General features: G+C 39.5%; 1 protein-coding gene and 2 pseudogenes across 5 annotated transcripts; 2 read left to right on the forward strand and 1 right to left on the reverse strand.

The window, feature by feature from the left end:
• The first annotated feature begins 12,305 nt into the window (after positions 1–12,305).
• Positions 12,306–105,795, forward strand: EGF (epidermal growth factor). Of its 5 annotated transcripts, XM_027102826.1 has the most exons (25): positions 12,742–12,868; positions 35,228–35,427; positions 37,476–37,657; positions 38,072–38,299; positions 39,778–39,980; positions 53,874–53,999; positions 55,050–55,172; positions 60,130–60,252; positions 61,752–61,877; positions 62,978–63,114; positions 66,134–66,282; positions 70,709–70,813; positions 72,056–72,279; positions 75,721–75,888; positions 76,591–76,740; positions 79,736–79,855; positions 84,011–84,127; positions 85,154–85,279; positions 88,785–88,907; positions 90,527–90,671; positions 96,293–96,460; positions 99,749–99,866; positions 102,661–102,738; position 104,644; positions 104,707–105,334. In XM_027102826.1, the coding sequence occupies exons 1-25, from the start codon at positions 12,742–12,744 to the stop codon at positions 104,955–104,957; spliced, it is 3,618 nt and encodes a 1,205-aa protein (XP_026958627.1). In that variant the 3' UTR covers positions 104,958–105,334. The 5 variants fall into 5 exon arrangements, with proteins under 5 accessions (XP_026958626.1, XP_026958627.1, XP_026958628.1 ...); XM_027102825.1 differs by lacking the exon at position 104,644 and having other exon boundaries at positions 12,306–12,868; positions 102,661–102,766; positions 104,707–105,795; XM_027102827.1 differs by lacking the exon at positions 88,785–88,907.
• LOC113618713 (60S ribosomal protein L30-like) lies at positions 56,020–56,953 on the reverse strand (annotated as a pseudogene).
• A 29,622-nt stretch (positions 105,796–135,417) lies between the features above and the next one.
• Positions 135,418–136,305, forward strand: LOC113619012 (40S ribosomal protein S2 pseudogene; annotated as a pseudogene).
• The last annotated feature ends 7,874 nt before the right edge of the window (positions 136,306–144,179 follow it).

The raw sequence follows: 144,179 nt of genomic DNA on the forward strand, positions 1-144,179 counted from the left end.
ATTTGATTCCATTCCTTAGCTGATGTCAGACTTCCACTTCCAGTATGAGATTTAAGAACTGTGCTTGGCCGCGTCTTATAGAAGAAGTACCCAACAACGTCTCAAGAGATTTGGGTCTCAGCCTGTTCTACCACTATCTAGCTGGGACACCTTTTTTTTTTTCTATTGGCCTCATTTTCCTTATTTTGGTAACAGAGGATGTTGGAGTTGGCTCTCCATGATCCTTATGAAATGCTGTGATTTCTTCCTTTCAGTGGATGAACAATGGTAGTAACTGGTAGTCCCTTACACTGCCAATCACAGCACATACTATCTTTGAGCCAAAAGACACCTTAGAAGTCGTCTGGTACAACCCTCTTAATTTACAGAGAAGGAAGCTAGTACCCAGAAGGATAAGCATTTTATCCAAGGTCAGAGCCACTATTGGTACCCAGGTTTCCTCACTTTCATGCAGGTGAATTACCCAAAGCCAGATATTAAACTAGGAGAACAGAATTTGGTTAAGACTTGCTGGACTAAATGTCCGATAGAATTTGACTCAACATAATCAGCATAAAACAAATGCATGCAACCCAAGGGGATTTCAGGTGAGATACATTCCCTTAAGCAATCAACTGGATGTTCTTGACTCAAGGTAGTAAATGTGATTGGGGAAATAGCTGTGAATACCATTCTTTCTGTGCCCCAGAAATATCACCCTTCTCTGGAATGCGATTAACTGGGTGTTCAGTAACATTAAAAAAGCATGAAATAGATTGCTAGGTGCTGAATGTTTTCCTTTATTCATTTTAGAATAAATAGCATGTTTACAGGAAACTAAGTAAAAGGCTTATTATTGACTTTTGGTGAGCTCGGTGCTCTCCGACTCTTGATTTGTTTATTGTTTTTATCAGTAACTTCCAGGTGAATGTTAGGTACAGAGTCAATAAGTGTGAATTGCTCCAAGCTGTGCAGCATGCTGGAAAAATAGGAACAGAGCCATCAAATGAAGTTCCGCTTTTAAATGGATTAATTCTACCAAAGATCAACTTGTTCAAATAATAAGTGAATCCAGGCACTAAAGTCACCCCTATGCCCTCCGACTTTGCTCTCTGTCAGCCTCCTCCTTGTCACCGTCCAAGAACAGCATGGACAGCTGTGATAGAAAACAGGGTGTGTCTCTGGCTATGGGACTCAGATGCCACACGCTAGATTCTCTCTCTCATCGTGGCATTTAAGGTGGAGATCCACACGCTGGCTTTTCTCCCTGGGCAGCTGGGAGGTTGCGCGGGGTCACAGGGCTTCTCACATGGGTGCATTGCTCCCCCTTCCCATTGGCCTCATTTCCTTCTAGGGTAGAAGTGATACATCTCCGCTCCCCTTAAGTGTTCCTCAGAATTTTCCAAGTGATCAGGCAGGTTTTTACCTTAGATTGATGCTATATTTTGGGAATGACTTCCATGAGGGAAAGCCAAAACTATCAGGCCCATGGAAGATTTTGCTAGTATTGGGTTTTTGGAACCTATTTGCCTATGCGTAGATTTTTGAGGCTTTCAAAAAAAGACACACAGAGCAAGATGTTTTCCTATTCTTTTTACTTTTAACCTGCTAGTCATCTATTTCTTCACTTGACAAAGATATACTGAGTGCCTGCTCTGTGCCGGGCACTATCTCTGTATTGACAAGATGTATGGCTGGTCATATGACTTAGGAATCTGGTAGGAGACTTGGAGTAGCTCCCTCTGAGATAACTTTAAATAAAAATAAGTCAGTCACCAAGCAGTAATAATTTTAGAATCATAAAAGGAAATGGGAAATTTATAATATCCAGATACTATTCCTAGTTCAAGCTTTCTTAGTTATGTGATCATGACTTAATTAATGTCACTGATGTTTTCTTCAGAGTAAAGGAGTCCGTTGGCTTAGGAAGTAGAATCTGATTCCTGTATTACTGCAAGAACAACTCAAACTACACCAATCCCTTCAGATAAATGCCAAGCCCATTATAAATATATTGCAAATCCAGAAGACCCTATACACTTTCATACATGAATTATCATTGATCCATTAAGAATGATTCCTAACTTTTGATTTGATTCTATGCTTTTGGTACTCCTCTCAGTAAATGTGGGAAATAAAAAACTATGCTCTTCCCCACAAATGAAAAAAATCTTCAATTTACAGCCCAAAGCCCTGCCTTTGTCCTTTAATCCCTAGGCCCAAATAATCCATATTTGACTACCCTCCTGTGGGCTCTGCTTCTTATTCTAAGTATTTATGTTTTTCTCAAAGAAGGGTGAATCATGAGACCAACTGTGCTCATTGAAGACTCAGATGTGGGTAAAGATTACTGTATATGTAATACTTGCTACACATGAAACATTCCACATGGAAACTTGTTTTAAAAATTCATAACCACATTACATTATTACTTTAACGTTTATTTGAAGAAAAGAGAATCATTTAACACTTAAACAGACAAGCTTGATAGGAAGTAATGAAATGTCTCATCTTGAAGAAACACGGTGGAGGGCCAACTCCGAATATCCTTAGAAGGAATCTTGAAGGAAATGCTTTAGTAAATCTGTCCATCTACATCAAAAAATAGACTGAAGGGGCTTCCCTGGCGGCGCAGTGGTTGAGAGTCCGCCTGCCGATGCAGGGGACGCGGGTTCGTGCCCCGGTCCGGGAAGATCCCACATGCCGCGGAGCGGCTGGGCCCGTGCGCCATGGCCGCTGAGCCTGCGCGTCCGGAGCTTGTGTTCCGCAACGGGAGAGGCCGCAACGGTGAGAGGCCAGCGTACCGCAAAAAAAAAAAAAAAAAAAAAAAATAGACTGAAGGAAAACTAGGTTAGTAAGGTAGAAATATAAACATCATATAAAACAGTACTGATTAGGCTCACGTTTCTACCCACATATGCCTGTTTCAATAATTTTGTCAAGTAAACATCTAGTTTATTAAAAATTGTCAGAGAAAAACTGTAGCATTGAGGCTTTGTGTTTCTCTTCCAAAGCTGGAAATATATAATATGATGGATTGAAATTAATTTTCTAACAATGGGCAATATGGAGATTTGAAATTTTACACTAAGCATCCTTTGGAGAATTACTATATCTTAATTTAATCTCAATTTTTAAACAGAGCGTATGTTTTGGACTCCCAAACATTCTTGACATGAACTACCAAGACTAGATACATGATCCTTACCTAAGAAGTGTTGAATTCCAGATGGAATTTGGAGTAGTTTAAGTGTGGCCCCGCTGGAGGGAGGGAAACATTCTAAGGGAATTGCATTCTAAGTGTGGTTTTCCTTTTAATAAACAAGGCGGTCAGAAGGAGAGCACTGTCAGAGGCTGCAGACCTGAGGGCAGGATTTTTAGGTTATAAAAGAACTGAACATAATGCTCTTCATCTGAAGTCAGTGGATGTTTTACTTAAGTCGCCTTTAAAATTACAGCTTTAAACAACACAATCTTAACTTTAAGATGATGGGGGGTTCTACCCACATAATGTCACTGCCTATTCAAATAAACTATTTTCAATTTTTCTGTGTTTCTTACCTGTTATACAAAATAATAAATACTGTAATTGTACGATAGATCAGAGTTTGTCTTTTTTCTATTAATTTTGTGGTAAACACTTCCCTTTTAATGACTATATCACATTCTCGTAATAATTTCTTAACTATTTCTGTTGTAAATGAAAACTGTTTCTAATTTTTGCTATCATGACTAACAATACCTATTTGTATGATTATAACTTCTTTTTTTTTTGGTGGAGAGATTATTCCTTCAGGGAGAAATTGCCAGGAGTGAGATTACATGGTCAACGCCTATGAATATTTTTACAGCTCTGAAATGTGTTGCCAAATGGCTTGCCAGCAAGGTTGCACCAAATGCAAGGCGGCTCCTAAAGGTCAGACTTATTTTAATACCAGATCAACATATGTGTAATATTAAACTGACCATTTACCAACTGGGGGGAAACTAAGCATATCATTTCTCAACATAACCAAGAGTATAATCTAGGAATCATGCCAAAGTCTGTCATACTGTGAATGGGCTAGGCTATTAAAAACTTCAGTTCTGTTCATTTTGGTCATAACTGTAGAGTAGATCCCCTGCTGGAAGTTACATTTTGGACAAGCTGTGGCCTAAGACCCAGGTGTGATGATCTCGATTCTTCTTTTTGCCTTAGCACACATGGGAGAACTGAGGCTGTAACGTTTACTTGTATATACACATGGTAATCGCCTTCATTTGAGGGAATGAAGAATGAAGATTATAGCTGGTTCTCAAACTCTGTGGAAACAACATAAATTTCCTTTGAATAAAAAAGACAGTCAGATTCTGATGTATAGTTTTAAAATACTGCACATAAGAGGTTTCATCTGCACAATGTCAGAGCTGCATAATTTTGTTATTCTTCGTTTAGCAGATACATTTCATGAAAGGGTTAAAATGAACACATGAATGCACCCAGGGAAACTGGAACCACAGGTGACCTATGAGAGAATGGATCCTTTCCTTGACGTAGATTTAATTCAGGTGAGCTGTCACAGGATCCAAGATTCAGTGTTTTAATTGCCCCAGCTAAATTAATTGGCTAAATTCCTTCCTCTCTTCTTTCTCCAATGTACTTACAGTCTTTGTGTAGAAATTGGAATAACACCACCTTATTGGTTATTCCACAAACAAGATACTCACTTGCATTCATTCTTGGGGTTGTTTTCTTATAATCACATTTCACTTCCCTGTCTGGAGCACTGCTTCAAACTTCCGTGAAAATCCGGACATCTATTTATTTAATTTAATGACTGCCTCTTTTTCTTATTATCTCCAGGAACAACTTTATGGATCACTGAAAAAGGCTGCTTCGTTTTCCAAACAACACAAATTCTGGCATTCACCAGCAGCCAGAGTGACCTTATTGGGTAGAATTTTAAACATGAGGAGACACCAAGGAAGTTGACAAAAAGAGAACAGAAGGTGGCTGTGGTAACCCATATTTTCCTGTTGATGCCCTGGTATCAGGAGCTGGCATGGGGGATGGGCACACATCTTCACATTATTAGTGAAAAACAAGAGGCCCTAGAGAGTAGTGGTTTAGGCACATACTCTAGAGTCAGACAGACATGGTGTTTGTGTCCATCTCCATCACTTAATAGCTCTGACACATTGGACAAGATCCTTAACTTCTCTAACCTCATAGTTACCTTCCATAAAATGGACTTAATGTCTACTTCTCATAAGGACTAAATGGAAGCTTTTCTTCTTCATCTTATTCCTGATGATGGCTCCTGACTGATGGCAAGTAAAGATAGCTGATGTTTGAGAAAAAAAAAAACATGATTTTGTATCATATTTTTGAGTTTACATCTGGTATTGTAAGCAAAACATTAGGCTTTAGGCTCAATGAAAAAAATACTCATTTGGGAAATGTTTAGCAAGGTTGCAGGATACAAAGTCCCTATATAAAACTCAATTTTATCTCTCTGAAAGAGCGATGAATAGCTAGAAAATAAAATCAGAGGACTATTCATTTGTAAGAGCATTCAAAAAACGTAAAATACAAATAAATTTAACAAAAGATGGGTAAAGCTCTACACTGAGAAGTCAAAAACATGGATGAGAGAAATTAAAGAAGACCTAAATAAATGGAGAAATATAGAATATTTGAGATTCGGAGGCTTAATATTGTAAAAATGTCAGTTCTTCCCCAATTTAACTATATATTCAGTGAATATATATGTGGAGAAAAATAAACTTCAACTCCAACCTCGTATAATATACAAATATTAATAAAGATGAATCACAAACCCCAACATAAAAGCTTAAATTCTAAAAGTGCCTAGAAAAAAATAAGAGAATATATTGAAAGCTTGGAGTGGGCAATAATTTATTAGAGATAACATAGACAACAATATAACTGTAAAGGAAAAAAATAATAAATCGGACTTCATCAAAGCTAAAATTTTTTGCTCATCAAAAGATATTGTTAGGAAAATGAATAGATAAGGCATGGACTGGGAGAAAATGTTTGTAATGCATAGATCTGATGTACATATTTACATATTTGTAATACATAGATCAGATTTGTATCCAGAATATATGCAAAGAACTTCTACAAATCAGTAAAAATATTTAAAACGCAATAAAGAAATGGGCAAAAGATGTGAATAGACATCTCACAAAAGAAGATACATGAATGATCAATTAACATCTGAAAAGATGGTCAACACCAATATTCATCAGGGAAAAGCAAATTAAAATTGCAATGTGATATTATGTTACACCTACTAAAATGTTTAAAATTAAAAAGACTGCCAATACCAAATGTAGGTGAGGATGTGGAACAAGTGGAACTCACACGCATTGCTTGTGAGAATATAAACAGGAGCAGCCACTTTGGAAAAATATTTGGCCGCCTCTTATGAAGTTAAACATATACCTACCCTATGAACCAGTAATTAGGTATTAACTGAAAAGAAATGAAAACATTCATTGAGCCAAACCTGGAAACAATCCAAATGTCCATCAACAGGAGAATGGATAAACAAATTTTGATCTATTCATACAAAAGAATACTTCCCAGAGATAAAAAAGAATGAAGTACCGATACACACAACAACATGGATAAATAGCAAAAGCATTATGGTGAACAAAAGAAGTCAGACACAAAAGCAAACCTACTGTATGACTGCATTTCTATAAAGTTCAAGAACAGACAAAACTAACCTATGACGATAGAAATCAGAACAATGGTTGCCTGTGGATGTGGGGGGCGTTGACTGGAGGGAGCACAGGGAAATTTCAGCAGTAATGGAAACATTTTGTCTTGGTTGAGGTGTTGGCTTAATGTATGTATACATTTACCAAAATTCATCAGATTTTATACTTAAAATCTGTTCACTTTGTATAAATTTTACTTTAATAAAATAAAACGTGATGCATCTCAACTGGAAGTCAGGCTGGGAAACCAAATGAAAGCAACTTAATTTATTTTGTTTGTCTGGTATTTGAAACTTTAAAAATATATCATTTACTCAAATATTTTCTCTCCACCATCTATTTTATACATCTTTCCAATTTTAAGTTGTAAACCATGATTATTTTCACACCGTTTCTGTCTGAAGGTAGAGGAATGGAGAGAAGATACTACTTCACAGTTTAATAAATATAATAAAAGCAAAGGAAGAGCTGAAAATATGGTTTGCATTTTCATTAGTTTCCAGCAAGTAGTTTTAATTATATGAAATTATATATAACTTATAGCATCTGTAGTACTCTTGTCAAGCCTTCAAATGTTCTATACTTAATGGAACTATGCTTTCTATAGATTCAGCAGAATTGAAGGTCAGGGGAAAGATTGTACAGTCGACCCTCCATATCTCTGGCTTCCACATCTGCATATTCAACCAACCGTTCATGGAAAATTTTTGGAAAAAAATTCCAGAAAGTTCCAAAAAGCCAAACTTGAACTTGCCACGTGATGGCAGCTATTTACATAGCAGTTACATTGCATTAGGTATTATAAGTAATCTAGATATGATTTAGGAGAGGATGTGTGTACGTCATATGCAAATATGAAGGCATTTTATATAAGGGGCTGGAATATCCTTGGATTTTGGTATCTGAGGGGGTCCTGGAACCAGTCCCTTGCAGATACCAAGGGACAACAGATGATAGAAAACTCAGAGTTCTTTCCATTAACTTTCGATATTTTTAGAAGTTAAAATACCTGACGGAACAATGAAGGAGGGATTGTAGGAGGAGGTCATCAAGAGGACGTGACCACCAGTTGATCTGAGGCTCTTCACCCCCTCCCCTCCCCTGCCCTTGGAATGTATGTTCTGCCCACCGTTCTCATAGCCGGAGCCGTTTCAAGGACTCGGCCTTGAGAGAACAATGTGTTGTTGAGATCATCTGGATGGAATACATGACTGAACTCAGTTAAGGCCTCTACAGAAAATTTTAAGATTTTAGGGGGTAAGCGTGAAGATTTACTCATTTTGTGGGTGCCGAAGTCAAGTCTTGTAAATGAGTTCCCTTACTTATTAAACCTGCCACGTACCAATCAGGAGTGGTCTGCCTCTTTCTTTGTTCTCTTCTGCCCTCTGTGTTCAGAGGCCTGTTTCGATTTTCACCCAGGGAACTCCTGAGGTTGCAAACCAATAGGCCTGCTGGGATTGCAGTCTAAAACGAGCTTTTTTTTTTTTTTTTAATTTAAATTTTGTTGCTGCTTCACAGAATTAGGAATTATATATTATGGATTATTATGCTCTTTTAACAATAAATACCCAGTTCCTGAAGGCTTGTTTCTTCCTCTTAGTCAGAGGAACCTTTCTAGGTGATTGGGGTGGACTTAGCTGAAAGATGGAGCATGGGTAGGACTTCTCTTTTCCTTCTTTTATACCAAGTACTTTTAAAAATCTGATTTCTTTCATTAGAAGCATGGTATTACTTAATCTGTGCATCAAGCATAGTATTACTTTTTTTTTTTAAAAAAATAATAAACTATTTTTCTTAAAAGCAGATTTAGGTTTACAAAAAAAATTGTGCAGAGTACAGAGAATTCCCATATCTTGCCTTCCCTCCCCCTCCCTCCAGTTTCCCTTACTATTAATACCTTGCATTAATGTGGTCCATTTGCTATAATTAATGAGCCAATATTGATGCATTATTATCAACTAAAGTCCATAGTTCACATTAGGGTTCACTCCTGTTGTTGTACATTCTGTGGGTTGTGATAAATGTATAATGGCCTGTATCCACCATTATCAGATCATACAGAATAGTTTCACTGCCCTAAAAATCCTTTGTGCTCCCCCTACTCATCTCTCCTCCATCCCAAACCCTGGCAATCACTGATATTTCTATTGTCTCCATAGTTTTGCCTTTTCCGGAATGTCATATAGTTGAATTCCTACAGTATGTAGCCTTTCAAATTGACTTCTTTCACTTAGTGATACGCGTTTATGATTCCCTCATGTCTTTAGCGGCTTGATGGTTCATTTTGTTTTATTCCTGAGTGATATTCCATTGTATGGATGTACCACATTTTGTTTATCCATTCACCTATTGAAGGACATCTTCCAAAATTTGGAAATTATGAATAAGGCTGCAGTAAATATTTGTGTGTAGGGTTTTTTGTGGATATAAGTTTTCAACTCATTTTGGTAAAAACCAAGGAGCACAGTTGCCCTTCTTCTTCTTCAATACAATTTTTATATCTGGTATGCATATCTTGATAAATTGTAATTTGCCCTTGATAGCTAACTCCTGTGCCTGGGATCCTAATTTCTTTTCCTTAATACTATTTCCATTTCTGCCATGGATGAATCGCTAAGAATGCCAGACAGATGTCAACAACTTTCTTTTTGAAGAACAAGAAAATGTTTTCAAATCTTGTAGGAGCTGTCCCGATACAATTGACACTTATTGATAGAAGTGGACTGTGAAATAATCTGTGTGCTCTTTCTGTGGATGGATATTTAATAGTCACTCCTACCAAAATGCACTGCCTTGTCACCTCTGGTTCCTGTGATCATATACATCTTTCTTTTGATGATATCCCAGCCTGTTTATTCTGATCTAAAACACCATCTAATGAGGAGAGAATCATGACTTCAGAATTCATATTCTCCATAAATGTGTGTAATATTGGAAAAACTTCTAAGCCTTTCTGATCTTCAACGTCCTCACTGGTGAAATGGGGCAATAATACCCACCTTGAAAGATGGTGTTGAGGAATGGAAGCAATGTGAATAAAGCTTCTGTATTTCCTGTATGCCTGACATATTGGAAGCAATCTGTTGACGGGGTGCTGGTGGTAATGATTAATAACAGCTGTGTGTACAGCCAGGAGAATTAAGTGCTTTGTGCTTCAATAGGGAAATTTTATCTGAAGAGGTAGAATGATGACCAGCACACATAAACATATCTCCCAATAGCCTCCCTTCCCCTATTGATGTCCACTCATGTTTAAAAGCATTCAGAGCTGTCCCCTTGCCATTAACCTCTAACTCTCTCATGGACCTACCAGCAGGTCCTCCCATCCAACTGCATCACCTCAGGATCTACAGATCTAATAAATAAGCAATTTTTTCTTTGTCCTGTCACAAATCCTGTTGTCAGCATGGCATTCCTCCTTCTCCATGCCCGTCTGAGGCTTCCTAATTAATCCAGAAAGCTTTGCTGCATGCTCTGGTCCACATAGTTTGTGCAGTTCCCCTTCTTCCTGACACCCTCAGAATACTTGGTGACTGGTCATTCATTAGTTCATACTCATAGACTCTTCTTTGTTGTGGTGGTTCATCAACCTCAACAAGGTCTTGAATTTAGGGACCATGACCTCTATTTCTTGTATTCCCTACAGTGTCCTATCACATAGAGCTCTTTAATTAATCAATGAATTAGTTAATTTGACTCAATCCCAGAAACTAAAAGGTATTAGGCAGCTCAAACCCATAAAGCTACAATAGATTTCTAGGCAACTTTAAAATAAGGAGGATGTTCATTTGTCCAGGAGAGGTCCAGTTTTATTTAGAAATAAGAATATGGACTTATTAAATATCTCTGGATGTCCTTTCTAGGTGGTAGCCCCTGTCCTATGTATTTGCCATCTGGGCAACCTTAGGTTGTCTCTGGATGAGCTGGGATTGACCTTTAACATGAGTCACTAGTCTCAGCATCTACCATATCCATGTTGACTCCACCATTTCCTAAGGGGCTTATGCTCAACATTAATGACCACATTAGCCCAAGTGACCCGTAATTCGGAAAGCAAGATTTTTTACAACAAAAATAATATGAGAGGTTCAAAATCCAAATAGAATATATTTGTGGGTTATTTCATATTTGTGTTCATGTTATTCTCCTCTCTCTTCTCCACTAACATAGACTGTCCTCTAAGCAAGCTCCTTCTACTGCTGTCACCTGTGACACCGGCAATGCATTTGCTGGAGGGGAAGCTCATTAACAAGGTTAGTAACTCCGTGCAGGGTATTTGTAGGACATTCATTCTGAGTCTTGAGTCTGAGTCCAGAAAGCAATGGAATATTCCATGTAACCCCACCCCCACTCCCTGTGACTTCTGCTGCCCCCTAGGGTCTGTTTCTCCTGTAAGGGGTCAGAGCTGCCGGGCAGAGGCCGGCTGAAATCAGAGGAATCCTGACTTTAGCTGTTTCAGAAAAGTGACCCAGTATTTGAAAATGACGAGAACATAATTAAGCATGAGTAAAAGGCTTGGAGTCGTTCCCGTTCTCCATAAGGGGTGTTCACCAGCGTGACTGTTATTTTTGTGACTATCGCTTTATCTACATTTTGACTAGCACTGGGAACACTACCTCTGGGCAACTTAAATGAAAGCTTGTTTTCCAGGATGAAATAAATCGGCAGAAATTTCCATTGTTCATCAAATCTGGTGTAAATGGTTTGCCTGAGCTGGATATTTCTGGGTCCTGGGTGCACTCCTGAAGAAATAACTGCTGCTGTTCCAAGTAGAAAGTGGTCGAGGAGACAGCTATTCCACACTTGCAGCTTTTATTTTCTATCACTGAGATGTGAAAAGATAGCCTAAACTATCTGAGAAGGAACAGCATTCAGCTATGCTGGATTTCCAATGCTTCCCAGATTTTGCGCTATTAGCTTATTTTTTCCAACACTGCTCTATGATAACAATCCCCTCCTCTCCCTGCACTCCTGGCCCCTCACGATGTTTTATTATGGTCCTGCTGAAAGAAAAGGTGTCTGTGCATACTGTAGCGATTCATCTGGCGTCAGGGATTTCCCTTTGATTTGGAAAGAATAATCTTTCAAATTCCGCTATAAAATATACAGGAGGGAGAAAGATTAAGCTCCAGGAATGTGCACGGGTGTTGACATTCGTTCAGATAATGAGCTGAAGGTCATTTTTCTTTAATACCGCTCAGGTGAGTGATCAATGGCTCTAAAGTCTGCATTACCAGCCGTGCTGTTCACCACTGATTTATACAACGTGGTTTAACTTGGTCTCCATCCTTCCAGATATTCAAACGTAGCCAATATTCAGCAGGTACCTCCAAGACATCACGAGCAACTCCCCGGCCCCCTCCTTGCTCTCCCCCTGGTTCTGCCCGGAATGTTTATGGTGAATAGTCAGCTATCTCCTCCTTGGCAACCGTCCATGCTTTCCTGTAGCTGGAATTGCCCACATTCGCATTTGCAAACAGAGGCTCACTCAAGTGTTGCTAAAGGAGAGGGGTGGAGCCGAAAAGCTTTAAAAAGGAAAGGGGAGTCACTCTACTTTTCAAAAAGAGAAACCGTGTTTGGGGAGGAATCGTATGTCCATATTTCTTCTTTCAGCCTCATGAAGGGTCGTGGTTGGAACTTTCCACCAATTCTTTCCTTTTTTTTTTTCCTCTCTCTAGCCTTGGCCCTACCGCTTTGCCTGTCACAGTGAAGTCCGCGGCAGGCCTCCAGTGCATGGCTGTTAAACTCCGCGAAATTTGTCATAAGGGTGTCAGGTATTTCGTACCGGCTTCCCAAAAACTTCGATAAAGAAATCTTTCCTTGGAGTGTCCCCTTCAGGCTGCATTTTGACGCTGTCTTGAGTTGAAGGAGAAGGAACTCGAGGGCAACAGGGCAGCAGAGGAAAAGATGCCCCAGGGCTGCAGGCCAACCCGGGTGGCCACGCTGGGGGTCAGACATACCCACTTTGCTCGGGCTATGCTCAAGCAGAGTCAACTTATTTTCTATTGAGAGTTCAAGCCCGTCGAGATTATGCTGCTGTTCCTTATCATTCTGTTGCAGGTAGTTTTTAAATTTAGTTTTGTTAGCCTCTCAGCACTGCAGCGCTGGAGCTGTCCTGAAGGCTCTCCCTCGCGAAATGGGAATTCTACTTGTGTGGGTAAGTAACCCCATCAAAAGGAGTTCGCGTCTTCCCGGGAACTGCCCTCAGATACCTGTTCATTCCGTTTTGTATACTTGGGCTTTTTTTTTTTTTTTTTTTGGTTTGTCTGTGGGCGTGTATATTTGCTTCCTTTTTGTTTTCTAATGCTGGCTGTTAGAGCTAATCTGCTACTAACTATAAAAATTCATGGCTCTCAAATTGTTCTTCTGTGTGTGAGTGAATAGGTCTCATTTTTAACTAGCTGAACATTTCACATAAACCTCCGTCTTGATTCTGACATGAGGAGTGATTAAATACTTAGTTGATTAGCTTTATATGGGAAACTGGGGAAACGGATTTTTTTTTTTTGAGACTGTTTCTTAAGCCGTGAAGGAAAAAATATCTTCCTTCGGATAAATTTGTTTAAGAACTCAGAGGCTGCTAACACCCAGTGAAAAATGGGAAGGGAATTGGGCACAAAAGTGATTCTATCATTGTGAAAGTTAAGCTAAGTTTCAAGTTAAACCTCTTCCCATCCTCCCTCACTGCTGTTTCTGAAGCTCTGACGCAGCTCCAGTTTTTAGTAACAGGTGCATTGTAATTTTGGGAACTGCTAAGAAATGCTAATATGCCACAACCCCTCCCATATTAAATGGGTTTTTAATCAAGAGTGAGTGGGAATTCTACTGAATGTAAAATAGCAATCCTGAGTAAGGACTTTGCCTGAAAAAATATCTCTTCCCCCTGCCCCCTCCTCGATTCATTTAATTTAATCCTTGGGTGTGTTCCCAACCTGCTGCTCAAACAAGTTAGACATTTCCATCCATTACAGACCATGAACTGCCCTGATATTCCCTTCTTGGCATTTTGCCCTTCTGAGAAGAGGGCTAGTTCCCAAAAAGAGGTAGATTGAAGGAATACAGTAAATTTTCCAGAAGAGAAGCCTCTGGAATATAGCATGAAATAGTGGGAATAAAGGGAACACTTTTGAGGCAAACAGCTGTTGTTGGGCTCCTGTCCTGGCCATCCCGTAAAGGAAGTTACCAGTGAGGAAGTCGGGGCCCTGTCACCAGGCAGCATTTACTGGAACAGGTGAGCAGAGCCCTAGGGTACTGGAAGGAAGGACTGCGTTCTAGTTATCTCCATGTCCCCAGCACCTAGAACATTTCTGCGCTCGTAGTATATGCTCAATAAATTCTTGCTGAATGAATAGAGTGGGTTTCCCTGGTCTGCTAATCAAGGCCCTAAAGAATAGCAATGAAAAGGGAATGACAAAAGACAAAAATGACCTCATGAGCCTGTGACACAGCTGTTGGAGACATAGCTTTACACATAGTCATGTCGAGTGGACTGGACCACTTTGGGGTGGAAGTAGTTGGCAAGTGACCAGAGTCAGGCACTGCCATCTGCATGGGATGAGGGGAGATAGTGGGAGCCACTCAAGAAGCAGAACCTGAGACAGCAAAAATAGTACGAAAATGAACTTTTACTCATGGCTTTAGAGTCCCAGGGAACAACCCGATCCCTGCTAGCAAGTGAGTCTGCACCTCAGGCTTCTTGCACCCCCACCCCCACCCCACCAGTGGCTCAGAAGTGTCTTCACTGAGGCTGGTTGAAGACATAAACTTGAAGCCCAGGATAGAGACAATGAGTTAGGGGAACTGTGTCACAGAGTGGAAGGAACAGAGGTTTTAGAAGCAAACATACCTCATTTCAAATCCATGCTACCTACTTAATACTTGATCTACAGTGGAATATTGCTGAAAAATAATAATGCCCCCTTTCAGAATTGTTGTGTGGATTCCATGAGATAACACGGGAAATGCACGTGCCACGGAGGCTAGCAGATTGTGCTCAATAAACGTCCTCTGGGCTCCATATCTTGGCTAAATCTCTTTGATCAAATCCTATCACAAAATGCCTTACTTGAACACTGCAGTGACATGGCACAGACCCCACGGAGGGTGGAATGTCTGGATGCCACTTTGTGACTCTGTCTCTTTGCTCCCTTGTTCCTCGCAGGTCACAGGTTTAAAGCCCCTACTTTATACTCCAGGTCTCCTGTTAGCTACTAACTGCCTGGGTCACACCCTATGCCCCATGCGTTTCAGAGGACAGTATTTCTACTCTCTAGATAGATATGGTACCATCATCTATTTTTCCTCTAATTAAGTTCTCCTTGCCCCTGGCACTGAGACAGACCACCTGTAGCCAGCCTGACCCAGCAGGAAGAATGCTTTGTGGTCTGATTCAGGTACTTCATGCAATGTCGTCTTGCATGTGACTGTGAGCCAGAGAAAATAAGTGATAACAACACAGAACTGGGTTTTCTTCATTTCTTCCCTCCCCTACACCTCCTGCTTTTTTTTTTTTTTTTTTTTAATCAACTGTGTATTCTGTTAGCTTTTGTTTGAACTACAGTACATAAGGAGAGCAGTAAGGAAAACTGCTGGCCAGTGGCTTCTGAACTTTCAAGCCTATTTGCCCTGGAGGAGAAATAGCAGTTGAAAAGGAACTGTTCCTGTTTTATATCTGTACCTGCATTATTTATATGAACTTTCTTGGTAAATAGAGTGAAGAAGAAGTACAGGTCAAGCTTCAGAGAGCTGGCTGCAGGCTGGATCCTGGGGCACTAGTTAGCCAACTGGGGAGGTCACTTTTAGCAGCAAACAGTGAAATCACTGATTTCAGCACCGGTTAAGGCTTGGTCAGCTTCCCAGTCAAGTGCAAACCAGAGGAACTCCATGATCAAAATCTTGTTTGTTTTTTCAGCCAGAGTTATGCAAAAGCTTTTTCAAAATAGTCTAACTGCAGAGAAATTACAGGAATGATCTTTTATGCATACCATGTGAATAAAAGCATCACCTAAATACTCAGTGGTTTGTGGTCTTTGAGGGGTAGTAGAGCTCAGTGGTAAAGAGCTTAAATTTTGGAAACTGCCTGCCAGGGTTCAAATCCCAGTTCTGCTGCTTGTGAACTGTGTATCATTTTCCTCAGTATCAAGTAAAGATAACTACCCTCTCCTCCAAGGATTGTTGTCAGGATTGTGTTGAAGTAGTTGTTTTCAATGCTGGCTGTACATTAGAACCACCAATGGGGTTAGCATCTGGTCGGTGTGAGTGAGTCAGAGTCCCTTCTGGAGGTGGAACCTGGGCATCTTTTTCTGTTACTCTCCCTTGGTGATTTCAACAGGCATAATGGGTAGCCTGGGTTTACGGCCACTCAGTTAATACATGTAAAGTGCACAAAACAGAGCCTGGCATGTAATAAGCACTCAATAAGTCTTAGCTGCTATTAGTATTTTTATTGTTGTTAACATTATTTTATTGGTGGGAATAGTGGTAATATCTTCTAAATATGGCTTAGTTTCTTCTATAATAATTGAATTTCTTTTACACATGGAAAAATGCCACATTGAAAAACCCAATGACAGTTTTATAACATTACAATTTGTAGTCAAAATAATTTCAACATACATAACTTGTATTTCTGTGCTCAAAAGAAATGTTTATTAAAAACACAAAACTGTATCATACTGGTTTGAGTGAGTGCCCTTGCGGAACTGCAGCTCCAATATTTGCCTTTCTGTGACATCAACTGATAAAAAATTCCACTGAGTGCAAAGTAAGTCTGCTTGTTAGATTTCTTACCAGTAGTGATTTTAACAACAGCAAAAACAAGCCACTTGAAAGTATTTAAATTTCTTATGTATTTTTCCTTATGTTTGGAACCAATTTCCCTAAGATTTGTAAAGTTGTTGAGGGCATATAAAGGAATGATAAATTAGTTCTTCAAATGAATTTACATTTTTGGGCTAGTTGGGGGTTGTCCATTTTATTTGACATTCAATTTAGAAGTTGGAAGGTGAGACTTATTTGCTTATTTCAGAGTAGAGCAAATAATTTTTTCCCATCAAAAGTAAATGGACTAGTAATTTGTCTTAAGTAAATTCAGAATCTTACTTTATCATCTACAAATTTGCCTTCATAAAAAATCCATTTGAAATAATTCCTTGTATAGAATAAATGGTTGGGCTTTTTTTTTAAACATCAATAGTCTCCAAACTCCATTCCATCTGTAAAAAAAAGTTAAAATGTGGACATACGTTCCCAAAACACATGTTTATTTATCAGTTACTTACATAATATATATACTGATATTGTGAACATTATACAACACATAACATTTCTAACATTTTTTTTCCACACAATAATGAACCATCTTACAATCTCGAAGTGGTTACACATCCTACTTGGGAGAGACTGTTTCAGAGAACTAGTAAAATGATGGAATAAATGCTTCATCCTTCTTCCTTATTAGCTCAGCTCCTTTCACTTAAGCATGAAGAGAAAAGCAAAAAGGTTGCTAAGTTTTTTATAAAGTAAAGGGGAATTATTTATAGTGAATGACTTTTTTCAGAATATGTAATTGTAGAAATAAAAATTGATCTCCCCAGTTGGTTAACTTAGCGCCCCAGGATCCCTCCTGAAGTAGGGTTGTGCTGAAATTCTGCCATAAGGGCCAGAAGAACAGACCACATCCCTAAGAATGAGTTGGAGTTTCATAAATTCTAAAGCTCTATGGCCTGCTGGGGTCATAATATCTTAGGATTTTTAAATAAAAATGGTCTGTGTCTCCATCTCATGTTCTGGAGAAACTCATTGTCTCCCTCCTCTATCCTGGAGGATTGCTGGGCGGGGACGGTGATGTGGAAGGAAAGGCTCTGTGTCCATTTGGTCCTTCCACTGAATTATTGACTACTGTGTGCCTTGCTTCCCTCACGCGCTGTCCCTTTCCCACACTCCAGTACCTCACACCCACACCACCCTGTTTCACTTCTCAAAAGAGCCAGTGCCTTGGGCTGTGAGGGTACAAACTTTAACTGAAGGCTTGTGGCAAAAAAAAAGTTATGGTCAGGGCTTCCCTGATGGCGCAGTGGTTGAGAGTCCGCCTGCCGACGCAGGGGACACGGGTTCGTGCCCCGGTCCGGGAAGATCCCACATGCCGCGGAGCGGCTGGGCCCGTGAGCCATGGCCGCTGAGCCTGCGCGTGCGGAGCCTGTGCGCCGCAACGGGAAAGGCCGCGACAGTGAGAGGCCCGCGTACTGCAAAAAAAAAAAAAAGTCATGGTCACATCCTGATCCAGCACATCAAACAACTAGAACAAAATGTTTTTCATTCTTGTACTTAAAAGTTAAGTAATTGTTTTGTGTGGAAAAGCCTTACCCACCATCCTCTCTTGAGCGCCAGCTTCTTGCCACATTTAGCCACCCCGGTTTCTCAGTGACCTTGATCTACACCTAGTCCTCTTTTTCTCGGCCTCCTTCATCTGTTTCAGGCAACCACTGTAGATTTATTCCTCCTCCAATTCTGTTTGCTTGATCATATCCTAGGCCTCTCTTTATAAATAATAATTTAAAAACCTTAAAAAATTTCTAAATAGTACACTGGAGTGTTTTAGTAAAAACAAAACAGTTGTTTCTCAGAAGAGAAATTCTGGCCACAGGTGAAACCAATCTTTTCGCTTGTCTTTCCACAATGGGGGAGTGTTATGTTTGAGACAGAAGAGAAGACCAGGTTGTGTCAATGTCACGTGAAGCGGAGACTTTTCCTGAACTCTCAGGCTAGGAAGGGGCTGCGGAGTTCCAGGGTTAGGGGAGCCGTTTCTCTGGCCCGGTGGACACAGGTCAGAAGTGAGGTGGGGCACTGCCTTGAAAAGAGGCCTTCATAAGTCTGGTCTTGGCCAGCCATTGTAAGGTGGGTTGTTCTTCTTTTCTATTAATCACTAGTCATTAAAGAAGATCTGATTAAAAGTTAAAGATTGATCTCACTTGCGCTGAGGAAAATGAGCAAAAGGCCAGTCCCATGTTTCAGGTGAAATGGTAGAATGAGCGGCGGGTAGGAGGGACTGTCTTCCACAAGCACCGTGACTCCACAGTGATGTGGCCGGAATGGGAGGAGGACGGATGAGAGCCACCAGTGGGTGAAGATGAGAGAGGCAGAATATTCCCCAGTCAGTGGTCTGCTTGTTAGGAGAATCAAATTGTTTGGATTACGAAGCAATTACGATGTCTCCTCTCTTATTTTTATCATTGACCCGTAGATTCTATTGTACTAATTTATTTAGATTAATTTATATATTGTCTCTTAATCCAGACGCTTAAAAAATCAAACATTAGACCTCAGATGAAAGGAAACAAAAATTCCTTACCTGGGAAACTCGTCTTCTAAAATCTGTTCAACGTTCTTAACCTTTTAGTCATTGATTATAGTGGAGAAAAATCGGAAAAGAAACTAGTGACTTTCCAATATGTGTAAATTGCCTGATCTAAGATATTTCAGCAATTACTTTAATGAAATAGTTTTGCAAACCTGTTCTGAGGAAAAAAATTAAAGACTCAGTAGCTAGCTGCAATAGCTGGAGAACTTTTTCAGAATGTCCAGGTCAGTTTTAAACAATGTACTTTCTTTCAAGGAATTTCTCAGTATTTTTCAAGAAATTCTCAAATTCCACAAAGCAGTTTAGTGTTTAGTTAAGTTTTAGTAGTAACTCCAAATTTGAGCAATCCTAGAGCTAGGGGAACAAAATGTTAGTTTCACTGTGTTATAGTTTCTAATGTTAGAATTAACTTTAAGAAAGAACCAGGAACAAAAACAACAACAGCAACAAAGAAAACCTTGAGCATTGAAACATAATTGTCCCCAGTGTCTATTTCCTTCTTGCCTACAGGTGAATACTTTCATCTAGAATGCTAATACTACTCACCATGAAGGGAGTATTACCTGGATATTAGGTGACCCAGTAATGCAGATTTATTTTGTAGGGATTCTTTATTAACAATAATGTTAATACAAATATTAGCTTTGCATTACCATCACTCCAGTCATGTCCCCAGCTGTCCCATTTGCTGGGACCCACAACAAGAAGATGACTGAGATCCAGGCCTGAAAGGATGTGTAATGTTTTTGTCAGGTGTAGAAGAAGAAAAAATTACATTACACAGAGGAGACCTTTATACTTCTTGAAAGATCTAGCCATATCTGAAAACACATTGTATTTTATATGGCGGATGTAACTAACCTCTGAGGGCGGTTGTGGAATAATACATGTAAATACACGTATGTCTTTCTTTAGGAGATCTTTTCCTTAACGTCATCATTCAAAATTTTCCTTTGATGCTGGAAATTAGTTAATGTATAAGAACTGCAGTCATTTTAGCCAAATGCAAGGCAGGAACTTCTGCTCTCATCACCTCTTGACCTTTCTAAGTCTGAAGTTTGAATTGGTGTGTGCATCTCTTTTCACTTATGACCTTGATTTTCATATTCTCCCAAGCCTGGCCATGCTAATGTGTTTGGATTTCCCAAGTATTTCCCAGGATACTTAGTACACTGGAGTTTGTGTGAGAATGACAGTGATTCATGGTGGGCACTGATTTATTTGCAAAGTACCCTCCAGTATAGGATAGACGAAGCCTTTCAGAGAAAGGCACTACCTTCTTCCTCCATTCCGAGACACCTATCAGGGTGCTACGGACTAGCTTTGTGTGTAGTAAGTGGATTTCATTCATGGGGTGGTTCTTTTTGTGGGTAGTTTGTTGCTAGGATACACAGACAGTCCTAACAACTTCATGGCAGCTGTCTTGTTCTTTAGCACATGGTGTGTCTGTTGAGAAATAGTATTTTATTTTGTTCACTTTAATGCTTTTCTGGTTAAAATTTCAGAAGCTTGAAGAAGGATCTTTCTTCTTCCATAAACTATCCTTGTATAAACAGGCCAAAGATGGAAGACCCATCAAACTCAACACTGTCATAATATATGGCTGTTGACACGAATCCTCTCATTTTGGGTCCTTCCCTTATGAGGTTTCAAAACATGCCTAGAGGTAGAAGCTACCAGGGATCTTCTGGTGTTTTTTTTTCCTTCCCCCTGAAGCATGCAATTGTTCTGTTTACTACAGGAATTTAATCTTTCCTTGGTTTGCAAGGAAATTGCAAAGGTTACTATCATTAATGTTAATTTACCCGGTGTGTGGAAATGTGTATCTTTTAGATTGAGGCAATGTTGTTGAGAATTTTAAAAGCTCTAAGTGGATCAAAAGTCTTATTATGTTTGGGGAAACATTTGAAAAAGTTTCTGAAAGTTTTATATTTCTTGGCTATTCTAATGAGTCATGGCAAAAATTTCATGTAAGAGGAAAAAAATAAGGTATGTGAAGAAAACTTTCCATCGTGAATCTTAATGCATTTGAAAAGTACCCAGTAATGCTCATGAGAGGTTGATTGGAGACTGTCTTTCAACATTGATGTGTTATCTTCTGGAACAGAAAGCTAAACAGAAGCACCTTCTGCATGGATATCCGTCTTTAATGCACACTGTGTTGATGCATATAAAATGACCGGGTTTTATTCCTTCCAATAGACAGAATAAAATGCCATTTTTCAAACAGAGGATATATTTTTAGACAGAGTGAATTGTGGTTGGTGCTTTACACGAGTGGACTGATCTTGTCCCAGGAAAAACTGGAGCTGTTTTGGACAGGTGGTAGTTCCAGTGTCGCACTTGCTCGTTGCCTTGCTTTGCATGAAGGAGTCCTCTCACGCCTAGTCAGTGCACTATGCATGGCAGGTTCTGATAGGCTGAAATGGACAAGGTCCAATTATGTGGCTGATATGAGCTGCTAATACTTACCTCACAGGATTGTCATGAAGACTAAATAAATTAATTCGTGTGAGGTGCTTAGGATCTTGCCTGACACACGGTGAGTTCTCAGTAAATATTAGCTATTGCTCTACCAAATACCATAGCTAAGACATATTAGCAACACCTTTGCTTTGTGTAATTTTTCTAATACCTGTTTCTTCAGATTGTCAGCAGTTCTTAGAGAAATCTGAAGTTGGTTTCTTGGCATGAGGCAGGTCCTAACAATCATCTAGGGTATTCTCCGTGACTTGTTACTATCCTTGATGATAAAGTATGGTACAAAATCCCCAATTAATTAATTTTTCTAAGTAATTATTCTTAGGGTTTGTCACATTTGCCTTCAACATTCCAAGAAACTTATATGAAGTATTTTTCTCTGTATTTATACAGCAATGCCTACAGCTAGGGCCCAGAAATCAGCACTGGTCAGGGTGGTATAATAAGAACAATGGAATTGGACTCAGGAAACATCTGAGTTCCAATACTTCTTCATTTTCTTTTCTTTCTGTCTGTTCCTCTAGAAACATTCAGAATTCAGTATCTATAGGTGAATATTTGTTTAGCCTTGCAATATGAGGAACATGATTGTAAAGGTAGGAAAAGGAGAAGGTAATTGTGTTAGTTATAAATGAGACCAACACCAAATTTTGTACATTTAATAAAATTTTTACAGATTTAATCAATTGATTAATTTTGTAGACTTCTTTCAGAGAGTTGAGCTTTTGGTGTCACTTGGGGCAGGTTGTTTGCTTTAGGTTATTGTTTTATTTCCTTTATTAGAGCTCATAATGACACACTATTGATTTGGTACTTGAAGTTTAGAGAAGCAGAGAGATGGAAACATTTCACAGAAAATAGGGGTTAAGATGAATAACATCTATTTATGAATTTACCACAAGCTTAGGATTCTTTCAAAAATGGGGCAAACAAGGAAACTATTGAATTCTATAAGACAGGCAGGTTAGGAATTGATAAATGTTAGATTAGAAAGGACCTTCAAAATCATCTAGCCCAACTGCCTCATGTTACAGATGAGAGGTTGAAATCCAGAGGGATGAAGTAACTCACCAGGTTCCTAAGAGAACTGGAATTCAGGACCCTCAACTCATTTTACAATATATACCAAGCACATGTTACCTCCCTCAATTGATGTTGAAAACCCACCAATGTAATGATTTTATTACTTCTTTCGATTGAAAAGTATTAATAATGTTAAGTTAGTGTGGGGAAAGTCTCTTACTAGCTCTCTATGTTGAAAGCGCTTTGAAAGTAGGACTGAGATTTCCTTTTATAAATACACCAATTATACCGATGAGTTAATTCAAATCAATTCAACAAATATTTATTGAACATCAGTTATGTGTTTGGACTGACAGTGATGACATCACTGGTCCAGATGCCCAGGGTATCCTGAGGGACAGTGAGGTTCTCAGCTTAGAGGGCGAGGTGTGGGTGGGCTGCAGTTTACCTGATGCCTTATGGACCATATTAGTTGGTTTTATCAAAGCTAACTCTTACAAAATCTAACAAGTGACTTAAAAACCCTCCTGCAGAGGAGGTAAAGATGGCAGACAATGCTAATAATGCAAAGCCCAAGAAGATAATGAGGAAAGAACAGCGCTGACCCCTTATTCTTAGAATGAGCTCTTTGTTGGCTGCATAAGGGATAAGAACATTCAGATCTGACAAAAAGGAGAAATTAACAAGAAGGAAGCCTGAGAAATGGACTTATGCTTACTACTATGATTAGTGATAAATCTCGAAACAAGCAAAAATTTGCCTCAAAATGTTATAGCTAATGAAGCCATCAGGACAAGTAAGATGTTTAAGAGTAAGTATCCAGGGCTTCCCTGGTGGCGCAGTGGTTGAGTCCGCCTGCCGATGCAGGGGACGCGGGTTCATGCCCCGGTCCGGGAAGATCCCACATGCCGCGGAGCAGCTGGGCCCGCGAGCCATGGCTGTGGAGCCTGTGCTCCGCAACGGGAGAGGCCCCAACAGTGAGAGGCCCGCGTACCGCAAAAAAACAAACAAACAAAAGAATTAGTATCCAGAATGTGAAGATTAACTCTTTATGATTTTCACAGTTGTGTTCAAAGTTATGATATGCAAGACTACATACCGTAAGCTTACTGATAAAAAGTTAGAAGGCTCCCTTGAGGTTTCTGACATTACAGCAAAAATGGTAAAGCCTCTATACGTTGAAATATGCAATAACAAAACTTTTGTGACTGTTGCCTAAGTTTTTCAGTCATTAGGGCTAATGTGGTCTCTGGAAACAGGAGTTATAATCATCAATGTAAAAATAAACTCCCCTCACAAGTCTGGACTGCCAAAGGGAAAAGAAAAAAAAGGTAAAGCCTCACACTATTAGTGAAATACTTGTCTTCCTCTTCCCTGCTGTGGTAAAACATGCCTAAAGTAATACATGGAAAACCACATGGCGACAGATTAAATGTGTTCTTCTGTCAGCAAATACTACTGAAAACTTCACAGAAGGCATTACTGAAATTTTAAAGAAGTAAGTATTAGAAAAATTATACAGTTTGAGTGAGAGTAAAGGTGTTTCTGCTATATCTCAGCTTATGGTATTTTCTAGAGACTAAGAGTGAACATTTATTGAGAACTCACTATATGTAAGGGAAAATTCTAAGGTCTTGGCATGAATTTATTTAGTCTTCATAATAATCCTATGAAGTTCTATTACCATTTCCATTTCCAAGATGAAGGAACCTAGGCACAGAGAGGTTAAGTAATGAGCTGAAAGTCACACAGCTATTATAATTAATAGTGGAGCCAGTAAAGAGTCACCATGGGTATTCTGTCTCCAGTGCCAGTGATCTTAGCCGCTCTTGTATTTGCCTCTCTGTTTCAACAATGAAATGCACAAAGAACTGAGATACTTTTTTATAAGCCAATAAAAGAAAGATGCATCAGAGAAGAAATTTTCTCAGTAGTCAATGACTTCTTTATATATTAACAAATATATTGTGGAAAAAAATAGTACGCATGTACTCAGTGGCAATGGAGCCACTGCATTTACTGCAACATCAACAAAAAGCGTTCTTGGGTGAGATGACAGCAGACCCTACAGTATAGTCTCCACAGTTTCACAGGGAATCAGGGCAGCACAATCACTGAAACTGGAATTGCACAAAGTGCAGTGGGGCATCACTGATGTCATTATTTCTATAAAAACAAGACTAAACTAGATTCTTTGTAATACTTTGTGTTGAATGGGGAGTAACCATGAAAATATTTGTCCCACATGCTTCCTGCAGAGTATCTGGAAGCAAAGCACTTATGACAATGATCAAATGTTACATATTTTTCTTTTTAAAAAGGGACAAGTATTTCAAATTTTTTTACCTTTTCTGTGATGATAAATTGGTGTCAGTGGTATGCTACTCAAAAAGTAACTAAAACAACAGAACTTTATCCCTTCCAGTTAAAGGTGACATTCTAACAACGAGTTAGAATGTGACTTGCTGATTGTAGGAAATTTATGATGAAGAGAGTGGTTTGAAAACTGATGATGTTGGGAATGTTTCTATTGTCATGTGATTTGGTTGTTGAATCAATGTCAGTATGTCACTTATTAAAAACTCTCTCATCTACCTCAGGGCCTTTGCACTGGCTCTTCTTTCTGGTTGGAAGCCTCTTACCCCACATATCTACCTAGCCCACCCTGCTCTTCTGTCTTTTCTTAAGGTCACTTCCCCCATGAGGCCTTCTCTGACCACAGTTCTAACCTGCTCCACCCATCCTGTTACTGCCCACCCCTCTTTTTCTTTTTCTTTTTTTTTCTTCTGTGACACCTATCTGACCTCTGGTACACAGTACAATTTACTGATTTACTCTGAAAAAACAAAAAAACAAAACAAAACAAAAAAACTCTCATGTCTGCATTCTTAAAAAAAATTCCTGTAAACAGAGTTTTCCAAACTGTTTTTAAAAACTTCTAAATTAAGAATTTTTGTCCTTTCAATTCCACTTGCTAAAAATATAAAATGCAACACCTGGTTAGTTTGCATTTACTGATTAAAATACAGGAAGGCAGAATTTTGCTAGTCTAATTCAATAAAATTTGTGAATAATTGATAGATGTAATTAAAAAGCATATTCTAGGCTGGCTTCCCTGGTGGTGCAGTGGTTGAGAGTCCGCCTGCCGATGCAGGGGACACGGGTTCGTGCCCCGGTCCGGGAAGATCCCACATGCCGTGAGCCATGGCAGCTGAGCCTGCCCGTCCAGAGCCTGTGCTCCGCAACGGGAGAGGCCACAGCAGTGAGAGGCCCGCGTACCGCAAAAAAAAAAAAAAAAGCATATTCTGTGATTTTGTAAATATAGCCAATGAAGCATTTCTTGTATTTGATATAGATATAATTGTGAGATATCTATTTCGTCTGTGACAGTTATCAAAGACTAAATATCAAAACATATTGAACTTTAAACCAAATTTTTGAACTCCTATATTAAATTCAATCTTTTCAATAGATGCAAATGAATGTTGCATAAACTCAATTTTTTTTTTTTTTTTTTTTTTTTTTTGCAGTAAGCGGGCCTCTCACTGCTGTGGCCTCTACCGTTGCGGAGCACAGGCTCTGGATGCGCAGGCTCAGTGGCCATGGCTCATGGGCCCAGCTGCTCCGCGGCATGTGGGATCTTCCCGGACTGGGGCACGAACCCGTGTCCCCTGCATTGGCAGGTGGACTCTCAACCACTGCGCCACCAGGGAAGCCCCTGCATGAACTCAATTTTTAACATGCAGAGGGACTTTTGGGGCTGTGTGACATCTGCAACTGGAAATGTCCAGCAGAAAGTAGAAAATACAGAGGCAAAACTCAGAGGACAGATAGTGATTTCCGTGTGTGTGTGTGTGTGTGTGTGTGTGTTTGTGAGAAACATCTGGAAAAAACTTTTAATGTTGGAGAATGCATTTTAGTATGGTAACATTAATCTTTAAATAAAATTGAGCATAATTTATGCTGACAAGCTGAGGGATAAACATGCTTACTTAAGATGAAGGATTACCTAGAGCACAGGAACCTTTTGACAGCATTCACTGTTCTGCAAAACTGCATTATTATGAGTTTTTAAAAAGTTGTAGTGAGGAATTCCCTGGCAGTCCACTTTCACTGCAGAGGGCACGGGTTCGATGCCTGGTCGGGGAACTAAGATCCCATGTACAGCACGGCCAAAAAAAAAAAAAAAGTAATAGTGAGCTGTGGTATAAGCTGAGTGATAGACACATAAATTAATGGAACAGACTAGAAAGTCCAGAAATAGACTTACATAAATATGGTCATTTGATCTTTGACAAAGGTGCAAAAGCAATTCAATAGAGAAAGGATAGTCTTTTCAACGTATGATGTTGGATCAATTAGACATCGACGAGCAAAATAATCTCAACCTAAACCACACACCTTATACAAAGATTAACTCAAAATAGATTATAGATCTAAACTTAAGATGTAAAAGTTTAAAGCTTTTAGGAGAAAACATAGAAATCTTTATGTCCTGGAGTTGAGTTCTTAGAAATGACACCAAAAGCATGATATACAAAGGAAAAAACTTATAACTTGTACCTCATCAAAACTGAAACTTTTGCTCTGCCATAGACAATGTCAAGAGGATGAAAACACAAGCTGTGTGCTGGAAGAAAACATTTGCAAAACAGGTATCTGACAAAGGACTTGTATCCAACATATATTTTTAAAAAACCTTTCAAATGCAATAATAAGAAAATAAATAACCTAGTTTAAAATGGGCAAAGGATTTAAACAGATATATTCAACAAAAGGATATAAAGATAGTAAATAAATCCATGAAAAGATGTTCACCATTGTTAACTGTTTTAGGCTGAATATGGCCCCCAAATATATCTATGTCTTAAATTCCTGGACCTTGTGAATGTGACCTTACATGGCAAAAGAGACTTCACAAATGTGATCTTGAAATGGGGTGATTATCCTGGATTATCTAGGTGGATCCTAAATGTACTCACCAGCATCCTTAAGAGAGGGAGGCCAGAATGTCAAAGGAGAAGGAAGACGATGGAAACAGAGAGACATTTGAAGATGATACACTGCTGGCTTTGAAGATGGAGAAAAGGGGGCCATGAGTTAAGGAGCCCAGGGAATACATTATATATGGAATGCAACATATTATAGAATTAGATATAAAAATATCCAGGTGATGTAATTATAGGAATCCACTGAAAGAGACCCAATTTCTAATTAGTTCCTGGAACATGGGTGGATGCAGAGAATCCAGCCTTTTGGTCAGCTTCCTGAAGTGGGTTCCTTGACGGAGCTGAACTACAAGACGCTAAACAGTGGGTTCCTGATGAATTCAGTCTGGGATAAGCATGATGTTTAAAAGCTAAATCTGTGATCAGAAAGACATGGCTTTAAATCCCCAGTTGGTTATTTATTGGACATGTGACTTGTAGCAAGTTAATGGCTCTAAACTTCAGTTTCTTCTTCTGTAAAATGAAGATGCCGGGAGCATCTACCTCCTAACTTTACCCAATTAAATCAAATAATGCATTTAATGTGCTACCCCCAGAGATAACACTCAAGGTGTTGGCTGTTACTATTCTGATGGTATTTACCACCCACCTTCTTGGAGAATCAAAGTGTGTAATAGCACATTAAAGACTCTGAGTGGCTCTGTTGAAAAGAACGATTTTCTAGAACTTGGTAGCCTCAGGTACTACCCTGAGCACCTGGTAATGGATTCTCTTTAGCTTGATAATGAGAATGTGGCTGAGGGTCAGGAAGGGGCTATTTTTTGCTCCAGATGACTCATTTCTACCACCACTCAGCGACTAGGGTGGCAATCTTCACATTCTTCAGAGCTTTCCTTACAGAATTAAGGTTTTGTAACTGAGCAGGACCCTGTGGGGCCGTCCCATGACAGACCCCTCCCCCCTCCCCTCTGCTTCAGCTCCTCTTTGTGGGACCTAGATAACAGTATTGGATGCACATTTCCTGAGTTGTTTTACAGATGCTAATACCCCCACCAAATGGAAGCAATTAACTACTTGATGACCGTGAGCACACAGCACTGCCCCCAACACACACCTGTTGGAGCCTAGGGTTGAATATCGTTAACCCCTGTGACGCCGCCCTGTTACCTCGCCATCGACCAATCAGAGAATTGTGCGCGAGCTGATCACACAGCCTGGGATGCCATTCCCTCACCTTCCTCTAAGAATGCTTTGCTGTAACCCATGGGAGAGTCCAAGGTTTCTGAGCACTAGCTGTCCTGGACTCCTTGTATGACTCCCTACAATAAACGCTGCACTTTCCTTCAAATCACAACCTGGTGTCTGTAGATTGGCTTTACTGTGCACAGGGCAAGAGGACCCAATTCTGGTTTGGTAGCAGTTTAAGTACACATCTCCTGGCTCACCTTTCTAGATGTATTATTTCTTATTTAAAAAAAATTATTGATGTAGAGTCGATTTACAATGTTGTGTTAATTTCTGCTGTACAGCAAAGTGATTCACTTATACATATATATATATATTTTCATATTCTTTTCCATTATGGTTTACCACAGGATATTGAATATAGTTCCCTGTGCTATACAGTAGGGCCCTGTTGTTTATCCATCCTATATATAATAGTTTGCATCTGTTAATCCCAAACTCCCAATTGTTCCCTCCTCCCTGGCCCCCCTGCCCCTTGCCAACCACAAACAGAAACTCTGTTTCTGTTTCATAGATATGTTCATTTGTGTAGTATTTGAGATTCCACATATAAGTGATGTCATATGGTATTTGTCTTTCTCTTTCAGACTTACTTTGCTTAGTATGATAATCTCTGGGTTCATCCATTTTGCTGCAAATGGCATGATTTCATTTTTTTATGGCTAATATTCCATTGTATATATGTACCACATCTTCTTTATCCATTTATCTGTTGATAGACATTTAGGTTGTTTCCAAGTCTTGGTTATTGTGAATAGTGCTGCTATGAACATAGGGGTGCATGTAGCTTTTTGAATTATAGACTTGTGTGGATATATGCCCAGGAGTGGGATTGCTGGATCATATGGTAATTCTATTTTTAGTTTTCTGAGGAACCTCCATACTGTTCTCCATAGTGGCTGCACCAACTTACATTCCCACCACCAGTGTAGGAGGGTTGCTTTTTCTCCATACCCTCTCCAGAATTTGTTATTTGCAGACTTTTTTTAGTTTCTGCTTTATAACAAAGTGAATCAGCTATACATATATCCCCATATCTCCTCCCTCTTGCGTCTCCCTCCCACGCTCCCTATCCCACCCCTCTAGGTGGTCACAAAGCACCGAGCTGATCTCCCTGTGCTATGAGGCTGCTTCCCACTAGCTATCTATTTTACATTTGGTAGTGTATATAAGTCCATGCCACTCTCTCACTTTGTCCCAGCTTACCCTTCCCCTCAAATCCATTCTCTACATCTGTGTCTTTATTCCTGTCCCGCCCCAGGTTCTTCAGAACCTTTTTTGGGTTTTTTTTTAGATTCCATATACATGTGTTAGCATACAGTATTTGTTTTTCTGACTTACTTCACTTTGTATGACAGACTCTAGGTCCATCCACCTCACTACAAATAAATAAAGTTCATTTCTTTTTTTATGGCTGAGTAATATTCTATTGTATATATGTGCCACATGTTCGTTATCCATTCATCTGTTGATGGACACTTAGGTTACTTCCATGTCCTGGCTATTGTAAATAGAGCAGCAATGAACATTGTGGTACATGACTCTTTTTGAATTATGGTTTTCTCAGGGTATGTGCCCAGTAGTGGGATGGCTGGGTCATATGGTAGTTCTGTTTTTAGTTTTTTTAAGGACCCTCCATACTGTTCTGCATAGTGGCTGTATCAATTTACATTCCCACCAACAGTGCAGGAGGGTTCCCTTTTCTCTACACCCTCTCCAGCATTTATTGTTTGTAGATTTTTTGATGATGGCCATTCTGACTGGTGTGAGGTGATACCTCATTGTAGTTTTGATTTGCATTTCTCTAATAATTACTGATGTTGAGCATTTTTCATGTGCTTTTTGGCCATCTATATGTCTTTTTCGGAGAAATGTCTATTTAGATCTTCTGCCCATTTTTTGATTGGGTTGTTTTTTTGTTATTGAGTTGTATAAGCTGTTTGTATTCAGTGTATTATTTCTGAGTCGCCTGGCTTCTATCTCACCTGTCCTGAATTTTGACGCTAATGAGAAGAAAGCCGTGATTGCTCAAAAAGTAAATGTGTGCCCTTTTAGGGAAAGGAAAAGGAATTGAAAAAAAGAAGATGAGGATTGCCTTTTAGAGTGAAATAAAACTTTCTGCACTTCATAAAACCCAGATATTATTCAAGTCAGCCCCTTGGGAGGTAGGAATAAATGACTCCTATCAGGGGCTTAGGTAGGAGCAGGTGAGGAGGTGTCAGGCTTTCTTACATCAGGCCCGTCAGTTTAAATCTATTCTTTTCTCATAGTGTCATTGAATCTTGAAAGTCCAGAGTTCCACATTCTCTTTTGTCCTGTGAGCCTTCCTCAGTCGGCCTCCAGATTTAGAGCAGGAAACCTGTGGCAGTGAGGGCAGGTGGCAGTGTTGGCCTGAGAAGACTAAGTGTAGGTGTGTCTTGCTAACATGCTTGCCAGTATCCTTGACGTGTAAACCAGGTCCCACAAGCTTTTGCCCCCAAGGCCCAAAGATGACAGTCAATTTCTCTTCTCATTTACCTGGGTGGGGCTGCTTCTCCAGACTCAGAGCAGATGAAGGGGTGATGGTTGTGAAATATTCTGTTTCTGCCACCCATATCCCCACCCCTTTCAATCAAAAATTGCTTTTTTATAATTGATCTCTGTGCTATGGAGGCCCCAGGTCTTCAATGTGCTCCAAACATTCTGGACTCCTTTCTAATTGCTGAAGATCCCCTACTAATCCCCAGGTTGAGAAGTCAGAGGTTCCAATTGATTTGCTGTGACCTGTTTGCTGTCTTTGGATTTGTATTCCTTAGACATGATGTTTGATTTTCTATGCACTTCCTTCTCACTGAACTGCACCCAAAATAAATGCTGCGGGTTTTGACATGGGAAAGTTTAGCTGTTCAAACATGCACACCCTGCTGACAAATCCACAGATTGTACCACACACCAGTGTTTATAGAAGCTTTGACAGGTTTGAAAAAACACTAACTTATTTATCATTTCCAGTGTCCTACAGTCTAATGACTATTTCACCAGGCCTAATTCTCAAAGTCTTTAACTTTCTTTTAAATCATATTACAATTCATTTTCACAAATATTCATCCCAGGCCCTGGTTTACACAAAATGATGCTGACAATGTAGGAATGGTGTTTTGAGGGAGGTGGAATAAAAATCTGTTACAGAAGTAAAATGAAGATCGTAATGTCTTGACACATAACCCAGAGCAATGCAGGAAAGAGTACTGCATTGGGAGGATAGTACATGGGTTCTAATTCCAGCTCTACCATCAACTGTAGGTGGGACTCTGGGAAGCGTCGCTGAATTTCCTCATCTGAACTAGATCTACAATTTCCAAATTCACCAAGATATGAGATTGTTCAGAAAACAGATTCCTAGTCCTCAACCCGGCCTTACTGAAATGGAATTTCCAGGGAAGGGATCTGCAAACGACACACACACACACACACACACACACACACACACACACACACACACACATGCACACACACGCGTGCACGCGCACAGGCACCCTGTGTGACTTTTTTTTTTTTTTTTTTTTGCGGTACGCGGGCCTCTCACTGTTGTGGCCTCTCCCGTTGCGGAGCACAGGCTCCGGACGCGCAGGCTCAGCGGCCATGGCTCACGGGCCCAGCCGCTCCGCGGCATGTGGGATCTTCCCTGACCGGGGCACAAACCCGTGTCCCCTGCATCGGCAGGCGGACTCTCAACTACTGCGCCACCAGGGAAGCCCTGTGTGATTGTTTTGAACAAACAGTTTTGGGAAACACTGAACTAGGTAATGTCTAGGGTCTTCTAGTTCTGAGAGCTATGATAAAACATTGGATGCTAGGATTCACCCGTGAATGAGAAAAATCTGAAGGTAAAATTTATTCATTATTCATACTTAGTATTTTCATAAATATTTGTTTTTTGAAAAGCTATTGAGGTTAATGCTATGGTCTGTGTTTTATGGATCTAAGTGTTTTTCAGATTTATTTTTTCTCTTTGATTCATTGACTGTAATATCTGGACTATCTAGCCCGTGGTGTTGTATTAAGGATAAATGAGACCAGGATGTGAAAGTTTGTTATTATTATTGTTGTTGTTAGTAAAATAACTACCATAGGATAGATTCTGCTTTTATGAATTTGATAGATCTTCTAGGGTCTATGTCTTCATTCATACTGGTAAAAAGCCCAGACAAATTAAAAAACACAATTATTTCTTCATTAATTTATTGATTTAGGAAAAAATTTAGAGTACTTACTATGTGCAAAGCATTATGCTGTGTTCTGTCTAAAATGTTTAGAGTGCTTTTCATTTCTCCTTTTTTTACCCAAAATCCTATTTAGTAGTACTTTGGAATGAATCAGATGTTTTATTGATCTCCTCAATGTATCAATGCATTAGAAAATTAATAGCAGGTATTGACACATCTATTCAGTTTACACAGGATGCATGATACACATTTCAAAGAGAGGACTCCTGGCAACAAATCCACAGGCCCGCAGCAATCTGTGGCCCACAGATTAGTAGCTGTCTATTTAGGGTGTCTTTTCCTATGCCTTCCTTTCCTCCGTGATACATTGCTATAAGAGAAATGAGTTATAGCGACATTCCAGTCCACGGGTTCAAACCTGAACAATGGTACAACCCTACGTAGGGAGACCTCGGTTGTGGGAATAAGTAATGGCAAATCATATCTGTGTAGTGCTTCCCAAATAATGAAATAGTTTCATATCTATAATTTCATTTTCTTTCCCCAGTAGTCCTCTGATATGGGCTGGGGAGGTCTTGTGAGATGTCCAGAGAAACTAGTGAGCCAGGGCTGGAAACCAGGCCTCCTGGCTCTCAGTTTAATGCCCTTTCCATTTCTCCTGTGATACCTCTGATTCTACAGCTAGAATGGCAATGGAGAACGGGCTGTCCTACACATCTCTGCCAGGGGTCTTGTGCTGTGGAAAAGATATGGGAAGAGTGATTTGAGCCAATTCTTTTAGACATTTATGAAGGCATCTGTTTCAAAACTCTCACGATCTTACACTTCTCCCTTCTCTTGTATCTCTATTCCAATATATTCTCTAAAATGGAGCTAATGTTTCTGACTCTAGAACATAATCCCCAAGTAAGAGGATGTTAATTCATCATCATTTGAAATCCTTAGAACAGTAAACACATTTATTATGTCATATTAAGTTATTAAGGTTTAATATTAGAACGGAGTCAGCCCAGCAGGGCAGTGAGAATGTGTTAGAGTTCTTCTGCAATTCCCCACTCATCCCAGTGGTTAACTGGGATAGTTATCTAAAGGCAGAATGGCAGAAGCCTCTTCATCCTCAGTCTGGAAAGACCAAGGAAACTAACCCCTGCTAACCGTGGCTGCAGAGTATGACACGGTGCACTGACATCGTCTTGGAGCATTGTAGGCAAGCTCCGTGTGGACGGCCAATAATTTCTGCTGAGATTTCCAAAGAGAGGTATCAGGTTCCCAAGCAGGTGTTGAGTACTTGGGAGTCTGAGTGGGTAGATGGTCATCACCTGGAACAGGACGGGACCCCAGGCATAGGGTTAGGATACAGGGCAAGGCCTTGTAGGAATCAAGAGATCCACTGAGGTCCACTACTCAGATTTGGCAAATAAAAGTTTAGGGCACTCAGTTACTTGAATTTTGAATTTCAGGTAAACTGAATAATTTTTTAGGGTAAAGGATGTCCCATGCAATATACATGCAATTCATATTTAACTGGGAGCTGTAAATTTTATGTGGCCATGTTAACAGGGACAAAATATTTCAGAGCTTTCGTGGACAGCATTTCAATTTTTCCTGATTCCGCTCAAGACCTCTAGGTTTCACCATGTTCTTCTTTGTCAGTAACCTGGATGCTCTGTTCATAAGGTAAGACTAGAGGAGGGAGATCCATTTCCAAAACGGTAATATCTGAAATTTTATTTCCAATTTACGTAATGAAATTTGACATTCATACAGACCCTCTTTACAATAGAACACAGTAGGTAGTTTCTTTTTGAACATAAAAACATTATTAAGCTAGAAAGTGTCTTTCTCTTCAAATATTTCTTTTTTCATAATTTGTCAATGTTCACTTCTTACAATCAATTTGTGGAGAAAATGATTTACAAAATTAATTGTGAACATCTACAGGAAGTCTTTATTATCTAAACAATGGTATTTATTTAAAATATAAAAGCAGGACTTAAAAAATTAACTGTGGGGACTCCTCTGGCAGTCCAGTGGTTAAGACTCCAAACTTCCAAAGCAGGGGGCACGGGTTCGATACCTGGTGGGGGAAATAAGATCCTACATGCCGTGCCATGCAGCGCAACCAAAAAAATTTAAAAACAAAACAAAACAAAAACCTAATTCTGCTTGTGCTATTTGTCATGGGGAAGTATTTTGTCTTAATCAGATAAAATATCATTGAAAATATACTGTTTGGTGTCTTTCTTCCCATGCAGGTCCTGCACCCTTCTTAATTTTCTCACATGGAAACAGGATCTTTAGGATTGACTTAGAAGGAACTAATCATGAGCAATTGGTGGCAGATGCTGGCATATCCATGATCTTGGATTTTCATTACAATGAAGAAAGAATCTATTGGGTGGATCTAGAAAGACAACTTTTGCAAAGAGTTTTTCTGAATGGGACAAGCCAAGAGGTAAAGTACCATTTCCCATGGCATTTGAGGGAGTTTTGAACAGGCTGTCAAATATGATATAGCAAATTCATAACATATAGATAAATAAAAATTACATTACATTGCACATACGTGTCTGGCATATGTAGGTATTTATTTAATCTGCATTTGTGGTATCATGTTACTGAACAAGCCCATACATGTGGCATTGATATTTGGAAGTCCCCAACAGGAGAACGTGAGGATGTCAATGTAATTTTGAAAAGATGTAAGTTTATTAAGCCAGATCACCATTTTATGGTTAAAACAGATTATTTACATGATTATTTTCTACTCCAGTGGTTCTCAGCTGGTGGCAATTTTGCCCCTCAGGGGACATTTGGCAACGTCAAGAAATATTTTTGATTGTCACAACTGGATTGGGGAGAAGAGAAGATGTGCTAGAGGCCAGGGATGCTGCTAATCTTCCACAATATGTAGGACAGTCCCTCACAACAAAGAATTACCAGGCCCCCAATGTCAGTCGTGCTGAGGTTGAGAAACCCTGTCTCATCTGCTTAAAATCTCTGTCATGGGTTTTTGCACCTAATATTTAGGAAGAAAATCTTTCTTCTTTTTATCCTCAAGGTGTTCGCAGTCTGGAAAAAAATAATAAAGCAGGTGATAGATATAAAATATTTTGCTTCAATCACATACAAAAGATCTTTTATCTTTCTTCTTAATTAGTAGAACCCTTAAATGAGTCCCAGCAGGAATGGTCTCTCCTGGGAGATGGATTACAGAGAGCAGGTGGCCAGAGAAACCTTAAGCATTTATTCCCAACACAAAGTGCCCGCTGTTTGTTTTTTGGGTTTTGTTTTTTTTTTTTAAACACAACTTTCTCCCTTCAATTATTCTTAAAGCCTTCAATTAGGCACTAATCTGTTTTATCACATCTCTAATGCTTACTAATCTCACTTTTAACAAAGATGGCTACTCATTACTCTCCAGCCATCTGTAGACTAGTTTCAAAATCTTGAGTTTAAGAATTTGGAGGGTTTCCTGTCAGAGAACAGGAAAAAAACATTAAATAGTTGTGGAATTTGTGGCAAGTCATTAGGAAAGGATTGGCCTGAAGCCTAAAATCCACTAGTATTAGTCCCTGCTTTGGGTTAAAACGTTGTTTAAAAAGGACAACCATTAAAAGGCAAACAATTTACCAGGGTGAACTAATATATTAGCAATTAGTTAAATGGATTGGCTAGATTACTTTGTATGGGATGTAGATATAGCACAGACTCCTGAGGCTGATTTCTGCCCAACTCTGTGTTTGCTGATTTCACATCGGTAGCTGAAAATCAGTGATTGTGGGAATATTTCCACCACGGAAGTCTGCCATGGTACAAATCAGGGCTTCCTCCAATCTCACCCTCCGCGTACCTAGAGGACTGGTTTACCTGCACATGCTGGAACTAGGAGATAACTGAGGTTTGGTTAAGTTGTTTTTATCACGAGAGAGCATAAAGAAAAGCCCTGCTATTCAGATCCTGGGGACAGAGCCTGAAGGCACTGAGGACTTTTAGAAAGGGAGGGACCTGGAAGGTCCCTTTATAAAGGGAGGAAGAGGGACCAGAAGAAATTAATCTACTTCATGCCTCTATGCACAACCTCCAAGGGAATCTTGCCAGAATTTAGCAAAGCTTGGAATTGGGTTCAGGTGAGAACCTGGAAAATTCCGTTAGCAAATGGAATTGAATAAACTAACCTTAAGGTAGCATGGAAATTCCACTGTTACTATAGTTGAAATAATTAATACTTTATGGCTGATTGCCTAATTTCAATAAATATAGAATAAATTTTCATCTCAAAGCTGTGATATAAATACTATGCCCAGAAATATTCACATGGGAGGATGAATATTGCTGCATCTGAATAATGGCACGGTATCTATGACTAGTTTATCATTTAAATTTTGGGAATGCACAAAAATGACAAGAACTTAAAAGAATAAACTTTGATACATAACAATAAAAACAGTTTTGTTGTGAATGGGGAAATATTAATAACAATTTTAAAATTTGATTTTACAGAAAATATGCGAGATAGAGAAAAATGTTTCAGGAATGGCAATAAATTGGATCAATGAAGAACTTATTTGGTCAAATCAACAGGAAGGAATCATTACAGCAACAGATATGAAAGGAAACAATTCCCGTGTTCTCTTAAGTGCCTTAAAATATCCTGCAAATATAGCAGTTGATCCAGTAGAAAGGTAAATGCTGCTGGTTTTGGACATTGAAATATATTTCAAGATCTGAAATTCATGGAATCATAACATTTTGACTTAAAGAGACCTCCTGATTGAGACCAAGACTCTCTTTTACAATGCACAAACACCATTTTCAATAGGGCGTTTGCCTGGGTTTGAACTGAGGCAGGCTCGCTCTACCAGTAGCACTCTTGACTACCATGGTTTCCTGCTAGAGAAGCGTAATTCTCCTTCTAACTTGAAATCACACGGAATTGCCATAACAGGGCAATAAATATTTGTTGAATTGAATTTTCATTCAAAATAGTCAAACTCGTCCTGTGCAGACATCCGGGGATTACTGAAAAACTGAGAGAAGTCAGCCATTTCAGTGACCTTACATTCAATTATGTGTCTACATGATGTGTTTGCCCTCAGGTTTATGTTTTGGTCTTCAGAGGTGGCGGGCAGCCTTCACAGAGCGGATCTCGGTGGTGTGGAAGTGAAGCTTCTGTTAGAGACATCAGAGAAAATAACAGCTGTGTCCTTGGATGTGCTTGAGAAACGGCTCTTTTGGATTCAGTACCACAGAGAAAGAAGCAATTCTCGTATTTGTTCCTGTGATTACGATGGAGGTGCCGTCCATTTTAGCCAACATCACACACAGTAAGTTTTGCTTTTGGTATAAAATAACACAATTGCCATTTGAAGTTTGTGTGATCAATGAATGTTACTTTTGTCAGCTAAACTGGTGTAGTGGTTTAGTACAGATTTTGGAGTCCAAAACCTTGAGCTCAAGTCCCAGATTTACTATTTATTAGGTGAGTGACTTGGGCAGGTTACACAACTTCTCTCATCCTGTTTCCTTTAATGTGGGTGTCGGAGTAGGGAGGGAACAAAAAGTGCCCACTGAACTGAAATGGTATTTTGAGACTGAACAACAAGGCAGGCGGCCCCATATAAGCAATGGATCAGTATATTATAGGGTAACTTTCTCAGAGGGTGGGATTGGGTGGGCAGCAATCCAGAGCATTTGTAGCTGCACTCCACACTCCCAAGGGGCCACTGAGACAATTTTACAGTTAACTTAGGGTATGGGGATATGTGCTTGGAAACAGGAAGTGCATTCCTCAGTCAAGATTTATTCCTAAGTCTTGTGGGTGCTGGAAATATGGCAGTGAAGGTCTTCATCATTTTATGGGGACTAAGAGAGCATAGCGGCCACCCAATCCTAATGATTATTAATCAATATCTATTATTTACAAAGCCCTTGACAACGGAGAAGTTATCTACTGCACAGTACGGTCCTGGGTAGGGTCAGCGGAAGGATAGGAGGAATTGTACGGGCCCAAGATGGCATCAGTTATGCTGAGAGCCATACAGTGGGGATAATAATAAGACCTATTTCTTGGGATTATTGTGAAGATTAAGTAAAGAAACACAAATAAAAATAATTAACAGAGTATTTGGCATATAATAAATTTTCACATGCTGGTTATAGGTATTCATTTTGGAATTACTATGTCATATGTTTTGTGAAGCATCTGTCTTTCATTTGACTTGCTATCTTGCCAGCAACTGACTCTAGCTTGCGGCAAGAGGCAGCAATTAGTTGTGCAAAACTGACACAACCTGAAGTCCACTCTTTTTTTTTTTGCGGTACACGGGCCTCTCATTGTTGTGGCCGCTCCCGTTGCGGAGCACAGGCTCCGGACGTGCAGGCTCAGCGGCCATGGCTCATGGGCCCAGCCCCTCCGCGGCATGTGGGATCTTCCCGGACCGGGGCACGAACCCGTGTCCCCTGCATCGGCAGGCAGACTCTCAACCACTGCTCCACCAGGGAAGCCCTGAAGTCCACTCTTATCCTGTTTCTGTTTTCTTCCCTATTTTATTTTCACCACACTTAGGTGCTGAGAGGCAAAAGAATGAGAATGGATCTGGAGCTAAAAATCGTATCCTATTAATTCAGATTATGGCTACATAAAGAAAAATTTAAACTTAATATCTGTTTCTAACCCTAAATGAGAAACAATTGAAAACGTAGGTGATTAAAATTCAGACGATAAATTGAAATGAAGTGAAACTCTAATAAGCCCAGAAGAAATGTTCTGCCATTCTTTATGTGTTTTTCCTGTTGTTTTTAGGCACAATTTTTTTGCGATGTCCCTTTTTGGTGATCGTATTTTCTATTCAACATGGAAAAAGAAGACAATTTGGATAGCTAACAAGTACACTGGGAAGAATATGGTTAAAATTAACCTCAGTCCATCATTGGTACCACCTGGTGGAATTAAAGTAGTGCATCCACTCGTACAGCCCAAGGCAGAGGGTGATCCTTGGGCACCTGGTGAGTCATCTTTGACCTCAAACAGAGTCTGGCATAGTCCCCAACTGCCTCACCCTCAATTTCCAATGTACCACCAAATCCTTTCCATTCTACCTCCTAAATACATCTCAAATGTCCACTCCCCCCCGCCCCCCCCCCCCCCCCCGCCCCCCCACCGAGCTGCCACCACCATAGTCCAAACAGCCAGCATATCTTGTCTGGCCTATTGTAGCAGCTACTTAATTAATCTTTCTGTTTTCTCCTCTTGCCTTTACATAGTAAATCTGATCTGTTAACCCCCCCTGCTTAAAATCTTTCAAAAGCTTTCCTTTGCATTTAGATCGAAATTTAACATTTAGCCAGGCCTACCAATGTTTGACCCATTTGATCCAGCATCTTTTCCTCCTCCCCTCACTGGACTCTAACACAAGTCTTCCTGGAGTTCTTCAGACATGCCAAGCTCCTTCATACCTTCAGGATTTTGCAGTTACTCTTCTCTCTGCCTAGACTTCTCTCCAGTTCTGAGCTTAAGTGTCATGTACTCAGGTAGGCCTTCTCTGGTCCTCCGAGCAAAGTAGGCCCCTTCACCTCCTATCTTTCTCTCGATAGATATTCACTGAACTCATCAAACATGGAATTACATACCACTTTGCTTTCTTTTTGATTTTCTCTCCCACTTGATTATAAATGCCATGCATGCAGGGACTATATCTGACGGATGGATGGACAGATTGATGTAAACCACCCTATATTCAGTGGTTATTTATTTATTTATAAAGAATTAGTAAAATAAATGGATTCACTGAATCTAGTCATAGTCCCAAATTTCTACGTTCAAATGCAGTCTTCTCTGAATTCTGTTGAAGGACGAAGGGAACGAAAAGTGCCCATTGAACTGAGGAAGCATCGTAAGACCAAAAAATGAGGCAGGCAGCTCCGTATAATCAGTGGATTGATTTATTACAGAGTAACTTACAGGGTGGGATTGGAATTGGGCAGACAACGATCTGGAAGCATTCACAGATGTACTCTGCACTGCCGAGGGGCCACTGGGACAATTTTATAGTTAACCTGGGGTATGGGGGTACGTGCTTGGAAGCAATGTTTATGAATGGGTCACTAGACTCATGGGTGCCAGGAATATGTCAGGGAAGGTTTTCATCATTGTTTGGGGACTAAAAGAGTATAGAGGCTACCTGGTCCTTATGATTATTACCTACAAAGCCCTTGATGACAGAGAAGTGATTCACTGCACAGCACAGTCCTGGGTAGGGTCAGCAGAAGGACAGGAGAAACTGTAAGGGCCCAAGATGACGTCAGTTATGCTAACAGGCATACAAATTCCTTCACATATAATCATTTTTTTAGGTAGGCTGTCTTGATATGGCTTATATACCACATAAATTATGTTACACTAACATCTGCCTTTATGTAAACATTTTATTTCAAGAGGGCTTTAAAATATATTTAATTTCATCTGCAACTAGCCTTGTGAGTTTCCAAAATAAAGATGGAATTGTTTGTTTTCTCTCCTTTCTACCTGTCGGATGCCACTAGGATTTGGTAATAATGTGGGACATGGTAGGGACTATAAGTCCCTCCCACAATTAGCATATAAATGGGTTTGTACCTGCCCTCGACTTAGCTCCTGAAGAGAGCTGAAGGGACTGAACAGAGAACAGGCGTGAGACTGTCAAAGGGAGGTTAGAAGCTAGGGGGAATTGACATTGTTATTTCTTATATCCTCAGGCAGGTAACTAATAGTACAAATGCTTTTAATCTATTTCTTTAAAAAACTTAGATAGAAACTATAATTTCACTTGTGTAATGACTATACTTTCAATGCAAGAGATGAGAAACTGCAAGGACAAATTCTTAGAGATGAAGCATTTGTTCAGGCAAGTTATTTTTTTTAACTCACTTATTTGAATTTAAAAAGCAAGAGTTGTGGTAAACAATTCAACTGTGGCTTGAGCACAGCATTAAAGAACAACAACGAAGTAGCAAGACTAGAGAATAGATGGTGACCGTATTCCACACATAAAGGCAGTGCATCTGATATACTGCCAGTTACCTTACATGGGAAATTTCGACTGAAGGTCAGATACAACTTATTGTCCAAGTGGTGATGACTCACAATAAAATTAGAACCAACAACTATAATACTATGAATAAATAATTATTGGTCTCATTCACAGTAGTTAGAGATATCATCATCATCATCACTATCTCTTACATTTATATGTAACCTCATAATTTCCAAAGTATTTTCTTGGACATTATCATATTGGTTTCTCACAGCAACATTGTGAGACAGAAAGGTCCTCAATTATTGTACTCATTTCATAATTGAAAAATATGAAGCCTAGAGAAATAGAGTGACTTTTCCAGGATTACACACCTTGTAAATGATGGATTCTGGAAAAAATTCCTGTCTGTCAGTTTAGTGTTCTTTCTACCATAAACAGGTAAGCTCTTCAGAGTCCTTCACTATTACTTGGCCTCTTTGATGGGGAGTTCAAATAGGATATTGAAAGCATGAATTTCAGGAGAAAATCTACAATGATGCACTATAGAACAATGTGGCAAATAATAGAATTTGATTGGAAAGACGGTGCCAGCGGCAGAGCTACAGGCAAACCTGGAATCTAGAAGGCAGTTGGCACTGGAGATACTGGCTTTAGTTATTGATCAAAGGATGGGCTTCATATGAGGTCCAAGTGCAAAGGACTTTTGATTTCAAGAGCACTGTTACTTTGGCTATCATCAAATAGGTTTAAATTGTTTTAGTGCCATGTACAGCAGAAATTCTTCACCTGAGATTTAGGGTTGTGAAGCCCTTGATTGTATATGTTAGATGAAGATATGCAATTGTCCGTCTAGGGAGATGGTACCTAACTTCCATAAGGTTCTCAAAGTACCTGATAGCCTTCACATTTAAAGATGTACTTCTGGGCTTCCCTGGTGGCGCAGTGGTTGAGAGTCTGCCTGCCGGTGCAGGGGACGCGGGTTCGTGCCCCGATCCGGGAAGATCCCACATGCCGCGGAGTGGCTGGGCCTGTGAGCCGTGGCCGCTGAGCCTGTGCGTCTGGAGCCTGTGCTCCGCGATGGGAGAGGCCACAGCGGTGATAGGCCTGCGTATCGCAAAAAAAAAAAAAAAAAAAAAGATGTACTTTTCTGGAGGCTGGTTAATTCCTGCTGAAGAATAGGCTTACAACTGTAGCTCTTCTGGCAAAGTGAACAGTAGTAGTACCTTGGTTTGCAAGGCATTTAGTAGTGAGACTACTTCAGTGAGGAAATAGCTGAGAAAAATCATGTAACTTGGTTGATATTATTTTTGTTATAAAAAATATATATTTATACAAATAATAGGACCAACAAACTTACCTCATGAAAAATGCCTAAACTATCATTTATCAAAATGTTCTCCAAACACTAGTTCTGTAAGGGTTATTTGGAAGGAAGAAACGTTTTAGGGTCAGATGATTCAGACAGACTTGGTTAAATAAAGTTAAGCAGGTTGATTTTTTCTCAAGTGATTTCTCAGAACCACTCGGACGGTTCTGTGCACTGTTAATCTCTAAGGGCCGTATAACCTGTGGCATTTTTCTATTTTATTTCCTATGCTGTAGCCTGTTTGACTCCTGAATATATTATTTTTAGTCCAGACCTCTTTCTTGAGATATAGACAAATGAAGCGGGGGGCGGTAACCTGAGGCACAGTGAGAGCTAAGCTGCAGAAAAAAGTGATTTCAAACATTGGGGATTTATTCATAATATACAAAAGGGAGCAGCCCTGATGAAGACCAAGGGCAAGGGTGGGGCTTACAAAGGCAAAGCCACAGAGCTCCACCAGGAAGAGTAATGTGTCAGTTTAAACAAGTGCTTGTTTGTCCACGGCTTGTCCATTGGGATTGGCTGGTTATAGAGGAGTTCGATGCAGATTGATGAGCCCAAGTCGAGGTAGTAGGGCCACAGTTTCAGCATCAGGCTGGTTTTCTGATGATTCTGACCTATTTCCTGAGAGTGGTCACTCTGGTGCCTTCTCTTGCAGTCTGCTTCCTCCAGGATCAGGGTCCTGCTGGGGCCACGTCGATGTACACATTCAGGCTCAGCACAAGTTTCCTTCTCAAGGCCCACATGTTCACCTGCCTTCTGAGCATTTCTACTTGGATTTCTTGCAAGTGCTTCAGGAGCAAAGGAAATAACTGACCCACTCACTTTCCCCTCCCTTCTCCCCAGCTTCTCTCCCTCCAGTGTCCCTACTTTGGTGAGTAGCATTCTACCTCCACCTCGACAGGCAGAAATCTAGGAGTTGCCCTTTCCTCCCTCCTTCTCGTTCCAACACCATGAAATCAGTCTCCAGCTCCTGACAATTCTACTACCTACCATCTAACCACTTGGGCCCCTCTCAGAGCTCTCCATCCCTGGTGCCCACTTCATTCGTGTCCCCCACCTCCCTTTTCCGTGCTGCAGGGAGTATAACCCTTCAAAACGAAGAACCCAATCGTGTCGTTCCTGGGTTAAAATCAGTTGTCAACTCTCAATTGCCAATAATAAAACCCAGTCTTTGTATCTAACTAGTTCACGGGGTACCCCGTTCATTTCTCAGCTTCCACTCTCACCATTTTCTGCATTAAAGTCTGGGCTGCAGCCATCCTCAAAGATTTGACTTCCTCCAGGGAGGCACGCTTGCTCTCTCCTCCAGCCTTTTGGCATGTTCTGGAACGCTCTTTCTTTTTTTTTTTTTTCGCCGCACGACTTGCGGCTCTCAGTTCCTCGACCAGGGATTGAACCTGGGCCATGGCGGTGAAAGCCCTGAATCCTAACCACAAGGCCACCAGGAAACTCCCTGGGAGCACTCTTTCTAATTCTCGGCAGTGGCTTGCTCTTCATCCTCTGAGAAACAGCTCTTTCAGGAACACTTTCCCTGACCTCAGAGCCTCAGTAGCTATTTGCAGAAAATAGCAGATTTCCCCTGTCACAGGGCACTTATCATGTTTTGCCATAATCGTCTGTCTTCCTCAACTTCCTTTGTCCTATGAGGACACAGAATACAACTCTCCATTGTACTCCCAGTGCCTAGAGGACATTTAATAAACCATAGTTGGAAAAAAAAAAAGACTGAGAAAAACACCCTTTGGTACCCTCTCTCTGCTAAATAATACCACGAGGAACAAGTTCCAAAGATATTTAATATCTGAATACATGTTGCCTTTCTTCCATGTTGTAAGCCCCTGCCCTTGGCCAGACAGTGTTCAGCGAGCCTGCTCCCTTTTGTATAGTTATGAATAAATCCCAGTGTTTTAAATCAGTTTTCTCTGCAGCAGATCTTTGCAGCTTAACTCTAAGGAGAGTCTTTTTCAGAGTCTTTTAGACTCTTTTATGCTTCAGTCTTTTTCTTCTTTCTTTTCATTAAGTGGTCTAGGTTTCAGGAAAAAGGTCTGGGCTAGAAGTAATAGATTTGGGAATCACATGGGCTGCTGCGTAGGAAATAGAAAAATGGCACAGGTTGTATTGCTCTTAGAAATAATAGTCATGACCGTTGACTGGGTGCAGAATGATCTGGTCTGGGCTTCTCCTACATTATCTCATTTAATCTCCACAGCAACCCTACAAATTAAGTGTGATTATTAGTACCATTTTATAGATTACAAAGCTGAGGTTCAGAGATGTCACAGTCGCTTGTTCAAGGTCACACTGGGGTAGACCGAGATTTGAACTCAGGCAGGCTGACACCATGCTGCCTCCCCAGCTACCCTCTCACTATTGTCTATAGTTTCCTATATTAGGTTTGCCTTAATTGTTTTGGAATAAGCTGTCATTTGGCATATTCTTGTCTATGCATGGCCTGCTGGTGGTTAAAAGCTTCAGTTTGCACAGATTATGGGGCCCAAACCTTATTTTTTTTTCTCTTTTAAAATTTTTTTCCACTTCAGGAACTCAGAAAATCAATCTCTCTCTCTCTCCGTCTCTCTCTTTGTCTCTCTCTCTCAGTCACACACACACAAGCATACACACACACACACACACGCACACACACTCCTCCTCTGGCGCTCTGAAAAGAGACACAGAGTTGATCTCACATTTTTGTTGTCATGATTTAACTTATTAGGCAACAGTGTTCTCCTGGCTGCCCTGACACCTATACTGTTAGAGCTGTCCCTCAGTATCCACGGGGATTTGTTCGGACTCTGGCCAATACCAAAATCCGAGGGTGCACTAGTCCCTTATAAAATAGTGTAGTATTTGCATATTACCTAACGTCCTTCCTTATACTTTAAATCATCTCTAGATTACTTATCATACCTAACACAATATAAATACTATGTAAATGATTGTAAATACTATGTAAACAGTCTCTGGCACAAGGCAAATTCAAATTTTGTTTTTTGAAACTTTCTGGAATTGTTTTAAAGAATATTTTTGATCCACGGTTGGTTGAATATGCAGATGTGCAACTCATGGATACAAAAGGCAGACTGTGTATGAATCTCAGAGCCAGTGTGGGAACTTCTTTGTATACAGTGTTAATGGCATTATTTCAAGCTCAACATTTAGAGAATTTGCAACTATAGTTTTACTGCTCGCAGATGTTCTTTTGTAAAAGGTGCAAACAATTTTGCTTTCTTCTGTGATTCTTTAAAATGTAGATTCCAGTTTTAAGCTCATAAGAGAATTTCAAAAGCGTCTTCTTTGGAAAATGAAGCACATCTGTCATCAACACTGTTTAAAATACTTTGCATTCATTTCATGCAGAAAAATATTGCTGAATTTCTTTAATTCTGAGAGTTCCTGAAGGAGAACTGTCTCCACCTAGAAATGTACCTGCTTATGGAAATGACTAGTGTAGCTAAAACTGCCCAGGTGGGACTCTAATTCACTTTGATTACATCATTGCTGGGGTTTCTACTGTAAAACCTTGGTTTTTTTGATACGTCTAGAAAAGAATCATCCTAGATATATGAATATTATTTTCACATAAGTTTTTCTTAAAATGTAAATATTGTGGTAAAGTACCCATAACATAAAATTTATCATGTTAGCCATATTTAAGTGTACAGTTAGGTGGCATTAAGTACATTCACAGTTTTTGTGCACCCATCACCACCATTAATCTCCATATATCTTATCATCTTGTAAAACTGAAACTCTATAGCCATTAAATGAGAACTCCCCACTTATGCCTGTCCTCAGCCCCTGGCAACCACCATTCTCCTTTCTGTCTCTGTGATTTTGACTACTACTCTAACGACCTCATATAAGTGTAATCATACAATATTCCTCTTTTTGTGACTGGTTTATTTCACTCAGCATAATGTCCTCAAGATACATCTGTTTTGTAGCATGTGTCAGAATTTCTTTTCTTTTTAAGGCTGAATAATAACCCACTGCATGTGTAGATCACATTTTGCTTATCTGTTTCTCCTTTGATAAACACTTGGGTTGCTTCCATGTTTTAGCTATTGGGAATAATGCTGCTACAAACATGGGTCTGCAAGTATCTTTTTGAGATGCTGCTTTTAATTCTTTTGAACATATACTCAGAAGTGAATTGTTGGATCATACGGTAATTTTACTTTTAATTTTTTGAAGGCCCATTATACTGTTTTCCACAGCGGCTGTACTAGTTTACATTTACACCAACAGTGCACAAGGATTCCAATCTCTCCATATCCTCATCTACACTTATATTCTGTTTTCATCTAGTTTAAATTATCAGTTCAAACACCCAAAGCTCTGTTATTTATTACAGAAATCTTAGCAAATTATGGATTTCTGTACTTCCTAACATATTTCTAGTTATTGACATTTTCTCAATGATGAGGGTCACATTTACAAAGATACACGTCATTGGGGCAAGAATAGGACTGATTTGAGGCAAAGCTGGGGTTTTTAAAAAATTAATTAATTATTTTTGGCTGCGTTAGGTCTGTTGCTGCACATGGGCTTTCTCTAGTTGCGGTGAGCAGGGGCTACTCTTCGTTGCGGTGCGCAGGCTTCTCATTGTGGTGGCTTCTCTTGTCGTGGAGCATGGGCTCTAGGCATGCAGGCTTCAGTAGTTGTGGCACGTGGGCTCAGTAGTTGTGGCTTGCAGGCTCTAGAGCTCAGGCTCAGTAGTTGTGGTGCACGGGCTTAGTTGCTCCACGGCATGTAGGATCTTCCCGGACCAGGGCTCGACCCCGTGTCCCCTGCATTGGCAGGCGGATTCTTAACCACTGTGCCACAGGGAAGCCCAAAGCTGGGTTTTTAATGCAGGTTTGCCCTGACACCAAATGGCTGCCATGGGAAGTGCCTTTTAAATACTTGGAATGGCTCTTTATCAAATTTCTATCTTTCTTGCTGTTGTCTCTTGCTTCTTGCTGGTTTCCATATGCCTGGCTCTGGCCTCTTTAGTTTGAGACTTTTTCCTGCCATTCATTTGTTGAGGAACCCAGATCATTTGTCCCTTAGAGTTTCCCACATTCTGGAGTTTTCAGATTCTATCCCCGTGGTGTCATTTAACATGATTCTGTTTTTCCTATACACTGGTAGTTTTAGCCTAGAAGCCTTATCAGATTCAGATTTTTTGCAAGAGTACTTTATAGGTGGTACTGCGGGTAGTACCGCATGCTTCCTAGTGACCACGCCAGAGGGCATGTAGTGGCTGGGTCTCCATTCTTTTTGTGATGTTCAAGATTCATCAGTGGTTCAGGTGTTGCCAGCCTGGTCTGTCCATTATAGTGTTTCCTATCAGCCTTTTGTGTAATGGCTTTACAAGTTATTAATTGTCATTGCTTAGAGGCATTTTTTCGTTAGAGGTTTGAAGTAATGACATTCTAATTCTATCATTGCTTATTAGTTGAATAACTTTTCCACATCAGCTCTATGATTTCCCTGAGGAGCATCTTTTATAGGAAAGGTAAATTAAATGCTTGATTTAATCTTTCCCTTAATTTATCTGTTTTCAGAATAAAGGGTTAGTGTATCCTCCAGAGGTGACCTTCTTTTAAAAAAAGCATCTTTATAAATTCAAGGATGTAAAAAATATTTGAAATGTTTTTATTCATTGCAGTTATTATCATTTTCACACTCAGATTATGCCGTCTTTCTCCAGGAGGAGCCCTGAGATAAGGCTTCTAGTTGTGGGAAAGATGACCAGTAACTAACCCTTGGTGGTCTGGAATGCTGCGCTGAGACTGTGTCTGGGCTCAGCAAGAAAGAACATCGGAATCATGTAGCCACTCCTGCTAGGGGGGAATGCACTGCAGATGGGGGTGGTAACAATGGGAGCGGAGGCCTCCACACCTTGTGTTTGCATCTTCATGCTGTGGACTGGCCAAGCTCCTCAGAAATAGGTCTGAAATAAGGAAAGACTGAGTGGGCCTGAGGGTTGCATCTGAGAGTAAAAGGCATTTATTTTTTAACTGCTCAGAGGCTGTTGATTTGTTTACTTTCTTTTTGTTTTTAACATTTTTTTTAAGTGGTCCATTTTTAAAAATCTTTACCGAATTTGTTACAATATTGCTTCTGTTTTATGTGTTGTCTTTTTGGCCACTGATGCATGTGGGATCTTAGCTCCCTGACCAGGATCAAACCCACACCCCCTGCATTGGAAGGAGAAGTCTTAACCACTGGACCACCAGGGAAGTCTCTATTTCTTTACTTTCTGATTCTTAGGTTTAGATGGATAAGGATACCAAGTAGCTAAGTTCTGGCTAAGTGATTTTTTTTTTAAACTATAATTAGGAATTCCGATAGCACAGAATAACCCTTCTCGTTTCTTCCTTCTTATTTTCTATTAACAAAGAAGAATAAACTTCTATATTACACAGTTTGGGAAGTTTTTTGGGGAAGGTGAGGGAGTCATTTATTCAGGGAACTCACTAATGAAAAAGACAATAAATAAATAAAACAAAAATCATAGACATTTATAGAAAAATATATTGTATATATAATTTATATATTTTATTATACATAAAGTATATAGCATAACATATTAATATGTTAATATATTAACTTTATTATGTATCAGTATACAATGGTCTATATTAATATATAATATGAATAATATAAATATATATATTTCTATAAAAACCCATAATTATATTTTATATATATACATAAGTATATACGTATACACAAACACACATATTATATACCTTAAAGAGGTGAGGTCTGTCATTGAAGACTTGAGCTGGAGTCCCACCCCTACCCCTTATTACCTATATGTGATCCTTAAGATACTATTTCCTAATCTGTAAAATGGAAGACAACAATTACTCTGCGTAGCTCAAGGGCTTGTTAGAAAAATTACATGTGATAACGTAAATGCTTTATAAAATGTTATTCAAATTTTTAACTATTGGGGGCGCTAAATATTTAGTTAAAAGAATGATTCAAGTGAATGGGTTCAAATGGAAGAGACTAGAAAGGCTTTGTTGATGAGGTGAGTCTGACACTGAATTTGAGGTAGAGAGAAAGGTGTGGTCAGCGGAAAGAAGCAGGCTCAGGAATCCCACGTGTGTTGTTTCAGAAGTGCGCCAGGGTGAAATCTATAGTTTGCTTGGCTATAGCAAAGCTCCTGAGAGCTTGTGAGTTGGGCAGTTATTGAAGGCGCAGTTGGTGGTGGACATTAAACTCCATGATTTAGGAGCTTTAATTTGAGCTCAAAGGTAATTAGGCTCCACTGCTGGGCTCTGGGAGGGGGGTTATCTGAGGTCAGCAGCAGCATTCTAAGTGCTAGCTTCAGCCTCATTTGAAGCTAAAGAACAGCAGATTAAGGAGATTAAACAAAATACAGCCCTCAATCCTCTATGTTTTGCCTCTTCCTAAAATGACCTTTTAAGTGTTTAGTGTCTGAATTGGGGTCACATCATCAGCACAGCCGTTCAGAGACGAATAGTGATTGCTTTCCTGCCTATGTTCATCATTGAATAGTAATGTATGTTGTTAATAAGTATCATTAAAACCATCATCAGTATGGGATAGTGGAAAGAATACTGACCATCTATTTGAGTTCTAACTCTGAGGTTGACTGGAAATTCAAGGAGAAACCAAATAAAGGAGTTAAGTTGCAGGTTTCATGATCACAGGTTTTTGTGCATGTATTCCAGATGTTTGTAGCACCCCTGTGTTGTAAAAGGCACCAGGTTAGGTGCTATTGGGACTATGAATGGGAATGGGATGCATGCTTTATCCTCAAAAGCTGACTGATTAATGTACATGTATATATAGAATTATGATGATGTTGATAATAAGAACACACAGAAGAACAGGTAAGAGGTTGTAGAAAAGTACGAAAAAAGATAAATAACATTGGATCTAGATGAAGAACAGAGCAATCTCCTGTACCCTAGACACTAATTGTTTTCTCCATAAGTCAGTTTGAATCTCCATTAACATATCATAAGCAGGTATTAAGGTTTAAGAATCTTTAGAGGTATAAATTTAGAGGAATTTACAACAAACATTTGATTCTGTATAGAACCATATATTTTTAAGTGAGGGATCTCAGAGAATATCTACTTCAACACTTTTATTTCACGGAAACTGAAGTCAAAGGGATAAGGTGATTTTATGTAAAAGGCAGAACTCAGTTTTCCCAATTCTTAATGCAGTGGTCGTCTATCATACTGGGTTTGGAAAGATTTTTATAAGGGATATTTACAGGAAGCATAATCTCTCACTTTTTGGTTACCTCAAGAAAGTAGTAGCACTTTGGTGCTATTAAAAGGCTATTAAAAGGTGCTATTAATCAGGCCTTTCTGGATTTTTGTTGTTGTTAATTTGTAAACGTTATAAAAAATACAGTTAAAACAATCACGTGTTCTTTTTTAGAAATTTGAATTAGGTACATTTTGTCTCCAGTACATTTGTGAGTTTCTGACTTTAGTCCTTTACTTTAAAAATTGGGGTCATTTTGTTTTTAATTTTCTTAATTAAAATTTTGATATGTGAAGCATGTAGGAACATGAAAAACAATGTTACTAAACATGCATAATTGGCATAAAAACCATGGACAAGAAACAAAATTTTTGGAATCAATATCCAAAAACTATTCAGTGTAGGGCTTCCCTGGTGGCAGAGCGGATAGGAATCTTCCTGCCAATGCAGGGGATACGGGTTCGTTCCCTGGTCCGGGAAGATCCCACATGCCACGGAGCAGCTAGGCCAGTGCACCACAACTACTGAGCCTGCGCTCTAGAGCCCACGAGTCACAACTACTGAAGCTGTGCCCCTAGAACCCGTTCTCCGCAACGGGAGGGGCCGCCGCAGTGAGGGGCCCGCGCGCCGCGGGGAAGAGTAACCCCTGCTCACCGCAACTAGAGAGAGCCCGCGCACAGCAACGAAGATCCAACGCAGCCAAAAATAAATAACTTTAAAAAAATTTTTTTTAATTATAAAAAAAACTATTCAGTGTAAATCTTAACTGACTCAGTTGATAATATTCCAACAGTATTAAATAATTGTGCATGTAATTCTATCAAGAGATCTGAATAAACAAGTTTAAAATAACTGAAGAAATAACACAGATTAGCTAAAAGGAGGCATACATAACTGAGGTGAAAGTGGGATATTCCATTAGTACTTTAGGTCAGTGTCTCTCAAAGTGTGGTGTAAAGACTCCAGCGTCAGAATCATTCCAGAATCCGGTAAAAGTGAGCCTTTCCCTTGATGTATCAAATCAGAATCTCTAGAGGGTGACGTGCCCTCCAGGTGGTCTCAAGGTACATTAGAAACATCTTCAAGGGGGCAAGAATACGTTTCTAATGTGTGATGCTTTGTCGGTCAAGAAAAGTGTTTAGTAACTTTTAGTAGAAGGAAAGGGGTAGAGGCAGAGTGAGGGGCACCTTTCTAAGTAGACAGAGACCAGAGGAACAGACCTGCATGGGGGACGGTCTCAGCCTTGTGCACTACTCTGCTCAGGCTCTCGCTGGCTTGTTTCTTGTGTCTTTCACGGCAAGGCTGTGTTTTTAGTGGGCTCCTCCCCTTACTCACAGGCTCTCACTGATCTCAGCTATGCCAGGTCTCCTGGTGCCTGACCCCGGTCCTCTTCCCCTGCCGTCACCTATTGCCAGAGCTCTGGCCTCCATAACTACATGCACCTTGAGAGCTGCCCTCAAATTCAAGCTTACCTCTGTATTTCCAGAGCATTTCACAAAGTCATTATTAAAATTGGCAAAACTGAGAAGGAACAAAATTCGAACAGGGATATATGTGTTACTAGTTTAGCCCTTGACTCTGGCTTTGAAAAGCAAAGGTACCAAGTTGGCCATCTGTTGTTCAATGTATTATTTGGCTAATTTCATCCAAGCACCTACCTTACTGAGCAGATTTTACTATTTGCCCTGGGCTATTTTGTCACACATGGAATGCCGGCAGCAATAAACTCAGAAACTTGGGGATAAGACATATGGCAGTGGTATATACTGTCTGAAAGAAGTTGTTCTTTACATAATGATCCTAAAAACATAAATATATAGATCTGACCTATAAATATTATACTTAAGAAGAGATGTTCTTCATTTTGCAGCCTTTATTTGCTTCTTAAACAGATATTTCATTTTCAGCATTTCTGTTTATTGCCTTATTTATTTTTTAAATAAATAAATACTTTTGATAAAAGCAGGTCAAAAAGAAAAAGCTATCAAGTTGTGCTTAGTGTTCGTAACCCAAGGAACGACATCTCCAGGTAATTAGGACGTCCTATCCCGAGAGCTACTGTAGGAGAGATACAACTAGAGAAATAAATGGGCTTCGGAATGCCGAGTGATTTGGGCTAATGTTCGACCCTAGAGCAGTGCCACCTCTGTGAGGCAACACCCCTGCTGATGTCACGGGAAGATTAGAGTTCTTAGGAGCCGTGAGGGGATCGTGCACTGCCCCTGTCAAAACACACGTCCACTCCAAATTAACCGCCTTCTCTTTTAGATCAGAAACTCTGCAAACTGAGGAAAGGTAACTGCAGAAGCAGCACGTGTGGGCAAGAGCCTAAGTCCCATGTGTGCATGTGTGCAGAGGGATACGCTTTAAGCCAAGATGGAAAGAACTGTGAAGGTAATGTGTGGTGAGCGAACACAGCCCACCTGGGCCAGTGGCTGGTCTTCCGTGGGCAATCCAGAACCTCCATGTGGAACCAATTTCAAGTTGCCTCCTTTTTTCCCCCAGAAAAGCAATTTTATTTTTTCCCCAATTTTAAGCCCCTGTAACACTTTCAGGTCTCCTTTATATCTTGTGTTCCCAGATCAGATACTTTCAGAGGCTATTCAGGGATGGATATAAGGCAGGGATTCTCTGAGTGGACTCTATGGAGTTCTGTGGGTTTGACGGTGTGCAAAATGTCAGTATTGTCAGATTTTTTAGGGGAGTAGTTCCGTAGCTCTCATAAGATCCTCAAAGGGTATGTGACTCCCACATCTCATCCCATAACTGTTTGGTAGGAATCTTGAGAAACGGCACCTTGTCTGGTTATCTTGGGCTCGTCCTATTGTGAGACTCCAGGCCCGATGTACTTAACCCAAGGAGAAATGCCATGTCCTTTCTCCTGGGACGTCCAGTGAGTTACCGATGAAAAGAATCCAATGAATACATTGAGTGGAATAAGTTGGGGTGAGACTTCAGGTAAACCTGGCATCTGCCTGTTAACTGCAGTCCCCAGCTTACATGGGACCAGTGGGCGAGAGCCATAGCATAGAACAGTGATCTGGAAGCTAGGGAATGCTCCCATATTCAGGTGAGGGCCTCCTGTCAACATTGAGAAAGTGAAGAGCAAAGCAGGGGGATGTCCTGCCCTTGTCAAGAACTTTCTAGGGTGCTTGCCTTAAATGGCTATACCTTTTCAGGGGAAATAGTACTACTTTATTCCAGGAGTAATTTTAATATGAAAATCTGTATTTGAAAGTATAAACTGTGACAGTTTAAGCCATGGCTTTCATGATAATTGAACTAATTTCTTTCACTCTTTGTTAGAGTAGCAAAAACAGTCTTGCCGTGGTCAGTTACAGCAGATCAAGGTGTGAGATACCCTACTTTTTGCTGACTTATTAGTGATACTACAATTTATTTTCAAAAAACCCATCTAACTGTTTTACTGTTGTTATGGCGTAGATGTCAACGAGTGTGCCTTTTGGAATCATGGCTGTACTCTTGGGTGTGAAAACATCCCTGGATCCTATTATTGCACATGCCCTGTAGGATTTGTTCTGCTTCCTGATGGGAAACGGTGTCACCGTAAGTCACAACAAGTATTTATTGCATTATTTCCTCCATTTGCACTGATGTTTCTAAGGTGGCTGTGATCTGGGTTGGTGGTCCTCGATCAACAGCATGCATCAGGAGTACCTTGGAGTTTTATTTTGGTTTGTTTTTTTTTTTTTTTTGGTTTGTTTTTTAAAATGTGAACGACCAGACTCTATCCCAGACCTGTTAAATCAAAACCTCCAACAAGCATGTATTTATATATTTTACTGTTTATTTATCCATATTTCATTATATTTCATTATATATCTCTGAAAGGTAAGCATGTAAAAAACATGATCATGATACACTATTACATCTAAAAAACGAGCTTGAATTCCCTAATATCTAATACCCAGTCAGTTTTCAGGTATAACCACAATACCATTATCACAACTAAAAAAATTAACAATAATTCCCTAATAACATCAAATATCTAGTCAGTTTTCAAATTATCTTAAAAAGTTTTCAACAGTTGATTTGTTTGACTAGGTATCCAAACAAGCTCCGTGTGCTATGCTGATATTAGCTGATACCTCTCTCTCTTATCCTACAGATTCCCTCTCCTCTTTTTTTCCCCTTGCAAGTAGTTGCTGAAGAAACTGTTCTTTTCCTGCAGAGTTTCTCACACTCTGGATTTTACTGAACACACTTCTAAGATGTCCCTGTCCTTCTCAAACTTGTAGTTAGATCTGCAGGCTTGATCAGATTAGGCTTTGAAATTTTGACAATAATACTTCATTGGTATGCTTATACTTCCATCAGGAGACACATAACATCTGGTTGTTTCTCCCTCTGTCATCCATTCTAAAGTTCCCCAATGGTCATCTTCTTTTTTAAAAAAACAAACTCTGGACAGTTTTACTGAAGAAAAAATATGCACGATTTACTTTTCACCAGTCCATTCTGGCATTCTTCTAATGCTGTCAGAATCACCTGGGTCAATATTAGCTAGTGTGCATGTTACTGACCCTTTCCAGTCAGTCCTCACAAGGGTCCTCCTGCCCGGCATCGCTAGTGCCAATAGGACGAGACCGAGTTTGGTTCAGAAGCAAAGGAAAGCTTTATTACTGGACCAGAGATTGGAGAGAGATGAGCTCACCTCCATAGTACCCGCTCCCCTGACAGGCCGTGGGCAGGGCTGCTTTATGGGGTTCTCCACAGCTGGGAGGGGGCGGAGTTCCCATTGGGCACACACAAGCGCGCTGCTCAGGCTCCAGATCGCAGTGCTGGGTGCAGGGTCTCTGCACACGGCTGTCGCTGCCATGTTGAATCGAGGTGTCGAGCACAGTGCTTCTGCATACAGCCCACTGAGCTGCAGTAACAGGTGCGGCAGTTCTGCGCTGGGAACTCTGATCCCATGTGTTAGACGCAAGGCCTCTGCACACGGCCTCCTACATGCAACTGAAACGAGACTAGGCCCAAAGAAGAGGTTAGACCTTATCACCTAGATTCCATCTTATTTTTCCCGAGGACCCTAGTGGGCTTTGCCAGTGACATACATACTCTAGTATTTTCCACATGCTGTGCCCAATTCAATATTATTGCCACTGTAGTGGTGGCCACCAGTTTGGGCCAACATGGTGTAGTACTCTGTTTCAGATTTCCACAAGGCTGGGCATTTGTTGGTGAGGATGACCAGTTTCTCTTTGCCTTGTCTGAACATTTCCAGAATCTGCTTGTACCTGCAGCACTTACTTTCCACTTTCTATAATGAGTTGGAGTGTAGAGGTCATCAGGCCCAGCAACTTTTTCGTCTTCTTTTCGGCCACCATTTTTCTGCCTTAGGGTAGGACTGCGCCCAACCCAGAGCAGCTGCAAAGACTGCTGGGAGCAAGAAAGAGCCCACTCATCTTTCAGGGAATGGTTGTAGTGGCCATTAACACTCATTTCCTAGATTCATTATTTCATCAGGGGATTTGAATGATGATATCTAGTTCTAATATTTCTTTTTAATCATGAATTGTAATACCTTTATAAAAAGAGTGTTCTCTCATTAACTATTTGGTGACTTCAAGATACAATTCTTACAGTTAAGGCAGTATAAATGATGACCTGTTTTCTCTTTGTTTACTTATATTTAGGATAATGGGTTGGTTCTTTAACACCTTCCAAAGGTGGCCAATGGGGTTTTTTAATTTTATTTTTTATTGAAGTATAGTTGATGTGTAATATCACATTAGTTTCAAGTATACAGCAAAGTGATTCAGTTATACACATATATATGTATATATCTGTATTCTTTTTTAAAAATTCTTTTCCATTGTAGTTTGTTGGGTATTGAGATATTGAATATAACTCTCTGTGCTTGTTGTTTATTTTATATATGGTAGTGTGCATCTGTTAATTCCATATTATGTCAGATAGAAGTGGTGAAAGGTAGGCATCCTTGTCTTGTTCCAGATTTTAATGGGAAGGCATTCAGCTTTTCACCATTGAGTATTATATTGGCTGTGGGTTTGTCATAAATGGCTTTTATTATATTGAGATATATTCCTTCTGTACCCACTTTGGAAAGAGTTTTTATCATAAATGGATGTTGAATTTTATCAAATGCTTTCTCTGCATCTATCAAGATGATCATGTAGTTTTTGTCCTTTCTTTTGTTGATGTGGTGTATCATATTGATCGATTTGCATATGTTGAACCATCCTTGTGACCCTGGAATGAATCCAACGTGATCATGATGTATGATCCTTTCTATGTGCTTTTGCATCTGGTTTGCTAATATTTTCTTGAGCATTTTGCATCTATATTCATTAAAGATATTGGCCTGTAATGTCTCTGTCTGGTTTTGGCATCAGCGTGATGGTGACTTCAATGACTTTGGGAGATTTGTTTTTTGTAAGTATTATTATGAACTCTTGGATTTTTAACATTTTTTATATGTTTCAACACATTGCAGTTATTATTCTTACTGATGAACAAGTTGTCTCCTCTTTGGCTGGTGGGAGAATCTTCAAATGGGTTCCAGACCCCAGTAGTCTTTAATAGTTTTCTCTTACCTGGTAGGACATATTTTCCAGGCTTGTCTTGTACATTCCATGTTCTAGACCTAGAATCAGCAATCTCTCAAGGCCACTGCTTCCTTTTTATGAGAAATTGTATTTAGAAAACATAACCTGCTTCAAAGTCAGTTATTGTTCTGAGTGTTTTAGGGCATCAGAGTTAGGAAAACACTTTTTAAAAAGAGAAATACATTATGAGTTTATATGAATATTCTCAGTTCAAATTTAGGATTACATACTCAGATACCTTCTTATAGGTTTCTTATTGAATCTACCAACATAGCTAAGTAGAAACGAATGTTTAAAATCATGTGGGAATTCCTTGGAGTCTAGTGGTTAGGACTTGGCGCTCTTACTGCCAGGGGCCAGGTTTCAATCCCTCGTCAGTGAACTAAGATTCCACAAGCCACGCAGTGCGGCCAAAAAAGAAAAAAAAAATATATCATGTATATTGTCTAGTACTGCTTCACAGATGATGGAGAATATGTTAGTCTGGATGTTATATGTGCTTGTGAAACAAGGCACAGAAAAATGGATGGATGGTAATGAAATTCTTGGAAATTACCCACTACCTTCGTGATTGTTTATGGAATTTGCCCTTCTTCTAATACCATGTGGTTTATCTGTGAGCAGATATACTCAAGTGCATGATGTTAATATGTTAGAGTCCATTATGTGTCAAGTAGGACACACATAATCTCACTTGATTGTCAAAACTGCTAGAACTTCTATGGTATATATTTTACATTTTAATATTTGATTTACTTGGAACTTATTTTGATGTGTGGTTTATGGTAGGGATTTAGCTTTTGCCTCAAAGCATTACTCATTTATTTCTCTACCATTTACTGGATGACACATGCTCAATGATTTAAAATACCTTTATCACATACTGTATTCTTATGTGTACTTAAGTCTTTTCTAAAATGAGCTTTCCAATCTTTCCTATAACTATATTTCATTTATAAGGTATATTCTGAAAAACTTATAATAATACCTGCTTTAATACTATCAGGGAATATTTTGATGCAAAAAAAATCCACGTAAGTTTACATAAAATAATTTTCAAGTGCAAAAAATGCTTTCACAATAACTATCTTCCATTGAAATAAATCTTCATTTTTTTAAGGTAATGATGTAAACTGGAGCCTTGTTCTTTGAAAATAATATCTTAATTTAAAAAGTTAAAGAAACTGTAAAACGTTGTGCTTGACATAAACCTTGACATTTAGACTGGGGCAATCTGAATTCTATCTATAGCTGTCCAGAATCATAAGCAAATGAGTTATCAGATATCTACAAAGTTCCTGACAAACCAAACCATTGAGAAACTGTTTGGTAGATAAGTAAATTTGTTAGTTAAGTGCAAAACTGCTAATTTCATTTGAAATTGTGACAAAATAAATTTTACAAATTGCAAAAAAATAAAATGAACTTTCTGTCTGGTTCTATTGATATTATCCTCTTGGTCTATTCCTGTACTCACTACCCACTCTTTTAATTATTGCATCTTTGTGATACATTTTATATTTGTTTAGAGCCTCTCATTCTCTTCTTACACCTAACCATAGTTACACAATGTTTTTAGTTTTCTTACACATGTAATTTGTTTTCCAGATGAACTTGAGAATCATTTGCCCAAGTTCCATTTAAAATATTTTGGAATTTTGATGACTAATAACATAAAAAGTATTAATTGCCAGAGAAGAAACTTTGAGGAAACTAGAGTCATTTTCCAAAATTAGAACTCCTTCTTTAATTTGTTTTAGAATTGAAACTTTTTCTTTATTTTTATATCTCTATTACCACAGCAATTCATAAATGTTCAATCTTTATTTAATTTATGCTTTTCAGGATATCATTTTTTTTGTTAGCAACTGAATTTACCAAATTTCCACAAATCTGATTTAACACTAATCTTGACCTTATTTTTCATTAATTAGAATTAATTTCCTGCCCAAGCAATGTGTCTGAATGCAGTCATGATTGTGTTCTGACATCAGACGGTCCCATATGTTTCTGTCCTGAAGGCTCAGTGCTTGAGACAGATGGGAAAACCTGTAGTGGTAAGTTTATCTGCCTATCGTTTGCTTGAGTACCAAAATGTTCATTGCAGCTCTATTTACAATAGCCCAGAGATGGAAACAACCTAAGTGCCCATCATCGGATGAATGGATAAAGAAGATGTGGCACATATATACAATGGAATATTACTCAGCCATAAAAGGAAACGAAATTGAGCTACTTGTAATGAGGTGGATAGACCTAGAGTCTGTCATACAGAGTGAAGTAAGTCATAAAGAGAAAGACAAATACCGTATACTAACACATATATATGAAATTTAAGGAAAAAAAATGTCATGAAGAGCCTAGGGGTAAGACAGGAATAAAGACACAGACCTACTAGAGAATGGACTTGAGGATATGGGGAGGGGGATGGGTGAGCTGTGACAAAGTGAGAGAGAGGCATGGACACATATACACTACCAAATGTAAGGTAGATAGCTAGTGGGAAGCAGCCGCATGGCACAGGGAGATCAGCTCGGTGCTTTGTGACCACCTAGAGGGGTGGGATAGGGAGGGTGGGAGGGAGACCCAAGAGGGAAGAGATATGGGAACATATGTATATGTATAACTGATTCACTTTGTTATAAAGCAGAAACTAACACACCATTGTAAAGCAATTTTACCCCAATAAAGATGTTAAAAAAAAAAACATTCATTTTCTAACTGACACCTAAAAATCCATCTACTGACAAAGGAGAATAGATTTTCCAACATTACACATTGAAAGATATTTACATAATGGATTAACATATGGATTTAAATAAGATTTTTGTGTTTTCTTTTTAGATAGCATAGTGTAGTGGTTATGAGCAAGAGCTTTGAAGCTAGACAGCCCTGAGATAGCATTACCAGTTACTAGCAGTGTAGTTTTGGACTAGTTACTTGCCCTCTTTTGGTCTCAGTTTCCTCATCTGTAGAGGTTAACGATACCTGCCTCCTGGATTTGTGACCAGCATTAAACAAGGTGGTGGATGTGGAGCGCTTAGCCTGTTCCTTGCACCTATGAATACCTCCCTACTTTTATCTTCATAGAGACTTAAGCATATAGAGTGAAGGCTATAACTCAAAATTAGCAAAGAGTTATGTGTGACATTTTTTTAAATAAAAAGAGCAAAAGAAGTCAAGAGACCAAAAATGTGAGAGAGAAAAAAATATGTTAATCACTAGGAAGAATTAGACCAGCTGTCAATCTCATCAAAATGCACTTTTTATTCCAGCCAGCTGCCAGTGTGCTTGTTCACAAATTCAGTGATAGAACAAGAAGACAAGGGTCATTGGGATGTGAAGGATTAACACTGAAGCTGTCAGGTTATAGGGAAGTAGAGTATGGTGACATTTTCCTCCTAATCTCTGAAAAATAAGCTTGATTGTGACAATATGAATGATTGTGGAAATGGTTTTAAAAAGCAACGTATATTTGGTTCACCTTAATATTTTGATGAAAACATGATATTTTTTTAATACCATAGCATCATTACCAAGGAATTGTTTTTTGTAGGTTGTTCATCTCCCGATAATGGTGGATGTAGCCAGCTCTGCATCCCTCTTAGCCCAGTATCCTGGGAATGTGGCTGCATTCCGGGCTATGACTTACAACTGGACAAAAAGAGCTGTACAGCCTCAGGTTAGTGCTGTGAACATTTGAAAGTGTGTCTCTGCAAAAAAGATTATGTGAAAAACAACATTTTATTTAGAAAGTGTTAAATTGCTCTTGGCTTCTGCATAGAAAGTCTGATTTTTTAATTTTTGGAAATGGAAAACAAATCACATTATAAATATAAATAACATAAATTAATATTATATAAATAATAATTCTGTGTTTGAGGAACATTTTGAAGTGAATTAGCGTTAAGCAAAGATTTACTATAACATCAGGTATGGCATTCCAGTATATGTGAAAGTCATAACCAGAATAGTCTTAAAACACTTTATAGTTAAGGGGCATTTAATAAATATTTGTTGATTGATTTGATTTTTATCTCTCTGGTGAATGTAATAATCATAATACTTTGACAAGTTCTGTCCTTTTCATGACAAAATTTAATATGAAGTTGTATGCTTCAACTATTTTTTCATCTTCTGATATTACATCTCATGTCCTTCAACAGCCTTGGAAATCCTAGATTTATGCCAAATTGATTTAATCTCTCCTGAGGTTCATTATGCCTGTAATCTGGGATAACATAATGATGAGCCTACAGAGCTTGCCTTAGACCCCAGTACTCTTAACTTCTCAGGGCCTTAGTTAATATAGCATAATCTGAGCTCTGAAAATTATCAGGGGTCTAGTTATTAACTCACATAATCATACCTCCATTTTAAAACTGTCCAGACCAGAGAGGGGTATTTTTTGGACATGAATTAATACAGTCTGCTAATATTAATGTTTCAATATGTGTGAATCAAGGAGATTACACAGCATAAGACTTACATCATTTAGTTAAGATGTTTGTTACTTAATACTGTCTCTTTCTATAAGTAATTTGCATTTTAAAAGCAGGCACCTAGACAGGGAGGAAACCAGTGATGAAATTCTGGCCGTATGTCACCTCATGGAAAAGGAAGTCTTCTTGCCTCTCTTAACCTACACCGTACTGGTGGGAAATTAAGAAACAAGTACTGCAGAAATTAAGGAAGAGGGTACAATGAACGGGAAGGGTCAGAAGTGCCTTTTGGGTTCCAAGGCATATTTTAAATGCAACCATATTTAAATTTGGTTATTAGGACCACCACCGTTTTTGCTGTTTGCCAATTCTCAAGATATTCGACACATGCATTTTGACGGAACAGATTATGGAACCCTGCTCAGCCAGCAGATAGGAATGGTTTTTGCCCTAGATCATGACCCTGTGGAAAATAAGGTACGGTTTTGCTGCCTGAAGAGATGTGGCTGTGCTTTAAGGACAGAGTAGAGGATTTTATCCTAACAGATGACCTGGGTTACTTGAAAATCCTCTGCTAAGCTCAGAACAATTAGGCAAAGAAAAATTTAAATGTAGATATTAAAACATCACTTGAGAAAGTTTTAAGGATGTTTCTGTTATCATAACCCTACCCTGTTCCTTGCTGTGATTCAGCCATTTTATTGGGGATAATTTGAACAGAATCTGAAGTTTAGTTTCCTCTTTGGAAATGAGAATAGGAAGCTAGCACAGTGCCATACACACAGGAAGAGCACCATAAATAGGTTTTTATTTATTTGTGTTTTGGGAGAAATAGGAGGTTGAGGTGCAGCATAGGAAGTATGGATTACTAATTTGCATTTAATACATGTCCTTAAGGGAGGAAATTCAGTGACCTCCTAACCATGAAAACCAAGAAACATAAGTTTTACAGCTCATGTGTGAGTGGCAGTCTAACACAACATTATTTACATAATAATTTTACATGAAGTTTTTTTTGTATAAACATTAGAATTTCTAAATTATCAACCCAATCAGCTGACCATTTGGTCTTTAATTTCTTGTTATCTTTATGCTAGGTTAGAATGTGCTTGAAATGATATGTTACAGTAACTTCTGGAGATTAATCAGCCAATAATTATGAAGTTACATAGTTATTTATCTCCCTCCATAATGACTTAGTTGTTACTAGATGGTGCATTAATTCCTAGAATTTTAAAACTTGTGCTTTTGTTTCTTCCTGATTTGAAGCATTCTGGTAAATGGCCAAAAGAGATAGAGTGAAGCAAATTGATTCTGTGTTTAATTGGTCTGGATTGATAGGCGAATATAACTACTTTTGCAAATAGAAGTTTTGTAATTAAATACTAGCAAACAATTCTTTTTTTTTTCTGTGAACTGAATCTATTTGACTCCATAGAAGAATTATATTAACAGGAAAAAATTAATAGAATCAGTTCAAGATTCCTTTATTACCAAATTAGTTTTTTCCCACACAGTCAGTATTTTTTACAACTAGGTGAATAAGGAAACCTAAAATGAACTTTAAGTCATGTGGCTTATTCGTGGTTTTTCATTTCTCTGGTCAACGTTCTCATTTTCTTGCTTCCCAAACTGTGGTCCTTAGACCAGTGACATCAACATGGCCTGGAGCGTGTTAGAACTGCAGATTCTCAGGCTCCACTGCGACCACTGAATCAGAATCTGCATTTTAACGAGATCCCCAGGTGATTCATGCACACATTTGAATTTGAGAAGCAGTGCACTAGCAGAGTATTTTTTAATATAAGAAGTGCCCATTTTTGTATTATGGAATAGAACCTTTTCTAGAGAGATGATAATCCTTTATTTAATTACCATTTTATGAATATTCTCATTATTGATGATAGGTTTATGTACGTATATGTACTCACAGTTAATATTCCACATATGCTGTCATTAAATTGTCAGCTAACCCATAGCAATTTTTTATTCTTGTACCTGTTCGATAGTCTGCATACTAGACTGAAAAAGAACTTTGCATCTTCAAGGTATGTTCTGTTGGACAAAATCTGTTAATTAAAATGAAATTATCTACAGTTAGAGATGAAAAGAACTTTAGCAAATACCTAGTCTGACTTTGTCATTTTTATAGCTGAGAAAATTGAGATTAAATGACTTAACCATGTACACTGTTATTGAGAATGTAAATTGGTGCAGCCACTGTGGAAAACAGTATGGAGGGTTCTCAATAAACTAAAAATAAACCCAGCAATATAACCCAGCAGTTCCACTCCTGGGTATATATCAGAAAAAAACAAAAACACTAATTCAAAAAGATACATGCACCCCATGTTCATAGCAGAATTATCTACAGTCTCCAAGATATGGAAGCAACCTAAGTATCCATCAGCAGATGAATGGATAAAGAAGATGTGGTACCTACACACACACACACACACACACACACACACACACACATATACACACAATGGAATACTACTCAGCCATAAAAAAGAGTGAAATTTTGCCATTTGAAGGAACATGGATAGACTTGGAGGGTATTATACTCAGTGAAATAAGCCAGACAGAAGAAGACAAATACTGTATGTTATCACTTATATGTGTAATCCAAAAAATACAACAAACTACTGAATATAAAAAGAAAGAAGCAGACTCACAGATATAGAGAACAAACTAGTAATTACCAGTAGGGAGAAGGAAGTAGGGAGGGGCAGTATAGGTGGAGGGGATTAAGAGGTACAAAGTATTATGTACAAAATAAGCTACAAGGATATATTGTACAGCACAGGGAATATGGCCAGTATTTTATAATAACTATAAATGGAACATAAGCTTTAAAAATTGTGAATCACTATATTATATACCTTATATACCTTAACTTATATAATATTGTACATCAACTACACTTCAATTTTAAAATAAATAAATAAACAAAAATGATTTAACCAAGGCAATCAAACAAATAAGTGTCAAAGCTGGGAGAGGCAGCTGTGTCTCCTGACTTGCAGCGAAGTGGAATCCTGTGGATCAAGCAGTAGAAGTTAAAGCTCAGCTTGCAGCCCCCATTAAACTGCTCACCTTTGTTCCCTTTCAGGCTGTAGAAGCCGTTAGAGTTCAAGTATGATGGCTTTGTTATTGACCAATGATCAAAGATAAGCAAATTACCCATAGCAATAGAAATATGTGCCAGGCACAAGGCTAAGAACTTATATATATAAAACTAATGCGCTTCATAGTATCATCCCCATGTTACCAATGAGGAAACTGAGCCTCTGAGACACTGATAAACTTGCTTAAGTTTACACATATCTGGGAAGCAACCGAGGTGGAGTTCAGTTCCAGGTGTGTCTATCTCCAAAGCCCAGCTCTTAACTATTGTACTGTATAATATAAAGATTTACTAACCTCATTTGTATATATTCCACATTAAGTTTTTAAACAAATCAAACTGAAATGCCTGTGTTCTCTTTTGTAGATATACTTTGCCCATACAGCCCTAAAGTGGATAGAGAGAGCAAATATGGATGGTTCCCAGCGAGAAAGGCTTATTGAGGAAGAAGTAGGTGTGCCAGAAGGTCTTGCTGTAGACTGGATTGGCCGTAAATTCTATTGGACAGACAGACGGTAGGTTTCCTCTTTCAGTTTTAAGCCACATGGGAGGGGAGTGATTGGCTAGGTAATACAGCTGGCTTCATCCTCCACTTTGAACACAGGAAAATATTGCTGGGCACCTGACTGGGATCGGAGGAAAGATGCCCCCAGTGCTGTCCACAGTCCCTCAACCCCCTCCCCACCACCAAACAGGACATTCCTCCTTTTAATCAAGACTGTATCTTTCATCACGGTCTGTAGGCATGGGCAAGGTTTGAGGACCAAGAAAACAGCATGTATTTTTGCATTTCAGGCTATTGGTTGTAATCAGGGAAACACAAAACCTATCTGGATATAATCAACAAGCATTCTCTGACCATCTGCTGTGGATCAGGCTCTCTCCTAGGTAGCATGGGAGATACACAGGAGCCTGAGAAGCACTCCATGTTTCCAGTCACCTTACAGTTTAGCCAGGGAGATAAGACACATGTACACAGGGAAAACTAATACAAATGCTTGGTGTAAATCTCAGTACAAGAAATATCATAAGGTCATGCATAAATAATTGCCAAATGAAGGATGGATACTCCCAGAGGGGGCTCTGGAAGGGGCTTCAGGGATCAACTTCCCCTTCATTTTACAGGTGGGGAAACGAAGGCTCAGAAAGGCTAAGTGATTTATTCAAGGTTGCACAACATTTAAATGACAAGTCTTTCTAGAACCCACATGTTGGCTCTCAGGGTGGGAGAGATGGCCTGTTTCCCTCTGATGGGCAACAACAGGACCAGAGAGAAGTTGTGGTGTGTCTGTCCTCTGGGCACACTGCTCCTGGGGCTGCAGGAAGCACCACTGCACTTGGTGTGTATGTGTGTGTGTTTGTGTGTGTGTGTGTGCGTGTGTGGCCTTGTCAGCCCCAGGAACAGGGTAGGAGAAGGGGGAAGAAGGAAGCGGATGCATCCCTTGTGTGTGCTGATGAGAGCCCACTTCCTGCTTCTGAGCAAGAAGGAGCCAGCCACGGAGTACGTCACAGAAGAAGGTTAGAGATTCCATGCTCTGGGATACTCTCTCAGAGTAACTTAGAGCTATGGCGTGACCTGGTGGCCAACCCAAACCTCTGACAGCTCTGCAACCTTGTTAAACTAAAAGAAGAGAGAATTAATTAGGGTTTCACCTCTGAAATCAGTGGTCCCAACATAGAGGAAGAAGTCCCAGGGAGTGGATTTATATGCTTGAGGGTAGGCTTTCTACGTCCCAGAAAATCTCTTCTGGTCTGGATAACCCATGGGAAACAAACAGGCTTTTAAACATGAGCCAGATGCATGATGTGTTGCCCAGTTATCAATAATATGGCATTTCTATAACCAGAGTGAGTGTATTTTAAATAATTCATTCAATCATTTGTTCATTCATTTAACCATACCTTCATTCCATTCCTTTATCCTTTGGGTATTTTTTTTTTTTGTGGTACGCGGGCCTCTCACTGTTGTGGCCTCTCCCGTTGCGGAGCACAGGCTCCGGACGCGCAGGCTCAGAGGCCATGGCTCACGGGCCCAGCCACTCCGCGGCACGTGGGATCTTCCCGGACCGGGGCACGAACCCGTGTCCCCTGCATCGGCAGGCGGACTCTCAACCACTGCGCCACCAGGGAAGCCCATATCCTTTGGGTATTTATTCATTTATTGAATAACTGAAATGCACCAGATACTGCACTAAGAGCTTTATATCCATATTGACTCCCCAAAAGGTAAGTCTTCTTATCCCCAATTTAAAGATTAAAAAATTGAGACTCAAAGAGGTAAAGTAACTTTCCTGAGGTCAAGTAGCCAGCAAGTACTGGATCTGGAATTTGAACTCAAGGATGACCATTTCCGAAGCTTGTGTTTTTAATAATCATAGTACGCACTGCCCTCCACAACCAGGGTCAGTTAAATGTCCTCGACCCAGTGCCACGTAACAAATGAAAGTCAACTTCAGTCATAACAATGCTAAAAATATTAATAATGGCCTTCTCTGCTTTGAACCTACTTAAAGGGACATTTAAAATATTAGCTGCGCATAATAACAGAGCTTGTACACAGCTGTTTTAGGAAACGTTGATTAGGACAGCAGATGTCTGGCACTTTGGGCCCCTCTAAGCATGCCGGGTCTCCTCATATTTCCCACATTTGCACGGCACCTCTAATTTTACGTGTTTGATTAATAGCACCATAGTACCTACTGCTGAGGGAATGCCTTCAGGAGGTAGACAGGCACCACCGTATCCTGGAGGATCAGACCTCAAATTCTCCAGCTCATTGACTTGAGTAATAACGAGCCCTTCTCATGTTCTCGGCAGCTGCTAAGAGAAAACCCTTAATTTGTCTGGAAATGAGAGGTTTATCGTTTGAAAACCTTAATATTAGCTAGAAATTGGATTTGAATAACTGGGATTCCAAGCTTGTGGTATTAGATTATATAGTAACTCTTAACCAAGTCAAAGAACCAGAATGGATGCTTACAGTTTACGTTGGCTTAGGAAAAGACAGATTCAGATTAACATCTAACTGTAGGAAGGAAGCAGATTGATCACTCCGCTGGCAGTGCTAGTATTTAGTATTAAGGACTCCTGATTCGCAAAGTCAAATGCCTAGTAAAAAGAATCAAGAGGGAAACAGTGTATCTGTTTGCTCATCCTTTTGAGGTAACAAAAACTACCATGAGGTAAAAAAATCACTCTTCTGGGGTTCTGGATGGACAACCCTTGCCCTGGAAATAGGGTGGGTTTAGAGGATCCCAGTGGTGGCACTGAGACCAATTAGATAACAAATATGAAGAGAGAGATACTCCACTAGATTGAGGGTTACGCTTGAACTCACGTGAACCCAAATGTCCGCCCTTGTCTTTGCTGTCTCATGACCAACACCGGAGTTCAAGATGTGCTTTGTGGCTGAATCAAATAGAAGTGTGTTATTGGGTGACCCCCTTGGGGAGCTTTCAGAGTAAATTCCAGCAATCCTGCCCGAGACAGCTCCAGAGTCAGGAGCTTATGTCGGTCTCAATTCTCATCACCTTACTCCTGCTCAGAACAGTAAGAATTTAGAGATGATGTAACAATGAGATCAGAACTGACAGTTTTATTTCCCCTGGTCACAAGCAAGTGGCTTCAGAATTCCTTCCCTCAAGGGAACAGGCACAGTGACAGTTGTGACTGAGTGAATTTGACACATTGAGTTCAAAAATACCTTCCACTTCATCTGGGAATAAAATTATCTTTTAAAAGTGGCGCTGGCGGCTTCCCTGGTGGCGCAGTGGTTGAGAGCCCGCCTGCCGATGCAGCGGACATGGGTTCGTGCCCCGGTTCGGGAAGATCCCACGTGCCGCGGAGCGGCTGGGCCCGTGAGCCATGGCCGCTGAGCCTGCGCGTCCGGAGCCTGTGCCCCGCAACGGGAGAGGCCACAACAGTGAGAGGCCCGCGTACCGCAAAAAAAAAATAAAAGTGTGGTACTGGAGTATAAATGATTTCAAATTATCCACTGCCCTGAGTTGGTAGTTTGCAAAGTGTATTGGGCCCAGCCCAGGCCCTGAGCCAATTTTACCTTTATCTCCCGCCTGCATGTGGCCCATGAGGAAGAATAGATCAAGCCTCGGCCCCCCGTCTAGAAAGGGCACTTGAACAAGCCACCTGCAGAAGGTCTCCTGAGTGTTTTGTAGCACAGGGAGGAGGGATTGGTCTTGCCCTGTGTTTCTGGGCAGGTGGCACGAGGTGGGGAAGGGAGGTTATTTTATTTTTTTTTTTGCGGGGCTCATCCCGTGCTTAGGTCAATCCCTGACACCCACTAGGGGCTGAGGAAGTGTCTATTTGATCATCAAGATTTTTTTGACAAATAAATGGAAAAATTAGAAAGCAAGAATTTTCTCCCCTGCTAGATTCCAAAGAGTTATTATTATTTTTTAATGGAAAGAGTAGTAAAGAGTATTTCAGTACTCCCATTTGTCTTAGAATCAGATGGAAGAAAATTAAAGTCACTGTAAGTCTTCTACTGTCCTTGTGTTGGTTGTCTCTGTGGCCCTTCGAGGTCTACTCTCCTTCCTCCCTGTGATCTGTGAACACCAGGCAGAGGCTTTTATTGGTTCCACCAGGAGCTGGGAGGTTGTGAAGAGAAGGGGATGGTGGCATTTGTACTTCCTGGCTTTATCCCTGCCAGGCCACTGACACAGAACCCTCTTACCTTACCCTTTCACGGTGTGTTTTAATTGCTTGGGATAAATATTGGGAAACTAATTTAAACACTGTGTTAAAAAAAAAACAATAGACTTTGCGTAAGTGTTACTCCTGACGCGTGTGTGTTCATGTGCACACCTGTGATAGGGCAGTTTAGAATGCCTATTTTGCTTTTCAGTAAGCAACAGGGAAAACAAGTATTTTTGTTTAAAAAGTAAAGTTGATATAATAAGCCCCTTTATATTACATGCATTTTAGGAGATCTCTCATTGAAGGGAGTGATTTAAATGGGAAGTATCGTGAAATAATCATTAAGGAGGACATCTCTCAGCCACGAGGACTTGCTGTTCATCCAATGGCCAAGTAAGTATTTGTGAAAATAAGGCCCTTTCTGTGGAGATCATAGGACAGTTTATGTTTGATGTGCTAGTGTCCAAAATTCATCGTAAGACCTCAGGTGGTCAGTGGAATCAGAAACCAAAAAAATCCATGAGACTTGTTCAAATGTTCAGAAATGGTATGGCTAGCATAACTTCCTCGTCCTTTTAATGTCTTTTGATTTGATTTTCCTACAGAAAACTTTATTGTTTCGATACCCTTTCATTTTAAGCAAATTCAATTTCTTTTTGAAAGGAAGTGGGTTGTAATTCATTCATCAACGATGCATAAGCCCCTTACACTATGTACTTTCTTTAAAAACTATATTGTTTCTTGAGAGAGGATGATGTTTGGATTGCATGGCTTATGAATTCTATTTAGAAAAATCATGAGTTCCAGTGATAGGTCATTCCTAGATTTAGGGAAGAGGAAAGAGAAATCGTGAAATATTAGGAGGCTCTATGTTGTTAATTGTGAATAGTGACAAATGTTGGTTTAAGTTAGAGAATTAAGGAGAATAATTCCTTCCTAGTTAAAAATCAAGGATAAAAGCTCATCCTATTTTATTTATGATGGAAATTTTATGATGGTCTGTGGGAAATAATAAACTGGTAGAAATAGATAATTAATTTGGAGCCAGCCACATGATTCAAACCATGAGAAGGTAACCATCTCTAAACAAGCCAGTGAAAAGATACTGAACCATATTGAGTTCAAAAAATGTGCCTCAGCACCTGCTTTACAGACCTGAAAATTGACCAAGTTAACTGAGCACATAGTATAAAACAGGATAATAGATAAATATGCTCTTCCCTTTACGTTGTAATTTTACATATACAGCAAGTTTTACATATGCATATCAGAGGGACAGGCTAGCAAGATTCCATTGCCTTTTGTAGCATGAAACGCTGATTGAAGAATATGCACTCAAACACCTGTGATTAGTAATACACTACAAGTTTTTAAACTAAGAATTCCTTTCTTATCCAATCATCTGAGCCTTAATTCAGCATTTTCTGTCCACGTTGTTGTACATAGAGAAGGTAATTTTTTGCTTTTGAAAATTATGTGTCCAATATTCAGTGCTCTACTTTCTCTTTCTGTATTCCTTGCTGTACCAATTTAGTTTATCCTAAAGTGACTTACATTGATGTTTTTAATAATGAAAGAATAAAAGAAGTGTTTTTCCTTGCAAGTTTTATTTGTTGTATGCTTTCTTGATTAAAGGAGATTATTCTGGACTGAGATGGGGATTCATCCACGAATTGAAAGCTCTTCCCTTCAAGGCATTGGCCGACTGGTTATAGCTAGCTCGGATCTGGTCTGGCCCAGTGGAATAACAATTGATTACTTAACTGACAAGTTGTATTGGTGCGATGCCAAGCAGTCTGTGATTGAAATGTCCAATCTGGATGGTTCAAAACGCCAAAGACTTGCCCAGAACGATGTAGGTGAGGCTTTGGAATGGGTGATTTCTTCAACTTGATTGAGTGTTAAATACAAAATGTGTTTACACACACACACATACGCTCACTCACCACCACCCCACACACACACCCTTAAACATATGGTGAGAAAGGAATACAGACAAACAGACTAACAGATTTCTCCAGAGATTTATGAGCTACAAAGATTAACATTGGAATATTGGATAAAAAATAGTGATGCATAATCATTTTTCTTTGCCAAGATTTCTTAAAATCAGAATGAAAATATTAACCATTTTAAAACTTCTTTAAGAATAAGAACTTGTTCAGCTACTACCATTTCTTATGTTTTCTCAAATGTCATTTTCACAAGTGATAGTATCATCTTTAGCCATTCATGTGCAAAGGTTAATACAGTTTTCCCTCCTATTATATTTTCAGATTTTGCATGGGGTGTCATGTATTTTCATAAAGAGTTTTGAAACACTGTAGCCTATGCTAACTGTTAAAAGAGAAGTACAAACTGCTATGACATTATATAGCAGTAGGAGATTCATTTTGACTCAGGGAATCTGCAAAGACAGTATTTGAACTGGGCCATGTGGTAAATAGAAGGTGATAAAACACTATCATTTGAGATAAGGCTGCAAAAATTGGTCTTTGTATGTTAGTACTGCCAGAATGTGTTAACTGAAATTAATTCTGAACGTACTAGGGAGCCATTGCATATTCTTAAGCAGGAAATGTATCTGATAATATTGGTATATCAGGATAACCACTTAGGTAACAGTATAAGTGTTGGATTGGAATGTGGAGAGAAGGAAATGAGTTAGGAGGTTATGATAGTTGTTCAGTCAACAGTTAATAAAAGCCTGAGCTAGAAGATTGCCATTTAAAAAGTAGAATGGAGGATTAGAATATTACAAAAATCACTGTGAATGAAAAACCAAGAGGATTTGGTAACAGATTGGATGTCAAAATGAAAGCCAGGGTGATGTTAGAGATGCTTTGGGAATTTAGAAACTGGTTGGTTGGGAAGATGAAAAACATGGTCTCTCTTTTTTAGGAAGAAGCTAACAAACTAATAATCCATGTAAGGTATTTATTTTGCCCTTTCTCTTTGGTAATGAACTTCTAGATTTGTATTATACATTAAATAGATCAAGATAAACATAATTAAAAATTTTACATACTTCCAAGCTTCTTTAAAAATTGACATACTTCACAATAAATTATAAGCTTGTGTACAATTGTAGACTTTTATCATCCATGTACCATTGTAGGAAGTGGAGATACAGTGGAGAGTAAAACAATTATGGTTCCTGTGAAGTTATGGAGTCAGTAGGGGAGACGTACATTGTTAAAAAATACATCTCCCAAATAAATGTAAAGTTACAGCTTTGATATTTGGAGGTATAAAGGGATTTGGAAATTCCTAACTAGAATGTAAAGACAACATATTCTAAACCAAAAAAAGCATAGGAGATATTTTGTAAATAATTTGTATTGCTATAATCTGTGACTAATGCAACTTACTATTAGATACAAATACAAATAATCTGGTAGGTGTACATCTAAATAACCGTTCCCACCATTACAGTGCCATCTACTGGTAGTTCAACTGTGGCTCTCCTGTAAACAAAAAATAAGGAAGATTATATCTAGTGTGGGGTTTGTGTTGAAAAACAATAGCTAATTCTGACACATACTACAACATAGATGAACCCTGAGGACGTTTTGCTAAATGAAATATGCCAGTCACAGAAGACCAATATTGTATGATTCTACTTACTTAGGGTATCTAGAACAGGCACACTTATAGAAACAGAAAGTAGTATAGTATTTGCCAGGGCCTAGGGGGAGGGGGAAACAGGAAGTTGTTTAATGGGTATAGATTTTCAGTTTTGCAAGATGAAAAAATTTCTGGAAATTGGTTGCACAACAATGTGAATGTATTTAACATTACTGAAACTGTGGGTTAAGTCTTAGGCTTAGATGGTAAATTTTGTATTATGCATTTTTTTATCACAACAAAACAAAACCATAACTATATAGGAAATTCCCTTCCTGTCTTTATGGCTTTAATTTGGGACAAAGGCTAGAGACCCAAATGAATCTTAATGGCCCTGGTCAATAATGATGGGTGGAGATTCATTACACCGGGAAAAATCGTTTGAGTTTGCTGCCAGTAGGGGGAGACATTCACCCTAATCCACCAAATCCATTTTTCATTAGCAAAAAGACTGGCCTGGGGAATGTGACTGGATGTGATAAAAGCTTCCAAACCTAGGGGTCCTTAGCTTTGGCCTCTAACCACTTGAGATAGTATATTAAAACATTTCCCAGCTTACTAAATACTGGAATATCTTATCAGAGCAGTTTCAGTGGCATGGAGTGGCGGGTTTAGTTGAGGTAGGATCAGAAGAGGCCACTTAGGGGTTGATTGGAGCCATGAAAATGGAAGCAGCAGACAATAAATAACTTCCAAAAAACTTGTCTGAGAAGGGAAGGAAAGAGACAAAAAGAAGTTAGAGGGGTCAAGGGGATGAGGGAATTAAGATAGGAGAGACCTGAACATATTAATCAGCTAAGGGAAAGAAGCTGGTAAGATGAAGAGAATAGAAGAGAATTAATGTAAATGGAAGGAGTAATTGACAGAACAAGGTCCTAGAGAAGGCAGGAGCACAGTCAATGGACTAATTTTAGTTAAGAGGAGAGATAGGAAAGGAAATGTATTGGTGGAGATGGGAATTTGAGGAGGCTGTTATTCAATTACCTTAGATTTTTTTAAATGTTGTAAAAATCTCAATTTACAGCAACCTGTAAATTTAGTCTACTACTTATTACTGCCATTCAAAAGACAAGGAACCTAAGACAAAGAGGGGTAAAATAACTTACCCAACTTACCCAGTCAAGTTGTTTAGTCTATAAATAGTGACAGAATCACTGAACATGGAAACATTCCTGCCCTGGTCGCCTTCTTTTGCAGTACGCGGGCCTCTCACTGTTGTGGCCTCTCCCACTGCGGAACACAGGCTCCACAGCCATGGCTTACTGGGCCCAGCCGCTCCGCGGCATGTGGGATCCTCCCGGACCGGGGCACGAACCCATGTCCCCTGCATCGGCAGGCGGACTCTCAACCACTGAGCCACCAGGGAAGCTCTGGTCCTCTTCTTATTGGTGGTATTATGTCAGTCACCCACATTCTCCCACTCTCTGAATGCTCGATGACCATGGGCTTTGCTAGGACTTCATACCACCAGGCTCCCGTTCTAAGAAGAGGTTCCCTCATCATGTGGATTCTCCTTGATGTAGGTGGCTCAAGGAAGTGGCTCATACATTGCTTAGCAGCTGTATTAAAGAATTGACTTAGTGTAGGAATTGGGTATATGTTTCAGGCCTTGTCCTTTTAAAACTATTCATGGCAAAGACAAGATGTTTATAATGGATCTCAACTGCTTCCAGGTCACCCATTTGCTGTGGCTGTGTTTGAGGATCATTTGTGGTTCTCTGATTGGGCTATGCCATCGGTAATAAGGGTGAACAAGAGGACTGGCAAAAATAGGGTACGTCTCCGAGGCAGCATGCTGAAGCCCTCGTCACTGGTTGTAGTTCATCCATTGGCAAAACCAGGTACACTGGACACAGTCTTTCTTTGACTGGCATCTGCAACTATTTTAATTGTTTGACGGCAGGGAAGGGGGTGTGTGTTGCACTTCTCACTAATTTGGGTAGATGTTAAGATCTCCTGAGATTTGGATTTCGTTTAAACTAAGATAGTCTGGTAATAAATTTGGGCTTTATCCCTCCAACCTCAACTTTTCTTCTCCTGAGTAGCTTTTACTTATTTGCTTCTTTTCAAAGACTTTTGGGTTAAAGGCACTAAGGGCAGGGGCAGGGATGGGTGGGGGGAGCGATTTAGAAACCCGCAGTGGAAGCTTCTGCCTACACTGGGCTTTTCCCCACCTCCTGAGAATGCAAGTGAGTGAGCTTCAGCCAGGAGTAGGTAAGCAGATGGAAAAGCCACTTAGTTTCCCACAATAACTCTTCTTTCTGAATCACCCTTTGTCAGTCTGACTAGATTATAAGTCAGGAAATAGGAGTCCTATCTTCCCAAATAGCTTCTTGAACAAAGGTACTGGCTAAACTCAATACTCCTAAGGTAATCACATTCTGAGCTTATCTTAGAACCAGTGGCTCTTTATAGGAACTCTTCTGAAATAGCTCTTGATATAAACAGCTCCATTTAGATAGTTTCTTTCTCCCAAAGCTGTACACTGATTTTACACCTTTTCATCTCCAAGCCCATCTGTGAATGTACCTCCTCTCTGCTAGGAGCAGATGCCTGCTTACATCAAAACGGAGGCTGTGAACATATTTGCGAAGAGAGGTTTGGAACTGCTCAGTGTTTGTGTCGTGAAGGTTTCGTGAAAGCTCCAGATGGAAGAACGTGTCTGGCTCTGAATGGCCATCAGATGTTGGCAGGTAATATGATAAACTATGGCCATCAGATATTGGCAGGTAATATGATAAACTATGTGGCCAAATTGTCCTACTTTAGCTCAGGAATATTGTCCTACATTGATTTTTATGCTTGTGCTAATTTTTAATATTTTGTATTCTTAAAAGCTCCCTTGCTTTTAGCGATGCCAAGCTGTCTTCCACCCCCACCCCCCGCACCGATGAGTTTGGCCTCCTCATTACAAACTAAATTCAATTGACTTCTTCTAGCTGTAAAACTAATGAACAAAAGATCATATTCCAAGTCTTAAGTTCCAGTGCTCCAGGCCCCCATTTTTGGTGGAGTAGCCCATCCTTGGAAATAAATGCCAGGATTTTACCAATTCAGGGAAGGTTCAAAGACATTTTGTTTAGAAGTTTTATGGCCTCGATTTTAGAGGTAGTCATATATAAACCCCCCTGCCACATGACTGTCTTTATATGAAAAGCAAAGTCCTTTGTAATAAATAAGTTTAGGATACCAAACAGGTGTAGGGAATCCAGCTCGACAAGACTTGTGATCCACGTTTTTAAAAACTAAACGTAGGGCTTCCCTGGTGGCGCAGTGGTTGAGAGTCCGCCTGCCGATGCAGGGCACACGGGTTCGTACCCCGGTCCGGGAGGATCCCACATGCCGCGGAGCAGCTGGGCCCGTGAGCCATGGCCGCTGAGCCTGCGTGTCCGGAGCCTGTGCTCCGCAACAGGAGAGGCCACAGCAGTGAGAGGCCTGCATACAGCAAAACAAAACAAAAAGCTAAATGTGACTTTGAGGGAAGAGATCTAATATGACATGTAAACAGTAGTACTGATTTACTTCCCTTGAATGTGCATCCAAACAGGTAAGTTGTATTTGGATTCATCTCTTGATACCTTATACCAAAGAGAACTTAAATTTTATTTTAGATGTTTTTTAAAAATTCATATTTATCCAATAGGCATGATATGTTAGGCGACATTGACAGCAAATAAATGGATTAATTTATCCATGGACCAGAATTGAATAGTTTGGATTTTCTGAACTTTCTACCAATGGTTGCCTTAGGATAACAGTTCTCAATCTTTTTGGTTTCGGAGCCTTTTTACACTCTTAAAAATGATTGAAAAACTCGAGTCTTTGTGTGGGTTATATTTATCAAGATTTATGGTATTAGAAATTAAGACTAAAAATTTTAGTATCTCTATTAAAGTTACAGTAATATTCCATTATATGGGAACATGTTTTTATGAAAATAAATGAAATAACTCTATTTTTCCAAACAAAACTATGTAGTAAGAAGAATGGTGTTGTTTTACGTGTATATCTTTAATATCTGACTTAATAGAAGGCAGCCAGATTCTCCCATCTGCCCCTCTGTTAAAGCTGTTGGTGTGTTGTTTTATTTGAAGCCTATGAAGAAAATCAGACACACGTGGAGCTGGAAAAGGGAAGATTGCTTAATAGCCTTTTCAGAGGACTTTTTTGTATATGTTCTTTTGATATTATATATATCAGAACTAGACAGGTGGTAGTTTCTTAGAGTTAGTTGCAATGTTGAATCTGAAGCCATATCAATGAACATTTTGTCCTCTGCTATGTTAAAACCCAGTGTTCTGTTTTGTACTTTGAGTGGATCTTTCGCCATGCATGATTTTGTTGCATCATGTTTTGGTCATTTAAAAATATTGATTGACTGAGTTACACAAGTCTGCCAAATATCACATTAATATACCTACAATAGCATTAACTAATTATTATTATCAAACTCATCAGCAAAGTCTTTGAGTGTCTGGATTTTGTTAAAATTTTTTTGTGGAAAATTTTCCAGAATTCTACTTTCCACTTGAAAGCTTAAATTTTATTACTGGCAACAAGCACCGTGAGCTAATTTTCCTTGAAGTGACAGCATCACTTCATTCATTGTTGAGAAAATATCAAATCCCCAAATGTTAATGACATAGTTTATCAAACATTCTTTCAGGTAAAAATCATGTTCAATGAAAAAAAAAAGAGCCTAGTTTTAGCTCGTATCTCTGAGAGTTCACAGGGGCCTTTCCTCCAGCTTCAGTGTGTGCACAGTGTTTTATGTGTTGCTTCCCATTTCATTACGCAGAAGATTAAAGAGCCAGGTAGTCTATGGTCAAGATTTTTAAAAATTAGTAATTTTACTGCTCCATCATGGGCTTTTAAAGGTGAAACTGGAGTGTGAGTGTGTGTGTGTGTGTGTGTGTGTGTGTGTGTGTGTGTATGTGGCTGTGAAGAACATGACCACAGTAGAGAACATGCTACTAGTATCATGACGATTCACGCTAAAGCACCACACTTTCACCCCTGTCTGCTTTTGCCCCATCGCTTATCAATGTTGACAGTGAAAATAACAATACAGTTATTTGCCTTTTATGAAAATAGTTTTGACCTTCTAGTTGCCATGCAGTGAGACCCCAGGGATCCATGGCCCACACTTAGAGGATACACAGTGTTTTAGGGGATCCATTTCTTCCATGTTCTGGGGAGTTGCATGGGTCCCATGCCTATGTTAAATTATAGCTTGTTTATGCCCTTCCACATTTCTAAATACTGGCAAAATCAGGCTAAAATAAATGTTATAAGCAGCTTAAAGGAGAAGGGGTATATAGGAAAGGCAGGTTGGGGAGATCATCTCACTAATTTGTCCTCAGTAATGGCGAGCAGTGATTATGAGCTGATTATGTTCACGAGGATTTTGGTATTCTACTTTGACTGTTTTTGCCAGTACCGAGAAGAGTCCTGTCTTTCTTCCCTACTGGCTCTCCCCACCCTCAATTATAAGTGCATGGAGTGAAGCTGAGAGGGTGTAGTGTAGCAGAGAAGGTTTTCTACGCCACCGAGACCCTGGCAGTTTTTCTGAATCCTCCGACTCTAAGAAAGAGTCTGAACTCACACAAACAGCCATAAATATAAATTAACTCAAACATTTCTTGGATCACAAAAGGTAAATTAATTGTATCCGTTGGCCTTCAATAGGTAGTGGAGCAGATCTGAGTAATGGAATAATACCGTTGGACATCTTACCCAGCAGTAGAGAGCTTGAAGATAATATTACAGAATCTCAGCATATGCTAGTGGCTGAAATCATGGTGTCAGGTATGAATAATGAGTTCTCCAATACAGCTTTGGTTCCAATAATTTCCATCCTACTAATTAGAAATTCTGAATGAACTCTCTAACTTAATGTTGACTAAATCTACACAAAGATAGCGAAGACAAACTTTGGACTCAAGCTTCGGTCCTTCTCTTCTGAATGGTTTATCTGAGGAAGATGGCTCCCATATTAGACTGGACATGAACTTTACTCATTGAGAGTCGTTGGACTGAATCTTTTTTGAAGAAATCTAACTTGGAAAAAAAAGTGAAAAATAGGCCAGGACGGATTTGGGTGTATCCCCATCCATGCCTAGTATTTTTGGTGTTTGGCCCATTTAGCTTTACTTCTGTCAGTGTGAAAAGCAGATGGTAGCTGATAAGCAAATATAGGCTGGTTGCTTCAGCTGCTCCAGAAAGTCCACAAACAGCAAATGTTAGACTTTTTTTTTCTTCTATAATATATTGCCCATTTATCAGCAAAATGCTAAATAATTTATTCAGTATGTAACGACTTTAGGGAACCTAATTCTTTTAGAGTCTGTGTTCACTCATGAAGCCGGTGGTTTTCAAACTGGGCTTAGCTCAGCCCTAAAGCTTCTGCAAACCCCACCTCTTCTTCATGCTAAGTCTCTGCCTTTCAATCAGTGCGGCTCTGCTTTGAAGCATTTTATTTATTTATATTTCGGAGTGAGACTTAATTTTAACACTATGTGGCTAAAAATAAATTTGAGAACTCCACATTAGGGCATTATATGCACTTAACCACAGCTTTTGTGGTCAGCAAACTACAATTTTCGAGGCCCTGGGACCTCTTACCCCTTCTTAGAGGATTTTATCAGTGTGATTTTTGATGAAATACAAAGAGGTGAATATTTTTAGTAATAATAATTTTTACAGAACTTTAGAGTTTACCAGGTCCTTTAAGTATATCCTCTAATTTGACCCTTATCACCATCATTTTACAGATTTGAAAACTAAGATATGTGAAGTTAGTGACCCGACCAAAGATTTTGAAAATTATGACCAAGTAATTAATTCATATCAAGAAAAGAATGACTGGAAACATGGTCATGTTAGGAGTATTATTCATTTGGTGATTATTTATTTGCCATACACCGTGCTAAATGCTGGTGATACCATACTTAGCTAAGTATAGCCCCAGCCTCCAAGGTCATAGTCAGATGTGGAGACAATGTGGTAGAATGAAACAATATACATAATATATATTAGCAGTATAGAGAACCTTTTCAAAGTCACTAGGAATCCCTAGAGGTTCACAGAGGATATTTTGAAAGGCTAATGTTTGGGGGACTCAAAGACCAAGGTGAATGACAGACAGTAAATTAGGCCACGTGGGTGGCATGGGGGGGGTGACAAAATGGCTAAAGATTTGGAATACATATATAACAGGCTGTGTTTGGCTTCATGCCTGGAGACGGTACTCTGCCTCATGCGGAATAAATGTCTTGGTGAAGATCACCTCGTCTTTCCCTCCCTGGATTGTGTTCTATTTTGTCTTAGCCTGTAAAGTTTTAGTTCTACCTGTGTTAGGCAAAGGGGTCTTATTTATATTTTGTTGTGAAATTTCATTTCAAACAAGTATCTATACTAAAAAAAAATTGAAAACTTTATGTTAGATTTTAGGTCCATATCTTTTTATTCTCCAAAGACAGAGTCACATGGAGCAAGCAGATCTGTGTACAACATGGCAAAGAGGTTCAATCCTAAAAAGTTTCATTGTCAAATTCACTAAAATCACGAATTCTTCTAAATTCATGAATAAAATGTAAAATTCTTAACGTAGCCTGTTGAGCCCTGGAGAAACTAGCCTGTACCCACCTCACCAGCCTCAATTTGTGCCCTTCTATCCCCAGCTTTCTATGGCCTGCTTCCATTACACGGGCCTTGCCTATAACATGCGGGTGTTGTTTTCTCAGCCTACAGTGCTCTTTCTAACCCCACCTCCCCAAGTCCTGTGTATCCTTCAGATCTCAGCTTAATATGCTCTTTCGCAGCAAGCCTTTCCTAGTCTCCTGACCAGGTGAGGCGAGAGTTGTTTCAGCTCTCTTGGAACCCAGTACTTTTTCTTGATTGTGCTTATTACATCTGTACTTCAATAAATAATCATGTAAGAAAACAGAGCCCTTGTCTATGTTCTCCACCACCGTATTTTGAGCCCTCATAAGGCTCTGGCACATAGTAGGTACTTCAAAATGAATTAATTTTGTTAATTTTACAAACAGACCCCAGAGTCTTTTCTAGCGTGATAAGGCTAATTCTGATTCAGGCTGTCACAATACTCTTCTTCTTTATCATTCTTATCTAGATATGTAGATAAAATATTTTATAGTTCTCAAAAGATTCTTTTAAAAATCACTTCTTCTTCAAGTGTGTACAACAACCATGTGAAGTCGACTGGACAGAAACTGTCATCTGCGTTTTAGAGAAGAGGCGCGTGAAGCATAAGTGCCTTCCTTGTGGAGCTTAGTTTGTGGCAGAAGGAGCTTTGGCTGTGGCTCATCCCTCCTGCAACTGCACATCCATTGCTTTTCAGTATGCAAAGCTGCCTCGGGGTTTGCAAGTTACCAAATAAATCCTGAATCATATGTTAATTTAAGATAATTCCGCAAATGATTTAAAATGTCTTGGGTAATTTGATACTGTCCACCATATACTCTGAACAGCCTTGTGATTTGGGAGCTAGTCTTCCAAATAAATGCTGAATCCAATGGATAATTGATTTAGTCTGAACTTATCCATCTCCAAGAGTCATGAGTGACAGGAGGTGACCAAGCAAACATGAAAGGCCCGTGTTCCCACAAGAACAATCTTCTCACTCAAATAGCTAAGCAAATCAAACGCCATTAGCTGATGTCTGCATTCACATGGCACCTGACTCCTATTTAGATCATTTAACTTTCTTTAATTTATGGGCAACTTTGGAGGGTTTCTTGACCTCTTCTATACTCAGATGAGCAAATTTACCAGTGAAAAGACAGAAGATAGTTTATGTCCTACTGTGGTATGTCAGGTACCCCCAACTCCAACAGAGAGGAGGCATTTGGAGAATGATTATATACCTAAGTAGCTAAAGGAAAAAAAAAAACTTGCTCACGTTTATGGCTCAAAAGGCAACTCTGTCTTCTGGGGCATTTGCATTTCATTGGAGTACGAAATGAAATGATCCTTTTACAGCATTTAGTTTGTATGGTTCATGACTCTGTAAAAGTGCTTTGAGGTGGGGCTTCCCTGGTGGCGCAGTGGTTAAGAATCCGCTTGCCAATGCAGGGGACACGGGTTCGAGCCCTGGTCCGGGAAGATCCCACATGCCACAGAGCAGCCAAGCCTGTGTGCCACAACTACTGAGCCTGTGCTCTAGAGGCCATGAGCCACAACTACTGAAGCCCACGCACCTAGAGCCCATGCTCTGCAACAAGAAAAGCCACCGCAATGAGAAGCCTGCGTGCTGCAACGAAGAGTAGCCCCCGCTTGCCACAACTAGAGAAAGCCCGCACACAGTAACAAAGACCCAACACAGCCAAAAATAATAAATTTGAAAAAAAAAAAAGTGCCTTGAGGTTTGCAAGTCACGGCATAAATCTTGATAATAAACATACATTTTGACATATACATTCTATTATATATCAAACATAATTTTAGTAAATTGACAATAAATCTTTTTACGGTTAAATCTCTTTGCCATGTTGGTACACAGATCTACTTGCTACATATTAGTTGCGTATCTTTGAGAGATAAGAATATATTGACCCCTTTTGTATGTCACAACGGTTGGGAATTCTCAAATAAAGCAATACAATTTTTGAAGTTTGAGTCCATTTAGTCCTGGAAATTGTATAGTTCAAATTTGCAAACGCTTTAAAAAATTATAAATAAGTTCACACGGGGGTCTTTGAACACCACATAATTCTTTAAGACTAAAGATTTGTTGAGAGCATGTAAACAGAAACATGTGGTTTGTGGATCCTTTAATATAGATATAGATTACAGATCAGCACAGTGTTTCTATTTGGAGGTTAACCTGCCCCAGAACTTGAGAAAGGAAGTACTGGAATTTTTGGTAGAATGCAAAACATTGAAGTCCATTTTCTTCTCTGAGGTCTGGAAATAATCCTGTGGGGTTCTCGCTGTTTGCAGATGATGATGACTGTAGTGCCTTGGGATGCAGTACACAGGCTTGGTGTGTTTCAGAGGGAGAGAATGTCACGTGTCGGTGTTTGAAAGGATTTGCTGGAGATGGAAAACAGTGTTCTGGTAAGAGCAAAATCCAAATACACACAATATCTGGAAAATAGTGAATCAGAAACATTCTCTCAGATCATACTGATTCAAAATCTCCCTCAGGATTGAATACATTATTTGATATTAGCTAAAAAGGTAATGGGTGTATGAATAGAAAATAAGAAACATAACATTGTTATATTACATTGAGTTATATTAAAATTCCATGATATAGACAATTGACATTAAGGAGAAGAATTTTTTTAATATAATTGATTTTTAAAAAATATTTATTTCATTTACTTTATTTTTGGCTGTGTTGGGTCTTTGTTGCTGCACGCAGACCCTCTAGTCTTTGCGAGCGGGGGCTACTCTTCATTGCGGTGCACGGGCTTCTCATCACAGTGGCTTCTCTTGCTGCGGAGCACAGGCTCTAGGCACGTGGGCTTCAGTAGTTGTGGCACACGGGCCCAGTAGTTGTGGCTCGTGGGCTATAGAGCACAGGCTCAGTAGTTGTGGCGCATGGGCTTAGTTGCTCCACGGCATGTGGGATCTTCCCGAATCAGGGCTCAAACCTGTGTCCCCTGCGTTGGCAGGCGGATTCTTAACCACTGCGCCACCAGGGAAGCCCCAAGGAGAAGAATTTATAATTAGCTTTAAAAGCATGAATTTGAGTTCAAGTCAAATTTATAAACTCCCCAATTCCAATAAAAACACAGCTTACCCCCACCCAAAGGTTTAGGTCATAAGTTTTAGTTTATTAAATAGGTTTTGCTGGATGGGTTACTATTTTACATTGATAGCCATTATTGTAAATGTTCTTATGGTCTGAAACTCTGGCACAAAGTGATTTACTTACACTAATGAAACACTGAGAAATCTGTAAAAATTGATTCAGAAATGAACTTTAAGTCCAAGATGGAGGGTTTGCATCACATTTGCAAGCAGTACCTGTAAATGGCTGGATGATTGTATGTAAGATTATACTATCCTTTCCTACTCTTTTCCTTTATACTAGGATTGCCTATGTATTTCACTAGCTCGTCATTTTGCCCACAGATATAGATGAATGTCAGATGGGTATCTCAGTTTGCCCTCCCACCTCCTCCAAGTGCATCAATACTGAAGGTGGCCATGTCTGCCGGTGCTCAGAAGGCTACCAGGGAGATGGGATCCACTGCCTCGGTAAGAGAGCTGTGTGCAGAGGGCCAAGGGTGAAGGCAGGCCTTGGAGAATCACCAAACACTGGGTGTGGCGGGCCAAGAAAAGACAGGAGAGAATTGCGCTGACACACATGTTAAGACTAAAAGAGGAGTTGTGTGATCTGTTCAAACTGACATATTTCAGTTTGGGGTAAATAGTCAATTTCGTGCCCTTTGGCCATGACCGCACTAGTCAGCTTCTACACTCTGCAGAGGCTGTTTTCCCCTCTGCCTTTCTAATTCTTTCTCCAGGGGTTGAGTGACATCAGTGCCTCATCGATAACTCCACACCTCGAGCCATCATGGGGGGAACTGGGCAGCATTTTCTTTGTCACTGAATTTGGCAATTGAACCGTGGTGAACTGCAGGGCTGATGTGGGTTTGTTGGAGGTCACGGCTGTGTGTAAAGGGAAGGAGGCGTGGTTCTGTGAAAGGGCTCACAGCTGGCTCTTGATAAGTTCAAGCCGTTGACATTTAGAATCAAGCAAGGAATGATTAAGACTCTTTCATAATCACCATCCTCTGCCAAGGTCTGGGTGTGGCTTGCTGGGTTGGGAGTTCACCTAGTGGATGTCATGTACCATTCCAGGTGTAACACAATGTCACGGTACAAGTGAAGACCTGCCTGAAGCCATCTTGGCCCGGTAAAATAGTTATCTCAAGTTTTATGGGGCTTTAACATGTCTCTTTCAGTATTTTCCTTTCCTTCTGAAAACATAAAAATCTTTTTGCTGTGAGGGGCAGATGCCTTGATAACAAACTAAAATGGCATTGCTTTCTCGCACATGTTGAGGTTAAAGATGAAATATCAGTCGTAACTACCAATTTTCTGGACCTGGTTGGTTTAAATCAGACGTTTATCAGATTAGTTTTGTGGAGTCCACAGACATCTGTAAAGGCTCTTTTCAGCACATATTTGGCTGTCAATTGGGAAAATGTCACTGCTCTAATTAAGCAGGCTCCTAGATAATTTAGACAAACAGGCTTTATATTTAATTTACTTTGAAGAAAAAGGAAGGTATACTTTCTTGGATGTTTAAACTCATTATACTCTGGATTCTCACTCTGTTACTCACGCATCTCAATCCATGGAGCAGAGTGTCATGGCCCAGCCTGCCTGGTTGGCGTGGCGTCTCGGGCCACATGGAAGCCCTGAGCTTGTTCTTGTTCTCCACACTGCCCCCCAGCCCCATGTATATACAGTAGATATAGAGATGTAGTAGATACAGTGCTTTGAACCATGCCCGGCACACAATAAGTGCTATATAAAACTGTTGTTGTTATTCTTAAGAGTAGCTGTGTTTCTTGGCCAACAGTACATCATTTTTGCTTCTCTCTCATTCTCAAGGTGATGGTTCATAGAGATTGCAGTAGGATGTCAGTTTAAAAAAAAAAAAAGACTCCCTTTGGGCTATTCAGGTTAGCGATTCAATGTGGCAAATATTTAATTGACCCCTATTAGTGCAAAGACACAGTACTGGGATCTGTGAGGAATGCCGAGATGAGGAAGGCATGGAGAATATGATCTAAAAGAAATGCAACTGTGATAAGGGGTGAAGAAAGGTATGCATCATAAGAGAAGTAAAAACTAAGTGGAAGTTCAGAACCAGTAGACATATCTGTTTGAGGTATTGGGAAAGACTTCATGGAGGAAGTTTCGTTTTGGATGGAACTGGGGGCATAAGTACATTTTTATTATGCAGAAATGTGAAGGAGTGGGGAACACTGCAGGCATGAACATATCACAGGTCTTATTTGGGGGGGGTAGAGAAAAGCCTAGAGCCTTAAGTATAGACTGTGTGTCTATACTTGTGTGAAGGAGAACAGAAACTGGGTCTGGCAAGGTGATGTCTCCATCTGCTCTGGCTACCATCAAAAGTACTGTGTAGACTGGGTGGCCTAAACAACAGACATTTATTTTCTTAGAGTTCTGGAGGCCAGGAGTCCCAAATTAAGGTGCTGGCAGATTTGGTTCCTGGTGAAGACTCTTCCTGGCTTGCAGACGGCCCCCTTCTTACTCCACACTCACCTGCCCTTTCCTCTGTGGCTTGTGGAGAGAGTGAGAGAGGGAGAGAGAGATACCTCTGGTATCTCTTCCTCTTCTTAGAAGGACGTCAATCCCGTTGGATTAGGGCCTCACTCTTATGACTTCATATAAGCTTGATTGCTTCCTTATAGGTCCTGTCTCCAAATATAGTCACTCTGGGGGTTAGGGCTTCAACATATGAATTTTGGGGAGACGCAATTCAGTCCATAACAGGTAAGTTGAGTTATATTTGTGGAAAACTAGAATCTGAAAGTCAGGCATTGGGGTTTTACTTCTCTAGACCAGCACCATCCAGTAGAAATATAATGTCAGTCACATATATAATTTTAAATTTTTTGTAGCTACATTACAAAAAGCAAAAAGAAACAGGTGAACTTAATTTTAATAATATTTTATTTAATTCAATATATATCCCAAATATTAACAGCTTAATGTATAATCAATATAAAAAAGTATCATCATTATTTTAAAATTGGAGTATAGTTGCTTTACAGTGTTGTGTTAGTTTCTGCTGTACAGCAAAGTGAGTCAGCTATACGTATACATATATCCCCTCTTTTTTGGATTTCCTTCCTATTTAGGTCACCACAGAGCACTGAGTAGAGTTCCCTGTGCTATACAGTTGGTTCTCATTAGCTATCTATAATATAAAAATTACTGATATATTTTATGTTCTTTCATAGTTGGTACTACGTCCACGAAATCTGGCGTGTGTTTTACACTTACAGTACATTTCAGTGTGGACTAGCTGCAGTTCAGGTGCTCAGTACCTACATATGGCGATGGCTACCATATGAGGCAGCACAGCTCTAGGAAACAGACAACTACTGGCAGCATCTGAGTCGAGTGGTGCAGTGACGGGAGACGTGGTTCGGGAAGATTAATGTGGCACTGGTGTTTAGGAGAGAAGTGGAGGAGAGATGGGATGCAGGGAATGTTGTAAGGCTGCTCCTCTTACAGCAATGGAAAATTGAAGAGAAGAAGGACCTAAAGGTTAGGGTGGTGGTAACTGAGAAAATAAAAGATGGGTAGTTGGGAAAAAAGTGATGACTTTGTTCATATTTATGTAAAAAAGGCAAAAATGTTGAATTTGATATGATCTGAACTACTAAATGTTTACCTAGAGATAGTTTACCATCTCCAACTTTCCCACTGAGCTACATGTGCTGGGAAATTTCCTTTCTTTCCAAGCAGTAGGAAAACTTCCAGCCTCATGTCAGGAGTTTACCTGCATGGGCAAGGAGCCAAGGGGCCCAGTCCATCTCTCTCTCCAACATTTATAATAGAATTTTTGAATCTAAAAATGTATAGAGCTCTGAGAACATGTGGCATGACAGAAGTTGAAGATGCTCCCTTTCCAGAATATTGGGGTTTCCAATTATACCACCCTCTGTCTCCTCTGCACCCTACTTTTCTCTTTCCTACTCCCCTTTCCTGACAGATATTGATGAGTGCCAACTGGGTGTGCACACCTGTGGGGAAAATGCTGCCTGTACAAATACGGAGGGAAACTACACCTGCACATGTGCTGGCAACTCATCTGAACCTGGACGGATTTGCCCTGGTAGGTTGGTGGGTGGTCCAGATCCAAGGGGAGGGACTCGATTCTGAAAAAATCAGTACCCAAGTGTATTTCCATTAGAGCTTCTAGAAATCATTCAGTTCAATCAGGCTGGTGAGTTTACTTTCCTGATTAGATTGATGCTGTGGTTGAGAATGTGAAATGGCCCAAGTTTTCTTAATTTAATAGCATCTGGAATAAATCCTTTTTTATTATTCACAATTCAATAAAGGTGGGAACACAGGTGGTTCTCTTTAACTATGCAGCTAATGTCCTGATTTGTAGTGTTGATTTTGGGGGCTGCTGGGAAAGCTCTGCAGGGCTAGACAGGTTGGGGAGGATGTCTGGACTCTTAGCATTTTGAATCACTTTCAAGGATTTTAAAATAAGCTTTTTCTGAACTTAAAAATTTTAATCTAAAGATAGAATCCCATTTTTAATGAACTTAAAGAAGTAGCAGAATCACTATTTTTTTTTTCCCATTCCTTTAGGAAATAGCTGTTGCCAAAGTGAAGAGGTAGATACTATTTCGTCTTGTTATATAAGGGGGAATATGGTTTGCAGAGGAATTTTTTTTTAAATAAAGTTGGAGTTACAAGGGATATCAGTGTTCATCTATGCCATCTCTCCAGTTTCAAAATGGTCCTATTCCATTCTAGAAATTTGACATATGTCATTTGAAATTCTTAATAAAATTGCATTTAATTTTTTTTAAGTCAGTATTTCTTGATCTGAATCAGAACTTCAAAAATGTTAATAATTGTCGCTTCCTTCTTCCTGAACCCTCCCCCATAACAGCAGTATCTTCTTACCATCAGCACCCAGAAGGGGAGCTGGCTTCATAGACCCTAGAAGCCAGGGTCAGCTAAGTCATCGCCAGCTATTTACCTGTCTCAGCTCTGCAAGCAGAAAACATCCTGAGAAAGGAAGGTTCTGCACTTGCTCGGGTCTCTGTTTTTTTAGCATATTATTTTCTCAAATAATTTGCTGTTCTTAAAGGTACTGAAAGACTCCTAATATTTATGTAGTCAGCTACACACCCTAATGTTTTCCTTTTCAAGAGCAGCAAACCATTCAATAAAACGGACTTCCCCACTTTGGCATCCCCTCTGTTATGGTAACATTTCCTTTCTGTCAAAGTTGCTAATCTTGTCTTTGAGGGCTCCCCTACAACTTAAATAGTTTTTAGAAGAAAGTCTCGTGTGGGAGAAATTTTTGAGACTCCCAGGAAACTAGTGGTAGTGGACTGTGTAGCGGTAGGTGGTTTATAAGTCATCAAGAGATACTGTTGTTCAGTGAGACGCTCTTAAGCTAACTGCTGTTTTTGGATGATGGATGTGCTTTTATAATGAGATCTGCACTCGGAATTCATATGGTCTTGGGATTGACCATTCTCTTACAGCTTCCAACATGCTTTATGTCAAATAATGCTGAACCTAAGGAAAGAATGGCTGGCTCCATGGTGAAGGACACGAGGTCTGGTTAAGAAAGTGAAACTGTTGTTCTATATCACAACTATTGGTCTGTCTCACAAATTGTTCACGGAAACTACTTCCTGATATCGATATCTGAAAGACCCCGATCACTTCAGAAAGTAAAAGAAATGCCTTTGCTTCTTCTAGACTCAACTCCACCCTCTCATCCCAGGGAGGATGGCCGCTCTCCTGGGAGAAATATTTACCCCGAATGTCCCCCATCCCACGATGGGTACTGCCTCCATGGCGGCGTGTGTATGTATCTTGAAGCGGTCGACAGCTACGCCTGCAAGTAAGTCAAGCTATTTTTCTGATGGCACAGAGATATGATATCGCAGCCCATAACTTTTAGCAGATTCAGAAAACTTATACTGCGATTTTTCTATAATTAGGCGTTTCCATAGGGAAAAAGATAATTTATATATGTAACCCTTTATTTACATATATAAATTCTGTGTGTGTATTACACCTTTCCTGCATATTTCACCACCCCCTGCCCCTAACCCGGTGCTAGTGGTAAATATTAAATGTAAGGAACTGGTTATTTTCCCTCTTATTTAAATAACTTGATGTTACTACTGGTATAGGCTGGGGATTAAACGGAGAGAATTTCTTAAAACTTTGATTTATTTTCTGCCAAATAGATGGAGCGCATCAATGCTATGTTTCTGAATTTTAAAAAGTGTTATATATGTTCACACTGGACTTCTTGCCTTCAATGCTCAAAACTAACATATTTTTTCCCTCTTTACTTCCTAATAGTTGGCATTTACTTTTTTTTTTTTTTTTTTGCGTTACGCGGGCCTCTCCCGTCGCGGAGCACAGGCTCCGAACGCGCAGGCTCAGTGGCCATGGCTCACGGGCCCAGGTGCTCCGCGGCATGTGGAATCTTCCCGGACCGGGGCACGAACCCGTGTCCCCTGCATCGGCAGGCGGACTCTCAACCACTGCGCCACCAGGGAAGCCCGGCATTTACATTTTTGTTGTTTGGTAACAACTGCTGGATGCAGCCATGGCTGCCTTTGCTCTGCTTTTGTCCCTGTGATGGTTTCAGTGGGCTAAGTGTCAACCTGAAGAGAGGGTTCAAGGAAGCCCTGGAACTATGAGGTGTTCCCACCGCACTCACTCAGAAACCATGCCCCTCAGTTTTTAGTAAAAACCACACCCAGAAGATCTAGTTTTGTATCAAATCTTACTTTTAATTACTTTCATAATTTGAAGGCAATCGGAGGGAATTGATAGATGCTGAAAAATGAATAGGTCTCCTATGGCCGGACTCCTGACTCATTGATAATTTTCTCTGTGCCTAGTGATGGAATGATGAAATACTTCGATCCTCATGAATAGATGCTATGAGCTTAGAGGCTTTGATTATTTTATCGCTAATAATCAGCGGAAACATAGTCTAGATTATAAGAAGAATAAGTTATATTCTGTGACAAAGTAAATGACCTTGCATTATAAATCACATCAGCCTGACACAAACAGTGAAACATGCTCATGAATATTAGCAAAAATGACTCAGTTCTAATAGAAATCTGCTTTCATAGTCATATTTCATGCTGTGATTTTCTAACCTAAGATAAGTTTAGTACTTAATGATAATCATCCTTGATTTTGATAATAAGAATCAAATTGTTTTTACCTGTTCCTGGCTTCTTGTTGTTACAGATAATGGAATTATGAAAACAAGTGTCCTAGCAATGGTTTGTGTTTCTCTCTGATACTTTAACTTTGGGTTATTAAAGACATTATAGACCTAGAGTCTGTCATACAAAGTGAAGTAAGTCAGAAAGAGAAAAACAAATACCATATGCTAACACATATATATGGAATCTAAAAAAAAAAAATGGTTCTAATGAACCTGGGGCAGGACAGGAATAAAGACTCAGATGTAGAGAATGGACTTGAGGACATGGGGAAGGGGAAGGGGAAGCTGGGATGAAGTGAGAGAGTGGCATGAACATATATACACTACCAAATGTAAAGTAGATAGCTAGTGGGAAGCAGCTGCATAGCACAGGGAGATCAGCTCGGTGCTTTGTGACCACCTAGAGGGGTGGGATAGGGAAGGTGGGAGGGAGACGTAAGAGGGAGGGGTTATGGGGATATATGTATATGTATAGCTGATTCACTTTGTTATAAAGCAGAAACTAACACACCATTGTAAAGCAATTATACTCCAATAAAGATGTTAAAAAAAAAAAGAGGACATTATAATAAGAAGAAGGGTACTGCAGGGTTGCCTATTGCAGTCAGCACGTTAATTTCATTTGGCCCCCATAGCAGCAATTCATTAAATGATTTGTGAACTCTTTAGCACACTGCTTTCCTTTCTGTCATTAAATCCTGATGAATATATCATATTCCCCTAATAATGTTTCAAACACAAGTTGCTCCAAAATGACAATTAAGCGGGATCTAACACTTAAATTTAAGGACCTTTAATCAAAAGCAGCATTTAAAATATCACCAGAGTTCCCATTAATCTGGATCATAACTTTGTTTTTGAATTCTATATTTAATAAAAGTGTGGTTTAATCAGATGTCCAACCCTTCCCTCCTTCCCCGCCCCAATGACCTCACCTTGTAGTTTTTTAATTCCATAATAACACATCTCTAAGGAGTGCTTCCCAGTCCAGCTTTTATTAGAAACACTTCACAGGCATCATTCCACACAGAGTGTTCTTAACGTTGTGAGCACGTTAATAAAGGAATGCACTTCCTTCCTTGTTTGGAGGCAACGAAAGCTCCCCTCAGATGCAAGACCCGCTGGCTGCCCCGGGGATGCAGAGGATGTGGGAACTGGAAGTCTCCACACCCAAGGTCCTCCTCACAGATTCCCCACTCTGGGGATTCTCAGAGGACCCCAAACCTCCTGAGCACAGAAGAGGTCCTCATTCATTCTGGTTTGTCTTTGAACCAACCCACACCCTATGGGGCAGGTCTTCTTCAGCCCAAGTTCTCCCAACAACAGTGCTGTGAAATGTTTCATGAAAAAAGGGTTGTGAATGGGCAGAAGACCTAAACAGACATTTCTCCAAAGAAGATATAGAGATTGCCAACAAACACATGAAAGGATTCTCAACATCACTCATCATTAGAGAAATGCAAATCAAAACTACAGTGAGGTATCACCTCACACTGATCAGAATGGCCATCATCAAAAAATCTACAAACAATAAATGCTGAAGAGGATGTGGAAAAAAGGGAACCCTCTTGCACTGTTGGTGGGAATGTAAATTGATACAGCCACTATGGAGAACAGTATGGAGGTTCCTTAAAAAACTAAAAATAGAACTACCATATGACCCAGCCATCCCACTACTGGGCATATACCCTGAGAAAACCATAATTCAAAAAAGTCATGTACCACAATGTTCACTGCAGCTCTATTTACAATAACCAGGACATGGAAGCAACCTAAGTGACCATCGACAGATGAATGGATAAAGATGTGGCACATATATACAATGGAATATTAGCCATACAAAGAAATGAAGTTGAGTTATTTGTAGTGAGGTGGACGGACCTAGAGACTGTCATACAGAGTGAAGTAAGTCAGAAAGAGAAAAACAAATACTGTAAGCTAACACATATAAATGGAATCTAAAAAGGAAAAAAAAATGGTTATGAAGAACCTAGGGGCAGGGCAGGAATAAAGACGCAGACGTAGAGAATGGACTTGAGGACCCGGGGAGGGAGAAGGGTAAGCTGGGACGAAGTGAGAGAGTGGCATGGACATATATACACTACCAAATGTAAAATAGATAGCTAGTGGGAAGCAGCTGCATAGCACAGGGAGATCAGCTCGGTGCTTTGTGACCACCTAGAGGGGTGGGATAGGGGAGGGTGGGAGGGAAGGAGACGCAAGAGGGAAGAGATATGGGAACATATGTGTATGTATAACTGATTCACTTTGTTATAAAGCAGAAACTAACACACCATTGTAAAGCAATTATACTCCAATAAAGATGTAAAAAAAAACCAAAACAAAACCTGAAGAACTAGTGGAGTGTGGCCTGCCCTTGGGAAATGCTGGCTGATTGCTCTGGACCTTATAAGGCTGAGAGGCTTTGATATTGCAGCGTCCTTGGCTCCCAGTTCTCTTGTTACGTGCGTGGCATATTCTTTGAGACCCTAAGATCTATGAGAGGATTGGAGGTGTGGCCTATTAATATCCAACAGTTTAAAAGTGGCTGCTAGGGGCTTCCCTGGTGGCGCAGTGGTTGAGAGTCCGCCTGCCGATGCAGGGGATGCGGGTTCGTGCCCCGGTCCGGGAAGATCCCACATGCCGCGGAGCGGCTGGGCCTGTGAGCCATGGCCATTGAGCCTGCGCGTCCGGAGCCTGTGCTCCGCAACGGGAGAGGCCACAACAGTGAGAGGCCCGCGTACCGCAAAAAAAAAAAAAAAAAAAAAAAAGTGGCTGCTAGGCGTTGATAGTAAACGTCTATAACCAAGGACAGCTAGAATTAAAACAGCATACAGGAAAGCCGGGAATAACCTGATGGTCCTTTATACTTCCTACACTCATATCCTGCATTCTCTGGTAGGATCACTTCTAGAAGAATAGTTTTTCAGAGGTGCCTGGAACTTAAAACTCTTTTTGGAAGTGGCCCAATGTAGTAGAAAGAACACAGACTTTGAAATCAGAGAACCATTTGAATCAAACCTGCCATTCACGAGCCGTGTGAAAAATTACTTAACTCCTTTGAATCTCACTTTCCTCATCTACAAAATGGGAATATGCCATCAAAAATAAAATGAATAAAAGTGCCTAGTACAATATCGGAAACATAAGGTGCATAACAATCACTAGTTACTTTCCCTCCTGTCTTTGAAAGTGACTCGCCAAAGCTCCTATAACCAACTCAGGTAGAACTAGGACTAGACTTGAGACCTTCTGGGCCTTCAGCCATGATGCATGCTTCGTCTAATGCTTTTCCCTTGCTGCCTCTTCCCCCCATGGGGACTGGTATCAGTCCTCTGTGTCTTCATTCCTTTACCTCCTTTTGGAACAAAGTGGGGACATGGATACACATACAGAGAGTGGATCCAGAGCCAGGGTGAAGAAATTCCTAACAAGTGAGCAACACAATATTTCTAACAGAATATTTTTAAAGTTTATGCTCTTGCAAAGAATAATAGAATATAGTTCTACCCAAGCTCCTAAGAGTTTCTGGAAGCGTGTATTCCCAGTAGATGGCAGCATTGTTTCATTTACTTTCATCTAAAGGTTCGCAGGCTGCGTTGCCCGCTGGTAATTCCAGTAACAATTTCACTAATGAAACAGCAGGATGTTGGTGAATGCCTCTTTTCCTCCACTTAGTTCTTCTCCCTTGAAGAAGTAGGCAAATGCTTGTGTGTCACCACCGAGTCCTTTTGAGTCTGTGATTTTAAAAAAGAAGGAAAAATGGTTTCCTCTGCAGACTAGTCTATGCTTCCAGTTCAGAGACTACTCAACATTCTTTTACAACCTGGTCTCAGGTGAAAGACTCTGCTTTGAATTCTTCTTCCTTCCTTTGACCTATACTCATTGCAGTCTGGCTGAACATTTGTTCGAAAACTCCCTTGGCACTTAGGGCAGGGTTGCTTTATGTTGGTCTTAGAGGAAGCTTCACAGGATTTTAGCCTAACAGAAATTGATCTTTAATCAATGTTCTGCAGTGCCTTATAGAGGCGGTATGCAAATAATCCCCCATTAATCCCAGGGCCAACAGACCAATGGGGGAAGTCTGTGTTGCATTAACTTGTAAATTAGAGTGCTTTCAACTGACCCCTGATGGATTTTCCATATGTCCAAAGAGCTGAAGCTGAAATGCAGAGGTTGAGAGACGGCTGGATATTGAGTGCAAAAATATAAGCGTTTTCGGCCTTGGCTCACTGCTGACCTCTGTTTGTATGTTGTCACAGCTGTGTCGTTGGCTACGTCGGGGAGCGATGTCAGCACCGAGACTTGAAGTGGTGGGAACTGCGCCATGCCGGCCACGGGCGGCAGCGGAGCGTCACCGCGGTGGCTGCCTGCGTGGTGGTGCTGCTTCTGCTACTGCTCCTGGGGCTGTGCGGGGCTCAGAAATACAGGTGACTTTGCTTCCATTGGAACTTTCAACCTCCTTCTAGCTCCTCCCAGGGGCTTCTTGAGATGAGCTGCTTCTACACACTTATTTCATTTAAAAACTGGAATAACAGTAAAAGAAAACAAAAAACGGTCCAGGATTTCATTGCTCTAAAACATCAGTGGATTTATTGTTCCATTCCAGTCTTTGCCCATAAACCTATATAGTTTACTGGGTTGTTATTTAACCTCACACGTTTTTTGTTCGTTTGTTTTGTTTTGTTTTGTTTGCGGTATGCGGGTCTCTCACTGTTGTGGCCTCTCCCGTCGCGGAGCACAGGCTCCGGACGCGCAGGCTCAGCGGCCATGGCTCACGGGCCCAGCCGCTCCGCGGCATGTGGGATTCTCCCGGACCGGGGCACGAACACGCGTCCCCCGCATCGGCAGGCAGACTCTCAACCAGTGCGCCACCAGGGAAGCCCCCCTCACACGTTTTTATATTCCACTTTTTTTCTGTTAGCAGCATGTGCTTCCTCTCACGCCATCGCCGGCCTGTATAACTATAATTTTCATGGGTGCCATCCATTGCATTGATTTCCCACAAAGTATTAACTTCTGTTCAAGAAACTCAGTTATCTTCCCCAACTTGGAAGGAAGTTTCGGGTCCTTGGAGTTTATGTTTTTAGTCATTTCAAGTTAAAAGTTCAGAACTGTGGAACGATGATATTTACACATTTATTTAAAAAAAAAAAACCCACTACATTAGGGTGAAGAAATGGGCATCACATTGTTTGCTCATTTTCCACTTTCTTAAAAAGTAAGCCAGCATCCTCCACTATCCTCAATACAGAAAAGCATTTTAGGCACCGTTGTAGTTTGTCTGGCATATATGACTTAATAAACGCTTTTTGTTATCGCTATGATTTTCCATGAACCGTAATCTTCCCCCAGGAGTCACACGTTCCAAATCCTTTTCTATCTCGAGACACAGGATTCTCAGGCAAAAACTTGAAATTTTAATTCAGTGGTTCATCAGTAACCATCGTACTTTTTAGCCTGGTGTTCAGTCAGTATCTCGGATATTTGTAGGAAGAATATTGAATAATCAGCGTTTCATCCCATTGGACAGAATGCCAAAAGGAAAGTAGATGATTGGCAAATCATGTAGAAAAAAATGGAAGGAAGAAACAAGTCCAAGTGTACTGTAATTACTAGGTATTTTTTCTTATTCTATGGACTATGACATAGTAAGTAATATGCTGCTAAGTTCAAATTAAAACTGCCAGTTTAAGTATTGCCACGTCACTCATGTACACCAATAAATACAGACCTAGCATTGGGTTTATCAGTTAGGAGTGTTTAGCAATTTTCTGTAAAGAGTTAAAATCAGTTATTCCTCCCTTCGTGTCAATCTGACCTGTTTTGTCTAGATTGACTGTCCGACACTATTTGTCCTGTGTATCTCTGAAAAGATTGTTTGTGGAACTAAATAATTTTAAAAGTATTGTACTATTATTACTTCATAAAACTTGTTGGGGACTTCCCTGGCGGTCCAGTGGTTAAGACTTTGCCTTCCAACGCAGGGGATGTGGGTTTGATCCCTGGTCAGGGAGCTAAGATCCCACATGCCTTGCGGCCAAAACACCAAAACATAAAACAGAAGCAATATTGTAACAAATTCAATAAGAAAGACTTTAAAAAATAAAAATAAAAAAATAAAACTATTTCTTGGAAGTACCTCTTTGTAAAAAAATCAACAGGAAGTATTATGTCACAAACTATAACTTGCAACTTTGGAACTGTTTATATTAACCGCTTCAATTTTTTTCCTTGATGCTTTTGATTAAAAATAATAACCCACACTATTTCCTGATGGGGTTCCATCTGTCTCATGGAATTCACAGCTCCTGGGATGGGGCTTCCACAGCAGCCCCTACCTTCCTTATTGCCCTTCCTCCGATGGTCAGACAGGCCTGTTTGACTGAGGGTTACATTCCTAGAGTGAATTAAGATGCCATCTGCCCCGAGACAGCAGCACTATTTTGGAATCTTGAGGCTGGCTGGTGGTCTCCCCACCACCTTTCCTTCATTGGTTTCCCTTAAATGGCTGCTCAGTATGTAATGTACCTGTCTCTCTCCCTCTCAAGGCTATGCTTTGAGGACAGGGATCCCACTTTCATGTTAGATCTCCCTCCCTTTCACCCCCTCCCCCAGGACATGACACCATGCCTTGCATAGACCTGGAAGGAGCCTAGGCTTTGCATCCGTCGACTGAAAAAAAAAAAAAAAGCACAACGTGAGAGTTATGAGTTAAGTTTATTTGGGGCAAAATGAGGACTATAGCCCGGAAGATGGCATTTCAGATAGCTCTGAGAAACTGCTCCAAAGAGGTAGGGGGCGAGGTCAGTATATATGTGACTTTGGTGAAGGGGGAGTACAGGCAATCAAGCACATATTTTTTGCAGAAGGTTGCCGCTAGTCTCGTGAAGGTTACTGCTACTCATGAGGGGGAGACGTCAACGTGAAGGATTTTAGTGCTTTGCTAGATACAAGGAGATGCAAGAATTGGGCTCATAAAATCTTTTCCTGAGAATATCTAATTATCTGAAGACCTTTTCTGCCAGTTTTTCGCAGAGCACAGGGCGCCTCATTCCTGATCTCCGCACTGAACTCCTTTCAGTGGGTGTTGAAGGTCAGCAGCTGCTGCAGCTTGTGATATAATCCTTGTAGAGGTAGACGGCAGGTGCCAATATGTAGTTGGCACAGCACTGTGACCCAGCTCCTGGGCTGCCCTTGGTAGCTGTGTGCCTTGGGTTCATCACTACTATCTTCCAATCCCACTGGCTTCACTTGTAAAATGAAGCTAATATAGTGTGTGTCACACAATTGCTGTGGTACTATTTCCGTGGGAACCCCCTCCTCACAAATTCTAAGTCCATTTAGGTAGAGATTTTGTTGTGTTTTTTTCCATTCCTATGTCTCCAGTACTAGGACGGGGCCTAGGATATAGTTAGTACTCAATCGATATGTCCATGAATAAATGAATGAATGCATGCATGGCTTCCCGCCCACCCCATGCCCTCCTACCCCTTGTCACGGTACCTTGGAAAGAGTGAAGCATCATCTGGAAAGTAATGCAGGTAAGGATACCTTAAAACCCAAAGTTAGGCTCCTAGTTTCCTTAATACTTCTTCTGTCCCATGCATTTTAAGTACCAAAATTTCAGTAGCAAAAGTAGTTGTCCTTGACCATCACTGAGTAGGCTACTGTTTTATTTTGTTTTGAGATTGTCTGATATTTTGGCTCTATGGCAGGACTCAGAAGCTGCTATCGAAAACTCCGAAGAATCCTTATGAAGAGTCGAGCAGAGATGTGAGCAGTACCAGGCCTGCAGATGAGGAGGCTGGGATGTCCTCTTACCCCCAACCTTGGGTAATGTGACCACAGTACATGAAGCAAGAAATTAAATACATGAAGCAAGAAATGTAAAGCAATAAAGCTTTACGTTAATCCCAGTTCATTTTTTTTTCTCATTCTTCGCTGAGTTCAGAGAGACTGGAATCTATTATAGCTTCCAGCTGGTGTTAATGTTACCTAACACCACAAGAAGTGGGAGGTCCTGGGTGGGCAGTGAGGGTGGGGGAACTGTGTCCTAAATTAAAGTAATCAGATAAGCTAAACTAGTGCCATAATGTAATGCACGAGACATTTATGGGATCTTTTTTCTAGCATGTACTTTCTTGCTATAACTTAGCTTTTTATGTGTTTGTGGAAAGTCTTTCCCCATTTTTCGGCGATCCCTTTCAGATGGATGCCTTAAAAACCCAAGATTATGCTCCTAATTTTGTTAAAATTTCTTTTCTCACACACATTTTAAGTCCTTAAACTTCAGCAGCAAAACAGTTGCCAGATTTAGCCAATAAAAATACAGGAGACCTAGTTAAATTCATGCTAATACTGAAAGTTCAATTTTAAATTCAGATTTTACTGGGTATCCTGTATTTTATCTGGCAGACCTGTATATTTTCCAAAAAGCATAGTAACTGCGAAGTTCAAAATGCTTCATAGATCATCCACTTCAGTAATTGATCTTAGAACACTAGAGGGCAGACTTGGGACAGGCTCTCTTGAAATTGCTGGAATTTCCATTTTCAGAATCCCGTCAGAGATAATCTGACTGGTTCCGTGTGTGTGTGTGTGTGTGTGTGTGTGTGTGTGTGTGTGTGTGTGTTGTTGGTATCATTTGTGGTATATGTTGTGGAAGAGGCTGGACTATATGGCAGATCCGTGGGGAATTGAAACCTGTGGGCACATAGGGAAAAGGCTGTTAGGGAGAGGTTGTCAAGGGGCAAAGGCATCATTTGGGGTCCTTCCCACACCACTTCTCCCACTCCCCAGCCTCTACTTCATGTGCATTTCAGAGAACAGCTTTCCTGTGGCTATGCTTTTGACTAACAAGTGAACATCTGTCTCTACTTGTTGTAGGCATTCAGCGTATACTTATTTTTTGGTGGAACTTGAGTACAGAAATACAATAAGAAATGTGAATTCTGGCTTTACTCTTCTAACCAGTTGGCTAATTTTCAGCAAGTCACTGAACCTTTGTTTCTTCATCAGGACTCCAAGGCGTTTGGATTACATGAGCTCTAAGATCCCCCCTGTCTCTGGAGATTCCCTAAGTGTGTGGTTCTGGGTGGACTTAGTTATAGAATGTCCTCAGTTCTTTGAAGCTTCATGACTTGTGGACTCTTTAATTTTCCAGATCTCATTGTCAGCCTGTATGGTACTTCCTTCAGGTTTTGGGTAGCAAGTTTAGTTCATCTTATTTAAATCATGGGAGAGAAGGAGAAACACAATCTGTATCTTATTTCTTAAAAAATCAAAAACACTTGCTGCTGTCACGAGCAGCATGCTGTCTCAGGGCTGTGGTGAGAGGCTCAGTCTCCCAGCCGTCAGATCTGTCATTGACACCAACTGCTGCTGCAGATATCGGTGCGAGTGGGAGAGAGCTGAGCACCCAAGCTAGGAGGAGAAGCAGCAGAAACAAATTTGGTTCCATCAGCTGCCTTCCCCAACCCAGGCCAGAATCCTGGAACCTATGTTCTTCTGGCAGAGAGGCATGTGGTTGGAAAACTGGCAGTGCGGTGGGCTGGATTTTAACTTGAGCCAGAAAAATGGGCCTGTGCCCATAAACAGTGGGTCATGTATTAGTTTTGCAATGAGTTACTTTGGGAGACCATCAGTGAGGAAGAGGTGGAGAAGGGTGATTAGTGTTGTAGAAAATAAGAAAATGAAAACATGTTCAGAGGATCCACCATTCTCTCACCAACATTTCTCTCCCTAATCGACTCTACTCATTTTTATTCCTATACTTTTCTCAAGGAGAAATATGACCAAGGAGATTTTTTTCTATTCTCTCTTCCTCATTGTATTTCTCAGCTATGGGCTCTTTATGTGGAGGGTACGTTTCTGAACCAGTAGAGCATTGGTTCAGAACCTTGGGGCAGTCTCTCTGCTGGGTTACTGATTGGCAAGGAAGGACTTCCCCAAACTGCATCCTTCATCCTGGGGCATGGGGTCACTTCTTTTCTCTCCTTTTATCTTTGATCTGCTTTAATCTCTAATCTATCTGGTGTGAATGTGAGCCAGTGAACTCTGGTTAGCCTGCATTGCAAGTACCCAATCGAATGTGGACAGTACAAACAATGACAAAAATAATCATTTTGTTGACCGAAGAGAAATAATGTTGTTTTCTGAGCCTGCCTTTTAGAATTCTGGTTCCCAAGCTGTTCAAGCATGAAAAGACATTTCATGGATCCCTGCAAAATAGTAGTTGCATTATTAGTTCTTATTACCCACTAATGAGCCCAAATTATTCAGAACTTGATAGCATGTTTAAGTGAATTTTCCTAATTAAGCACACACACATATTTGAAAAGTTGGAGCACATACATGTGCGAGATATTATTTGTCTGGCCTGTGGGCAATGCTTAGAACACTTGTGGATTCATGTATGGGTAGTGCTAGTTGCTTTAATAGAGAGTAACAGAAGCTTTCTAACTGAAAACTGAATCTTTCATTAGCCAGAGAGACAAATTTGACAGGGCCTTTCTTTTGGCTTTTACCTTCTATAAGGTGGACATGAAGCCATAGATTTTATTTAACGTATGTTGAGATAATTCATGGATTTTAACAATGTCCTCTCTCTCCCTTTTGTTTGCTGCAGTTTGTGGTTATAAAGGAACATCAAAACTTCAGCAATGGGAGTCCACCTGTAGCCCTCAAGGACGGCCTTGTGGCAGATGTTGGCCAGTTTTCTTCCCTGGAGCCTGGTGAATGATTATCTTTCCCTGGATCGTGAATGTTTCCCTGAATGTGAAAAGTCTCATCTACACACAGAAACAGTGAATAGTGAAATTGTATAAGCTGTGTGAGCAGCTGGCTGTATTGGAATGCCATAGAACTTTAGAGAAATATGTTTAGACTAGATTCCTGTTTACCTGAGGTTACCACATTCACTCAAAACTCTGGTCACATAGCAGTCTTCTAGGTCCGCTTAAGCAAGCACACAACGAGTCACTCCTTATTTTGATTTAGGTTGGGTTTTGAGGTCATTCTTGGGGTTCGGGATCTGTATGGGCAGCTGTAGGCATGGTTCCAGTGAAATTGCAAGTGGCTCCAAGAAAACGTGTTCCATGTTTTGGAAGGAAGGATGCTTGTGAATTTAAGTTGATCTGGGGGTTCTCCTAGGGATTTGGGAGCTAGCCCTCAACCAGATGCCTGGCCGTCTGTGAAATCCAGCCAGACCCCTGCGACAGGGGCTGTAAAATCAACCCACATTTTCAGGCTGTTTTGGAACTCAATCTGCTTCCAGTAGAAATGGAGTTATGTATGATTCGACATAATATTTTGTCAAGAGTGTATTAAGATAAATTTCTTGGGCTTGGGTCTCAGATATCATAGTTGCATTTCCTAACTCAGAGGATGAGGTTGAATATGCTTTTTGTATCATAAACCTTCAGAAAGGTTCAGAGAAACTTTGAGCCGACAAAACCAGTTCCTCTGCTAATGAGAGGTGCTTCAGCTCCACTTATACTTTCTGATATTTGTCCTTCATAAATATGCTTATTACCATTCTCTTCTCCTCAGACTTCCTCGTAGAGAGAACATAGGCTTCTTGTTTTGAAAAACTCACTCCAAATCCCCCTCTCATACGTGTGTTGCCACGTAACCCAAATTCAGTATAACTTTCTTTCCTAATTTGAGGAAGGCTCTGGATATTAAGGTATACTTCAGAATTGAATATTAAAACTACAATAAATATTATATATATATGTATATAGATCATTACAAGTGTTGTTAATCGGGATAATGAAAACATTTAGCATTTTCAAATGTTGCGTGGTTTTTTGTTGTTATTAGTAGCATCTTTTGAATGTAATGGAATATCTTGTTTTACATAGTACTTTTTCTTGAGGAGCTAAAAGCAAATAATTCTTCGTTATGAAAATAATCTCCTTTAGAGGTATATATAATGTAATTTTGTAAGATATTCAGTAGCACAATTAAAAGAGTATGGTTAAACTCAGACAGGAACTAAGGACTCAGTTAGCTGAATACTCAGGAATAAATTAGAATCTCTCTCTTTTTACTCATTCTATTGCAAACAGTTTTTGACCAATTCTCTATGAGCTACTCATAATACCTGTCTCCCAATATGAGTGATCATATCCCCAGTCATGTCCAGCCATCTCATAAATGCCTGTTGTGAAAGTGCATGTGGAGATTGGAGGTGGGGAGGTAGAGTGGGAAATGAGATAAAAGATCAAGATTGGTTCTGAGCCAATTCTTTGTCTACCCTGGAAAACCCATTAAGCCACAGGCTATACTAGTGGTGCCCCCACAGAACCATATTCATTGACCTCAGCCAACATCAACTGGTGCAAGTTAAGTGCAGAGTATCATGCTAGGGGATAGGAATGCAAGTGCATTTAAAACCCGAGCTCTGTTCTCAAGTCATTTATGGGCCAAATGGGGACAGTGGAGGTACACAGAGAAAGCTAAGTAGCAATGTCAGGTAGCACAGTCCTTTGAATCATCTTACTAACCAAAACTATTTTAAATTTTTAAAAATTGGGTCCAGAATGGTTTGAAAATGGGTTCACTTGTGTCTCATATTTCAGGTCTACTCTCCAGCCACTACTATTAGGGTCTGTCTTGCTGGACATTGTGAGTGATGTGAATACTGAAATGTCTTTTTTCTCTTGTATAGGGTCATTGCAACCAACATCATGGAGAAAGGAGCCCCAGATGTATATGGGCACAGAACAAGGATGCTGTGTTTCATCGTCCAGTGATAAAGGCTCTAGTCACCAGAGAATGAAGTGTAGCTTTCATCTCCCCTCCTATGGGGCATGGCCCATTGCTGGGGGAGTTGAGAAGTCCCATTCTCTCCCAGCAGCTTACCCATTATGGCAACAAAGAGCTCCGGATCCACCACACCAAATGGAGCTGACTCAGTGAAAGCTGGAATTAAAAGTAAGATCAAGAGGAACAAACTGTATTGATGGATAGTCATACTTCATTTCAAAAAGTAGAGGAAAAAATACAGATGTTCATTCTACAATCTCTACAACTAATCACCTACTCAGCGTCGGAGACAAATACGTATTGTGCTTTTGCTTCTTCCTTCAAGCAGTCTCACTGCAGATTTTCAAGTAAAAGTGACCTGGAGAATCACTGGGTAACTCATTAGAAACTAAAATGGGGAAAGTAGTGCTTTGTAAACTGTGTTGTCTTCAGTATTCAATACAGACAGATTTTTTTTTTTCCTGCAGCCCCAGAAGATATTTGGGGTTAAAACAATCAATCATACAGGTTGGGTCAGTTATAAAGTAATTTCTCTTATCTGGACAGAACATTTAGCTAAATTTTATGAAATGGTTAGAATATTAAAATTATTGTTATTGATATAATACATTGGTAGGCATTTACCTTATCATTGGTGTGGTCCATGCTGGGAATTTTGCAGAATGAATTTTGATAAATTAATGAAAAATGTACTAACTTAGAACCTGATTTCTTCCAAATTGGATGGCGTATTTTTTCTTTAAAAATCTTTGAATGAAAACATTTAATTTTTAAAACATTACCCAAGAGACTTCTGTGTTTCTGACATTACTATTCTTTCCCCCACATATTTTTTTCTCTAATGAAAATGGTAAATTCTCCCTTTGTATGTTTGCACAGAATTTTTACTTATTTTCAACATATGAGATTGTAAGCAAATTGCCTGATTTATTTTAATTTTGGACAGCAATCAATTTCTTCTACTTATTTAAATAAAATCAGCATAAACATTTTATCGTACACCTGGTTAAGTAATAAATTATAGTTTAAGGGGATGTTAGAGTTGAAGCAAAGTGATTTTCTAAGCTTGCTATTGTTACTTTACAAAAAAAAATCATATTTGAAATCTTTCTAACGTTATAAAGTAGATTTTCACAAAGTGTTCCAATTAAATATCATTCTTGCAGCCAAGACATTGTTACTACAAATTACACAACCTAATACTGTAACTGGATTGTTTGGGGCTTTGGATTATTCAGTTTATGCATTAATTAGTCCTTTTGCTTATCTTTTCTTTCCTTTCTCTTGAACTCCTTGGACTTTGGTTACACCAGAAGTCAGCATGAAAATGCGTTGAAGCGCATTTCAAGTAGATACTTCTTAGAAGTTTTGGTAAAGATTTTGTGGCGGAGTTAATTCAGATTTTTCTGTATTCAGTTTTGCTTTAATTGGTAGTTGATAACCTGGAGGATCAGAAGATCTGTCTTTTGTTTCTAATGAGTGAACTGACCTCAGAAAAAATGCAGTCATAATTCTCCCAATGATGGGAAAATTATATTTGTAAGTGTGAATATTTTTTCTTCTTCCAAAAGTGAACATGTTGGAAGCTTTAAGTGTTTAGATTACATTTTTGTGTTTTGGCACCTCGTTTAGGATTCCAGTGATAACATGAGACCACAATAGCCCATAACATACCATTATCTTTGAACCGTTATCTTCAAGCTGGGCAGTGAATCTGATACCTCATAAACTAGGACCCTGTGTCCTTGATCAGGATCTAACACTGTCTCCCTGGTCAAAGTAGAGAGAAAACACACTTTGTGTCCTTAGCAAGTCACCCTGAAAGAGAATTTTCCTTTGCTGAGGCTCCCACGTCTCTACCAGAAATATCCTCCTTTAAGAATCTATTTTTTTTAAAAGAGCATTTTCATCTAAGATATTCAGTTTGGAAAAAATGCAAATTAAATATTTTTATTTCCTAAATCTCATGGTCTCCTTGTGCACAATGCCTGATTGTGATCCTATTGGACTAAACGTCACCTGCTACATAACATGAGCATTCTGCCCTCTTTTCTAGCACCTAATAGAGGGCTTAGCATACTCTATTCTTTTGAAACTGTATGGTTCCAGTTCCACCTATTAACCTTGATTTCCAACTGATATCCTCTTCATGTGAATAAATGATTATCGTGTGATCACTGAAAATGTGTTAAAAACACTAAATAAATGATTTAAAAACATACAAACAAACCAACAAAAAGGCTGGGAGAAAGGGAAAATATCGAGGTAATTTAAGCAGCTGTGACAGGCAAGATTTTGTTGTTGTTGTTTACTTTTTCTTTCTTCTTTTTTTTAAATCCTTAAATGAGAAACCCTCTCTGCATTGTTTCCTCCTGAGCTGTTTCACTCCAGACACGCCTGAAGCAGAGTTCTTTCCCGTTTGGAACTTGACAGGGTTTCTGTCGCTAGTAGCATATGCTTACAACAACGTAGCTCAGTAGGAAAATAATGTGATGGACGTGGATCCTTAGTTAATCACTCACATATCTGAACCAGAGACTGTAGGAAGCACATAAATTACCAAACAGGAAAATTTCCTAGCTGGTGGTCATTTCCTATTTTTTCTCCTCTACAGTGAATATTTGACCCTCTGACATAGTTCAATTTCCATTTCTGGTGGGTCAGAAGGAAAATTATGATGTGCCTGACTCAACGATTAAGCCTTCAGAGTGCATTCTAAACTAAGAGTTGTCAATCCCAGATTAATGCCTGAGTTATTTGCGTTCTTATTTTTCATTTGTACCACTCACCTGCCAAAATAAAAAAGTATAGTAAAACTGTATTATTCAGAATTTTAGGGAGTCATTTGAACAGTGAGGCAGGTGCTTGCACCGTGGTTTCTTTAGCTCTAAAATGAGGCATCTTTTGTATGAACCAACTTAAAGTAACAGCAACACCAACACAAACTAAGGTTTTATTTCTACCACTGAGGTATTGAGGTAATCAAGGCCTTACTGCTTTAAAAACCAAATATTCTTTTTTAAAAAAAATCAATTTAAGGTAGCACTCTTTCTACCACTCTATGAAACACCCTGCACATAATTACACATTTTCTTGATGACATAAGAACTTCATTACACACCAGGCATAATATAATGCTACAGTTTTGTGACAGTCAGAGCTTCTTTGCCGCTTACAGAGATCCTTAGAACTTGAGTCCAAATACTTTAACCTGTTATTTTTTTATTACTTTTATGAACTTTTAAGCTGTCAGCTCTCATGGCTCTATCAATTACCTTCCATAGATGCTCCTTATCGCTTGCTTCTGTTTTGTAAACTTGGTGTTCAGATTACCAAGCAAGTTAGCACTGTAAGTAAAGTAAGAGTACATGTATAGTACTGAAGGAGAACTTAAGTACATTTCCTGTGTAAAGTACTTGAGTTTTAGCCCTTAAACTTTTTTTTAATATAGATTTATTTATTTTTATTTATTTATTTTTGGCTGCGTTGCTGTGTGTGGGCTTTCTCTAGTTGTGGCGAGCGGGCTTCTCATAGCAGTGGCTTCTCTTATTGCAGAGCACGGGCTCTAGGCACGTGGGCTTCAGTAGTTGCGGTGTGCGGGCTTCAGTAGTTGTGGCGCACGGGCTCTAGGGCACGTGGGCTTCAGTAGTTGTGGCACGAGGGCTCAGTAGTTGTGGTGCACGGGCTTAGTTGCTCCTTAGCATGTGAGATCTTCCCAGGCCAGGGATCGAACCTGTGTCCCCTGCATTGGCAGGTGGATTCTTAACCACTGCGCCACCAGGGAAGTCACAGCCCTTAAACTTTTGACATGTTGCATCCTTTTATTTTTTCCTTAATCTTCTCAGCTGCATTCTCAGAGTGCAGGTGCATTGATTCCAGATAGAGGAGGTGGTGTGGGTACGTTTAATGACAATACAGAATGTAGCGGTTATGAAGATGGTCTCTGAAGTCAATAAAACTGAATTCAAATCCCATTGTGTCATTTAACTAGCTTTGTTACCTTGTTCAAACTACTTAATCTCTCTCAGCTTCAATTTCCTCATCTGTAGAATGGGGAGAAAAACACTACTGTTGTCAGAGGACTGTTGTGATTTTTACATGAAATAATGCATGTAGAGTACTTAGCATAATGCTTACCGTAAAATTAAATGGTATTATTATAGTTATTATTTTGCCCTTTCCTGAGACCACTGTTTTAATAGCATTAATTTACATTATGGTGACCTTGTTTTTCCTGCTTCTAATCCAGGCAATTTGCACATGAAGATGGGGCAAAGAGCAGAACCCTAAACCCCTGGGTCAAAATTTTAAGAGGCATTTTGCACAAATATCAAGACAGACTAAATATTCAATTTCATTTTTACATTAAAATCACTACCTTAGACATATACATTGGGACATGTTGGTCATTTATTCATCAAGTTTTATGCATTGGATAAAGAAATTAATGAGGATATTAATTCATGACTATATTAGTATGAGACAACACTGTGCAGCTTATCTGTGCCTTCATAGAACTGGGAAAAACATTTTTTTGTTTTTAATCTATGTTTTAAAGGCAGGAAGCTTATAAACAGAAGCGGTCCTTGAGAAACTATCATAAGGCTTCTCCTGAAAAATCTCAGGTGGTAATTAAATATCGCATGTGTTGTAAGAATAACCCTTTGTATATTATAGTGAGATATTTCTCTAATATTTGTTGGCAGCTTCTAAGCCAAGCAGAAATACACTGTAGAATGTCGATATTAGTTTTAAATACTTATTAATTTGTTAGAGCTGGAGACAGCAGCACAAAAGATGTAGGTGGTAGCTTCTAATGATCAGTAAGAAAATGTATAATTAGACTTCCAGAACCACTTGATCTCTGTCAACAGCAACTTTCCAAATTTTTCACTATCATTACCTGGTTTTAGTATTTATACCTGTTGCCTCAATGATAAGGAAATACCATTTCCCCAACGAAACTAAAAGGAGAAATAGACGAATCCACAATTATAGTTGGAGACTTCAAGACTCCTCACTCAGTAACCGACAGAATTAGTACACAGAAAATCAGTAAGGCTATAGAAGACCTGAACAACTCTATTAACCAACTTGATCAACCTGACATTTATAGAACACTCTACCCAATAACAGTAGAATATACCTTATTTTCAAGTGGTCATGGAACATTCATTGAGATAAACTATATTCTGGGCCACAAATTTCCTTAACAATTTTTTAAAAATATACAGTTAACCGTTAAATAACATGGAGATTAGGGGCACTGACCCCTCACACAGTCAAAAATCCACATACAACTTCACAGTCATTTCTCTGTATCAAAAGTTCTGTATCTGTAAATTCAACCAACCATGAATGATGTGGTAATATAGTATGCATTTATTGGAAAAAATCCTCATATAAGTGGGCCTGTGCAGCTCAAAGCTGTTGTTCAAGGGTAAACTATATATCATACAAAGGATGTCCTATGACTATAAAAAAATTAAACTTGAAATCAAAGGTAGAAAAATACCAGGAAAATCCCTAAATATTTAAAATTGAACAATACACTTATAAATCACCTATGGCCCAAACAGGAAGTTTCAAGGGAAATTAGAAAATATTTTGAACTAAATTAAACTGAAAACACACACACACACAAATAAATAAATAAAAAATAAAAACTATGGTAATGACTGGGCTGTGATTGAGCTTTTAAACCATTTATACCCAAATCTCATTTAAGCTACCTAGTCCCATAGATGTGGGTATATATGATAGTTTGCACTGGGGTCAAAAAGCCTTTGTATCTGTGTTATTAAAATATTTTTCTCCAGAGTTCTATCATACATTTGCACTGTGCTTTTTATTTATTTATTTATTTATTCATTCATTTATTTAATGATTTACGTCTTTTTATTTTTTATTTAAGTATAATTGCTTTACAATGTTGTGTTAGTTTCAGCTGTAGCATGGTGCTTTGTAATTTAATAAGGATTTTTGTGTTCATTATCTTATTCAACCTCATTAATTCTCACACCCAAACTATAAAGTTAGTGGGCAAGATATTCTATCCATTTTACTTATTCTTAAAGATAGATTATGTCCAAAACTGAAGGAAAGTGAAGATGAATAATAAAATATATTACTAGAGATAAAAACTACTTCATAATGATAAAATGTTCAATTTGTCAGAAATATAATTCTAAACTCATGTACACTTAATATCCTGCCTCAAATATATAAAGCAAAAAATTGACAACTTACAAGAAGTATTGAAGAAAATACTATCACAGTAGGAGATTTTACCATACTACTTTTGGTAGTTAATAAACTTAGGAGACAAATTAGTAAGGATATAGAAGACTTTATAATTTTTCCAATTGGATATATATAGTACCCATAGAAATTCATGAACGTTAGTATTTGCTAGTCCATAATGTATCTTCAGCAAGTTTCACAAGACCACATGAATGTGGTGGTATAAACCATATTCTCTGACCATAATGAACTTGAGTTAGAGTTAAATGATAAGTGATAATGAGAGTGCTTGGAAATTACAAAAGCACTCCTAAATAACTTACAGGTGAAAGATGAAACCATAATGGAAATCATAATCATAATGGAACTGAACAATTGTGAAAATTCTGTATACCACAATTTATGGTGTATAACTAAACTGACATTTAGAGGGAATTTTAAACCTTTATATCTTATATAGGAAAAAAGCCTGAAAGCCAGTGAGTTAAGAAGCACCCAACTGAAGAAATTTTTAAAAAGTAGAATAAATCCAAAGAAAGTATAAGCAAAGATATCATAAAAAGCAGAAATTAATGAAATAAAGAAAAAATATAAGAAAATTTAAAAAGCCAAAAGTTAATTGTTTGAAAAAAATTTAACAAATTTATGACAAAATTATTCGGGAAAAAATAATGAACAACTATATAATGTTATGGATGAAAAGAGCATAAAACTATAGACATGGTCATGATTTAAAAAAATAAGAAAATAGTATGAATAACTTTGACAATAAAATTTTAAATTTAGGCCAAATGGACAATTGCCTAGGGAAAAAAAAAATCAGCTTACCAAACTTTCAGAGAAAGAAATAGTTTTAAACCCATTAAAGAAATTTAAAAATTTAAAATTCTTTCCACAAGGAAAATACTAAACATTACATATTTGGTAGCTTTGCATTGTATCAACTGGGTAAACTGGAACTGTTTCCCAGAATTTCCTCCTTGTATGTTTTTTTTTTTTTTTTTTTTTTGCGGTACGCGGACCTCTCACTGTTGTGGCCGCTCCCGTTGCGGAGCACAGGCTCCAGACGCGCAGGCTCAGTTGCCATGGCTCACGGGCCCAGCCACTCTGCGGCATGTGGGATCTTCCCGGACCGGGGCACGAACCCGTGTGCCCTGCATCGGCAGGCGGACTCTCAACCACTGTGCCACCAGGGAAGCCCTCTTGTATGTTTTTGTGATACAGTTGGTCATCATGGTTAGATGCAGTGAAAGACATGCACAGGTGCCAGTGAGTCCTCACTCTTCCCCAGAGTGATTGCTGCCAGGTTGCAGATTGTTCTCTCTCTCCCTTATTTGGTGTTAATCTCTTTTTCCTGACTGTTGACCCTGATGCACACCAGTGATCCCAGTTCCACCACTAGACACAGATGCAGACATCTTCCATTGACCTCCCCACCAGCTCTGCTTCAGCTACCACTTGAAAGGTAAGAGTGCCTGGTGTGCAGATTTCTCTGTAAATGTCACCTTATCCATGCATTCCATTGCATCAAGAGTGCTGATCAGTGACTTCTCTGACCGTCCAAATCCCTTCTCTGGATCTTACTTTCCCAGCTCCTCCTGCAATTAGGTAAGATATAATTTCTATAATAACTTCTTTATTCCATATACCTAGTTGTTTGCTTCCTTGATTTAATCTTAACTGACAAAACAGTCAAATTCAACCAAATATTCAAGATATAGCTAATTCTTATATTACACAAATACTTCCATAGAATAAAAAAGGAAAATGAGAAGATATGTTGATGGCAAATAAGCATATAAAAAGATGATCCACACAATTTTTAATTTACATTTTAAAACAACAATGAGATACTGCTACACACCTATTAGAATGGCCAGAATCTGGAACATGGACAACACCAAATGCTGGCAAGAATTTAGAACAACAGGAACTCTAATTCATTGCTAGTGGAAATACAAAATGGTACAGCCACTTTGGAAGACAGTTTGACTACTTATTATAAAACTAAACATACTCTTAGCATAAGATCCAGCAATCAACTTTTTGGTATTTACTTAAAGGAGTTGAAAATTTATGTCCACATGAAAACCTGCACATTGGTGTTTATAACAACTTTATTCATAATTGCCAAAACTTGGAAGCAATCAAGATGTCCTTCCATAGGTGAATGAATAAACTGTGATAATCCAGATAATGGAATATTATTTAGCACTAAAAAGAAATGAGCTATCAGGGGTTAAGGGAGAGACATGAATAGGTGGAACAAGAGGATTTTTAAAGCAGTGAAAATATTCTGATGATACTCTAATGAGGGATACATGTCATACATTTTTCCAAACTGAGAGAATGTACAACACCAAGAGTGAATCTTAAGGTAAGCTGTGGACTTTGGGTGTTTATGATGTGTCAGTGTAGTTTCATCAATTGTAAAAAATGTACCATTCTGGTGGGGGATATCAATAATGGGGGAGGCTATGCATGTGTGGGGGCAAGAGGCATATGAGATGTCCCTGTACCTTCCTCTCAATTTTGCTGTGAACCTAAAACTGCTCTAAAAAAATTAAGTCTTTTTTTTTCTTAAGGAAAACACTCCCTACCTCATTTTATGGTGTTAATATAACACTTATTTCTAAAGTAGATAAGCATAGCACAAGAAAGAATGATTACAAGCCAAAGTCAATTATGGGTATAGATGTAAAAAGCCTGAACAAAATACTAACAAAAGAATTCAGCAATTTATTTAAAAGATAGCATATCATGACCAAATGGCAATTATATAATAAATGAAAATTTGGTTAAGTATTTAAACCAATAAGTATAACAGTAACAAATAAAGAGAGAAATAATAAATGCAGAAAAGGTTTTCAATAAAATTTAACATCCATGTATGGCAACAATCTTAGCAAAATACAAAGAAAAGTGAAGTTCCTTACTTTGGTGAAGGAAAATCTGCTAAAATCCCATGGCAAACATTATATTTAATGGTGAAATGTTGAAGATCAGAGTCAAACCAAGGATGCCCTACTAGCATCACTTCCACGCAACATAGCACTAGATGTTGTAGACAGTAATTTGACAGCACCATAATATTCCAAAAATAATGCGATTAAATTTTTTAAATATGTAAAGATTGAAAACAAGGAACTTAAACTCTCATTATTTTAATATGATACAGTTGTTCATAGAGAACACAAAAGAATCTACAGTTAAATTGCAAGAAGTAATACAAAATTATACCTCAGTAATACTAATTAGAAAATATAGTTAAAATACATATTAATTACAATAGTAGTATAAATATGAAGTAACCATGAATAAGTCTAACAGGGTCCAAGCTATGTTGGAGAAAATTTAAAACTTGATGAAAAGATACAAAAGATACCCTAAAGAAGATATACCATGTTCATGGATAGGAGGTCTTGATATATCTCCTCAAACAGATATTTAGATTCAATAAAATTTTAATAAAAATTTCATGTTTTTAAAGTAAAACTTGACAAACTGATTCTAAAATTTAAATGGGAAGTTATAAAAGTCTAGCATATCAGAAATTTCCTGCTGTGAATAATTAGAAAATTGCATAAAATACAACAATCTATTTGAAGGTATCAGAGAGCTACTAAGGCAGTGAGAATTTGAAGAGTTAAATCTTGGAGAGAAGGAATGGAAAATGCAAAGAGATGAAACTGACATTTATTGTCACTTTTCTTCTTGAGGCATTTGCCAACTTCTAAACAGAAGACTAAAAAGATAAGAGGAGAATAGCAGTCAAATGAAGAAGGTTTAACAGAGCTTTCAACAGTTTTATGGGGCTAGGAGAAAAAAATCAGAGTTTAGGGCCTGCCAAAGAGGAGTGGCCCTGATAACCAATGCAAGCTTTCATAAAGGATCTTTGAATGCTACACCCTAGGCAAAAGAGCTAACTAGAAACAGTCCAGTGCTTACAAAGAAACACGGATTCAAATTAGCTCATTCCCAAATGGGATTAAGAGCTAACTAGAAACAGTCCAGCTCTCACAAAGAAACACAGATTCAAATTAGCTCATTCCCAAATGGGATTAAAGTGATCTTAACTTTAATTTTGCTACAGGCAAAAAGTGAACCCTCTCTATAGGAACATAACATCATTGAAAACCTCTGATTATTTCTTCAATTTTGTATATGCTATGTCCGGCATTTAATAAAAAATTATTAGGTAACCCAGGAGATAAACGATTGACCAAAAGCCAGGAGAAGAGGAAAAAAGAACTACAGGCAGAATGAACAGATTTATAGGAGATTCAATTACTGAAGTTATTAGACATGGATTTAAAGTTAACTTAGGTTTACATGTTGAAGAATATAAAGGCTGAGAAAAAAGAATTCAGCAAGAATTTGAATCTATTAAAAATAATCAACTGGAAATTACAATAACTGAAATAAAGAACTTAGTAAATGGGTTTAACATATTAGACACAGCTGAAGAGAAAATTAGTGAACTAGAAAATTAGGTCAATAGAAAATATCTATACTGAAACATGAAGAGAAAGAGAAAAAATGAAAAATACAAAAAGCACAATACATAAGACACACAAAAAAACTTCTAACACACACCAAATATATATATTTAATTCCAGAAGGGTTGAAAAGAGAGGATGGGAGTAAAAGCAATATTTGAAGATATAATGTCTGAGAATATTCCAAAACAGATGAAAAATAATAAACCAGATTAAAGAAATGCTACAAAATTAAACAAGATAAATATTTAAAAGCTTAAATACAATGAAAATAAGAACATTTTTAAAGCATTCAGAAATAAGAAACATAATTTCAAAAGACATAACAGAAATGATGTAAGGCAGAAGAAAATAGAATAATATATTTAAAGTGTTGAAAGAAAATAACTAGATTTCTACAGCAAAAAATATTGTTAAAAATGAAGGCAAAATTAAAACTTTAGATAACAAAAACAGAAAATTGGACACCAGAAGACATGCACCAATAGAAATACTAGTAATTTTTCAGACAGAAGTGGAATGATATCAGGTCGAATCATGAAAATATAAGAAAAGAAGGCCAACTGAAAGAGAAAATACGTGGGTAAATTTAAATGAATATAGGCTGTTTAAGAAAAGTCAAAAGTTATCCATGAACAACCTAAACGCTCATCAACTGATGAATGGATAAAGATGTTGTATACACACACACACACACACACACACACACACACACACACACACACACTGGAATATTATTCAGCCATATAACAGAATGATATAATGCCATTTGCAGCAACATGGATAGACCTAGAGATTATCATATTAAGGGAAGTAAGTCAGAAAGAGAAAGATAGGGCTTCCCTGGTGGCGTGGTGGTTGAGAATCTGCCTGCCGATGCAGGGGACGCAGGTTCGTGCCCTGGTCCGGGAGGATCCCACATGCCATGGAGCGGCTAGGCCAGTGAGCCATGGCCACTGAGCCTGCACATCCGGAGCCTGTGCTCCGCAACAGGAGAGGCCACAACAGTAAGAGGCCCGCGTACCGCCAAAAAAAAAAAGAGAGAAAGAGAAATACCATATGATATCACTTACATGTGAAATCTAAAATATGATATAAATAAACTTATTTACAAAAAAAAGTTACCCATGAAGAAGAATTAAATAGGAGGACTTGATCTAGCAGGTATCAGAAATTATTATAAACCTATAGCCACTAAGAAGTGTAGTGTCATTGTAGAAATATAACAACAATGGACAAATGGAATATAAAATACCCATACATGAAAACTTGAAAGATGATAGAGTAGGTAATGCACATTGGTGGGATAAGAATGGAGTATCAGCAAGAACACCTGAGAAAATCAGTTAACTGTGCAGAAAATAATGAAACAGATCCCTACTTTACACATTTACAAAAAAAATCTAAGGTAGAATATAAACTTAAATGTAGAAAGCAAAACTAGAATGCCTTTAGAAACATAGGAGCATATTTTAATAACCTTGGGTTAAAGGAAAATTTCTTAAGACCTCAAAAAGGAAAATATCAATAAATTATCATTAAAATTAAGAACTTTTCTGTTCCTCAAAATACACCACAAAGAGAGTAAAAATACAAGATGTAACTTTGAAAAGAAGTTTGCAATAGATATAACTGACAAAGGATGATATAAACCTAGAATATATACATACTTCCTAAAGGGAACAAGAAAGAAAATGCAGTAGAAAGGCAGACGAGGGAACACAAATATGCCCCCAAAAACCACATGAAGAGGGACTTCCCTGGTGATGCAGTGGTTAAGAATCTGCCTGCCAAAGCAGGGGACACAGGTTCGAGCCCTGGTCTGGGAAGATCCCACATGCCGTGGAGCAACTAAGCCCGTGCGCTGCAACTACTGAGCCTGTGCTCTAGAGCCTGTGAGCCACAGCTACTGAGCCCATGTGCCACCACTACTAAAGCCTGCGCACCTAGAACCCGTGCTTCTCAACAAGAGAAGCCACTTCAGTGAGAAGCCCGTGCACCACAATGAAGAGTAGCCCAGGCTCGCCGCAACTACAGAAAGCCCATGGGCAGCAACAAAGACCTAATGTAGCCAAAAATAAAATAAGTAAATAAATTTATACAAAAAACAAAAAAAAAAACCACATGAAGAAATGATTAATCACATTAGTAATTGGGAAATCCAACCGCAATGAGATATCATTTCACACTCATGGGCAAAAATTTTAAAGTCAGACCTGTCTAAGTTTTGGCAAGAAGTGTGGAACAACCAGTACTCTATGCTGGTGGGGTGTTAATTGGTATCACCATGTTGGCATTACCAAGCAAATTTGAACATTGTTCATATTTTACAACCTAGCAATTCTAATCTGAGGTATATATCCTAGAGAAACTCTTACACCAATAATATATCTCAAGGCACATACAAGAGTGTTTACAATGGCAAGAAAACTGGAGCCCGTATAAATATCCATCAACAGTAACGTGATAAGAAATCAGTGTATAGGTTTATTATGGAATACTGTAGAGCAGTTAAGTGAATTATAGCTACGCACATGAAAGTGGATTAATCTGAAAAACAATATTTAAACAGAAAAGAAGAAAAATTTATGTACAAAAGAATTCCATTATATAAAGTTATAAGCAGGTAAAGCTAAACAGTATATTGTTTGTGGATGTAGGCTTACATGGTAAACTTATAAAGAAAAGCAAGGGAATCATTGACAAAAAATTCTGAAGGGTAGTTGTCTTTGGCACTAGGAGAGGAGACCTTCAGAGACGGGCATCCAAGGCTTCTGAGGTCCTGGTAATGTGCTATCTCTAAGTCTTAGTAGTAGGTACATAGGTATTTCTATTGTTATTATTTCTCCGTAAACTACCCATATATCATAATATAAAAGTGAAAAAAATGTGCGTTTCACAGTTGCCAGAAAAAAAAAGGGTGAAAAGAACACAAAAGATATTGTCCCTAAATTTTACTGAGCACTTCATGGATTCCAAAGCAGAATTATTCACATTCCTTGCATTTGTCTGGGTTGGGTCTTCTGAACTCTGGATCCCTGAAGCCATGGAGCATGTATGCCGGATTAACACGTTTCTGAGCTGGGAATTTTCCTCCACAGTTGGAAGTCTGAAGAGAGGCAGAGAATGCTGTTTACCACACATACTGAACACTTTGGGCAAATAGAGGTATAAAAAAGAGGAATGAGATAACAGAGGTTATGAGGAAAGAAAGGCTGTGTACAAACTGGGAGGCAATATAGAGAAAAATAGAAAATTGGCATTTGGAGTCTCATAAGAAATGACTTGGTTGGGGATGGTAAAAAATGATGTTCATAAGTATGATGAGAAGAGTCATTCAAATTCTGCTGCTTTGATTTGCTTCATTCTTCTATTAACAAATCTGACCTGTAGCAATTGGTCGTTTAGGTTTTCCCATTAACTTTAAGTTTTAACTTCTGCTTTTCAAATCCTTGTGCAACTTTCTGTGTTTGCTAAATTACTCAACAGATTCATACAGCATCGCTTGCTTGTGTTTGCTCTGCGCTGGAAATGATAATGAAATTATCTGTACTTCCTGCCTTCATGAGATAGTTGATACGGATAATTTTTTAAGCAACTAAAATAGAGAGGAAATAAAGATAACAAATGCAAGAAAGCAGAAGCTTCAAGGTCCTCTGCCTCTAACAGCTCTTTTAACCCCCTGCCATATTAGAACTCTTGGAACCAGCTTTTGTTCCTTTCTCATTCCAAACTCATAGCTTTCTTTCAATTTCTCTCTTGGACTCCAAATGACTTTTTATTCCCTCACAATTGTTACCATCTTGTTATTCAAAATCTGTCATATAACTCAGCAGAGTTCTTAGAAAATAAGGCAAATAGAAAAATCTGGACTTCGGTGATCACTCGGATCACTAAAGCAGTCACTCTACCTGCTCAAGAGTGAACGAGGGAAAAGAGCCTTTATAATTCTAGCCCTGTAGCTGGACAACCTTAGAGATACAACATATCTCAAAGGTCTTCTAGTTCCATGCTCAAAGTAGAATTTTCTCTCCCAAGTCTCTGAAGAGGGTCTTTTGGCTTCAGCTTTCGACTTAAGACTTGTGGTCACAGGGAGCTTGGTACTTCAAAAGACAGCTTGTAATGCCGTTGGAGTCGTAAGAAAATTTTTCCTTACAGTGAGCTGTTCACAGCCACCCACTGGGCTGGCTCTGACATCTAGAAAGATCAATTCTTTATCTAATCCTTAAAATATTAGAAAATAGTGTCTCCTTTTTCAAGATGTATCTTGAGAATCTTCTTTTCCAGGAGTCAAATACCCCTGCTTTTGTTGCCCGTTCCTCTATTGATTATATTTTCAGACGTAGTTCAGACTATGCCTCTTTGGGGGTCTGACTCCAGGGTGTCAGTACCCTCAGTATCCTTTTCTTCCCCCGCCTAAATATTTATTTATTTATTTATGTATTTGGCTGCGTTGGGTCTTAGTTGCAGCACACGGGATCTTCATTGCGGCACACGGGATCTGTAGTTGCGTCATGCAAACTCTTAGTTGTGGCATGTGGGATCTAGTTCCCTGACCAGGGATTGAACCCGGGCCCCCTGCATTGGGAGCACGGAGTCTTAGACACTGGACCACCAGGGAAGTCCAAAGGTGCCAGGATCCTTTTTGACATGAGGTGTCCAAACTGAGCTCCACACTCCAGATGTGGCCCAGGTCCTGTGGAGAACTAAGTGATTTATTTCCCTTTTTGCACTCCACTTCCCAAATGTTGTTAGTTTTGATAGCAACTACATCACACAGGAAAATCATATAGAGATAATCAGGGATTAGCATCAGACTTGCCCTAACGAAGTATTAAATGTAAAGTCGCCACAGATCATAGGGTATCCATCCAAGATTTGAAGTGAGAGATCTCTGGGTCTGAGGATCGGGCAGGAACGTAAGGAGCTGGTATAGTTCTCTCAGTCCCTTGTCCCAGGGCCTCTCGTCTCTGCTTCTCTCCACTCTGCTTTTCCTCTTCCCTTGACAACATGGCCTCTTCCAGCCATTTCTGTTTCTGTATAACTTTGGCTTTCCTCTGCTCCAGTGTGCCTTGAAACCAGCCTAGCCCAGGTCTATACAACTTTTCATTTGAAGTACCCACCTCCCCAGCCTCCAGCTCAGTGTCTCTCAAATTTTTGTGTCCACAAAATCACACAGAGATCTTGTCAAAAATGCAAAGAATGGTTCCGTAGGTCTAGGAGAAGGAATGTACATTTTTAACAAGTTCCCAGCCGATGCGGATGATGATGGCCCACAGATCACACTTCGAGCAGCAAATCAATCCGGATTGAGTTAAGTTAAACTTGCTTCTAGCTCATGCAGCTCAATAACAAGAAAACAAACAACCCAATCCAAAAATGGGCAGAAGACCTAAATAGACATTTCTCCAAAGAAGATATACAGACTGCCAACAAACACATGAAAGAATGCTCAACATCATTAATCATTAGAGAAATGCAAATCAAAACTACAATGAGATATCATCTCACACCAGTCAGAATGGCCATCATCAAAAAATCTAGAAACAATAAATGCTGGAGAGGGTGTGGAGAAAAGGGAACCCTCTTGCACTGCTGGTGGGAATGTGAATTGGTTCAGCCACTATGGAGAACAGTATGGAGGTTCCTTAAAAAACTACAAATAGAACTACCATATGACCCAGCAATCCCACTACTGGGCATATACCCTGAGGAAACCAAAATTCAAAAAGAGTCATGTACCAAAATGTTCATTGCAGCTCTATTTACAATAGCCCGGAGATGGAAACAACCTAAGTGCCCATCATCGGATGAATGGATAAAGAAGATGTGGCACATATATACAATGGAATATTACTCAGCCATAAAAAGAAACGAAATTGAGCTATTTGTAATGAGGTGGATAGACCTAGAGTCTGTCATACAGAGTGAAGTAAGTCAGAAAGAAAAAGACAAATACCGTATGCTAACACATATATATGGAATTTAAGAAAAAAATGTTATGAAGAACCTAGGGGTAAAGCAGGAATAAAGACGCAGACCTCTTAGAGAACGGACTTGAGGTTATGGGGAGGGGGAAGGGTGAGCTGTGACAGGGCGAGAGAGAGTCATGGGCATATACACACTAACAAACGCAGTAAGGTAGATAGCTAGTGGGAAGTAGTCGCATGGCACAGGGATATTGGCTCGGTGCTTTGTGACAGCCTGGAGGGGTGGGATGGGGAGGGTGGGAGGGAGGGAGACGCAACAGGGAAGACATATGGGAACATATGTTTATGTATGACTGATTCACTTTGTTATAAAGCAGAAACTAACACACCATTGTAAAGCAATTATACCCCAATAAAGATGTTAAAAAAAAAAAAAAAAAAAAAAAAAAAACTTGCTTCTGATGTTTGAGGTTTATGTCTGTTAAGTTAAAGTATTCCAGAAAAGAAAAAAATTATGAATTATCTTCTTAAAATAGGTTTTTTGTTTGTTTTTTCGGTACGCGGGCCTCTCACTGTTGCGGCCTCTCCTGTTGCAGAGCACAGGCTCCGGACGCGCAGGCTCAGCGGCCATGGCCCACGGGCGCAGCCGCCCCGCAGCATGTGGGATCCTCCAGGACCGGGGCACGAACCCGCGTCCCCTGCATCGGCAGGCGAACTCTCAACCACTGTGCCACCAGGGAAGCCCAGGTTTTTATATTTTAGATTCTATTCGTCTGTCATTTCAGTGAGATGGAAGAAAAGAAAGACTTGTTCTCAATCAGATATCTTAAAGGAACCGTTTACGTTGCATTCTTTATCTTTGTACCAGGCCCTGAACTAGGTGCAGACTTGCAATTACAAATGGTCAAATGCCCCTTTTCAATAACTTCCCCAGGTGGGTCTGTATGGCCCTTCCAGGGATCTGTGAGTGTGATTTCCAAACTGTGCAAATGATGTCTAGAGGGGAAGTATTGTGGTTCAGAGCTAAAACCTATACCCGACACCAGAACCCACAGACCTGCTGCAGGATGCCAACTTCCCCACGTTACGGATACTGGGAACCATGTCAGCGTTTTATTATTTTTACTCCCTAATCTAGATGCTTACTCCATCGTAGTGATACCTAGTCCAATTAGCTTCAATATTTCTTTAGTTTTAAGCACATAGGTAGTTTCTGGAGACTGAAGTATTTGAGTGAGTGTGCAATGGAGAGGGGTTGACGGGGATATAATGAGACAGGATAATGAGAAATTTCTCTGGCAGGAGACTGGGGAGAGTAACGAAGTGATTCTACCTGGGGAGCCTAGGAAGAAACCCTATAGCTGTTCATTTCAAGCCTGGCTTGTCAGAGTTGGTCCTATCATTCATTCAGTTTTTAAAAAACTAGTCCTAGAAAAACCACATGATCCATTTGGGGTTGGCAAGAGGTCTTCTATAATTCAGCAAATGGGCACATTAATTTAATCAGAAACTTGGCTTCCTTTCCATCTCTTCGATTTTGCCAATTAAGAGGCATAGCCATGATGGATAGCTTCATCTAGGATGCAAAGAAAATCAAAGTACTCTGGGAGATTTGTTAAGCCCAAAATACACTCACCTGGGACCATTGTAGAGATCAGTTTTCAAGCCCATGAAAAATAAATGGAAGTGTCTTTGTGTGAATCTGTCAGCATCTGTACCACTGCATTATGCATGATCCCAGTCATGTTCGTCTGTTCATCACACGGTTTCAACGGGAGTTTTCCATTTTACCAAATGGGAGAGATCAAGACAGAATCCATAGTTTCCTTACTCTGGTTTTCTTGGCAGGATCCTCTCTTGTCCTTTTTTTTTTTTTAGCGATCTGTAATTTATATTTGTCTATAACCACAGAGGTTTGCCTCTTCCCTTAGAAGGCAGCTTTGAAGGCTTATAGTCTTAATGTTTGCTCAATAATTTTTCTTTTTGCATCACTGTCATTTTTTTTAATTTCAAATAAACTTGTTATCATTAGTTTGTCTAAGAGTAGATCTCATCTAGGTAGTTAATAAGTATAACTTTCATGTAGATATTATAAGAAGAAGAAACATTGATCTGATTCCTACCCTCTATTAGTTTATACACATATACACAGATATAAAGCAAATAGCAATCTGGGTTTCTTTTTTCCTAAAAGCAATTAATTTATTCATTTTAGTGCTAGATTATGTAAAATGGAAGCTTGCATTTGAATTACAATTCTAATAAACAGAGTCATTATCATTGCCTAATTAGAACAATTTCTGCATTTTATGGGCATTGAATTTTTTTGGATACCATAGCAAGTAACAAGCCCATGTGCTATTTTTTTTCTACACAAATTTAATCTGTGCTAATAGCTATTCAAACTCTTTCAGACTGCTGAATATTTGTTGTTAGTGCTTTTCTTCTCTTGATCAAGATAGTAATTGTCATGGCTTAAAAAATAATCATTTTGTTTATTCTGCCTAGCTCCAAATCTTCTATTCTAATTTGTTTTATACTGCTTGCTCTGCTACTCTAGCGTTCTCAATTTCTTTTGATTAAGGACTATTGTTTAAACCTTGTGAATGACAGTCATTTATTTGTCACACAAATGTATTTTAGTCCAAATCACTACTGATATGGGTTGCTATTGGATTCAAATATTTGATAACTGCATACTATAATTGAAACTTTAACAGTATCTCAGGCAATGGTTTAAGTGGCGGCACCTATAAAACTTACAAAGTTCCATAATGATCAGCTTTCATTTTTTTCCATCATGCTGTTAAATTAGAGACATATTTGTTCAGTGACCAAGACGTCCAAAAGCCAAATCCCTCTCTTTTCCTAAAGAATGACCTTCCTGAAGGAGAATCGAGCTCATTTACAAAATTTTAGTCAGTTGTTCCTTTGTTTCAGGAAAGCTTGGAATTGAGACAAATAGGAGAAAATGTGTAATTTGTGACCTGAAAAGTGAAGAGATGTATATGAACCTGAACCACAACTTTTTCAGTCAGCTTTATAGGCTTAAACAGAGCTGGAAAAATGTTCTTCTGCAAATCTAGATGTCAAGAAAAAGCAAGGTTCTGCTCCAGCAGTGTTTGCAGGCTCTGAACACGTACCACTGGAGGGAGATGAAGTGCTTTCAAGTGGTAGCTAAGTGAACAGTTTATTTTAACGGTTAGGTATTTACTTTTCATCCAACATTTAATTATGGAAATTTTCAAAATGCAGCCAATTGGAAAGAATTTTACAGCGAACAGCCGTAAGCCTACCACCTAGATTCTCCACCAACATTTCACTGTACTTGTTTCATCACATATCTAACCTTCTAGCCACCCCTTGATGGAGCCATTGATTCATCTTATTTTTAATGCATTGCAGACACCGGTGCATTTCCCCTAAAACCCTTCTGCATGCAGGTTATTAATGAGTTCAATATTTGTTTATAGCTTCTTTTTCTTTTTTGGGGGGTTTTTGCATTTTTTAATGTTTTTATTTTATATTTGGATATAGTTGATTTACAATGTTGTATTAATTTCAGGGGTACAACAAAGTGATTCAGTTATACATATACACATATCTATTCTTTTTCAGATTCTTTCCCACATAGGTTATTACAGAATATTGAGCAGAGTTCCCTGTGCTATCCAGTAGGTCCTTATTGATTATCTATTTAGTTTATTTTTCTATATTAGTAAAATTTACTGAGTTTGACAAAATGAATACATATACCTATGTAGCCCAAACTCCTGTAAAAATACAGAATAGTACCATCACCCCAGAAAGCTCCCTTATGCCTGTTCCTCCTTCGTCTCTGTCCCGATCTCATCCCCAGGTAACCACTGTTCTGGTTTTTTTCACCATAGATAAGTTTACCTATTCTAGAACCTCAATTAACTGGAATCATATGATATGTATTCTTTTGTGTAAGACTTCTTTCACTCAGCTTAATTTTTTTCTTCATTCATTTTTCTGTGTACATTGGTAGTTTATTCCCTTATGTTGCTGAATAATATTCTGTTAATAGACCGCAGTTTGTTTATCCATTCTCTTGTCTGTTTCCAGTTTACCATCATGAATAAAGCCTCTATGAGCATTCTTACGCCAGTCTTTTTGTGTAAATATATTTTTATTTCTCTCAGGTAGGATTCTAACTGCCAGGTCATAGGCTAGGTGTATCTTTTAGCTTTATAAGAAACAGATTTTTTCTATACTTTAGAAAAAATACAAAACGCTTGTACCATTTTATATTTCCATCAATAATGCATGAGTGGTTTGGTTGTCCTATTGTCAGTCTTTTTAATTTTACCCTTTCTGGTGACATGAGTGTTATCTCATTGTAGTTTGATTTCCCAGGTGCTTATTTTTAATATGTTTTAGGAAAAAGACGATTAGAACACCAACTCCATGATTTCAGGTACTTCAGGCTGGAGTCAGGGCCAATAAATAGTGAGTCAATTTAAGGTCAAGTTCAATAAAAATACCAAGTAAATAATAGTTGAGGTGTTGTATGGATATAGAAAATTTGTGAACAAGTGAAGCTTAAGAAATACTGTTATAGAGGATCTTTTTTGAGACTTCCTCTATTTCCAAGGCTTTTCTTTTCTTTTTTTGGATCGAGTCAAAAACTCAACATGTAAAAATCTTTAAGACATTTCAATTACCTTTACCCACTACAGAGTCATTGAGTTCTGAGATTAGAATTCTATGTAAACCTGGAGTGAAAAAGATTTCAGCGTCATCCTTGCTTTTGAAACCATGCTTTAAGCAGTCTGATTGTATAAAATGGCAACAAAAGAAAACTATTACACAGGCAAAATAGCAAGTAGACATTAGTACCCATTGGAGCCAGCCTGCTAGACTTGCCCCTCGGTTCCACCACTTACTAGCTGTGTAAAGCTACCAACTTATTTTCTTCTCTGTGTTTCAGTTTCCTCATCTATAAAATGTGGGTGGTAATAGTAACAACTTCATATGAAGCTGTGAGGAATACATAAATAAAAACATGTAAATAGCATATAGTAAGTATCATATCAGGGTGAGCGACTATTATTTTTGTTGTTGTAGGAGAACCAATCAGCCCAAAGAAGGGAAAGATTCCTGTAGGCCAAATGGGGAATGAGGCAGGGGAGTAGATACCTCTAGAAAGCAGAAAGCCCTGTGCCTTCGGAAATGGGCACTATCTTATTATCAGCCTGGGGCTCGTTTCTCCTTATTGCTCTTTCTTTGGGCAACAGCCTTTCCCAGTTATCAGCTTAGATGAGGCTGAGCTCATCTCCTGGCCATGTGATCCAGGCCTGGCCAATCAGCATTTCTCATCCCTAAGTTTACATTGACTGGCCCCAGAGATGAACACTTGATCTCAATCAGGATAATAATACTCTATCCTGGGATTTCTGCAGGGGCTCTTGAGAGAGTTACTCCCTCTCTTTTTGCCAGAGATGCGAAGCTGATAAGACATAATGATGGTGCAGCTGGGAGTCATTTTGCCACCCCCTGGGGAGAGCCTGCCAGAGACAGAATCCCACAAAGAGAAATGCAACACTGGGGAGTGAGAGTGAGAGAGGGAGGGAGAGAAAGAGAGAGACATAGAGGGACAGAGACGGAGAAAGATCACTGCCATTTTAACGACTGGCCCCAGCTATACTGATCTGACCTTACCATCTGTGGACTAATCAGTACCTTTTTCGCCTAAGCCATCGTGAGCTCGGTTTCTGTTATTTGTAGATCCTGATGAATACATCGTTTATAATCAAGGGCACATTTTTGCAAGATAATTTCTTTGAGTTTCGGAGGCTTTGCTGTGTTTACGTAAATATCTTTCTCCGCTGAAACTTCTGTAGGTTGTTTGTGTAGGCTACGTGGAGACACTGCCAGAGCGAGGTTTATGAAATCCCCCAACAGATCAGGAGGCAGGTGTAGAGAGAAATGATGCCAATCGGTTTATTGTGTGGCAGCCGTGGAAACCAGGAGGAGACCCTTCGTTCTCAGGGTCATCTGGGTTCGGTGGAGCAGAGTGGGATGGGGGAGTGGGGTAGGGTAGGATTCTTGGGCAAATCTACCCTCCGTAGATATTTCCCTGGCACTCCCCATGGGATGGGGAGATAAGAGATCTGCTTTCCTTTCCTTCTCTTTTCTCAGTCCACTTCTCTCAGTTGTTGCTACTCAGACTACTAGACCTGTGCCTCCAGGAGTCCTCAACACTTTTTGATAACATTCTGATAACAATACTCCCTTATACTCCTGGACAAATATGCAGTAAAAAACATGATGTAATCATCTGATTTCAATCAGCCCAGCCATCTGGAAAAGGTGCCTTTCAATCATTTGGTTGAACTGGCACTCAGCCTAAGATGACCACATCTATATTTAGTGACGTCCTAATCACAGTGTCGGTAAGTATGGCTTCTCATTGCAAAGCTGGATAATTGTACTTATTCCTGTTAACATCTCATGTGCCTCAAAGAGTAATTACAGATAATGAGAAAATTTAGGAACCAAGGATTGTGCTTATTACTGAGTGACGAATGGAGGGTGCTTGAAAAGTGTCATGGGGGTTAATTAACCAGGACTGACACTGCCTGCTCGTGCACAGCTCAAGGAGGCATGGTGTGAGCTCTCGCGTGGTACACGCCATCGCAACTCCACACGGGCCTCACTTATGGAACCCCAGCTACTTGGGGAAATGAAGGGAAGTGGTGCTGAGGAATAAGTGGGTTCAAGAGAGTGGGGACAGAAAGCAGTAAAAGTAACCTGGGATGATTAACAAGAATTTTCTAGCTCTGGCCCACTCTCTCCTCACTTTGTTTATACTTTTTTTTTTTTTTTTGCGGTAAGCGGGCGTCTCACAGCTGCAGCCTCTCCCGTTGCGGAGCACAGGCTCCGGACGCGCAGGCTCAGCGGCCATGGCTCACGGGCCCAGCCGCTCCGCGGCATGTGGGATCCTCCCGGAGCGGGGCACGAACCCATGTCCCCCGCATCGGCAGGCGGACTCTCAACCACTGCGCCACCAGGGAAGCCCTATTCATTTATTTTTATGTTCAATGCGTTCCTTCAAAAAATGTTGAGATTCTACTTATGTTGCAGGGACTGCACAGAATGCTGGGTATAAAATGACCCACCCTCACAGAGTATTAGACCATCTGGGGACTAGAATGGTGATGATGAGGACAGAACCTGCTTACAGTGTGAGATGCTAGACTCTAACCTGGTCTGCCAGGGTCCAGACAGATGTCCCTGAGGATCTGACACTGAAGCTGAGACGGGAAGGAGGAGAAGGGAGAGTTTGAAGGAGGAAGAGAGAGGTAGAAAGACCACGTCTGACCACAAGAACAGGTGAACGTGGAGGCCCTTGGATGGGGAGCAGCTGGCTCCTTGGAAGAACTGAGAACATACCAGAATGATTGAAGGAAGGGGAACAAGGCAATGGTGGCTGGAGCTGTGAGCTGGAGCTGGTGAGTCTTTCTTGGTCCTGTGTCGGAGGCTAAACTTCATCTCAAAGCTGGCAGGCTTAATGGGAAATTGTAAGTTTTCTTATGATTGGACCTTATCTAGTGTTAGATACACATGAGATTCTTTTCCTTTCATTGTGTAGTTTTAATCCCTGTGAATAAAAATGAGGTAGAGGAATTTATGAGGCAAAAGAATTAGTAAGTAAGCCAACAAGGACAGAGAACTTAAAGGAGTTGGGAATTTCCTTTGTTCCCTTATACCATTTTAGAAGTATTTTTTCCTTCTTTTCTATTTGCATGTTTTGGAAAATAACACACAAAAGCTGTCAAACTATTTTGCGAAATAGATGTCTTTCCAAACTTTGTTAAATTTTTAAGGCTATAACTGAGATTTAAGAGTCTCTTCTAGAATAAGTTGATATTTATAAGGTAGTAACTGGAATTTTAGAACAATGTGGTGATTAAGAGCAGGAGCTCTGATCTCAGGTTAATCAACTTCAAGCCCAGCTTTTTTCAAGCCCAGCTTTTTTCAATCACTAGATGTGTGACTGAATATGTTGTTTAACTTTCCTCTTGTTTTCTCTTATCTGTAAAACAGAGACAATATTAACTACTTCATAGGGTTGTTGTGAGGATTATGATATAATGCATTTAAGCAAGGTGTCTGGTAAATAGCATATGATCAATTGTTAATTAACACAAACATTTTAGTGGGAAATTATCTTTCCCACCGTAATAGATTGTGAAAATTTTCATGTTTATTGTAATATATACCATTTTATAAATTCGTACGTGACAAATGACAGAAAACCAAGTTCACACACGAACAGTAGATAATATATAGATGTTTTGGAAGGCAATCTGAAGGATTAGAAGCTTGGATAAGAATGAATAAATAAGGAATTAATTACAGTTAAATTGTGATAGAATTTAAATATAATAAGACAAACAGCCAGGTTTAAATGGGTAAATAAACAGATGTTAAAAGAAAGGCAATAAGCCTTTTCAGGGGATTCAAAAAGCAATAAAGAGAATTTTAATTGATGCTTGAAAGCAAAGGGGCAGAGAGAAGAGCAGGACAACTAACAAATATCTTCAAGGGCCAGGGAAGTAACACGACCACATAATTCTACCGCATATAACAGACTAGGGAGTTGTGGGCTCTGCATAAAAGCATTCAAATCACAAACTACATGTATAAGAAAAATCATGCTGACCAAACAGTTTGCTACCCCAGGAATAAAGCGATGTCTCTCAAATGAACGGAAAGTAGCAGTGGAAACCCTGAACGAATCCTTTCCACGGCGTGAGTCCTGTTCCGCACCCTCCTGTCTTCCCTGATCCACGTCCCTGCCCCACCAGCAACCATGGGCGCCTACTGATTCATGTTAGCCTGGCCCTGTGGTGCTTGGGAAGACAATCCCCCTCTATCCTGGCAAACCCAGCAGTTCCTTGGTTGGTTATGCTGAGATTTGACCCTAATTGTAGGTGTGATGGCCAAGAGGGAATACGGGGGGCAGATCACGACAAGGGCAAGCAGTGAGGCAGCTGAGAAAGCGAAACCTTTTCAAGTAAGAATGTGTGTGTTTGGGGAGGGGCCTCCACCGCAAGCCCCGGGAGTTCATAGGAATCTGGAGGGGGTCTGTCCAGGTTCTCAAGTGCATCTACCCAGAGATCCCCATGCCAATTCTCAGGCTCCCGCTTCTTCCCCATCAAGGCCCTGACTTTGGTCTTTACTGGGAATCCAACCCTCTCTCAACTTCTGCTGTTCTTACCATTAAGTCTTCCAGCTGCAGGAGATGAGGGTCATTGTAAAAAGCTGCCAGAGGTTCCTTCTTTTCTTGCTCTCATATTTTGCTTTAAATTGTTAATCAATAGATCTGCAAGTCACTTTCTCTTGTTTAAATTTCCCAGGCCTTACAGTTACTCTTTCCCACATACCCTAAATGCCTATCTCATTGAACCAGTTAATGGGCCGCTTTCCACCCAAATCCCAACCTGGTTCTCCACAGGTAAAGGTCTTAGCAATCACCAAGCTGGGAACCAGCAGCCCTCCACCTCCCACCAGTGACATGAGCCTCCTTTCCAACTGGCCAGGTAGGGATGCAGAGCGTTCCACCCTCAGCGTTGCTTCCTGGGACCAAATGCTATACCACCCCTCTTAGGTTGGATTCCCTGGAAGGAGCTTGATGTGCAGTTTCTTGTTCAGGTTATTTATTGGAAGAAAGCTTTCTGGAGAAGAGGAGTAAAGGAATCAGGGATAGGGCAGAGAGGAAAAACTAAACAAGGGTGTGATGTAAGCTAGAGACCAGCTTTTCCCTGTGGAAGATCTGGGGCAGGAATTGCACTGAGGGACTGACCCCCCCCCTCCCCCGCCGCGGGGTGAGTGGGCCTTTGGTTCAACATCAGTCGGTAACTGATGGCGGTCCGCGTTGTCTGTGCCCACGCCCACAGCCCCAGTACACACGCAGAGAGAGTGGGCAGTTCTCCAGTGAGTTGTTATCAGCTGTTGAATTGAATTTCTAGGCCCGAGATGGAACGCCCCCTTCCTGGGGTGCCGCATCAGCAAACAGACACTTAGATAACTTGTGTGTCCCTGTAAATGCTTCGCTTGACCGGAAATGCAGTGTATCCAGCCAGCCAATCCCCTAACGCCAAGCCAACTCTGGACTCTACTTATTTCCTTGTTCTCACCCCGGACCAGGTTGACTACGTGGCCCCTGCCAATCAGATGTTTTCTATTTGTCTCTTCCTTGTTCGTTATTTTTTATCCTCTGAAAGCTTCCTGGCTTCTGACCCAATTTTCAGTTCTTCAAGTGGAGACTGGCTGCGTCATGACATTGTGTCACTGACATTGTTTTCCTTAATCATCCTTTAACACAGCAGCTGGGGGGAGGGGCGCTCCAGGTGGTAGTGGGTGGGGCGCCAGCAGCCTCCCTCGCGCGGCTGTCCTTACTATCATGATGGATGGTATTATTGAAGAGCAGTTTGTAGTTTTACAACTGGAAAAATTTTCCCTTTCACGGTTGATGTGAAGCTGACGGTAGCTCTTTTCTTTCTGCTAAAGGCAATGTTTTCCTTAATGTTAGGCCGGAATGTTCTAACTGGAAAAGCCTTTTAATTTGAAGGGGAAAAGCAAGTGAAATTTATTAAATAGAGTGTTAATAAAAAGGTGTATGGTAGTAATTTTTCTCTTCTCTTTCCCCACAGGCCTCCTAACGCATTCCCCTGACACTCCTCTCCTAAGCATGTTTGTCTGCTGGTTTCTGAGGTAAGAAAACATGTTTTTTTTTTTTTTTCTCAGCTGTAATCCAGGCAAAGGTTTCTAAGTTTGTGAATTAATCCACTGTCTCCTGCTTACAGCTAGCTAAGAAGGATACAGTATCATATTATATATTTACCAAAATACACACTTCAATACGTGAGCCAGAATTAATTTACATTTTGGGTAGAAAAATCCATTTTGCCTCAATCATTTCATGTAAGCACCTGAGAAATTGTTTTTCTGAAAGCTGCTGGGCAACTTCCAGAGTGATCTATGGAACTATAAACGTTAATCTATTTGTAATTGACAAGCAAATAGGTCTCAGGCATGTTCTTAGGGTTTCAAGCTACTCTGACTAGTCCTCATGGCAGAAAAGGAAAAAAAGTACTTTTCTGAAGGTAACTTTCATTTTCTTCCCACATTCGACATACGTGAAGGAATTTAGGGGAAATTTTGCATTTAATGAAACCCATTTATAAGTTTTTCTTAGGAAAATAGTATACCGGTTGCAGCAATCATGGGGACAGGAAGTGCTCAATCTTTGTTCAAGTCTTTGGTTGTGAGTATTAGAAGTGAGAGCTGCTGAGGTCTGTGGTATAGGAGGCGTGGGCTGAAGAATCTTGTTCAAAGGGAGACTTACACATTTCAGCGTAAGTCTAAGACCACAAGTAGATACGACCTTTCAGGGAAAAAAATGCCGAAGAGGTGGATTGCTTCCCCTGCCAGGAGAGAGAATTTTTGTACAGCTCTCAGGAGAGCAATCCTGGTCCAGCAGGGGTTTGATTGATTTGCAACTGGATAGGTACTCACTTGAAGAAAGTGTTCCAGAGATATTTGGAAGTTATGGTTTCTCTATTGGACTGCCTTGAAAACTTGAGTCCCCACAGGTGCTGTGTGATCTGTAAAAAAATGTAGTGGCTCATGAGCTTTCGGTGGTGGGTGATGAAGGGTGATGGTGATATGCTGAAAGAAATCAAAATTCTTTGTTTTGGTCAGGAATGGTAGCTTGGTTTGATGTATACTAGCTAATATTTACTGAGGGCTCAGGCTGTACCAAGCAGTATCTAAGAACTTAAATGTATTTACTTATGAGGGAGGTACTTTTACTAACCATGTTTGATAGATAAGGAAATTGAGGCAAAGAGAGGTTAAGTAACTTGCCTATAGTTACATAGCTAATTAGTGATAGAGTAAGATTTATATCTAGCTACTTTAACTCCAGAGCACATGCTCTTTACTGTTTTGCTACACGGCCTCCAAGGGCATAACCATAACCAGGAGGAGGCATTATAGGCTTACGTCATTCAGGTTACTTTGAAGCGAGACTGTGTCCCAGCAAAGAAGTTAAGTGAGGAATTGGATTATCTTCTGGTGAATTCAGTCAATCCTATTTGTCAACCCATCTATTTTGAAACAGTCAAGTTGTTGATGATGGTGTCTAAGTCCTCAATTACTGTTTGTTTGGGTTTTTTTCACCTGGTTTTCTAAATTCTCCACTTCATTGTATTGATTGAGTTTGTACCAGCCAAAGAGAACCAAAGTGCAGTGATGCAAATGAAGTAGGCTGGATCTAACCTTGAGCGTATTCCTCTTTGCCAACGTGGAATTTGGAGTCACGTGTGTAACTTTAATTGGGAAAAAGTTGGAGTCAACATGACCCTCAGAGATCATCTGGAGATGAGGAACCTGAGGATCACTGAGGGTCAGAGACTTGCACAGGATCACACACAGTGGTTCACAGAGGGGCTTCAAGGGAACCTAGGACGCTCGCTTTCTAGAACAGAGCTCTTTCCACAGTGGTGCCCTGTGGCCTGAAGAAGCTGAAAAGTAAGAGTGAAGAGTAACAGCTCTGGTGACAAGGCATTTGCTGACAAAGAGGCAGAATGCAATAGTGAAACTGTCCTATTAGAAGTCTCCTGGGCCATTCATCCAGAGAGAGCCCTCGGGGAGGAATACGTTTGCCTCACATTTTCTCTTTGGTACAATAGATGCCTGACAATGAGGTGGCTGGGGCTGGTTAGGATGGTGATAATGACAAGTTGGCAACCAAAATAAGAATAACCCAGATTTATAACTTGAAACCTGACCCAAACCACAGTGTAAAACAAGGGACTCTCAAATGCCAAGGACCTCAAGGGAGTTGATATCTCGGGAAATTAGGCCAATCTCCTCTTCATATGTCTAAGTCTTTTGAAGAGATCATGATACTGTAATCCTACCTTTGACAGTTGTGGAATAGTTCAATTGTGATTGATTTAAAGTCACAGGAAAAGTATCCTATCTCTAAAAATTAATTTAAAACGTCACAGCCCAAAAGACTAAACGTTAGTATCTCATGTTTCTAGGCGCATAAATATTTACCGACCAAATAAGCGTTTGCTCTAGCCAGTACATTACATCCCTGGCTAATCCTTATCTATTTTTATGTGAAATAAAAATTTTTAATTATGATCAAAACACTTTTTTTAAGTTACTTAACGAACATTTAATTAAATAACTGCTGGTTAGTATCATTTGCATAATAGTTTTTGGACTGCTTTGTACAATTTCTTTAAAGTCTTGACTAGGTTTTTGTTAATAGTGAGAACATAACTGATGCCTTAAGGTTTACATGCCTCTAATATTCTGTACAGTTAAGTTTCTGCTTTTCTATTCAGCTCACCTTGTTAGGTGGGGATAAACTATCTTGTACCAACTTAACGGGAATATTGCAGAACCAGTGAGGAAATGCCCCAAGTGCTTTGATAATCTTACTTGTGTGTGCCTGGAGATATTCATTAAAATGTCTTTCGTGAGCGGCACGTAAGTGGGTTTTTAGTCTTTGAAATAAGTTGATTTTCAACTTGATCATGTAGTTAAATTCAGCTTCATTTTGAAATGTAAGTATTTTAGAGTAGAAAAAATGGGAAATTTCCCCCACTAAAAGAAACTATGACTCCTTGGAGAAATGCTTGATTCTGGGTCTGGGTCAGGAAAAGCTCAGGTGAGCTTGGGACTTCCTGTTCTGCCCAAAGGAGAGGAAGCTCCCAAAGACGTCTGAGGACACGCCACAGGGACACAGCAGCCGTTCTAAAGGGTGCCCACTGCCTAAAGACGCGATGCGTTGAGCAGCCAAAAAAGAATAATGACTACAGTTGTTGAAACATGTGGAAAATATAAAAAATCCATGAGTTCATTGCTTTTTTTCCGTAAAAGCACCAAATGGCAGATGCCGCCGGTGCTACGGGAGGCCCCGGGGGCCCTGGAATGGGAGGCCGCAATGGCTTCCGCGCAGGCTTCTGCAGCGGGGGCCGGGGCCGGGGCCGGGGTCGGGGTCGCGGTCGGGTCCGGGGCCGAGGCTGCGGAGCTCGCGGAGGCAAGGCCGGGGACAAGGAGTGGCTCCCCGTCACCAAGCTGGGCCGCCTGGTCAGGGACGTGAAGATCAAGTCCCTGGAGGAGATCTCTCTCTTTTCTTTGCCCATCAAGGAATCTGAGATCACTGACTTTTTCTTGGGGTCATCCCTCATGGAGGAGGTTTTGAAGATCATGCCTGTGCAAAAGCAGAGCCGTGCTGGCCAGCGGACCAGGTTCAAGGCATTTGTCGCCATCGGGGATTAGAATGGACGTGTTGGTTTGGGTGTGACGTGCTCTAAGGAGGTAGCCATTGCTATCAGTGGGGCCATCATTCTGGCCAAGCTCTCCATCGTCCCCGTGCGACGAGGCTACTGGGGGAACAAGATTGGCAAGCCCCGTACCGTCCCCTGCAAGGTGACTGGCCGCTGAGGCTCTGTGCTGGTGCGCCTCATCCCTGCCCCCAGGGGCACTGGCATCGTCTCAGCCCCTGTGCCCAAGAAGCCACTGATGGTGGCTGGAATTGACGACTGCTACACCTCTGCCAGGGGCTGCACTGCCACGCTGGGCAACTTGGCCAAGGCCACTTTTGATGCCATTTCCAAGACCTACAGTTATCTCACTCCTGATCTCTGGAAAGAGACGGTGTTCACCAAGTCTCCATATCAGGAATTCACTGACCATCTTGTAAAGACCCACACCAGAGTTTCCCTGCAGAGGACTCAGGCTCCAGCTGTAGCCACCACATAGTTTTATATAGGAAAAATAAAGTGAATGAAGCTAGTTTAAAAAAAAAAAATCCATGAGTTCATAAAGAACGAAAAAAAGAAGAGAGCCAAAGGAAACAAGAACCTCAAAACTCATCTGTCACCTTTGGAAGTCACTGCTGTTCCAGGCTGATACTCTGATAATCATCATTTAAGGAAAGAATTAAGAATTTATCCTACCTTACCTGTATAGTTTCCTACATAAATTGTATTTTAGAGTGCCCAAATTGCCTGCATTGATGAAGAGTGATTATTTTTTCTTTTCCATTATAGTTTATTCCAAGTTATTGAATATAGTTCCCTGTGCTATACAGTAGGGCCTTGTTGTTGATCTGTTTTAGATATAGTAATTTGTATCTGCTAATCCCAAACTCCTAATTTATCCTCCTCCCCCCTCAACCACTTTCCCCTTTGGTAACCATAAGTTTGTTTTCTATGTCTGTGAGTCTGTTTCCATTTTGGAAATAAGTTCATTTACATCAGTTTTAAGATTCCACATGTAAGTGATATCATGATATTTGTCTTTTTCTGCCTGACTTCCTTCATATAGTATGATAATCTCTAGGTCCATCCATGTTGCTGCAAATGGCATTATTTCATTCTTTTTTATGGCTGAGTAATATTCCGTTTTATCTATATCTGTATCTGTATACCACATCTTCTTCATCCATTCATCTACTGATGGATATTTAAACTGTTTCCATGTCTTGACTATTGTAAATAGTGCTGCTGTAAACATTGGGGTGTATGCATCTTTTCAAATTAGCATTTTCTTTGGATACATGCCCAGGAGTGGGATTGCAGGATCATATGGCAACTCCATTTTTAGTTTTTTAAGGAGCCTCCGTACTGTTTTCCATAGTGGCTGCACCAATCTACGTTCCCACCAACAGTGTAGGAGGGTTCCCTTTTCTCCACATCCTCTCCAGCATTTGTTATTTGTAGATTTTTTTTTAACATCTTTATTGGAGTATAATTGCTTTACAACGTTGTGTTAATTCCTGCTTGTAGATCCCTTAATGATGGCCATTCTGACCGGTGTGAGTTGGTACCTCATTGTAGTTTTGATTTGCATTTCTCTAATAATTAGCAATGTTGAGCATCTTTTCATGTGCCCATTGGCCATCTGGATGTTTTCTTTGGAGAAATATCTATGCAGGTCTTCTACCCATTTTTCGACTGGACTGTTTAATTTTTTGTTATTGAGTTGTATGAGCTGTTTGTATATTTTGGAAATTAAGCTCTTGTCAGTTGCATCATTTGCAAATATTTTCTCCCATTCTGCAGGTTGTCTTTTCATTTTGTTTATGATTTCCTTTGCTGTGCAAAAGCTTATAAGTTTGATTAGGCCCAATTTGTTTATTTTTGCTTTAATTTCTATTGCCTTTGGAGATTGACCTAAGAAAACATTGGTATGATTTATGTCAGAGAATGTTTTGCCTATGTTCTCTTCGAGGAGTTTTATGGTGTCATGTCTATATTTAAGTCTTTAAGACATTTTGTGTTTATCTTTGTGTAGAGTGTGAGGGTGTGTTCTAACTCCATTGATTTACATGTGGCTGTCCAGCTTTCCCGACACCACTTGCTGAAGAGACTGTCTTTTCTCCATTGTATGTTCTTGCCTCCTGTGTCCAAGATTAATTGACTGTAGGTGTGTGGGTTTATTTCTGGGCTCTTATTCTGTTCCATTGGTCCATATGTCTGTTTTTGTGCCAATACACAAATGTGTCTTTATTACTGTAGCTTTGTGGTATTGTCTGAAGTCTGGAAGGGTTATGCCTCTAGCTTTGTTCTTTTTCCTAAGGATTGCTTTGACAATTCTGGGTCTTTTGTGGTTTCATATACATTTTAGGATTATTTGCTCTATTTCTGTGAAAAATGTCATGGGTAATTTAATAGGGATCACATTAAATCTGTAGGTTGCTTTGGGTAATATGGCCATTTTAACAATATTAATTCTTCCAATCCAAGAGCATGGGATATCTTTCCATTTCTTTGAATCATCTCCAATTTCCTTTATCAATGTTTAATAGTTGTCAGCATGTAAGTCTTTCACCTCCTTGGTCAGATTTATTCCTATGTATTCTGTTTTTTTTTTTGGGGGGGAGGATGTGATTTTAAAACGGATTGTTTTTATGCATGTGCAGGACTGCAAGGACTCCACCCCCTCCCTGCAGACCAGAATCCTATAAAGAAGCCCCACCCATGGCCTGTCAGGAAGAGCGCGTCCTCGAGAGCTCAAGCTTGCACTTCTCCATTCTTTGATCGAAAAATAAAGCTTTCCTTTGCTTCTGCACTGAAAAAAAAAAAAAAGGATTGTTTTTACTTTCCCCTTCTGATGTTTCATTGTTAGCATAAAGAAGTGCAACAGATTTCTGTATGTTAATCCTGTATCCTGCTACCTTGCTGAAGTCATTTATCAGTTCTAGTAGCTCTTGTGTGTAGTCTTTAGGCTTTTCTGTATAGTGTCATGTCATCTGCATATAGTGACAATTTTACCTCTTCCCTTCCGATTTGTTTTTATTTATTTTTTATTGAAGTATAGTTGATTTACAACGTTATGTTAATTTCTGCTGTAGAACAAAGTGACTCAGTAATACACATATACACATTCTTTTTTATGTTCTTTTCCATTATGGTTTATCCCAGGATATTGAATATAGTTCCCTGTGCTATACAGTAGGACCTTGTTGTTTATCCATTCAATATGTAATAGTTTGCATCTACTAACCCCAAATTCCCAGTCCATTCCTCTCTAAACCCCACTCCTCCTTGGCAATCACAATCCTGTTCTCTATGTCTGTGAGTCTGATTCTGTTTCATAGGTAAGTTCATTTGTGTCATATTTTAGATTCCACATGTAAATGATATCATATGGCATTTGTCTTTCTGACTTATTTCACTTGGTATGATCATCTCTAGGTCCATCCATGTAGATGCAAATGGCATTATTTCATTCTTTTTTATGGCTGAGTAATTTTCCATTGTATATATATGTATATATACCACATCTTCTTTATCCCTTCATCTGTCGATAGACATTTAGATTCTTTCCATATCTTGGCTATTGTGAATAGTGCTGCTATGAATGTAGGGTGCATGTATCTTTTTGAATTAGTTTTGTCTGGTTATATGCCCAGGAGTGTGATTGTTGGATCATAGGGCAACTCTATTTTTACTTTTTTAGGGAACTTCCGTACTGTTCTCCATAGTGGCTGTATCAATTTACATTCCCACCAACAGTGTAGGAGGGTTCCATTTTTTCCACACCCTCTCCATCATTAGTTATTTGTAGACTTTTTATTTATTTATTTATAACATCTTTATTGGAGTATAATTGCTTTACAGTGGTGTGTTAGTTTCTGCTTTATAACAAAGTGAATCAGTTATACATATACATATGTTCCCATATCTCTTCCCTCTTGCATCTCCCTCCCTCCCACCCTCTCTCTTCCACCCCTCTAGGTGGTCACAAAGCACCGAGCTGATCTCCCTGTGCTATGTGGCTGCTTCCCACTAGCTATCTGTTTTACGTTTGGTAGTGTATATATGTCCATGCCACTCTCTCACTTTGTCACAGCTTACCCTTCCCCCTCCCCATATCCTCAAGTCCATTCTGTAGTAGGTCTGTGTCTTTATTCCTGTCTCACCCCTAGGTTCTTCATGACCTTTATTTTTTTTTCTCTTAGATTCCATATATATGTGTTAGCATATGGTATTTGTTTTCTCTTTCTGACTTACTTCACCCTGTATGACAGACTCTCGGTCCATCCACCTCACTACAAATAACTCAATTTTGATTCTTTTTATGGCTGAGTAATATTCCATTGTATATATGTGCCACGTCTTCTTTATCCATTCATCTATTGATGGACACTTAGGTTGCTTCCATGTCCTGGCTATTGTAAATAGAGCTGCAATGAACATTTTGGTACATGACTCTTTTTGAATTATAGTTTTCTCAGGGTATATGCCCAGTAGTGGGATTGCTGGGTCGTATGGTAGTTCTATTTTTAGTTTTTTAAGAAACCTCCATACTGTTCTCCATACCGGCTGTATCAATTTACATTCCCACCAACAGTGTAGGAGGGTTCCCTTTTCTCCATGCCCTCTCCATCATTTGTTATTTGTAGACTTTTTAATGATGGCCATTCTGACCAGTGTGAGGTGATACCTCATTGTAGTTTTGACTTGCATTTCTCTAATAATTAGCAATGTTGAGCATCTTTTCATGTGCCTATTGGCCATCTGTATGTCTTCTTTGGACAAATGTCTATTTGGTTCTTCTGCTCATTTTTATTTTCTGTTATTTTAACCTTTGTGTTATCAGCAGTAACAAATTAGAAAAAATCTGATAATAGGAATCCTTCACTAAAAACTTCATTGTGATAAAATTAGTATCAAATTAATCCATTCTTGATTGTTTGTTTAAAAAAATCGCAAACCTTTTCAGCAGTGGTCACTAGTGTTGTCAAATATTACAAGGCTTCTTAGGCCATAAGCAGTTTTGTACTTCAAATATTTCAATAAGAAATATGGAGGGAAACAAAGTGCTTTTTATTATTGTTGGAATTTTGTTTTTTCTACTTCCATATAAAATGTAACACATAAAATCGTGGTAGCTGTAATCTGTAGAAATTGCCATAATGTACGTGACATTTTACTTCTGTTCATGGGCTAAATAGTCAGCACAAGGGTGCTTTATGTTATTTTTGTGTAATGGACAGTTTGAAGATTCCTTTTTATCTTCATCAAATGTAATTGAATTTATACTTCTGCTAAAACAGAGATGGATGGATAAAATTCTATCTTTATACAATGAAAGCCACATGGTCTTTTCAGTGAGGGGGAACAAAAACACAGCTTTAGAGTTTCACACAGGAAAACCACATTGGATCAAGTAGACCCGACTGACCTTTTTTTCCTGTCCTTTTTTATCCTTTAGTTTTTATTTTGTATTGGAGTATAGTTGATTAACAACGTTGTGTTAGTTTCAGTACAGTAAAGTGATTCAGTTATACATATAGAAGTATCTATTTTTTTCAAATTCTTTTCCCATTTAGGTTATTACAGAATATTGAGCAGAGTTCCCTGTGCTCTACAGTAGGTCCTTGTTCGTTATCTATTTTAAATATAGTATGTGGAAGAGAAGTGGTGAGAGGGGGCATCCTTGTCTTGTTCCAGATTTTAGCACTTTCAGCTTTTCATCATTGTGTGTTGTATTGGCTGTGGGCTTGTCATAAATGGCTTTTATTATGTTGAGGTATGTTTCCTCTATACACACTTTGGAAAGAGTTTTTATCATGAATGGATGTTGAATTTTCTCAAATGCTTTCTCTGCACCTGTTGAGATGATCATGTGGTTTTGTTGTTTCTTTTGTTGATGTGGTGTATCACATTGGTTGATTTGCATATGTTGAACCATCCTTGTGAACTTGAGATGAATCCCACATGGTTGTGGTGTATGATCTTATGTGTTGTTGGATTCAGTTTGCTAGTATTTTGTTGAGAATTTTTGTATCTATATTCCTCAAAGATATTGGCCTGTAATTTTATTTTTATTTTTGTCTGGTTTTGTCTGGTATTTTTGTCTGGTTTTGGTATCAGGGTGATGGTGGCTTCATAGAATATCTTTGGGAGTATTCCCTCCTCTTCAGTCTTTTGGAAGAGTTTGAGAAGGATTGGTAAAACTCTTCTTTGTATGTTTGTTAGAATTCACTTGTGATGCCAGCTGGTCCTGGACTTTTGCTTATAGGGAGTTTGTTTTTGTTTTCGTTGTTTGTTTTTTTGTTTTTGTTTAATTACAGATTGTATTTCACTTTTGTTGATCTGTCTGTTCAAGTTATCCCTTTCTTCTTGATTCATTTTGGTGCACTGTATGTTTCTAGAAAGTTGTCCATTTCTTCTAGGTTGTCACATTTATTGGCATATAATTGTTCATAGTATTCTTTTTTGTATTTCTGTGGTATTGGTTGATATTTCTCCTTTTTCATTTCTTATTTTGTTTATTTGGGTGCTGTCTCTTTTCTTCTTGGTGAGCCCAGCCCAAGGTTTGTTAATTTTGTTTACCCTTCGAAAGAACCAGCTCTTGGTTTTATTGACTTTTTTCTATTTTTTTTTTAAACAGATTTTTAAAAATTTTATTTATTTTATTTAATTTTTTTTGGCTGCGTTGGGTCTTTGTTGCTGCATGCAGGTTTTCTCTAGTTCCAGAGAGCAGGGGCTCTTTGTTGTGGTATGCAGGCTTCTCATTGTGGTGGCTTCTCTTGTTGCAGAGCATGGACTCTAGGCACACAGGCTTCAGTAGTTGTGGTGTGCGGGCTCAGTAGTTGTGACACATGGGCTATAGGGCGCGCAGACTTCAGTAGTTGTGGCGCACGGGCTTAGTTGCTCCACTGCATGTGGGATCTTCCTGGACCAGGGATCAAACCTGTGTCCCCTGCATTGGTATGCAGATTCTTAAGCACTGAACCACCAGGGAAGTTCCTCCTATTGTTTTTTAAATCTCTATTTTGTTTATTTCCTCTCTGATCTTTATTATTTCCTTCCTTCTGCTGACTTTAGATTTTGTTTGTTCTTTTTCTAATTATTATAGGTGGTGGGTTAGGTTTTTTATGATTTTTTCTTGTTTTCTCAGGAAGGCTTGTAGCACTATGAACTTCCCTCTAGGAACTGCTTTTGCTGCATCCCATAGATTTTGTATGGATGTGTTTCAATTGTCATTTGTCTCAAGGTATTTTTTTAAAATAAATTTATTTATTTATTTATTTATTTTTGGTCTCTGTTGCTGCATGCAGGCTTTCTCTAGTCACAGTGAGTGAGGGCTACTCTTTGTTGCAGTGTGTGGGCTTCTCATTGCGGTGGCTTCTCTTGTTGCAGAGCACAGGCTCTAGGCATTCGGGCTTTAGTAGTTGTGGCTCGTGGGCTTGGTAGTTGTGGCTCGCGGGCTCTAGAACACAGGCTCAGTAGATGTGGTGCACAGGCTTAGTTGCTCCACAGCATGTGGGATCTTCCCAGACCAGGGCTTGAATCCATATCTCCTGCATTGGCAGGCTGGTTCTTAACCACTGTGCCACCAGGGAAGCCCTGAAGGTATTTTTTTAAATTTCCTTTTTGATTTCCTTGTTGACCCATTGGTTTTTTAGTAGCATATTATTTAGTCTCCATGTAATTGTTTTTTTCTCATTTCTTTTCCTGTGGTAGATTTCTAGTTTCATGCTGTTGTGGTCAGAGAAGATGCTTGAAATAATTTCTATGCTCTTAAATTTGTTCAGGTTTGTTTTGTGCCCTAGTATGTGGTCAATCCTAGAGAATGTTCCATGTGTGCTTGAAAAGAATGTGTATTCCATTTTTTTTAACATGTAATGTCCCAAAAATATCAATTAAGTCTAACTTTTCTATTGTATCATTTAGGATCTCTGTTGCCTTACTGATTTTTGGTCTAGAAGATCTGTCCATTAATGTGAGTGCATTGTTAAAGTCTTCTACTATTATTGTATTCTCAACAATTTCTCCTTTTATGTCTGTTAGTATTCATTTTATGTATTTGGTTGCTCCTATATTAGGTGCATATATGTTGATGAGTGTAAAATCCTCTTCTTGTATTGATCCTTTTATCATTTTATAGTGTCCTTCATATTTCTTTACAGCCTTTGTTTTAATGTCTATTTTGTCTGATATGAATATTGCAACCCCTGCTTTCTTGTTATTTCCCTTTGCATGAAATATCTTTTTCCATTCCCTCACTTTTAATCTATGTGTATCCTTTGCCCTAAAGTGGGTCTCTTGTAGGCAGCATATTGTAGGCTCTTGTTTTTTTTATCCAGTCTGCCCCTCTATGTATTTTGATTGGAACATTAGTCCATT

The sequence above is a fragment of the Aethalodelphis obliquidens genome, unplaced genomic scaffold, assembly GCF_003676395.1.
Source record: "Aethalodelphis obliquidens isolate GAN/ISIS:26980383/991018 unplaced genomic scaffold, ASM367639v1 scaffold6, whole genome shotgun sequence".
Taxonomy (NCBI): domain Eukaryota; kingdom Metazoa; phylum Chordata; class Mammalia; order Artiodactyla; family Delphinidae; genus Aethalodelphis; species Aethalodelphis obliquidens.

What these genes read in the sequence shown, in the direction of transcription:
- EGF (XM_027102825.1), top strand. Translation starts at nt 12,742, where the DNA reads ATGCTGCTGTTCCTTATCATTCTGTTGCAGGTAGTTTTTAAATTTAGT. An exon ending in GCTGTTCATCCAATGGCCAA is followed by an intron (nt 70,814 to 72,055) that starts GTAAGTATTTGT and finishes TCTTGATTAAAG; the next exon opens with GAGATTATTCTGGACTGAGA. An exon ending in GTCGACAGCTACGCCTGCAA is followed by an intron (nt 90,672 to 96,292) that starts GTAAGTCAAGCT and finishes ATGTTGTCACAG; the next exon opens with CTGTGTCGTTGGCTACGTCG.